Source organism: Furipterus horrens, unplaced genomic scaffold (genome assembly GCF_987537825.1).
Source record: "Furipterus horrens unplaced genomic scaffold, mFurHor1.1.pri manual_scaffold_5, whole genome shotgun sequence".
Taxonomy (NCBI): Eukaryota; Metazoa; Chordata; class Mammalia; order Chiroptera; family Furipteridae; genus Furipterus; species Furipterus horrens.
The window spans coordinates 93,762,957-93,886,567 of NW_028327175.1; the positions used below are offsets into that span (position 1 = coordinate 93,762,957).

Genomic DNA, 123,611 nt, shown 5'->3' on the forward strand with positions numbered 1-123,611 from the left:
TCATCCCCTTCCCACTCAAGGGAGGTTTGATCTCAGCCAATAGGAGAGCACTAGTGCTTACCTCAGTCCAGGTTCGATCCAGCCTAGAGTGGTCGCATTAAGATAAGCTGTAGAGAAAAACTTGACGTAATAGAAGAAAACTATCTGCAGTTTTGAAATCAGCATGCCTATTTAAGTCTAAAACAGCTGAAAAATCGAACTCATCAGGAATTATGTTAAAAACTGTTTCTCTGTGTAATCAGGCCTTGAGGAATAGAAATCATTATTTCAACACTTGTAGATATGGAGGTTGAAGGACATTCCAACTTGAGGGAACAGGGTGAGCAAAAGAGGCATGTGGCAAGATCAAAGAAAACATGTGGTTCCCTATGGTTGTAATGAAGGATATGTGTGCACACTTCAACACAATGAGGGAAGGGGGCTGTAGGAAAGCTGTGGAAGATAAACAGGGTTTGGATTCTTTGAAAGATTTTGAGAAATAAAGTGACACAATTAGATTTGTGTTTTAGGAAGGAAACTATCATGGTGGTTTAGAAAATGGATTGAATGAAGGGTGTCTTTAGCCGTTTGCAGTGCTATAACAGAGTATCTTAGACTGGGGAGCTTATCAACAACAAAATTTATTTTTCACAGTTCTGGAGGCTGAGATGTCCAAGTTCAAGGTGTTGTACATATATGTGTAGTGAGGGCCCACTTCCTGGTTCATAGATAGCCATCTTCTCATTGTGACAGAAAAGGTAAGTGAGCTCTCCAGGGTCTCTTTTATAAGGGCACTATCACATTCATTAAGATTCTGCCAAAAGGCCCACCTCCCAAAGGCCTCACCTCCAAGTACCATCACACTATGAGTTAAGATTTCAACTTTTGAATTTGGGGGTGGGAGGCAGTCACAAAATTCAGCCTGTAGCAGGAGGAGAGATAGGTAACAGGGAGATAGGTTAAAAGTCAGAAGATCTTGGTAAGTAATTGAACATGGAAAGTGAGAGAGATTCTCACTAGATATTTCCCTTTCTTCAGTCCCCACATGCATCAAATCACCACCTGCTCTTGATATTAGCACCTCCACTGCCACTGCCTTTGCTTCCTGTCAAAGACAGGCAGTATATCTTCAGGATGCCTTCCAGTTACACTGCTCCCAACTGCTCAAGAAAAACAGCTTTGGTTGTTAATTATATCTCAATATACAATTCACCCACTTAAAGTACACATTTCAATGTTTTTTAGTGTATTCATAGAGTTGTGCAATCATCACCATAATCAGTTTTAGAACATTTTATAATCTCCAAAAGAAACCCCATACCCTTTAGTCACTCCTCAATGCCCCATCCCCTCCCAGCACTAGATGACCACTAATTTACTTTCTGTATCTATAGATCTGTCTATTTGGACAGTTCATATAAATGAAATTATATAATATGTGGTCTTTTTTGTTTCTGCTTTCACTTAGCAGAATGTTTTCAAGGGTGACCCATGTTAGCATGTAGCAGTACTTCATTTCTTTTTTACTCTCAGATAAATATTTTGTTTATCCATTCATCAGTTGATGGACATTTGGATTGTTTCCACTTTTTGACTCTTATGCATAATGCATAATACTGCTATGAACATTCATGTACAAATTTTGTGTGGACATATGTTTTTAATTCTCATAGGTACATACCTAGAAGTAGAATTGCTTAGTCTTAACTGTTTGAGTAATTACTAGACTATTTTTTAAAGCAGTCACATCATTTTACATTCCCAAAAGCAGTGTGGGAGGGTTCCAATTTCTCTGCACCCTCGCCAATACTTCTTATTATCTATTTTTTAAAATTATAGACATCCTACTGGATATGAAGGGGCATCTCATTGACTTGAATTTCCCTAATGACTAATGATATTCAGCATCATTTTATACATTTCTTGGCCATTTCTATATCTTCTTTAGAGAAATATCTATTCAGACCCTTTGCCCATCTTAATTAGGTTATTTGTCTTACTAATACTGAGCTCTAATAGTTCTTTGTATTTCTAGATACGAATCATTTATTAGATATATGATTTGGAAAAATGTTCTCCCAATCTGTGTTGTCTTTTTGCTTTTGATGATGCCCTTTGAAACACAAAATTTTTAATTTTAATAAAGCCCAACTTATTTATTTTTTCTTTCGTTGTTTATGCTTTTGGTGTCTGGAAACCTTTTCCAGATACAAGGTCACAATGATTTATGCCTGTATTTTCTTCTAAGTGTTTTATAATTTTAGATCTTACATTTTGGTCTTTGTTCCATTTTAAGTTAATTTTTGTATATGGTATGAGTTAAGAATTCAACTTAATTCTTTTGTATGTAGATATCTAGTTGTCACATCAATGTTTGCTTAAAAGACTATTTTTCCCATTTTACTTTATTTTATTTTATTTATTAGAGAGAGGGGTATGGAGGGAGAAAGGGAGAGAAACATCATTGTGCAAGAGAAACATCAACTGGTTGTCTCTCACATGCCCCCAACCAGGAACCTGGCCCACAACCCAGGAATGTGCTGGGAATTGAACCAGTGACCTTTCTGTTTGCAGACCAGCACTCAACCATCTGAACCACACCAGCCAGGGCAATGTTCTCTCTTTTCTCTCACTCAGTCTAGCTAAAGGTTTATCAATTTTGTTGACCTTTTCAAATAAGTATATTTTGGTTGCATAGGTTTTCTCTACTGTTTTCTTATTCTCTATTTCATTGATTTACACTCTAATCTTCACATTTCCTTCCTTCTTCTTGCTTTAGTTTTACTTTTCTCATCTTTTACGAGTGTCTTAAGGTGGATGGTTGTCCCTGGCTGGTTTGGCTCAGTGGATTGAGCGTCGGCCTGCGAGCTAAGTGTCGCTGGTTCGATCTTCCAGTCAGGGCACATCAGAGAAGGAAAACTCTGACTCCAAAAAACCTCCGCTGCCTTGCGGCATACCTCTTCAGAGGAAAGGCTAAGGGAGTAAACCCCGACAGAAAATCCGGAGCTGGAGTCCCTAAGGCGGTTTGACGTTGTAGTCAACACCGGCAACTCCTGCGGCGCACCTGAAGCCAAGCTGTATTGACTCGTCTTTCCCTTGGACCCTTCAGCTGCGAAGAGAGGGGGAGTCTGCTGCATGGGCAACAGCAGACCCTCCATATCACCCTGCCCAGGCTCTGTAGCTTCAGCTTCACTGGAGAGGACACTCCAGCGTCATCGCAAGATGTCTATTTAACACGGGAGGAGACAGATACCGTGTCACTCCCGAGTCGGACTGCACAGCCATTCTTGGCGGTGCAGATAGACTCTTAAGAAGCTACACCATCGTCTCTCGAGACGGACGGCTGCCGACGACGATGAAGGTGGATGGTTAGTTATTGATTATAGGTCTTTCTTTTTTAAGGTAGGCATTTACAACTATAAATTTCTCTCTAAATACTGCTCTAGTTGCATTGCATAAGTTGTGGTATATTGTTCATTTTCGTTAATCTCCAAGTATTTTCTAATTTTACTTGTGATTTCTTCTTTGACACAGAGTTTTTTAGTACTGTTTAATTTCCACATATTTGTGAGTTGCCCAAATTTCTCTCTATTATTGATATCTAATTTCATTTTATTACAGTTGAAGAACATGCTTTGCATGATTTCAACCTATTTAATGTATTGAGATTTGCTTTATGGCCTAACATATAGTCTCTCCTGGAGAATGTTTCAAGTACACTTGAGAAAAATGTGGTGGGTGAAATATTCTATAGATGTCTGTTAGGTCTAGTTTATACTGTTGTTCAAATTCTATTTCCTCGTTGATCTTCTGCCCAATTGTTCTCTCCATTATTAAAAGCCAGGTAATAAAGCCTCCTACTATTTCATTGAACTGTGTATTTCTCCTTTTGATTCTGTCAGTTTTTACTTCATGTATTTTGGGGTTTATTATTAGTTGCACATATATTTGTAGTTGTTATAACTCCCTGATGGATTAACCCCTTTATCATTACAAAATGTTCTTCTTTATAAAACAAAAATATTTTGTTTTAAAGTCTACTTTGTCTAATATTAGTATGGGTTCTCCATCTTTATTATTGCTATTTTCATGCTAACTTTTTCCATCCTTTTACTTGCAGCCTTGGGCTTTGAGTGATCCTAACTGGACCCTAACCACAGATGATTGGACTAAGGGCTACCTAATAGAGACATTCTGAGTCTGAAAATGATTCACCAACCAAATGATATCCCCAATTCTTAGTGAGGTGAGAGAGAGAAAGATGCCATGAGAGAAGCTATATGGGCAATGAGGGCTAGAAAAAACAGAAACCTAACCTCAGCCTAACCTCAGATTCTGAGTAGATTTTCAGTTCCAAACCACCTATATCCTTACAGTATGCCCACGCCCTTATTTTCCTTAAACTTTTCAGTTAGATCTTGTTTCTTGCAAACAAAATACCAAACTATTCTAACAAACATAAAAATTTATTCCAGGAGTAGAGTTATAAGCAACAGAATCTCAGAGGAGGTATGAAATATTCTGTAATAATATAGTGGATAAAAGGAAGCAATGATCTCTGCATCCCTGAATGGGAAGTTAGAAGTCTATGGATTGATAAAACAGTTAATGAAGACTTCTATTCAGATACTATGTCCATTGAAAGTAAAGTTTTGGTGGATTTTATTGCCATTTCTTTAGAACACATTGGATCAATTACTGGAATTACTTTTAAAACCATAGATGCTTGGGTTGTACCTCCAGAGATTCTGGTTTAATTGTTCTGGGGCAAGGCCAGGATATTAAGATTTTTCAGATCTCTGCAGTTGATCTTAAATTACACTGAAGTCTGAAAATTGCTGCTTGAGAAACATTCTGAGAGAATAAAGAATATAAAGACTGCATACACACAATGCAAAACACAGACCATGTATCATAGAAATGTACACTTGAAACCTATATGACCCTATTGACCACTGTCACCCCCATTAAATTTAATTAAAAAATAAAAAAGACTGTATGGCTAAATGAACATTTTTCACAGCATTAGGTGATTTGCATCATAAGGAACATAATACTTTGGGTCAAGATTAAGACATAGGTAGACACACTTTGCCTCCTTCCACAACCTTAAGAAGGATTACATCTAGCTCAAAACAAAAAATAACCAGAACTACCAGAAAATCAAACTGCATAGAAGTCCAATAAACAAAGATATAAAGAAGCAATACTCATCCAGATGGGTAGTAGGGGTGGAGACAGGGAACCAGCAATAAAGGATGAGGTGTGGTGGCAGCAGCAGCTGCAAGGCAATGGCTTCAGCCAGCCAGCAGAAGAAGCAGTTACAAATTATAAAAGCCAGGAGGGACAACTGGGGAATGATCCCAGTCCCAGGCCAGATGACACAGCTCATGGTTCCAGCACCTGGAAAATAAAGCCTCATTACTTCTGGTTGTAAAAACAGTGGGTGTTGGGGCGGCAGAAGAAACTGCCAGTCTCTCAGAAGTGTCCATTTAGAGAACCCCCTGAGTCCTAGAATGTATGCAAACCCACCCACTCTGAGACAAGAACTAGAGGGGTGCCAGTTACACACAGGAAGTGGATGAAGTGACTGGAAAAGAGCTGAGTGCTGAGCAAGTGGCATTGTTCTCTTTCTGACCCCTCCCCAACATACAGTGCCACAAGGCAGTGAGACAGGTCACTTGGCACTGACAAATAACTAATGCTCTGCCCCTTACAGCATAAGGGGTGCAACAGCTCTACCTAAGATACAGAGGCAAACACAGAAGCCTGTCAAATTGAGGAGACAGAGAAATATGGCCCAAAAGATAGAGCAGATCAAGGTTCCAGTGGGAGAACTAAGTAAGGAGGAGATAACCAACCTAACAGACACAGAGTTCAAAACACTGATGCTAACAATGCTGACAGACTTGACAGATATGAGTGAGTACAGCAAATGCATAATGGAAGAAGTAAAGGCTATATTAAGTGAAATGAAGAAAAATCCACATGAAACCAAGGTGAAGGGAAAGTAGCAGGGGTACAAATCAATGATTTGGAACATAAGGAATAAATAAACAGTCAACCAGTACAGAACAAAGAAACAAGAATTGATAAAAATGAGGGAAGGCTTAGGAGACTCTGGGACAACTTTAAAAGTACCAATATCCAGATCATAGGGGTGCCAGAAGGAGAAGAGGAAGAGCAAGAAATTGAAAACTTATGTGAAAAAATAATGAAGGAAAATTCCCTAATTTGGGCAAGAAAATTGACATACAAGTCCAGGAAGCACAGAGAGTCCCCATCAAGCTAGAGCCAAAGAGGACCACACCAAGACACATCATAATTAAAATTCGAAAGGTTAAAGATAAAGAGAAAATCTTAAAAGCAGCAAGAGAAAAGCAGAAAGTTACCTACAACGGAGTTCCCATAAGACTGTGAGCTGATTTCTCAAAAAAAAACTTTTCAGGCAAGAAGGGACTGGCAAAAAGTATTCAAAATGATGAAAAGCAAGGATCTACAACCTAGATTACTCTATCCAGCAAAGCTATGGTTTAGAATGGAAGAGCAGATAAAGTGCTTCCCAGACAAGGTAAAGCTAAAGGAGTTCATCACCACCAAGCCTTTATTATATGAAATGTTAAAGGACACATTTAAGAAAAAAAAGAATATCAAAACTATGAACAATAAAATGATAACAAACACATAACTATCAACAAATGAATCTTGAGAAGAAAGAAAAAAAAAACTAAGCAAACAACTAGAACAGGAACAGAACCATAGATATGGAGATCATATGGAGGGTTATCAGTGGGAAGCGGAAAGGGGGAGAATATGGGAAAAGGTGCAGGGATCAAGAAGCATAACAGGTAGGTATAAAATAGACAGGGAGACATTAAGAATAGTAAAGCAAATGGAGAAGCCAAAGAACTTATATGCAGGACCCATGGACATGAACTAAAGCAGGTAGGATTGCTGGAGGGATGGAAGGTACTGGGCAGAGGGGGGCAAAGGGGAAAAAATTGGGACAACCGTAATAGCATAATCAATAAAATATACTTTTAAAAACAGAAGGAACATATCGGAGTTCCAGGGTATCTGGGTAGAATCAGTAACAATATTCAAGGCTACGTGGTGACCCTGCAACAAGAAACACCTTTCACTGTTAGCCAGTGGTTGAAAACCACTGAAAACTAGATCCCCAAAGTGAAGATTGATCACAATTTCTGTCTTAATTTCTTAACTTACCAGGGTTTGTTTATTTTTATGCATCACAGCTAATATATGTAATATGTATTCTTTGCATATTTTCAAATATGTTATAAAATTGTTCTGATAAATATTTTATAATAAAAAAGAACACTGTAAATTGCCAAATTACAGCATTTGTTATGTTCACAATTCTGCTGGACTTCTAAGGTCTTGATTATCAAAGACTGAAATCCTACTTTCGGCCAAGATGGAGGCTTAGACTGACATGCTTGTTCTCCCTCTACAACTAGAAAGAAATACAACTACCTCAAAACAAAAGATAACTAGAAATTCCAGAAAATAAAATTACATGGAAGTCCAACATACGAAGTTATAAACCAGCGGTGCTCGTGGGATGGGGAGGAGGGGCAAAATCAGGCGGTGCTGTTTGCAGTAGCAGTGGGGACAGCCACAGGGGAAGCAATCCCGACTGCAGTCGAGCCCAGGCAGCTCGCAACCCCAATGCTGGGAAAGGCAGCCCCCCCCCATTGCCTCAGACGGTGAGGCCCAGAGGGCGAGAGGACGGATCCCGGTCTCCCAGCAGAGAATAACAGCAGGAATCCATCTTGGACCCCTGCCCCCACTCAAAGCGCCACAGCGTGGTGAAAAAGGTTGCAGACCGCCACCGGTCGCCGGGTAGTGACGAGTACACGGGGCTCCGCCCCGTACAGCCTACCCAGAAAGCAAAGCAAAACACAAATCTGTCAAAATGAGGCAGACAACTATAGAAATCCCGGTGACGCAGCTCACCAGGCAGCAGATGAAGAATCTGACAGACGAACAAATAAGAAACCTTTCAGCGGCTCAATTCAGAGCTATAGTTATTAGGTGGCTTACAGAATTAACAAAAGATTTGAAACAACACTGGGAAGGATTGAAAGCCACTCATACTGAAATGAACGAAAACATACGAGACAAGTGGTGAGGAAATAAAATCCAGAGATCAAATCAACAAATCGGAACATAGAGAAGGAACAAACAGTCAGCCAGTGCGGAAAGAGGAAACAGAAAGTAAGGAAAGTGAGGAGAGGATCAGAAACTTCTGGGACAGCTATAAGAGATCGAACATTTGGATTATAGGATTGCCAGAAGGCGAAGAAGAAGTAGAAATTGAAAAATTAAGTGAAAATATAATAAAGCAGAACTTCCCGAACTTGGGGAAGGAAATAGACTTACAGGTCCAGGAAGCACAGAGAGTTCCAGAAAAACTGGACCCAGGGAGAACCACACCAAGAAACATTATAATGGAATTGTCAAAAATTAAAGATAAAGGGAGAATCTTAAAAGCAGCAAGAGAGAAGAAAAGAATAATATACGAAGGAGTCCCAATTAGACTATCAGATGATTTCTCAAAGGAGACCCTGCAGGCAAGAAGGGACTGGCAAGAAATATTCAAAGTAATGAAAATCAAAAACCTACAGCCATGAATACTCTATCCAGCGAAGCTGTCATTCAGAATAGAAGGGCAGAGAAAGTGCTTCCAGGACAAAGTAAAACTGAAGGAGTTCATTAGATCCAAACCACTGTTATATGAGATGTTAAAGGGTCTTGTTTAGGAGAAGGAGGATCAAAACTATGAACATTAAAATGAAAACTGCATCACAAGAACCAACAACAGAAGCTAGGGAATCAAAACAAAGGCAAACTAAATAGGCAACGAGAGTGGAAAAAGAACTGTAAGTATGGGGAACATACTGGGGGGAGGTCAGCAGCGGGGGAAGAGGGGGTGGGAGGGAGATAGTACAGGAATTAAGAAGCATAGTAGGAGGGAATGGAGTAGATAGGAAGAGGTTGAGAAGAACTATATGCACAACCAATGGACATGGACTAAAAGAGGGGGACAACTGGAGGGAGGGGGGCCACCGGGTGGAGGGGAGCAGAGGGAAGGGAAATTGAGACAACTGTAACAGCATAATCAATAAAACATGTTAAAAATAAAAAGACTGAAATCCTGGCAGTTGGAATAGCACTACCTTGAGGAAATGGAGCTCCCCAGTCCTCTGGGCCCCTCCAAACAATTTCTACTGCACTCCTGATTGCCAAGCAAATGTGATGAACCACTTCATAATGAGGAACATCTGGTCATAGGAGTTTGAAAATACCATGAATCCAAGGATGGTGTACACAGTCTAAGCAGGGGAAAGAGGAATTACAGGCAAAACGAATTACATGAATTTTCTAGAGACTTTTTGCAGAAGTGACTATGTGGACTTGAATCCCAGGGATTCAAAATCAAGGAAGATAAAATAAAAAGAGGGTAAACTACTACTTTATTTCTTCCTTCCTTCCTCCTTCCCTTTACTTCCTTCTATCTGCCCCCACCGCTCCTCTTTGCCTTCGTTTCCTGCACAGTTTGGCTGATTATACTTCTTTGATGAGATGACACTGAAGAGCCTGATGGCTCTTGGCACTCTGTAGATGAATAAATACCAAAATTGAAGAAGAGAATGATGATATGTTACCAACGACCCGCTAACCTCTGCCTCCCCCAATCCATACTTATTCACAAAAATTCACCACTGATGAAATACTAATAAGCAAAACCTTTTTGTTGTGTATGGGGGAGGCATTACCAGAACACTTGTCCCAGCCAGAAAGATGGAAGGAGTGTGGTTAATCAAGATGAAATTACCGATAATTTTGGGAAAGGAAGGAACTAATTAAAAGCAAGGTGGCAGGGGATCTATCCAATCTCTGTTCTTTGCTGAGGTCAGGCTGACATTCTGCCAGTGGTCATGCTGGTTATTGAAATACATACTTTCCTATCAGTTGGTAAATTGCTGCCTAAGGTCTCCTGATGCCCCTGACCCCATCTACCTGCCTCCAGGCCACCAAACTTTCTTCTCATCTGGCAACTAAAAGGTTAACACCTAGCACAGTTGTTGGGTCTCCTGGAATCTGACTTAGTGTCTATTTTAATTGTCTGGTAATCATGTGGTAACCAGCTGCTAAATATTTTTAATATTACACCTAGCTGTGGCTACAAAAAAGCAAAAAACAAATAGATGTGATAATTTTGTTGCAAAAAATAGCATAACATGCTAGGTTGAGGTTTTAGCTTCTGCTTGAAGTGTTGGCAGGAACAGAACAAATGCACAGGCCTGGGTTCCACTTGATTTGTTCAGTAAAATAATTCCTTAGTTTAACAGACAAACCCAAACCAGCACACTATATAGTCACAGGCCCTCTGTCCATAACCCTCCTTGAGTCATAGACCCAGATCTCCCTAAAGAGAAGGATGGGAACCTCAGAGAAAGGCTACTACAACATTATTCAGTTCTCCTGGCTAGTTAGTACAAAATACTGACAGGTTTCAAAAACTAATGGAGGGTTCCCTCAAGCTGAATTAGGTGGGTACGTGATATATGATAAAACTATTTTTTTCTTTTTCTCTTTACACACACCATCAGAACCTATTTGTCTTCAGCTGGTAGGTGTAGCTATGTATCTTCACAGGGATCTACTTTACTTCACATAGCGTGACCAACTATCAGGACTGTCTTGAGTTCTTCATCCCAGGAAACCTCCGATCCCTGGAAAACAGGGATGGTTGATCACATTAACCTACTCCTCCATAGAGGTCACTCTAATCTACATAGACGATATGCTGATTTGCCTTGGACATTAGGAAGTAACAAGCTGATATATAGTTGAGACAGGAATGTGATGGGGGTGTGAGATAAAACCTAACAAATATTTTTAAAAGCCTGCCAAATCAGTGAAATTCTTAGGAGGTGATTGGAATAGAGTATAATAGAATATCTCCCTCAAAATGAAGGGATGGGGCGGACTGAAGGGCAAGTTGCTACATTTTAACTAACTCCTTTCAACTAACAAGGAGTTATGGAAGCAACCATACCTCTTTTTTAGCAGGGCTTTTTTTCACTGCAAAAAACAAAAGTTTGCTCAAAGAAGCTCAAATAAGGAAAACAGATAGATTAGAGAATGAAAGAGACCAAATATCCTAGATATGAGTCTACAGGGCGATCAACTTTGTATAGACTGAAACACAAGGAAATTCTGGGTCCAAAAAAACTCCAGGAAAGGAAGTTTGAGTTTTCTTCTATCCCAGATTGTTTATGTGGCTTAGCCACTCTCTACCACTCTCATAGATATTTCCTTCCATTTGATTCCACATTTCTCATCCAGAAAGCCCAAGAAAGAGAATCTGACCATCTCTCTTTTTTTTTTAATTTGACATGTACATAATTCAAATACTTGAATGGCTTCTTAGGAAAAAAAAATAATAGAAGACCCCTTTCAGTGCTTCTCCATTTCTAACTAGCTCCTCAGAAGCAAGCACTTTGAGTTCTTATAGTTGATTATTCTAGTATTTATCTCCATATTTCCAAATAATATGGTTATATTTTGAATTCTTGATTCCCCCCACCCCCAGTTTTAGCCATTAGCTATTGACTTACCATTGTAGACAATGAGATCTAGCTCTCTCACTTCTCAGTGTCTCTCTCACACACACACACTTCCTATGCCACCATCCTCTGAACACATGTTGGTCATTTTAGTTAGAAAGATTTTAGGGTTAAATTTTTTTCAAATATATTTTTTATTTATTTTTAAAAAGAGGGGAAGGGAGGGAGAAAGAGAGAGAGAGAAACTTCAATGTGTGGTGGCCTCTTGTGCACCCCTAACTGGGGACCTGGCCTGCAACCCAAACATGTGCCCTTACTAGGAATTGAACCAGTGACCCTTTGGTTCACAGGCCTGCACTCAGTCCATTGAGCCACAACAGCCAGGGCTAAGGTTAAATTTTATAACTATGTAAATGCTATTCACAAATTAGCCATGTGTTATAATGTTATAATGTTATTACTTTTCACTTGTTTTCCCTGGAGTTAATAATTTTCTTGTCTTTTTGTTTGCCTAGTTTCCTAGGTATTTATTCCTAATTGAATCCCTGATATATAAATGTCTTCTATTTATGTCCACATATGGAACAGACTGTTGTAGAAGTAAAGGTTGATTGCTGTGCCTGTAAAGTGAAGGTAAATTATTACCTTCTATCAATTTCACCTTCTTAAAGAAATCCCTCCTAGAACCTTCTCCAATCTGGACTTGCTGCCATTTAGGCCTGCAGCTCAGCTGTCATCTTGGGATATCATTTCTCCAGCACCCTAGAGATTCCCTTTATCTTTTTGGTGTTTGATATTTTTATTCACGGATTTTAGCTCTTCCTCTTTCCTGCTTTATCCCTTCACTTTGGTACAGTAGTATACTCCACAGATAGCTTCTGAAAGAGTACTCAGAAAATGTTCAAGACTGTGTAGCAGAGAGTGCTATTTATTCCACCCCTGTCTGTCTTCTGTTTTTTCCATAGTATAGAGTTTTTAGATGAACACAAGACCATCCAAAATAAAGTCTTTTTTTCTACATTTACCAGCCTCCCTTGCAGCTAGGCATGGCCATGTGACCAAGTTCTGAACAATGGGATGTAAGCAGAAGTGTTATTTGGTAGCTTCTGACAAACTACCTGAAGTCTTTGGTGGCTAATGCCCCTTGTTCCCTCTTCGTCATCCCCTCCTCTACATGGTGTCTGGTACTCAGATGCTACCATCTTGGACCATGAGAATGAAGATCACACACTAGGTATGGCTGAGAGTTTCAGGGAACAGAGCTGCTCTAGTAACCTGGATTTTTATGTGAGAGAGAAAGAAAATTGTAAGCATTTTTTGTCGCTTGCCTCTGAACTTTGAATTAATAAAACTATCTTTATTCTAAAATAATTCATAATCGTAGGTTGGCTGTGTATGAAATTGCAGGTTAGAAATTACTTTTGTACATAATTTTCAATGCATTGCTCCTTTGGCTTCTAGCTTTCAGAGTTGCTACTATAACTTTTAATTTGAATAATTTGTTTGTACCCTTAGAAACTTTGACTATTGTGAGTAGTACTCTTATGAACATTGTGTACAGATATTTGAGTACCTGTTTTCATTTTGGGATGTATATGCCTAGGAGTGGAGCTGCTGAATCATTTACCTTTTTACACAGTGAAGAGAAACCAGAGTATGTATATACTTATCTTTTTGAGGAATTGCTGAATTGTTTTACACAGCATCTGCATCATTTTACATTACCATCAGTAATGTACAAAGATTCCAGTTTCTCCATATCCTCATTGACAATTGTCAGTTGTTTTTCCTCTTTTTTTTTCTTTTTTTAATTATAGCCTTTCTAGTGGTGGTGAAGTGGTTTGATTTTCATTTGCTAATGGCTAATGATGTTGAGCTAATCTCATGTGCTTATTGGCTATTTGTATATCTTCTTTGGAGAAATGTGTATTCAAATGGGTGGTTTCTCCTTTTGTTGTTGAGCCCAATGCCTTTTAAAACTGACTTTCAGTTAATCTCTTTCAATTAATCTTCCAGAGGCATCTGCTGCCACCAATTCTTAAGAAGTTTACTTGAAGTTGTTCCACAGATTGCTGGTATTCTGTTTGCTTGTGGGTTGTTGTGGACTTTTTTCAGTATTTTTTCTCCCTGTATTTCATTTTCAGTATTTTCTATTGTATGTTTTTAATTTCATCATCTTTTCTTCTATAACGTCTAATGTGCTATTAATCCCCTCCAATGTACTTTCCATATTAGACATTTTATTTTTCATTTCTATAACTTAAATATGCCCTTTTTAATATTTTTTATCTCCCCCTATCATCCTCATGCTTTCCTCTACCATCTTCAACATATGAAATGTATTTTTAATAGCTGTTTTATGTCCTTGTCTTCTAATTTTATCATCTATCTCTGGATCTGTTTCTGTTGTTTGATTTTCTTGGCTGACCATGGGCCATGTTTTCATGCTTCTTTTCATCTCTGATATTTTTTACTGGATGCCAGGTTGTGAGTTTTACATTTGGGTGTTGGGTTTCTTTGTATTCTTTAAATATTTTTTACCTCTTTGTTGAGGTGCAGCTACGATATTTAGAAATAGTCTGGTTATTTTTTTCAAAGCTTACTTTTATGTTTTGTCAGTGGGGACCAAAGCAGCCTTTAGTCTAGAGTTAATTTGGCTATACTATTCAGGCAATACCTTTTGGAGTACTCTCTATGCCTTATGTATTATGAGGTTTCTCCATTCTGCCTATTAGAAATGTGAACAATTCCTAGACTCATGCAATCTCCAGAAACTGATTCACCTGTTCTTTCTGGTAGCTCATTATCCAGACTTGAGTAGTTATGGATGATTAGGAGTCAGCTGAAGACTTGAGAGGCACTTTCTGAAGATTTTAGGAGCTCTTTCTCTGCCTCTGTACTGCTCTTCCTCTAATACTTTGCCCTGGAAACTTGAACTCTACTGGTCTCCCTGAATTTTCAACTCTGTCTCCTTAACTTAGGGAATCCAGTGGGCTCTGTGTGCGTTCCCCTTCCTTGTACTGAAGACTGGGAACTCTCTCCAGGCAGTAAGCTAGAGCAATGGTAGGGCTGACCTCATTCTTTTCCCTTTTCTCAGGAATCAATGTCCTGTGCTACCTGTTGTTCAATGTCTGAAAACAATTGCTTCATATACTTTCTCCATTTTTAAGTCATTTAACATGGGAGTGTGAGTCCTTGTTATTCCACTGGGACAGAGCTAAAGTCTCCTTGCTTGTCTCTTCACATCACCCAATGTTAAAGGCTATGGTATGATTTGCCTATCTTAGGATCCTATGTCTTCCCACCCTCCAATCAGTTGTGGCTAGGGAACTTTAGTACAGAATTTTACTGCTACAGTGGGTTGCCCACTCAGTGGGGGCCATAGGAACATGGGTTAATCTATTCCTTAGAAGAGTCTATGGAAGGCCCAGTCACCAACACACATAGAGCAGATCTGCTTAGGAGTCCTTATTTGACTCATTTACTGGTTAGCCTAAAAATATGTACATCTGAGTCAGGAGAAATTGAAGAAATGGAAGATTTGAAACTAGTCTAGGCTGCAGAACAAGATGCCCTGAAAGGCCTTGCCAACCCAGTTGTGCTGGAATGTGCAGACCACGCACCTTTGGCATGCTCAACAGAGTCACAGTGAGGGTCCCTAAGGTTTTGAAGCAAGATCACATTTCAGCAGATAACTATTCTCCTTTCAGGAAACATTTCCTAGAGTGCTTCTGAAGTCTGGTGTAAATATCTAAGATAAAAAGTTACCATGAAACCCAAACTAAGCATTTTTTTATTCATCTTGCCTCAAAATTGGGCAACCCAGAACCTTTCCATTATTAAGTAGACTCCAGATCTGAAGGCCTAAATAAGATACTTGAGCACATGGTTTATGTCTTTATACACCTCTCTCTTCCTCTGTCACATATACTTTCACTTGCCCCATTGCTACTCATCCTCAATATAAGGCCATGGCTGCATGAGAGAGCATCCCCTATGATTAGTTAAAAAAGGGTAAAAAAAATCTCTGACCAGATTTACAGACAGTTCTGTGTGATATGCTGGTACCACCTAGAAGTGAACTGGCTCATCATTATTATATTAAAAGTCAATGGAAAGTTCCATTTTGAAGATGGTAACATAAAGACAGCATTTCCCCTTTAGTTTCTTGCAACCATCCAAAAACAAAGGGGAGAATAAGAAACAAAAATACAAATTTTAATTTCAGCAAAACAATGAATAAAGCTTCAAACCACAATTCAAATGGAAGAACTGCCTAAAGTAGAGAAATTCTAGCAAAAGTACATTTGTAAGGGAGGGTAGCAAGATCACTGCTATTGCAGCTCTCACAAAGATCCAGTACAATACATTTCTCAAGATTGAGAAACATACCATCACGCATAAAAGCCACTTCAGGGTCTGTCTCAGGTGTTTGAGATGTGGGTATTTAAGTAGACAGAGAGGCAGGCAGAAGCTGCTTAGACCTAGTTTAGCTCTGTGAGGTGGGATGAATGACAATCAGACAGGCAGGTCATTCCATGAGGAAGTCTCTCTCTCTGGGGTAGCAAGGTAAAAGAAGGACTTTATGAAAAATTCTTCAACTAAGAAGTTAGAGGGCTTCGATAGTATAATCAAAAAGGTAGATCTGCTTTTATTAAACATGCCTTCATTTCAGGTACTCAGAGAAAGTTCACAAAAGTTGACTACATACTAGGCCTCAAAGAAAGCCTCATTAATTTTGAAAAAGAAAAAGAAATAATATATACATCATTCTCTGATTACTGTGTAATACAACTAGATATTAACATTAAAACTAAGCGGGAAAATGTCCCTATCACCTGACAATTTTTATTGTTCTCTTTTAAAAGAAAATTTTGTCAAAAAAAAACACCCCACCAGAATATTTAGACAATTATAACACCATAACATGTCAGAATCTGTGAGCTGTTGCTAAAATAGTGCTCATATGAAATGTTTTTGGCAAATTGGACAGTTATGTGCAGAAAAATGAAACTAGACCATCTTCTTATACCACACACAAGAATAAATTCAAAATGGATTAAAGACTTAAGTGTTAGACTGGAAACTATAAAAATCATAGAAGAAAACATAGGCAGCAAAATCTTGGACATTGCTTGTAGCAATATTTTATCAGCTATATCTCTCCAGACCAGGGAAACAAAAGAATAAATAAACAAATGGGACCACAGCAAACTAAAAAGTTTTTACACAGCAAAGCAAAACATTAACAAAATAAAAAGGCAACCCGCAGAATGGGAGAACATATTTTCTGATATATCTGATAAGGGGTTACAACACCAAAAACAAACAAACAAACAAACACAAACAACACAAAAAAATGGGCAAAGGACCTAAATAGACACTTCTCCAAAGAGGACAAACAGATGGCCAATAGACGTATGAAAAGATGCTCAACATCACTTATAATCAGATAAATGCATATTAAAACCACAGTGAGGTATTGTCTCATACGTGTCAGAATGGCTACCATCAATAAATCAACAAACAAGTGCTGATGAGAAGGTGGAGAAAGCAGAACCCTCTTGCACTGTTGGTGGGAATGCAGATTGGTGCAGTCACTGTGGAAAGCAGTATGGAGATACCTCAAAAAATTAAAAATGGATCTGCCTTTTGACCCAGCGATCCCACTTCTGGGAATATATCAGAAGGAACCCAAAACACTAGTTTGAAAGAACATAAGCACCTCTATGTTAATTTCAACCCAAGTGTTCATCGGTAAGTAAGTGGATAAAACAACTATGTGACATTTACATAACAGAATACTACTCAGCCATAAAAAAGAAGAAAATTTTACCCTTTGCGACAGTATGGATAGACCTCGAGAGCATTATGCTAAATGATATAAGCCAGTCAGAGAAAGACAAATACCATATGTGATTTCACACATATGTGGAATCTAATGAAGTAACAAGCAAAATAGAGGCAGACCTATAGAGAACAGGACAACAGCTAAGGGGGAGGGGAGGAGAAGGGGTGGAGGGATTGAGCAAAAAGGGAAAAAGGACTCATGGACATGGACATCAGTGTGGTGACTGCAGGGAGTGGGTGTAAGTGGACTAAATGGCAATGGGGAAAAAACACAATTAAAAAAATATTTTAAAAGACCTTACCAAAAAAAATAAAATAAAATGTTTTTGGCCTTAATAAAAAAAAATAAGTTGGCATCTAACTCTAGAAATTAGGGGAAAAAAATCAACCTAATAGAAGCAGAAGAAGTAAATGGATATAATCAGAAATTAAGTTAGGAAACAAACAAAAAAAAAGTAGAACTGATAAATAAAATAGATGCTTCCTTAATGTAATAAAATATATTTGTTAACCCAATAGTGTAGCCTACTATAAGTATGCCCCCACCTTACACATTCTACCTATGGCCCACCTGCTACTCCCAGCCCTTCCCACAGTATATCAAAAGGCACAGGTAATGCTTTGTTAATACCCTTTTAAAAGCTTTATATACCTTGTTCTAGTCCATGCTAATTAGAAATCTAATTAGCAAATGAGAAATACCACTAGAACCCAGGCAGACAGTCACAGTCAGGGAAACTATAGCTTTCTTGTAGAGTTTCTTCTGTTATTTCTCTCCTTATGGAATAAGAAAAGATAAATGCTATTAATTAACTACTTCTAAATATTTAGCAACTTAATTAGACAAGAGGAAGTAATCAGAGATAGAAAAAAATCAAAGGAAGTTAAAACTGTTGTTATTTGAAGATAATGTGATCTCTACCTGAAAAAATGAAGAAAATCAGCTGAAAAAAAAAAGTATTATAAACAGTAAGTGAATTCAGTAAGAGATTGGTAAAGTCCTGAGGCTGTAATAGAGCACCCAGCTTCTTGGGAACCTGTCAGGAATCCAGTGGCAGGTTCAACTATATCAAGTCCCTTCTCTCATAGAGGTAGTGGTGATTTATACACTCTGGGAAGAAAAAAAAAAGTTTATTCTGTATTTGAGGGTTTTTCCCAGCAGGTCATGCCTCTAACTATTTCACTATCCCTGGAAGTACTGACTTTGCATAACACAGGGTGGTCCAGACAAAATTCTTTCCAACAAAGAAACTCATGTCCCAATGAAAGAAATAAGACAGTTGGCAATCGCTGGCCCATTATCATATTTCCCATCCACCAGAAGCAGCTGGCCTTATAGAACAATGAAATGTTGTTCTGAAAACAGATACAGCAGTATCCAGGAGAATGCACCCGTGAGGCTAGGATGCTTTGCTGCAGAAAGTGATATGTGATCTCAAACGGTGACTGAAATGCAGTGTCAGTTCTCCCTCAGCCAATACAGAGGTCCAGAAAAGAAGAGCTGGGTGGCGGTTGGAGGGTGGCAACTCTCACTGTTACTTTTCTCTCTAAAAGTGTTTACTTTCCATCCCCCAAGGGTGAAGTGTTTTCAGCAGGGAACCCATGAAGTGTTCCACCTGTCCGTTTGGGATTCTTCCTGCCTCTATGGCAATGGCAGAAAAGGATATTCCTGTGCTAGTGTGCTCCCCCTGAATATGAAGGGTTGTTACTCCCTGATAGGGGCTGGGAGGGCAGAGGTGGGTATCTCTTTGCACCACCACACACAGTACAAATTAACAGAAAGCTATCACAATCCATATCAGCATTCTAATTTTCCTTCCCCACTATTACATACATCAGGGTTTGGTGATAGCTCAGTCTACCAATTGGTTCAAGTTTTAGGATGAAAAGAAATAATCCTTGGCTGATGAAAATCCACAAGAGAAAAGGGCAGCACTTAGTAACGCTGAACTCTGAACAATTTTTTAACATATTTATTTATTTATTTCTAGAGAGAGGAGAAGGGAAGGCAGAAGAGAGGGAGAGAAACATCAGTCGGTTGCCTCTCACACACCCTCAGCTGGGGACCTAGCCAGTAATCCAGGGATATGCCCTGACCAGGAATCAAACCTGCAACCTTCCAGTTCACAGGCCAGTGTTCAACCCACTGAGCCATATTAGCCAGGGCTGAACTCTGAAATTTAGAAGAAATAGTTAAGGTAGTCTGAGATGTCACATTTGCATATCTGAATGTGACTTGGTGTTGCCTCCTTTTAGGGACTTACAGTGCATTCATGGCCTTGATAACTGGATAAGTGGAACAAAGTACACATTGGAATGCCCAGAGCTTAGTTAGTTCTGGGCCCTCTTCTCTGTCTACAAGCAGCCTCATCAAGTTCCAGGGCTTTAAGTAACTCCTCTATACTAATGACTCCTAAACCTCCTGCAAATCCAGGTTATATGTATACACGCCTATTTGATCAGTTCCTTGGATTCCTCACAAGGGTCTCAAATCAACATGTCTGAAGCAAAACTATTAATTTCTGGCTATCAGCATCCCCTAACCTGCTCCTCCTACAGTACCCACTTTTCCAATAAATGGCACCATAAGCCACCCAGTTGCCCAAAACAAAAATCTAGAACTTCCCTGTCCAATATGGTAGCCACTAACAACATGTGGCTATTTAATCTCCTCATTTCAAGTGCTCAGTAGTTACCATATTAGACAGACACAGAACATTTCTGTCATCTCAGAGTGTTCTATTGAATGGTGCTTTTCTAGAGAGGTTGTCATTGATTTCTCTTTTTCTCACATCCCACATGTAGTCCATTAACAAAGTCCTATGATTTTATTTCCAAAGCATTCCCTAAGTCAATCCATTTGTCTCCAACCCACCCCTACCACCATGGTCTATGACACTGTCACCTTTCATTTGGACTGTAGAATTCACTTCCTAATCACCCTTGTTTCAATCTTATCTACCTATAACCATTTCCCCTATACTGGACAGAATAATTTTTTTTCAGAACTGAAAATCAGATCATGTCTTGCCCCTGCTACAATCCTTCCAATGGCTTCTGTGGCTGAGACTGTAGTTTTATCCTAATATCCTTTCTCTCCTTCAACATCACTAATAGAACCTTTGAAGTTTAGGTGAGCACACAGAGGCCCAAAATAAAGAACAAGTTTTTCAGGGTCCTTCCTTGCACTTAGGTGTGGTCATGTGACTGAGTTCTGACCAATGTGATTGTGTGTAGTTTCATGGCATGACCTTAAAAAGAGCAGGATCTTTCTATTGCTGTAACAAACATGATGGCTGAAGCTAGGATAGATCATGAGGTAAACTTGGGAGTGGAATTAATGCATTATGGTGCAACAAAATAGAAGAACCCTGGATCCCTGACACAGTGGATCAACCCACCAGCCCTGGAATGCCTACGTAGAGTTTCACATGAAAAAAGTAAACTTCATCTGGCTTAAGCCCCAAATATTTTGAGTTTTCTGTCACAGTGGGTCCTAATTCTAAATAATACCGCTTCCCATCATATTTAGAAGAAAATCCAAATTCCTTACCAAAGTCCAGAAGGTTCTGCACAATCTGGTCCCACCCCAGTATAATCCCTCCACTTTCCCATCATTCACCATGCTTCAGTGACTCTGACTTTCATTTTTGCTGCTTCAAGACAAAGCTTCTTCCTGCTTTGGGCCTTTGCACTTCCCTCTGCCTGGCTTGCTCCTCCTAAGTTATCCTCATGGCAGACTACTTTTTGTTAAACAGTTCTCAGCTTAAAATATTATCACTGCTTTAGAAATAGTTCCCCTGAACACAGAGGCCCAAAATAAATACCCAACAAGCCACCCTCTTTTACAATACCTTATTTTAATTTTCTGCGTAGAACTTATCACTGACTGATGATTCTTTAACTTGTTTATTGTGTGCCTTCCTCTACTAGAATGTAAGCTTCATGAAGGTAGGAATTTTGATTGGTTGTCTAGAACAGTGCCTGAAACTTAGTAGACAGTCAATAAATGTTTGTCAAATGAATGGTCAAATACTATTCCATGGATAGTGTGATGATTAAAAGCGGGGTTTCTAAAGTAAGACAACCCAGTTCGGAATCCTGACTGAACCACGTACCAGTTGTGTGAACTACTACAAATTGTATAACCTAAGACTCTGTACAATGAGATTTCCTACTGCCTGGGGTAGGAGTAAATAAAATATCATTTATAAAGCACTCCCTCTCTTTCTCCATCCCTTCCTCTGAGAGCTCCCTCTTTTCGTCTCCCCGTAGCCCCTCTTATGGCCACTTCTCTTGCTTTTCGTGCCTCTCTGCACAGTCTAGCTAAGACTAGGCCTTTGAAATTTGGCGGCAATTAACGTCATCAGTCGGGAGGACCAAAGCTACTCTTTCTCGCGCTAACTTTGCAGCCTTGACAGCCAATCAGAGTTGGCATCAGAGCCCGAGTTCAGAAGACTCACCAATCGAGTCTGGGAGGCGGGCTGCCGTGGAAGCAGTGGCGAGAGGGGGCGGGGACAAGGAGAGGGCACGCACAGTCTTCGCGGCCAGTATCTCCGCAAGCCAATGGGAGAGACCTGAGGTCTAAAGGCTGTGGGGCGTGGCGTTGGCGGCTACCGCAACACGAGGTCTTCTAATGTCGGACCAATCAGAGAGAGGAGGTGGGAGGAGACTAGCCAATCAGCGTGGAGGATAGGCGAGACTGGGCGTTGAGGACTCTCGCGCGGACGCCAAGGGATCCGGACCTTCTGTCAGGGGAGCCGAGCGTGCGGAGGCGACTGAGGAGGCGGAAAGGCGGCAGTGGTTGAAGGGGCGATTGCTGATTTGCAAGGAGGAAGTCCGAAGGAGTGGGCAGCCATGGTGATGGCAGCAAAGAAGGGCCCAGGGCCGGGTGGCGGGGTCGGCGGGGGAAAGGCGGAGGCGGAGGCGGCTTCAGAGGTGTGGTGTCGCCGGGTGCGGGAGCTGGGCGGCTGCAGCCAAGCCGGGAACCGTCACTGCTTCGAGTGCGCCCAGCGCGGGGTCACCTACGTGGATATCACCGTGGGCAGCTTCGTCTGCACCACCTGCTCCGGCCTCCTGTGAGTGGACTGGCGCTGCAGGGAGAAACGGGAAGGAGTGGCAGAGAGTCAACTTGGGGGACAGAGGAGACCTGCGGCGAAGGGACAGAGCCGAGGTGGGGGACGTAGGGGAGGCCTGGGGACGTTCCGGATGTGGTGAGAGAGTCCTCTCCTGCAGAGGTGTCATGGGTTAAGGGAAAGGAGCAGGGGAGGCAAGACACACGATTGGAGTCGCGTTGCAGGGGAAAGGAAGGACACCGGCGAGGAATGGAGAAACTCACTAAGGGAGGCAAGGAGAACCGAAAGTGGGGATAATTGAAGGGAACCGAGGGGGGCAACGGATTGGAGATTTAAAAGGCCAGAGAATGACATAAACCTGAAAGGAAACTTCATGTAGTTAGAGGACAAAAAGGAAAGGGATAGGGTAAACATCTTGCTCAAGATGAAGCAGTACCTTTCTTCCTTCTCGCTTGTGCCCATCCTGGAGTGTTTGAGAAACCAAGTTAAAATAGGTAAATTAATCCAGGTTGACAGCACAGACATAGTGTCAAGTAAGGAGCCAGGTTCCAGTGTTCAAGTGCAGATCCTAATCTTGCAGGGCTTTGAAATGCTATCTAGAAGTAGATATCTTACAAATCTAAGAGATGAGGAGAGCTGATGGGTTGCCCTGTTAAGAGAGTCTAACTTTTCCAACTTTTCCAAAGGTTTGAGCCATTCTTAAGTGTAATAATTTACATCTTAAAGCGCCTTGTTGCCATGGCTTAACCCTAGTAGTAACATCTGGCAACCCTTTCTAGATTGGGGGAGAGGGAGATTGTTGTATAATCTGATTCACTACACTTGGCACTGGCACTGTATTTGGTCATGTCTTGAGCTAATTTAGAACCACAGTCCTAGCCCAGATTTCTGATATAGTAAATTTCTTTTTCTCCCTTAGGGAATTATTTGGTTAGATGGATGATTAACATTTGATACCAAGCCTGTATCTCTACTTTTTATAAGTTTATCAAGGAGTTAATTTTGACTTTTTTAGAATTGTTTTAATACATTGGTTTGTTTGGTTGTTGGTTTCATTTTTAGCAAGGAGCACTTCCCTCTTCTTACACCAAGCCAAGGTGGGAGCAGTATTGTTCTTGCTTGACAGATGGAAGAACAGAAGCAATGAGAGGTTTAATAACTTATCCAATGGCATATGGGGCTTGCTGTTTTCAGCATTTGTTGTTTGATATTAGTTATGATCATGGCGGATCAGAAATGAGGATCCAGGTCTTCTAAGATATAGTTTAAGATTATTTCTCTATTCAGTTTTTACCTTCTTTGTCAAATTTCTGTGTTCTGATCCACCTCATTTGTGTATTGTAAGAATGGATTTGACTTTGGTCTAAGTAAAAGCCACTGTAACTCTTGGGACAATGATTTAGAACCCAAACAGAAATGTGTCAAAAGTTGTGATACAGATGCAAATGAAGCAAAAGGATAGAAACTTGAGACTGGGACAAGTACTCTAAGGAGAAAAGGAGCAAAATTTAAGAATATTTATGGCATAAAGCAGAAAGAGAAAGCAGATTCCTGAAGATCTTGTTATGAAAAGGAAAATCTGATTATAGAGTCTGGAAAAAAGTAAAGAGAAGCAGGGAGTTAAAACTGATGCTATATCAGAGTCTAGGTCCTAGGAAGAAAATGGTAGGAAACAGTGTTAATTCATTCCCACAGTTCTCTGTGATGAAATGAAAGATAAAACAGTGGAAGTGCTGACATAATTGTCATTATTTTATAGATCTTGGTTTAATGTATCTTGTAGATAACATTTCCTTTCTATAATGAATATCTTTCAATCAGGACAAAAGGAGGGGCAAGGGATCTGGGACACATTAAAAAACCTGGTTTCTTTTGCTGGAAAAGTTAACTCCTTATATATCAGTGCACAACTGGCAAAACGTTACCACTTTCCCCCGTGGTTATTATTGTTGATCCCATTAATGAAAAGTCAAATGCCTGTGATTTGGAGAGACACTGGGTGGAGATGATTATGGCCTAAGGATTGATTAATTTCATAGAGAAGTATCCCAAGGGGTCTGGCTCTATCTAAGGTATATGTACCTCAGACTAGGGCTTAGCTTCTTAGGAACTTAAGTGCCAGTGGGAACAAGTGATAGGAATCTACCAGCCCCTGTTATTTTTTCAAAAAATTCTAGAAATGACAATTTTGCTTAGTATTTTGGTAAAACATGAGAATCACGTGGAGTGACTCTGGAAGCGGTAGACTTTAAAGGACACATTTCGGTGGTTGGGAAATGAGAAGCTAGGCCTACCCTTGGTTATCAGGAAGTCATAGTAGAGTGGAGGATCAAGGAGAGGCTGGGCCAATAAATGAAGCTGAACTGAAAGCCTGTTGAGATTATAAGGAGAGAAGAAATATCAAATGAAATTCTATAAAAAAAGCTTTCATTTCCTTGACCCACTGTCCGACTGGGTCTGATGGTACTTTGCATTTGCTAATTGGGATTCTAATTAGCATGGATTAGAGGAAGGCATATGTAAAGCTTTCAAAGCAGTCTTAACAAACTACTACTACCTGTGTCCTCTGATGTGGAAAGGTCTGGGAACTGGCAAGTGGGCCAGAGGCAGAATGTGTGGGGTGGGGCATACTTATTGTATGCTTCGGAGTGGGGAGGAAGCACACACAGTCCAGCAGGCAATGGAGAGGCATGGTTCCACAGTGACATATATACCAGTTAACATCATAAATTCACTGATTGCCCATAGATTAGGATTTTGTGGTGCTGGGAAGTGAAAACTGTTGTAGGCCAACAGCCTGCACATTTATTTATTCAGTCAATCAACAAATATTTATTGGGTGTCTATGAAGCCCCAGACACTGTTTGTAATAAACAAAATTGACAAAGCACCAATATTCATGTAACTTACATCCTAGTAGAAGCCATGGACTTTAAGTAAATATTAAATATATAATTGCAGGTAGTGATAAATGATACAAAGTAAAATAAAGTTCAGCATGGGCCAGAGAGTAGTGGGAACTCATACTGAGGTATGATGATAAAAAGAGAAGAAATATTCTTAGTTAAAATGGAGAGAATATTGAGGGGTGGGGTGGGGTGAGGGGTATTGAAGTGCCATACTTAGCACCATAGCCAGAGAAAAGAGACAGCAGAATTGGTTTTGTATTTTGAAAGCCAGTTTTCTGTTGAATGTATTACAAATACATCTACCTCTTAGAAGGATGGAGTGTTCTGGGGGCAGTGAGAAGAATAACCAGAGTTCCCAGCTGGCTAGATTAGCTGATGTAGCAAAGTTGACTATTCTAGCCAAAGTTTAGTTTCCCAAGATCTGAAGAAAAATTCAGATTTTAATATTGGTGAATGGGTGATGACTATGCCTTCATCATTACATGTGAACTCATTCATGCTATCTCTTTTTTAATGAGAAATATTTCTCAGATGTAGCAAAACCCTATAGCGCTGGTGTGAAGGCCTGAGAGAGAGAGGCTGTTTCTGCTGTTTCTAAATATATGTACATGCTATCACAATTGTAGGTCCCAAATTTGACCTAGTTTTTATTCATTTTGTTTTCTTCCAATACCTAATTTCTAGATATATATTCTTTTAATTTGCCCATGTTTGTATGGAAAATAATACAATAATAAATAGTAATATAAACACCATGTTTTGGATACTCACAGCTGTAAACCTACTTTCCCCCACCCTGTACATGTACATGTGCTTGTTTATATTTCTGACTCTTCTACTAGAAGACAAATCTGCTATTTGAAGCTAAGTCAGAGTCAAAACTGCTGCTAAAAAGGATTTCCAAAGCAGAGCCTTAGATGTTCTCTCTTGTTTTGGTTTGCTTGCATGTCTCAGTGAAGAAACCACTTTTCTTCAAAGAAGAAGACATGTTGAGGCCTGAGATCTCATTGACATCAGGGATGGGCACTATCTTTGATAACCAATGTTTTCAGCACTATGTGACATGCTTCCCTGACCTGTTTGAGTCCATCCTTTAATACATTATCTTTCAAGTCTCAGTAGTGGATACTTGTCTCTTTACTTCTGCACTTTACTCTGATGATGAAATTAAGTCAGGGTTAAGTTGGACAGAGCTCTGGGCTAAGTGCTTTATAGCTCTTTCTTTGTAAGAAGTTCCTACCCTCCTTGTCGCTTAGTTTTCCTGTCTGGCTTGCTATTGGTGACTTTATCTCCACGAAGGAAAAGGTACATGTTAATAATTCAGTATTTTTCCATCTGTTTGGGTTGGAGAGATAGACATGTACCTTGCCCTTATTTTAGTTCCATCCCTCCATACCCTCCTACCTCACCTTTTATATTCACGTCTGCTGGGCAGAGATAGACAGTGTCACTAAGTTACAGACATAAGCACTTTGTCATATGGGCCCTTGGATAACTTGAAAGGCCCATAAGAAAATAATAAATTACCAAAGGGATGAGAAGAAAGGGAAAAATATATAAGAGGATTGGTATTGAGCCTAAAGAGGAGGGCAGCTGATTATATCAGGATTCTAAGTGGCTCTATATTAGAGGACAGCTGTTTATCATTGTCACTGAGGAACAACAGGAAATGGCTCGAAGCAGGGGAATTTAGATGAGGGAGAAGTTTCCTAAAATTAGTGAAATTGACCCTGGAGCAGGGTAATAGGGGAGCCTTCCAATTATAACAGTCTCTAATAGAGACTCTTCTTAGTGATGTTTGGGTTCAAGATAAGGACTAAACTGGTTAGCTGACCCCTGCTTAGACAGGAGTGGAATCCTGGAGCAAAGAAATGCAGTCTTGAATTTGAACACAAATATTCAGAGGTAAGGAATTCCCAAGTTCAGATCTGGCACAAATGAAAGAACTTGGGTGCTGGGTGGAACTGTTTTTTTCCATTGTTGACCTGGCAGAACTGTCTTATCTGAGCAACTGAGCAGGTTTGAGGCTTTTATGAAGCTAGAAGCAAAATATGGGCCAGTTTGAGGGTGATGACCACAAAGAAACAAAAGGTGTGGTATTTGTAGAAATAGTAGGGTGCTTAATAGAGGGGAGAGAAAGGCTAAGAGAGACTTGAGCAGACTTTAGGATCTCTGCAAGTTGCTTTACTTGCCAAGTAATTCAGAGTACTTCAAAGATTGATCCAGAGTACTTCAAATGTCATTTAGTTTCATTTTTGTGAAAAGGAAACTGAAGTGGAAAAAGACTTTATGACTGGGCTGAAGACTTGTGACCTAATAATGTACTTGCTTTCAATTGGAAAAAAAATGCATCATTCTGGGCAAATAAGTTTCTTTCTCTATTTCTCCCAGCACCTCCTGGTTAGAAATAACAATGGATTTGCTATAATAACTGAAGAGCAGTGCCTCCTTATAGTTCTCACTTCTTTTGGGGAGAACCCGAGAGTTAATTTGAGGCAACTACATATAAGTTGGACAGTTGGATCTGTTTAATTCCAGGCCAATGACTCACATTTGGCCCATGGTATGACCCTGGTGTGTACGCAAGGGAAAGCAACACTCCTAGACGACTTGATGTCATTTATTGGGAGGGGAGGGGCTCTTGTTTCTAATTGCTTCTTTCAGCCAGCAATGGCCTCTCTATGATTCAGAAGCAAATTTTCTGACTCATAGGCCATGTAACTAGTCCCTCTTCTGGGCTGCAGAGTGTTGTGTTGCCTTGTAGAGAAATCTCTGCCCCCAAACTGTGGCTCTGGTTATAGTACATAATCCAGTCTATAGACTCAAGGTTAAAGCAGTGGTTTTTGTCCTGTGCTATGGAAATATCCTGTTCCACAGGATTTATTTGGCCCAAAGCACCTAAATCACTTAGTTTCTTTGCCTTCCCTTTATCCTTTCTTATCTCCCCTCCCCCTCATAAAACTCTCCTGTTCAAGCTTAGCCATAGCAAGTTCTGTTCTAAGTATCTCCTCTAAATTGATGAATGGGTCAAGCCTCTTCCTCTCACCCTACAAGGAAGCACACCTCCCTGTTTATACTTTGCTAACAGTTCCTGGTTCTCCTTTCTGGAAAAGCCAATGGCCTTTGTGTGATAGGCTTAGAATCTGTTTTTCTAGTGTAAACATAATACATTTTTACTTTTCTCCTGACCATTTCTCTTCCCTCCCCCACTGCTGCATCCTGGTGCTAATTCTCCCAGATCCAGCTGTGTGCCTAATTTGCACTCTACTGGGTTGAAAAGTACTCTTGTCCAGGCTCCTTGGTTCCTTCTTATAAGCCAGCAGTCTGGTGATAGAGGTCTGGGTTCTATAATTTTTGTATCCCCCAAAGTACCTACCACAATGCCTTGTGTTTTGGCAAAGCAAATATTTGTTAGTGGGAGGTGAAGAAGAGGACCAGGATCATAGGAACAGAGAGGTCTGCTCTGGTTAGACTTCAGAAAGATCTGCCATTTTGGAGAAGGGCCTCGTTGTTAAGGTGAGAAAGGGCAAGGGAAGGCATATAGAAGCAGGCTGTCTGGACTTAAAAATGAAACAAAACTAAACCATTAGTAAGAGAGGCTTTGGGAGAGAAAACTAGAATATCTCTGAAATGTGATCAGAAGAGAGTCTTCAGGGCAGATCAAGTTTAAGAGCTATTGTTTGACATGTAGTAACAAAGCCTGGCTTTTTGTTTTCCCTGGTCTTATCATTACGAGGAGCATCAGTCCTCATTGGTATTGCTTGTTTTATAAAGGGGTATTTTCAGACCCTTTACTGAAAAGTCTAGCAGCACAATTGCTGAAATTGCCCTCAGTTGTAGCCTCCATTATGGCCTTCAGTGCCCTGTCCTTTGTTAGAATCCATAATCAGTAATTTATCATCCAAAAGGGACCACCCTTTGCTGTATCATCTATCCTCCTTCCCTGCCCTCACCACCTTCACTTACACTCCTCTGAACACTGCCATTCTTCCAGACTTGGCAGAAACACCTTTATTCTGTGTGTGCACCTGTAAGCATGAATGTGTATTTTCCCCCACCTTTCTCTAGGATTTCCATTTGGTAAATTTTGTTATCTCTTCCTTCTCCCTTTGCTTTCCTAAGGGTGTCAACCAGGACCCTATTCTAGAGTTACAGTACTTTTATTTTCACATCTTGGTTTGTCCATTTTTTCTGAAGGAATAGAAGTTTGAAGAGGCTTCATCATTTGAGACTTTTTCCTGAATGTACCTGTGGTCTCTCATTTCTGGTCCGGGATCTAGCTTATTTGTTTTGGTTCAGCCAGTTTTGTTTTAATTTGATGAAAGCAGTAGGTCTAGACCAGAGTCAAACTTAAAGTGTAAGGAAAGAGGACTCTGAAACCCTGCTTGGCTTAGCCCCAAGTTTCCCCTGTTAGAACACTCTGGAGGGCAGTTGGGGGTGGGGGGAGGGGCAAGAAAGCCTTATTCTCTGCTGCAATCTCCACAGGATTTCTGTGGGCAGAACTGGACTCCCAGGGAGTTAAAAGAACACACAGAGCTAGCACAAAAGCATCCTTAGAGATATATATTCCTGACTCATGCCAATCTCCTATCTCATTGTTGAACCTGACTTCTTCCTGCATCATTGAAAGGTCTAAAAATGAGAAAGTCTAAATTTTTTTTTTTTCTCAGAGATCTCTTCCTGAAAGAGACAGACCTTCTCCATCCTTACTACCACACCAGCGTTCTGTGTAGACAATAGGAGGGACAATTAGCTTAGGGACTCTTGTTTTTTGTTTCCAAATCTTATCTTTGTTAGTATTGTCTGGAATTGTCATGGGCCTGCATTTTTGTCTTTCCTCATTCTTGAGGAATTTATGTCTCATGGGCTCTGGGACCTTGAGGATGGGCTATAGGTCTAAAACAATGATAAAACAGGAAATGGGAAGTGGTTGCATATCTGAGTTCCCAGAAGTAGCCCCTCAGCTGAACACTGAACTGTTGGGGTCAGAGCCAAGGTAGAGGAGGCTTCTGGAAGGGCAGTCTCTGCCTTCCTCTCCAGAATGACTGGGATCAAAATTTGTTCCTGACCCTGTCATCCCTGTCTCTTATTAGAAGCCTCCAAAACATTCTTGCTTCTTTCTTTCCTTGAATTAGGAAGTAGCCTCAGGCAAGGAATTCTACTTGAGCTTAATTTATGTGCTGTTTATCCTTTCTCCTTTCCCCCCTCCCATAAACAGACCAGCAGAGCTAACTGCATTATAGTCTCTTTCTTTTTCTCTCCCACAGGAGAGGCCTGAACCCCCCTCATCGAGTCAAGTCCATCTCTATGACAACTTTCACTGAGCCTGAAGTAATATTCCTGCAATCCCGCGGAAACGAGGTGAGCTACTGCTGATGGAGTGTTACAGACTGCAGTTGCCTTATGTGCTGGGGAGCTTTGACACGATTATAGAAAAACTCTACAGTTTATTTTTGGTCAAGTTTCTCTTATTTTTGGTATGTAAGATATCTTGTCTTGTGTGTATTATATATTTACACAATCTTAGTTATACAAATTGTGATTTGTCTAAGCCCCTTGTTAGGGGAATCAGGGGAAAGGAGCAGACTCTGGAGAGGGTTGTCTCTGGGCAGTTGAGGTGGGGAATGATTAGAGCTCCACCTTGATGAGCATTTAGAGTTGACTGGGCCTGCCCCTCTGATTAAGATCTTCTGAAGCTGACTTGAGCTTCAACAGCTTAGGTTTAAGGCCATGTCATTTACTCGAAGGTGAGTTAAACCCCTTCCTCAGCTAAATCTGCTGGTAGGAAGATGCCATTCTGGGTTTTAGGAGTACACCTAGCTTTGGATGATTAGTTTACTTGGAGGGTGCAAACAAGGGTCTCTGGAAGGTATTCTGGAAGCCACAGCTCTGAAAATTGTCCTTGACCCCACTCATCCAAATTTAGTTCCCCATAATTCTCATGGCCCTCCAATTTCTTTTATAGTATGTATCACAGTACATAATTATAAGTTTATATTTATTTCTGTAAGGCATGACCTCCCCATCAGATGAAATTCTGTAAGGACAAGGATCATGTCTATTTTGTAGGTATACCCAGATCTTCACACTGTGTCCATGCTCAATAAATATTTGTTAATGAACAGACTGGAAGTGGTATCATTCCCATTTAATGCTTTCTGTCCCAAGTCCTTTGTCACCTAAATCCTTTCCTTTAGGTTTGCAGGAAGATTTGGCTGGGTCTTTTTGATGCTCGGACATCTTTAATACCAGATTCCAGGGATCCTCAGAAAGTGAAGGAGTTTCTACAGGAAAAATACGAGAAGAAGAGATGGTAAGGAGGGAAAAAGAGATTGATATGGAGACATGTGTCCACTGCATACTTCATCTGATATTCCAGTTTCCAGTGTTGAATTGGGGCTTCTCTCAAAAGCAGAACTTGGGTTGAGTCTATTTCATTCAGATTCAGTTAAGGCTAAATTCTGCCTTCAAAATAATAAAGCTACGTAAGCAGGCAACTTGTTCTTGGTCACTAACCCTGCAGCTTTGATGTCCTCTTTTTTGGGGAGACAGTGGATTGACTGGAGTGGAGAACTAGGCCTGTGGGAGTGGGGGTTAGTTTTTATACCTCAGCTGATCTCATATATGGAGAGGGGTGGCTGGAAGCACATGTCCTAAATATTTTTATGCCTTTAGCCCGTAGTTTCATTCATGATTTATATGTATGCTCTTTTGTGGAAGAGGAAAACAACATCTCTGTTCTCCCTTGCCTTTTCTCTCCCCAAGTGTCACTTCTTATTGTTTGATTTCCGGGGTATGTGCATGTTGAAGGGTAATTATAGGGTGGAGAAGAGAAAGCAGAGAGGAAAGAGATTGATGTGGATAAAGTAGCATTTTGGATTTCCTCCTGGGGGTGTCCTCAGGAGAAAGGTTTTCCCAGAGTAGAGATTACACACAGTATAGTGGGAGAGGTTTTATCAAAAGTAGCAAGAGATGGCAGGAGAGGTTGTGAGTTCTTAGAAGATGAGGTGGCACAAAGTTTTTCTGTGAGAACGAGAAGGAGAAATATGAAGAAACACTGAGGAATTAGAATGGGGGACCTTGAGTAGGAAGTTGGAAAATGAGATTGCCTATTCATCAGCATTATTGCAGGTGTTATAACTTGAAACCCAGATGCTTTGACCAGTCAGCAAGAGGAAGGAAAAATGGCCACAGGCCAGAGCAAACTGAACATTCCTGTAGAAAAAATGAGCATCTGACAGTAAAGGGGAATCTCAACATAGGCAGAACTTCACTATGTTGCTAAATACCCTTTAGTTCAAAACAGAGAATTAATAGGGAAAATGAGAAAGGATTTTGACTGTTGTAACCTGTGTTTTCCCAAGCACCTAAGCTGAACATGGACCAAGGTTTTACCCCTCTCCTTTCAACCTTACTATTCTTTCTTGAAGGTATGTCCCCCCGGATCAAGTCAAGGGGCCCACTTATACCAAAGGCAGTGCCTCCACCCCTATCCAGGGCTCCATCCCAGAAGGGAAACCTCTTCGGACACTTCTGGGGGATCCTGTGCCATCTCTCTCAGTGGCTGCCTCCACCTCTAGCCAGGTAACTCTCAGATCTGCCCTTCAAGATTATTTTGGGATTTGGGAGACAGGAGTGTCAGTTTCCTAAATCAGATCTCCTGGACTTAGCAAACAACAGTTCAGGAGCTGTGAGTTGGTTTTCAGCCCTGCTGTTACCTATGTCTTGGATCTATCACCTTGGACTCGTATCTTTTGGAAGAAAGAACCCAACAGGAAGTGGTATTTAGGAAAGTCAGAGTATGAACTCCAAACCTGACCATTCCAAGGAAACACAGAAGGGGCCGGGACTCTGCTTCAAACACCTGGGAAAGATGAGGAGGTAACAGCTCCAGGGGGACTGTTGGGCGACATTCCTGTATATCTCAGGGTTACCTTGACTAATATACTCTAAAATGTGTGGTTCTGGGAGCTGGTACACTGAGAAGACAGAGGAATTAGGTATGAGAGAGGTTAAGGCAACTTCTGCCCAGAAATCCTCAGTTGAGGGCGGTTTTTCGCTTTCTTCTCTCTCCACTTGCCTATCTGGGAGCAGCGTGGGGAGCCCTGCAGGGGCTGGGTATGTCTGGGATTCCTTGTGCTATATGTAATGTCTTCTCCTCCAAGTCTGTCAGTCAGTCTCAGGCTCGGACATCCCAGCCCCGGAGTGCTCAGCCACCTCCTCACTCCTCAGTCAAGAAAACCAGTACTGACCTGCTGGCTGACATTGGTGGAGACCCCTTTGCTACTCCCCAGGCAGTACCATCATTTGCTGCATTTCCAGCCTTTGGGGGTAAGTGGAACTTGGGAAAAGAACCTTCCTACAACATAGGTAACCTTAACACAAGGAATTCCCTCCCTTGGGGGTGACCAGGTTTCACTTGGCCCTAGCTGTCTTCACCCAAATGAACGTGATGCTAATTCTGAAGCATCAAGGCTGGGAGAGTTGGGATCAAGTGGGTACTGCAGGGATTATGTTTGGTAGTTGGGGGCTTCTAGTACTTTCTTTTGGAACACTGGAAGTAGCCTTTTTATTACTTTCACTTTTTATTAAAATGGGAGCCAGGGGACTATCATGTGTTCCATTTCCCCTGCCTTTTTCCCAGAGATCAGCAATAGCCAATAATAGAGTGGTATCTAGTTTCCCTTTTTCCTTTTCAAGCTCTACCTACCCCCACCTCCACCAGCACCCCCCAAAAAGATAATATTTTTTGTATGATTCTGCCCAAACTAGGCCCCAACAAAAATATTAATGCTTCATGGAGTAAGGATAAAAAGGTGGTGGGGAGTGAACTTGGAGGCCTATGAGATCCCCTTCCCCCCACATGTGTTTAGCTCTTTGCCATCTTCCTCTGAAGAAGAGCCTATGGAAAGGCAGATGTCCCATTGAGTGGCCTTTGAAGGCCTTTAGAATTAGTTTATATTATATAGATTAATATACATTTTATCTCTATAACCTTTATACTCCCTTCCCTTACAGGCCAGACACCTTCCCACGGGGGCTTTGCCAACTTCGATGCCTTTGGCAATAGCCCCAGCTCTTCTGCATTTGGAAGCATTCCTCTAGCTGGCCAAGCCCCGTACCAGGCCCAGCCAGCAGCCACAGGTAAGCTCTGCCCCACCGGTTTCCTTTTTTTCTTCCAACTGCGTCCAGTTGTCCATATCCATACATCACCCTTCATTCACATCTGTAGCAACCTGAAGAATTGTGCAAGAGAGACAAAGAGAAGCAGCTCCAGGAAAGGATGAAAGTAGTCTGATGAGATTCTTGTGAAGAACGGGGGACTCTATATAGTGTTATTTTTTCTTGGAAGAAAAATGGCTAAAATTACCACAGGAGCTGTGTAGGTTGTGTACTAGGAAATTTCTGACTGGGAAGTATGGGAGACCAGAGTCTTAGAAAAATGGAGACAGGACATGACTTTTCCTCTAGAGTACTCCCATTGTCTGTTTTGCAAAATGCCCAAAGGTCAAAGGCTAAGTCAAAGTCCAAGGGAGTCTCCAGAAGTCCTCACCCATCGCTTTTAGAGCAGAAGCCTATGAACTCTTATGTTTTGTAGTTTATGTTATACAATTGAAGGAGAGTCTAAAGTTTGCCTTAAAGCATTTGTTTCCTCCCTAAGTGCCCAGACATTGAGTCTTCAGGGCCATTGGACTGCCCCTCTTCCTTTGGACATCCTTAGATGAGGAATGGGGGGTGGGGGTGAGGGACAGCTGGAGTGCTGTTAAGAGCAGATATCTGGAGAAAGCCAATGACTTATGCTCTTTTTCTCCCCTCCCTCCCTACCTGCCCTTTCCCTTCACCACCCTCATTGCCAGCCAGTCGGATGCTCACTGGAAGTTACAGCTTTGGTAAGTTATTCTGCCTACCCCACAGCCTAGTCAAGGTAAGAGCCTACCTAAGGTCCTCTAATCCTGGAGTTTGGAGGTGTGGAAGGAACCCTTCTAATGCAGCCAATTTACAGACGAGGCAGTTCAACAGTTTCCCTACTCGTGCAACCCACAAAATTGCAGAGCTTGACCCTGGGCCGTAGCCTTCCCATTGTGATACTGTGAATTGGCTGCTTGCTTTTGCTTTTATTTTACTCTTAATTTTTTTGACTCGTACAAGAAGAGACATTTTATATTGACAAAAGTTAACAAAAAAAGTTTAACTGACATAGTAGTCTTGAAATTTATAAAGCAAAAACTGTTACACACAGTGAAATCTAATAAGCCAATAGGGAGGGAGACTATAATAGACTCACAAAATTGATAAAGTAGACAGATAGGGAAGGAAGGCAGTCAGCCATTTGAGTAACACTTTAACAAGTTTGATCTAATGAATGTAAGTAGAACTTTGTAAGCAAAAGACAGAATATATAGTATATTCAAACATATACCATTTTACAATTTAACCGTATAGAGGGAAAAAAAATCTCCTTAAATTCTAACGTAGAAATTGCATGGGTCACATTCTATATGATTAAAGTTCTAACCAAAACTTAAAGGCATGAAACAGGAAGAGTATACTTACAAAATGGAAAACAGACAGAAAGCTAACAGCCATGTGTTTTTTAAAACACCTATAACTAAGAAAGAACAGAATAATGGACAAAGGTTACAAGCAGAGAATACCCAGAAAAAATATGAAAATGTCTTTGACCTAACTAATCAGGGAAAATGCAAATTAGGATAAAATAATAATTTTGCACATTGTATTTACAAAAGTTTTAGAGATTGATAATGGTTAATATTATGTGGGGAAATGGACCCTTTTGTGAGCTATTGGTAAGAATGTAAACTGCTACAGGGATACGCACATTAGCAAGAGGGAAGTGTCCTTGGGAATGGGAGCTCTGAAGGAAACAGCCTATTCAAGGTTGTTATAAATCGGTCTGTTCAGAAATGCATTCCTAACACAATAGATTGTTTTAAAGACTTTAAGGAGAGAAAGAAGGCATTAGCCCTGGAGCCATTCCTAGCTGAACCTGGGATGAAACTTTTGTCCAGTGTCTGACCATCTCAAAAAGCAGAGTCTGCAGTCATATTCAGAGCCAACCAGCATTTGTGAGGCTCTGCCATTGCTAGGAACATCCACAGATTATCTCCAGGAGGAAGGAAAGATTCCCCGTTTTGCAGGAGAGGAAACTGGCTCAACTTGGTCAGTGATTTGGCCAAAACTGAATGACTGATAAGTGGCAGATTCTATTTACTTTGTACCACACCATGATCACGGGGTTGTTTCTGTGTATGTGATATAAAGAACTATTGGGTTTGAAATAGGGAGATGTTGGTGTGAGGTGGGTATTTCTTGTGACAAGCCTGGTTGTATTTTTGTATTTCTGAGAGGGAGTATGGAGAGGGGAGGTTTCTAAACCTGCATTTTGCCCCTGAAACCGCTATTAGGCATGTGTACAAATACAACGCTGGGAGTGAGGCTCTGCAAGTGTATCAGAAGCAAACTCCTGCACAGGTAAGGTATTCCTAGCAGTGGCCTTCTTTCTGAGAGTGTGCTGTGTAGGGTGTCCACTCCATCTGCGTGAGGGCCAGCTCTGCCCTCTAGTGTCCACAAGGAGACATACAGCACTGCCTGCAGATGTTCGATCAACCCTTCTCCCAGCCTAGGAGGGCAGAGGACCTGGTTGGTTCTCACTGATTGGAGCTCCCTACCATGAAGGCCCAGAGCAGGACTGAAGAGTCTGTCCTTAGTGAGGACAGGGAACTGTGTTCTCTCACAAATTCTATGTACCCTGAGTCAGTCAGGCAAGGGAAGGGCTTGGTGCTGGAAAATAAGAAGATCCAACACCACCCTGCTGGCTTTCCAGCCTTCCTCACAGCCTTGTGGAGCGGAGAGGATTGGAGACCAAGTATGTGCAGTAGTATTATAGCCTAGCACTTGTTTATCTAGGAAGTCCAGGGGTTGGAGAGAAAGAGTGGCCAAGGAGAGCGCTGTTTTTTAAGTGCCAGCACGCTAGAAGTAGCCCATCATTGGAACCTTGCAGCAGGCAGGCCCTGGGCACCTGTCTTTCCTGCTTCATTCTCAGCTTCTTCCAAGTTAGAGCCTGGTCACCGTCAGTTATGCTCAGTGCCTAGTACAGTGAAGATACCCTTAAAAATGGTTTTGAAGAAATATAGCCTAAGCCTTTAGAAAAGAAAGAGTATGGAGATTCAAATTATAGTTCTGGGCATGCAGAAAAAAAGCCCAAAACTTACAAGAAAACAGGATGAGGTATAAGGGAGCCAAGGAGTACTGTTGATTTGAGAAACAGCCTGGTTTTGCCATTTCCTTCGTCTCCTCTCTTTATCTTTTCCTTTCCCTTCTTTTTCCTCTTGTCTCTAAGAGGAAAAGTATCTTTCATTGTGAAGGACACCCCCTTACCCTTTCCCACTTTCTGCAGGGTTTTGTCCTGTCAGCTTTATCTGAATAACACCCCCACTTAATTCACCTCCGTTGGCATATGCCCTTTTTCCCAAAAATATGCTTCAAATTTCCCATTCTACAGAATGTTCTCACAGCCTTACCCATGCCACAACTTCTCTCCACAGCCATACCTCTGAGAAGAGGAGCCAGTGGCCTTCACTTATTCAGTTTTTATTGTCCCATTTTCTCTCTCTTTTTTTTTACAAATTTTATGGCATAATATGCATACTGTTCTATATCTTGATTTTTTTTAACTTTATGATGTTGTTAGATCTTTTTAAAATTAGTACATTAAGAGCATCCTCATTTTTTTAGTCCAGTATATGTATATACCATAATTTATTTAATTGATCCCCTGTTGATGAATATTTAAGATGAGTCAGTATTTTGCTGTTACACAGTGCTGCAGTCAATAACCCTGTGTATCATATTTTGCACTTGCAAGTTATATCTCTAAGAAAATTCCTGGCAGTGGAATTGGTCTAGCAGGGACATAGTTGATATAGAAATAAATAAAAAGATATCACTACAAATATGTCAAGTGTTATAAAGGAAAAGAACAAGGTGCTATAAGAGAAAGCCATGATTGAATTTACATTAGTGCATCAGGAAAAATTAATCTGAAGACATGGTTCTGTTAAGTCTGAAGGGTGAGTAGGACTTAGGAGGCCAAAGCCATGGTTGGGGCCTCTTGTTCAGGGCAGAGGCAAAGCATGTAGAAAGGCTGGAGCTGACCAGGAACAGTCCTCCTCACCTCTGTTTATGATGTGAGCCAGTCATTATTTGTTTCCTTTGAGATTTTGTCTTGCTTCTCTGACCCTGCAGATCATTTCTTAAATCACAGATTTTGGTAATACCTCACATTTGTGTTATATGATATTTTAGATTCCAAAGCACCTCTCTCAGAGGGTCTTTACAGACACCCTATGAGAGGGTGAGAAAAAAAATGGAAAATGAAATGGTTTGCTAAAATCACAGTGGTAGCAAGTGTTGGAACCACAGCTAGAATTCATTTCCTCTCACTTTACTATTCAAATATGCATCCATTCTTGAGCACTATCATGTGGCAGATACTATGCAAAGTGTGTTTCCCTTTACTAATGCGTCTTTCAGCACTCATAAAAATAAAACTTTTTCTGCCCTGACTGGTGTGGCTCAGTGGATTGAGCAGCAGCCTGTGACCCAAAGGGTTGGCAGTTTGATTCCCAGTCAGGGCACATGCCCAGGTTGCAGGCCAGGTTCCCAGTTGGTGGTGCGCTAGAGGCAACCACACATTCATGTTTCTCTCCCTCTCTTTCTCCCTCCCTTCCCCTCTCTAAAAATCAATAAATAAAATCGTTAAAAATAAAAATAAAAGTTTTTCCCATTTGTAGCCTTGTTTTACTCTCACAGCATCCCAGAATGGTTCACAAGGGAGACATGGACACATAGATAAAGAGGCTTTTGTAAAGTGCTAGGGCCTTATAGGCTTTTTCCTGTGAGATGAGATTGCTCGGAATTTCCAGGACTCTTGCTCTGTGGGCTGTTTTGTAAAACTCCCACATGGGGCTTGCCCTCTGTGCTTTTTCTTTTTAGATGTAAATACTGAGAGAGCAGGAGAACCTTGCAGTTGGCTCTGCCCAGTGAGCAGTATGCCTAAGCCCTGATCTAATCTCATGGCATCAGGGTGGCCTCCCCAAAAGAGGTGGTTCCCATGGGAGTGCTGACAGCTAGAGATTTATGCTCATCACCTCCAGTGCCATCTCCACATTCCACAAGAGTCTCCCAAGTGCCCCTGAATCATTCTGCCCTTCAGAGCTCTTCTCTCACCCCCTCTACCTGCCCTTCATATGATTTATCCATAAATAGAAATGCTGCTTTGAGGAAATTACAGACTTTCATCTCTCAAGGGAAAAAATGGGAAGTTTAAGTCCAACTAGAGCAGCAGGGATGGTGACTTGGCATGAGGAAGAACTGCTTTTCTCAAAGGGGTGGCAGCTTTGAGCACTAGGAAGACAGAAAAGCTGAGTATCACATTGCCTGGAATTCTTAGTGGGAGACAAGCCCTCCTGAACTGGGTGATCTGTGGGAAGAATGGGCTGGCTCAGAGAACCCAGGTGGTGCCTCTCACGTGATCATTCCACTCCTCCACTGCACCCCCACCTCCTCTTCTCCTGCCTCTTCATCTTGTCTTAGCCCAGCACTCCCTGTTTTATGTCCTATGACTTCCCAGGGAGCAGCCACGTGACTCCATTCGGTGCCTCTCCTCTTGCACCTGCCAACCAGCCCAACAGCTTCACAGATATGGGTGGCCTCCTGGGACCAGGGGCATCAGCTGGAGGTATCCCTAGCAGGTAGGCATGGATATCAGGGGGATTGCCTCAGGGCAGGAGAGCTGGCCAGGAAACCTTGGCCTCGCTTTGCCCAGCCCACTCAGCTCCTCTTGTCTGGCAGTATGAGGTTTGTCATCTCCCAGTCCCTTGCCCAGCTTTTCTCCTTGTTCCTGGAAGATGTGCATGCTGACCTCTCTCCCCATATTGCAGCATCTTTGGGATGACTGGCCAAGTCCCCGCACTCCAGTCAGCCACAACTGGCGGAGGTGGCAGCACAGGGCTTACCTTTGGAGGTAAGTTTTGCCTGTGGAGACTCAGTGAGGGGTACCAAGTCCTAGAGGGGATTGAGGACTCTGGGCAGGAGTGGGTGGAATAGAGAGAAGTTTTAGAGGAATGCTCAGTTATAACAATATTAAGCAAATGAGAAAAAAATAATCTCTTTTTCTCACCTTTACCTCATTCCACTCTGAGCAGCCTTCACCAACCCTTTCACAGCACCTGCTGCTCACCCTCAGCTGCCTTCCACAAACCCATTCCAGCCCAATGGCTTGGCCACAGGTAAGCCTCCCAGACTCCCCCTGACCCTGTCTCTCTGCACAGCACACATTTACCTGCACCTCTCTCACTTCACCCCTCCTCTCACACCATCAGAAGGAGCAGCAGGCAGCCTCAGCTGGCAGTTGTGATCCTCCCAAACAAGTCCCCTGACCGGCCTTCCCCAGCCCAGGCCAGACCCATTTCTATAGGCAAAAAGTAGACGCTCTCAAGTCACAGAATTAGAAAAAAACAGACTGCTACTTACCTGCACCAGTTCTGAAGGTGTTTTAGTGTTGACTGATAATAGCAGTGATTCTCCGTTCTCCAGCTCTCAGTGTCCTTCTAGGAGCCCAGCCTCTCTCCCTTCTGTGTCCCAAAGTGAGCCACTTGAAAGCATGACCCTGTTCCCTGCCCTCATTAGCCAGAGTTGTATGGTCTCCTCTCACCCTGCCCCTCCTCAGCCTCTGCTCTTCTCTTTCCAAGCTCATGCCCCCTACCTGTTTTTTGTCCTCAAAAACCTTAAGGCATGAGGAGAGAAGAATTAATTGCTTCCAGGAGTGATGCATGTGGCAGGCCCAGTGCTAAGTGCTTTACATCCGTTATTTAATTTTCACGGCAGCCCTAGGAGATAGGTACTGCTCCATTTTAGTGGTAACTGAGGCGCAGAAAGGGCTAATGGTAGCTTTAGTTTATGCAGTTGAGCAGGAAGCCAAAAGCTGCCCCTAGTTCTCTGCTGTACTCATGCTCTCCAGGTCACAAGCCATGTGGGCAGGAAGCAGACAGTTTTGGTAGGTTGCATGGAAGCTTAAGAGTTCCATGGCTCATTCGCAGTACTTCCACTGTATACCTCTGGTTAGGGAAAAACTCCGTCCTATTTTCCCACCTTGGAGGGATTTAGGAGGAACTGTTCTCCAGCCTGCCTTCCAGAATTGAATTTTGCCTGAGCTTCATATCCCTCACTCCACAGGACCTAGCTTTGGGATGAGCAGTGCTGGGCCTGGTTTCCCCCATACAGTGCCACCCACCGGGGCGTTTGCCAGCACCTTCCCACCACCAGTGTTCTCCCTGCAGACCTCGATGACTCAGCAGCAGAATGGTAAGGGATTCAGACCTCACCATCATTCCTCACCCCCCCATTCCCCACCAGCAGGGACTCGGTGTGTGGTGTGTGTGTATGTGTACGTGTGTGTACATGTGTGTGTGTACGTGTACCCAGAGGAATATTAAGGAGCCAGATATGTGAGCTAGTTCCATTTTGGACCATCCGGAAGGAATCAGGGAAGCACCAGACCTGCCTGTATCCTCTGACTGCTCCATATTTTTATTCCCATCTTTAGGAAGGCCCCTTCTCACTGCCCACCTGGATTGTAGCTGTGCCTGCTCTGCAGGGAGGCAGACAGAGCTGCTCAGCACCAGCATGGGGGGCAGGGCTCACGTCTACTTGCTCTTGCTTCCCAGGCTCTTCCTTCAGTGACTTAGGATCAGCCAAGCTGGGACAGAGGCCACTGAGCCAGCCAGTGGGCATCTCCACCAACCCCTTCATGGTGAGTGCCCCAGTGCACCATGGTGTGGGGCATGGCCTCTCATTCTGGGGCTTAGGGACAGAATCCTTCTAGGAGAAGAGGGCAACGTGGGGTGGAACTCAGGCCCCTTTCTCATAAAATTTTGCTTTGTCCAAGCCAGGGATGAAAGGGGTAGTTGATGGGCCTCAGTTCTCAGCCCTGCCATCCCCACACCCCCCAAACCTTGCACTTGCCTCTTAGCTCCCTCATGTTCCCACTTCCCTCAGCACAGTAATGTTACGGGAGAAAGGAATCCTGAACTGCATTTCTTCTCTAATCTAACAATTTGTGGTGGTTGTTGTTTCTTTCCAGACTGGATCCTCATCAAGCCCATTTGCCTCCAAACCTTCGACCACCAACCCATTCTTGTAGCCCTGTGTTGTGGGGGGCCTCTTCCTTGCTCTCTGGGGCCCCTCTTCTCCCTGGAAGTCTGGTGACCACTTGCCTGTGGCATGTATGTGAGTCTGAGACCAGAATGGGCCATACTATGCAGGGTAGGGGTCTTGGAGATGGCGGAGGTGCTAATGCTTTGCCTGGAGCTTGCAGAAAAAAAAGGCAGCTTCCTTCTTTCTTCCTTCCAACTCCCACCCAGGCAGGAGGACCAGGAGGAGAGAAGGTAGGGCCTGGCCTAGAGGAGCAATGGTGTTTTCTTTCTCAGATTATTAATTATGATGGCAGTAATCCTCCTCTCCTGCCCTCAGCATACACAGTGCTCCCTTCATCCCCAACGCTGTGGGCCAAGGAAGCTGTGGGCACAAGCTGACCAGTATTTCCCTGGGAAACCCTTCTCCATGCCCAACTTTCCAATACTGTTCTCATGGACAGAAGCACAGTGGGAAGAACAGGGTAAGGGTGGGGATGAAGCATGGTGTTGACGTGGGATAGTAATCAGACAGGCCCTGGGGGACCAGAGTGCCCTTGGTGCCCTGGCTTGGGCCAGCACACACTTTTCTCCCTGTTTTGCTTCCCCAGCTCCTTCCCTCATCCTGGGCACTCAGGATGACCAGTTTTACCTACATATTGGGTTGGCCAAAAAGTACATTTAGTTTTTTCCATAAAATAAAAGGCACATTTTTCATTTTCACCAATAACGGTATTGATTTGGAGACTTTGAGTATATCAGCTATCTCCTGTGTGGTAGAACATTGATTGTTCTCAATTCATGTCTCGATTTGATTGCTATTAACTTCAGCTGGTCCACCTAACCATGGAGGATCATTCAGCGAAAAATCTCCAGCACAAAACTTCACAAACTACTTTAGACATGTTCAGTCAGTCACAGCACCTTCTCCATACACTGTACAAAAAAAATTTTTTTGCATTTGTTGTGTTTTTACCTTTCCTGAAATAATAAAGCACAGTATGCCAAAAATGTGTATTTTCTTCCATCTTCAATATTAAAATGGCTACACAAACATTCACCAATTTTGATTAGTTTTTCTAAATACACGCTGATATGATAGCTGTCACAATACAATCTAACAAAATTGTTTTGAATGAAGTTAAAGACAACTAAGCGCTTGGAGCCATCAAATGGGGAAACCGAACAAACTTTTTGGCCAACCCAATACTTCAACATGCCCAACTCCTATCAAGCACTTTAGTTAGTTGTGGTGTCATGTTTGGATACCAGTGTTTTATATTTATACATAGAGAATTTTCTAATATAGCCTATTATATATATACATATATATACATACACACAAAGAGGGGGAAAAAAAAATATATATATATATACACACACGAGCAGCCATTCTCCGTCTCCCAGACAGCTCCTTTACATGGGGAATGGGATGAATCCTCATCTGTGCCTCTACCAGCAAAGTCAGAGCTCCAGGGGATGACAGGGAGGGCAGCCACATGTCCTGACCACCCCAGAGCCTGGGCTTTTTGGGAAAGGCTTTGTGCAGTTGGCTATATTTTTCCTTTCTTTGTTCCATGTAACCCCCTGGACCCCAAGTATTTGCACCAAAGCTGTTGCAGGCAATGTTGGAAAAGAACTGCCTTTGAAAGAAAAAGAAAATGGCTCTTACTCTCTTGCTTTGGGCCAGCTTGAATGCCCTCATATCAATCAAGATGACTGCTGGGGCTGGTGATAATGTTGCCTGCAGTGCTTCCTGCTGTTGGCCAAGGGCAAGACCAAGAACAGAACTTATTGCCCACAGAACCAGTCCCTGTCTGAACAGGAGTCCCATGTTAGCAATGGGAGGGAGCCGGGGAGAAGGGCTGCCTCTGCCAGAGATCGGAGTTAAGTAGCAAGTCCCACCAGGGGTTGAGGTAGGCAAAAGGGGGTGTGTGAGCTAGGAAATGAGAGTGGACCTGATGGGAGTAGACCACTCCCAGGTGTATTCTCAGTCCCTCCCCAGACTATTTTCACCTGAGGATGTTGTCTCAACAGCCTTGGTGTCTGGGCTGTTTGGCCAGGAGACATAGGGCTTGGGTTAAACACCTCACCTGGCTGGGGAGAGGCACAGGACTCAGCCTTGCTGTCAGAAGAGGTTCCTCCCTTTTTCATGTTGCCCAGGAACTCCTGGCCCTTTAGCTGTTCATTCCTGGGATATGGAGAGCGTTCTGGGTCTTTCTACCCAATGACCTTTAACAGCATAACAGCAAGGAAAGATGGAAATTATCTCTTTGCCCTTCTTCCTGTCTCTGGCATTCTCACTGCTTAGAGCCGGGGAAGGGCAGGGAAGCTGATATCTGTTGCTGTGTAAAATAGGGGAAGAAGCCTTTTACTTTTCCCCACCTCTCCTCACCCCTCCTTTCCTAACTAAAAACACTGAGGTTTGGAAGTGAGATTTAAAGGACCAAGAGATGCAGTGCCTCTTACTGTGTGTTTCAGTCACACTCCTGTTTCCCAGGGATCTTCCTGCTGTGTGGCACCTGGGCTCGGGACCTCCCTGCAGTACCCCATTTCTGCCTCCCAATCACTGTCCAACAGGGACTCCAGCCAGCTCACTGGCCAGAGCTGGATGACCAGTCAGAAGTTACACTGTGTCCGCCTCAGACCCCAAGGCAGAAAAATTAAGATTTCCCTGGACACAAGCCAAGAGTAGGACTACAGCTGCCTACCTTGGCAACTGGGCCTCCTCCTCCAGGCGAGTGGCAAAGAATGGAAAAATCCCTGGCCTGATAGAAAACGTTGAAATGACTGGGCTGTATTCCTCCTCCCCTAACCCTGGGCATCCCTGCATGGCCCTGCCTGGTAGCTGCAAATCTGAACTGCACACGCAGCGTGGGGCTGGAGGGACTCACCTAGGCACCCATTCTGACTTAATCCTCATTGTACACCCCCCCTGACCATTGCTGTGACCATATTCTGAAGATAACCGTGCTCTGGCTTGGATCCAGCCTTCAACAGGTGACCTGCAGCTGCCCCTGTGGGTGAGGAAGCAGGTGCAGGTGCACAGGACCTCTGTGAAGAGCTCCATTTTGTCTGCATTGGAGCCTTGGAGCTGTGGTGGGGGAGGGCTGAAAGAAAGGGCTAAATGTATGGCACTGTCCCTGTATCACCCTCTCCACAAAGGAGTGGGAACCCAGAATGGGGGAGGGAGTGACACATGGGGACAGCCTGGCCTTAGTACTCCAGCCTCCTCCCTCTAGATTCCTCTCCCAGGTAACAAGATAGTTCCACAAGGACTTAGAATGTGGAGATCCCATCCCACCATCCTTTGGGTGCTCTTCGCCAGGCAAGGGGATGCACAGATGGACCCCTCTGGTTGAGAGAAGTGTTCTCACCCAGCAGAGCTGAGGTTTTGCCACTTCCTGTCCCTGGGGAGCAACTCAAGTTACCAGGGCAACAGGCTAGAATAAATCTTCTCTGGGTAAGAACAAGGGCAGTGTTGCTAGGGCAAATGATTAGGCCAGTTGTTTGGCTCCAGGCTTCTGGTACCCAGCAAGCTAAATCACCTGGCACAGATTACCAACACCTCTACCACTGCTACTTGCCCAGAACCCTGGCACTAGGATCCTTGCTGCTTCCTGCTTTTTCTTTACCCAGCACTTAGGGGTTCGATAACACAAGGTGATCTGGAGCTGCTCTCAGTGACAGCAGCTATGATTTCACAGGACTGGGCTGCTGCAAGGTAGCCTGGTTGATGGGGAGTGGAAAGGAGTAGGTATAACAAGACCCTGCTATGGGTAGCTTCAAATCAAACCTGGAAAGTAAAGCTCCAGGCCAAGGGCACAGCAGGTACGTGGGCCCTGTGGGTGCCCTACTCTTTGAGGCAGCATCCAGACTGGAAGGGGAGGGGCCTGCAGATTGCTTCTTGTGTCCCTGCCATTTCACACACTGGCATATGGTAGGTACATAGATGAAGGCCATACTGGGGCTATGGCCTTGAACATACTGTTTTGGTGGCTACTTATGGATCCACATGCCTGCCTCTCCCTGGCCAACACCCACCAATGGTGACAAGCTGCCACTGTCCCCAGTGCATCACCAGAGCTGCCAGCACCTCTCCTGCACCTTGGTGGGTCTTTGGCTGACTGGGGTGGGAGGGCAGGATACCTGGAGGTGGGCTTGGGCATTGTCTGCTGGCTGGCTGAATGGCCCCTCAAGATGCTGGTTGGCTCCCACATCCCACCCTCAGCATCACCCTTGAAAAGGTGTTCAAAGATACTAGCTAACTTCCACACACACTGTACCTTTGGCTCTTCCAGTATTCCAGCCCCCTCCTTCCAAGCCTGGGAAGTAGAGAAGCTCTACCCTCCCTGCTCAGGCTGCCCTGGCCCCTGGACTAGTCAGAAAAAGAATCAGGTTCCCTTGCCTCAGTACTCATTACATCTCCTTCCTAGCCTGACTGTGCTCCTCCCCAAACACCATCTTTAATGGGGGCTACACATTGCTCTATTCCCCTCCCCTGCCCTCAGCTCCCCTCTTAGGTATCTTTACTTGCTATGAGAGTGGTATCATGGGGTCCTTTAAAGCCTCCATCCGTGTCAACTCCTGGTTTGTCTTGTAGAGCGTACAGCTGGTCCATGGAAGATCAGAAAAGGGTGTAAAAATGTCTGATCTCCAACCCCATCTCAAACCTCTCAGAAGCAAGGGGCAAAGGGTAACCCCATCAGAGAGCCTGTACTGGGATCAGAGCTGTCAGCTAGCCAATGGTGGCATTTTTGGACAGTGGTGATGAAAAGGGCTGAGGGTAATGGGGCGGCTTAAAGGAAAAGCCCTTGAGAGATGGCCTTTTCCTCCATTGGATCTCTCCTTCCTTGGTCTCTTGACTGGGAGTCTGGTGGGTATGGGCCATGCACAGGAGCCAATGCTCAAATTTACTTATCCCAGGACACCTCCTGTCACTCCACACCCACAGAGAAACAACCTCCAGCTCCTTGGAAGTCAGCACAACCCAATGTTCAGTGGTCTGACTCCTGGGATTACTTGGAAAGGAAGAGTACAAAACCAGTCCTGAGTGGGAAGGGTACTGTACAGCTAGAACCCAAGTGGGGAGTGCCAGGAGTCAGAAGAGGGTGGCTGGGCTCAGCTGCAGGTGATCCAGGACAGTGGATGCCGCCTGCCAGCTGGATCACTTCAGACACAGTTCCATTCATATTCACCTCATGGTTACTTTCCCAGCAGTCAGCTTAAATCAGTGGAGATGCCCCCACACTTGCTCCCATGCTTGCTTGGGCCCCTGCCAAAGCCCAGTCCAAGCAGGTGAGGTGGAGGCCACCTCTCCTAGACTTCTAAACTTAAACTCTGTCTCTACCATCCCATGGATCTCCAGTGTGTGGATTAGCATTGTGGGGTGGGAGTGGGGGTAGTCTGGAACTATTGATAGAGAGAAGGTGGGCAGAGGAGGCATGGGGAGTCTGATGATCTTCAGAGGTGGTTGGAGACCAGTGTGTCCCGGTCATCTGGCAACCACTGGGGCACACACTGCATGCAGAGAGGAGCCACTACAGCTCCCCTGCAGTAGGGAGCAGGAGAGGCACTGAGTATCAAGACGGATGAAAGCCACCTCTACCCAACTTCTGGCTTTTCCCCAGCCATCTCAGCCCCTCCTCCAGCTACTTTATTGCCTGTGGCCTTGAATGAATCCTGGAAACGGTGGCGCCCCAGTGACATCACAGTCCTTGAGTTGGGCCTGGGTCCACTGCAGCTCTGTGGCCACGTGCGAAAGCTAAAGTCCAAGAGCTACTGCTGCTTCACATTCCATGCAGAGCCACTACACCTGGAGTGTTATCAGAATGAGAAGTTTTGTGTGGATGGAACCTCACCCAAGCTCAGTGTGATCCTGGTAGGTGGGTGCACCATCAGCAAACGTGGACACACACCAGCGCCACCTGATTATCCTCTACACATGGTATGGCATCCTGGTTGGTGGCGACCAGTGAGGCGGAGCACCAGGCGTGGTACAATGCCCTGCTGGATGTGCACACTGCTGGTGAGGCCCAAGTATGGAGTGGGTGGAGAGGGTCTCGGGCTGGGGTTGGATGGTTGTGGATTTGGTCTCTCCCCTAGGTCACCATATCAAGTTCAAACATTAAGCGTTTACACTTAATCAGTTCTTGGGGCATGCAGGAGCCTCTTGTGACTACCAATTGTCCTCCCTGGTCCCAGGTCCCTTGTAGACCCCATAACCTGAATCCTCTCTCCAATTCAGGATGTCTGGCCTATGATGCTGTGGCCCAAAGAGCTGGAGGGGACATGAGGCCTGGGCAACAGTGGCTACTGCCTTATGCCTGGGTTTGGGATACTGAGCCTGCTGCAGAAGCTGAGGGGTAGAGGTTCTGGGGACACCCTGGCATTGCCACTGCTGGCCCTGCTCCTGTGCTCAGCATCAGCATACTCCACTGCAGCCACGCAGATACCTTTTCCCAGACCTTGGCCGCCTGAGCACCCACAAGTCTTGGGGAGCTGTGGTTACAGGTGCTGGAAGTCTGTGGTGGCTCAAAGCATTCATGAGACTGTCCTAGCTGCCATGATGCGACTTGGGGAAGGTGGTACCCAGAGTGCCTCCAGACCCACTGTCCCCCAACCTCATAAGACCCCACCCAACCTTCACAGCCCAATAAAGAAGCCTGAGCTGTGGGGAGTGCCCGGGTAAGAGGAGAGAGCAAGAACCCTCGAGACCCTGGAATGCTGGGGGCGGCAGCCTCTTTCCCCAAGATGTTAGAGTGGGGAGAAAGCCACATACCCATGGGAACCGGGAGTGACTACAAGCTTGTGGGAAGGCTGGAAGCAAGTGGCTACTTGGAAATGGCACACCCTCTCCTACCTCCCCTTACCCTCCTGCTGCTGCCAATGCTGCTCCCCGCCAGCTGCTCCAGGATTGGGAAGGCACCGAGTATGTGCCCATAAACTTCTATCCCATCAGAGTCCTCTTCGAGCTCTCTGCCCCGTTCCTAAAAGCCAGGGACCAGGGAGCCTGGACGTGGGGAGAGCTGGAGACCAGCATGGTATCAGCCCCGCTTGCAGATGCCGTCCAAGCTAGCCAAGGAGTATAGGTACACTGAGTACATTGCCCTGGACTACTTAGAAACTGTCATACTGGAACCCCCAGATGGCTACTCAACTACACTGACCTGGATCTGGTCCCTCCTTTGGAGTCAGGAAGCAGTCCACCCAGAGCCAGCACACACCACCCACAGCTACCCCTGAATCAAGTTCCAGAACCTCAGGAGGCAAGAATAAGAGTCTACCAAGTCTAGCTGACAGATGATGAGGTGCGGAAGAGAAAATGGCAAAGTTAGAAATGCCTTCCCACATGTTCCCACAACTGAGGAGTTCTAAGGCCTAGACACTCCCTAGGACATGTGACCTACAGAGGTACTGAGCTGCCCCTTCGGGCCAGCTGCTCACTCTGCTCCTTGAGCTGTGGAAAAGTTCAGGAGGTTCCCCAATAAGTTGTATTCTTTTGAGAGAAAATACTAGAACCACCCCTCCAAAAATTCCTACAAACTTCTGAACTTTCTCAGCCAAAGTTCCAATCCTCTCTTTTCCCTGCACAATTATGCAGCATCAGTCCAGAATCTCAGGTCAGCCTTGGCCACCACCCTGCCTCTGATGAGGATTCCCAGGAGGACTGGTCCTTTTCACCCTACACACACCTGTAGTATGGGTCTGTGTCTTCAACAAGCCAAAGAACCCCCAGCTCCAAGGCTGAACTTCTGGGACCCCAGCACAAAGGATGAAAGCACCAGGTATCTTACCTCTAAGGTATCCCAAGAGGTGCACCACCCCCTTAATCCCTAGTTTACCTCTCTCAATGCCAGCCACATGCTCACACAATCCTCCCTTCTCTCAGGCCTGGCACAGGTGATGGAGCCCTTGCTTCCTAAATACTCAGTCTGGGGAACTGTACTATGGACACCCTCATTAAAAGTGCCTTTCTTGACCCTGGTTGGTGTGGCTCAGTGGGTGGAGTGCTGGCCTGCAAACCAAGATTGCAGGTTCAATTCCCATATCAGGGCACATGCCTGGGTTGCAGGCCAGGTCCCCAGTTGGGGGCATGCAAGAGGTAACCAATTGATGTTTGTTTCTCTCACACATCAATGTTTCTCTAAAAATAAAGTCTTTTTTTAAAAAGTGCCTTTCTTGGTGAGCCTGAAAAGGTCTTAGACCTATGTATTCCCCCACCCCTACTGTAGGGGGTTACCAATGAGTAGCAAGAATTTGATGGTAGCCAAAGCTGCCATGGAGGAAGAGAGCTGCCTAGGTGCCCCATTCTGCTACCCATCACAAGAAGCCTGTTTGCAAACCAACACTGTTTTATTGTTAACAGAACTGCCTCAGAGAGTGGGGGGTCCATGGTGCCCCAAGTGGTGCTATGGGCAATGAGTGTCTGGGGTCTGTGGGAGAGATGGGTCAGTGCAGAAAGAACAGCTCTGGCCACCTGTGGAGTCTGGATGATCAGTGACAGGGTCTGGGGAGCCAGCAGTGGGCGTGGGGGCTGCTGAGGAACCAGTGGAACTAGGTCTTGGCTCCCCCTGGCTCATTTGCAGGAGGCCAGTGAGGGCAATCAGCTCAGGCCCACTGAGCCAGGCGGTGGAGCAGCCAGGGGACCAGGTCGGGTGGACCCTGGGGGACATGATAGGGGGTGGGATCATCAGCTTCAGAGAGCCCATCGCCTGAGGAGAGAAGAGGGGGAAGTATCTCTTCCCAAGCCCTGCATGAAGGCTGAGATGAGGCCAGAGCAGGAAGAGTGCTCACCTGTTGAGAGGCCTCAGACAAGTACAGGGGAACACGCTGCCCATGGGGCAGGAGAGGGTCTGAAAGAAAGACATCTTCACAGCACATCACTGGGAACCCTGGGGAGAAGAAGCTGCTAGAGTGACAGGCTGGGTGGGTTTCCCATCCCCGGGAGCTCTGTGCCAGTTCCCTGAGGAGCTCACAAAGCATCAGTCCTGAGCCCGAAGGGACCGGGGGAAGTTACCTGCATCCCTGGACACCTGTTCATCATTCTGATGTCCTGTTATGGCCAGGGGCCTACAGCCCCTGCCTAAGGCTGCCTCATACAGTGGCCAAAAGGAGGGATGACACAAAGTCCGTCCTGAGAAGGAGGTGCCGGACGCACAGTTGGGCCCCTGTGGAGGGTCAGAAAAAAAAATTACTCTTCAGCCTCCTCCCAGAAAATCCTTGCCTCACTCCATGGCTGGAGCCATAGGTACCCCCTACTCACCCACACAAGCTGAGGTCCTGCTTTAGGCTCGTAGTTGGGGTCCCATGGTGCCGGCAGGGTCATCTTTGAGGGGGACCCCTCCCAGGCCATCTGAGGGAAAAGGGGAACTGGGGAGGGGGGAACATGAAGAAATGAAAACAGGCTCAAGAGTCGGTGAAAGGGTATTGAGGGGCAGAGGTAGCAAGGCCCAATACCTACCGGGGGTTCCTGCAGACCGCTCAGCCACCAGGCCTGAAGGGGGCGGGGCCAGCAACTGTTCTCTCTGGGTCCAGGAAGGCCTGGGATACCAGAATTGAGGTCTGGGAGGGGAGAGGGGGGTAGGTAGTGAGATGCCCCAGTCATAGCCTCCCCACCTTTCCCCTCCAAGTCTGAATATTTCCATGGCAAGGCCAAAGGTGCCTAGTGCGGGGAGACTGAGCATCCCCATGGTTCGGTGTGGACCACTGAGATTTACTCACACTGTGGGAACCCCTTGTGGGATTTCCCACAAGTGCCTCCAACATGCCCCTCACCTGTCCTGTGGGGGTGCATCTGGCTCTCCCAGGGCTTCCCCTCCAGAGTTCCAGTCCTTGCCGGGGTCACTGCACGGTGAGGAGCCCTGTTCCTCCGACGCCTGCTCCTTACCCAAGTCCCACCGCGGAGAGGGCCAGGGCAACATGCCGCGTCTTGGGAATGTAAGGACAGGAACGCAACTCTGTGCCCCGCGCTGCCCAGGCCTCCCACCCCGCCTGCCTTGCCCCTCTCCTGGGCCTCCAGGCAGCCCCTACTTGGTCCCAGCCCCCCCTCAGTGTTAGACACCACCTTGAGGTTCTGGTTTGGTTCTGGTTCTAGACGAGCAAAGGTTGCCCGCTCACCACGCAGGGCCTCGCAGCGCCTCGCAGCGACGCGTACGCTCAGCGCACTTCCGGGCCACGTGGCGCACTCCCGCTGGGGATCCCATGGGCGCCCCCTATCGGCAGGGTCAGTGCAGCCCAGCCTGCCTTCAACACTGTGTGAAAGGGTAGTGCTGAGCGAAGATTACATGGAACCCAGCCGTGGACATGAAGATGACCCCTTTCCCGCAATGCATTGCTTTCACCGCTTTCATGCGCAGACCGCACACACGCACGCGCGCACGCACGCACACACGAAGACAATCCCCCTTCCCGCAATGCATTGCTTTCATCGCTTTCGTGTGCAGACCACACACATACACACACACACAAAGACGCCTTTCCCGCAATGCATTGCTTTCACCGCTTTTGTGGGCAGACCACACACACACACACACACACACACACACAAACTTGAGATCTTCTGGCTTCTTTATTGCACTTGACACAATACCCGGTGCCTCATCTTCCATCCCAGATCCTCAGCCACACCCAGAGGAATTCAGGTGTCTTGCTTGGCAGGCCTGCTTCCAACCCCTTGGGTAAGGGATGCCTGAGGAACAGGGCCAGGCCCAAGGCCGCCCCTCACCAGTCCTCGCTAGAGTAGAGCCCAGGCATGATTGTCTTCTGTTCCTGGGTCCTAGGCGGATCGTGGCCCTGTTCCCCTACCTCAACCCCTAAGACTGTTCCAGCAGTGCGTGGACGACAGCAGCGATGTAGGGGAGGCCCCTTCCTGGGGCCCCCTCCTCTTCCAGGATGTGGTGGGGCTGGCACAGGGACTCCTGGGGGGGAGGGGCCCAGGTTAAGTCCCTCTTTACATCTCCTCTGGGCTTCCCAGCCCTGGGCAGAGGGCAGGGTGGGAGACACCCTACAGGAGCCTGGTCAAAGGGAGCCAAAAGGATGGCCCTTCAAAATGTAGGACGCAGAGGTCAGGGGCACCCTGGACATGGCTTGGGGACAAATGAGATGCAAGGAAGCTGCCAGTAGATAACAGAACGTAGATGACACAGGGGCCAAGGCTCAGGGGAGAGGAAAGACCTGTCATTTCCGTATGGAAATGCTGGAGCAGGCAGACTGGCACATAGAGCCCAATGAGCACTACCAGGACTGGGCCTGGCCACAGTAGGAGCAGACACGAACACACACACACACACACACAGGCAACCAAGATCTGTACATTTATACAAGAGACGGGGACCCAGCCTGGGTCCTGCATCTCCTACAAATATAGTTCTCTCTACAAAATATAGATAATTTAGCCCCCTATATCTGGGGTGGGTATTGGGGGTGGAGAGTGAAGATTGGAAGGTTAAGATCCACCCCCTCTGGGGGAACAGAGGGCAGGGCTGGGTAGGAGGGAGCATGAAATCACCATCGGCACTGAGAGGGTAGGGGCTACAGGAGGACAGCCAGAGGCTGGGGGCCCAGGGTCTGGAGGAACCAGAGTGGGGCCTCTGAGGTCAGTGTTTGTGAGGGGATGGGGCTTCACTAGTGTCTTTGGTAGGGGCTGAAGGCACCACTGGTGGGCATGGAGTTGTACAGGAGTCTTATAAATAGAAACAAGATGAGGTGGTGGGGGAGGGGTGACTTCAGGTTCTAGGATCCCAGGAGCCGAGTGTAGATGACATAGAGCAGCAGCATGAGGCCCACGTAGAAGAGGATGAAGCCGCCCAGACCAGAGGGGGGCCAGAGAGGTGGGGGTTCCCTGCCCCCCACCCGCTTCACGGCCTCCAGGGTTGTCCATAGCCCCTGGGCGGTGCCCTGGAGGAGATCCGAGGGCGAGCACAGGTCAGCCTGGGAAAGGAGAGTAAGACACATGGACAAGGACAAAGGCAGATGTCAGCAGCAGCAGAAAGACAATCCTTTCCACCCCCTGCCCTCACATGCCAGGGCCAAAGCCACACCAACATGCAGAGTGCAGGGAAGGGAGGCATGCAGGACAGGGGCTTCCTTCTGGGCAGCAGATACACCCTGTGAATGAAACCCTGCCATCCAAGCAAAGGGCTCCACTAAGCCCAGGACACCACCATCTATAGTAGAGACCAGCCCCAGGATCCTGAGAATACCGACCCCCCATACCTCAGGCACCCCCATCTTCCGACAGGCTTCTAAGAAACTCTCCACATTCTTCCGAGACTTGAGGGTACTGAGTTTTGGCTGGGGATGTGTAAGAAAAGAAAAAGAGAAGAGAGTAAGGGAGGGGCCATAGGAGTCCCCGGTCCCATTCCCTACTTCCCATCCTGGGCTCCAACTAACCACAGCAGGTGAGGGCACATGAATGAAGGGCACGGAGCGGGGCTTCAGCTGGTTGGCCAGCTGACAAAGGATGACACCATTGGCCAGAGCCTCTGCCAAGTCCTCAGGCAGGGGCCGCTGCAGCTGTGACTCGAGGACCTGCAGGGCAGGTAAAGAAGGGGGTTGGGGGGCTGGGAACATCAGAGTCAGCAGGAAACCCCAGCCTGCCTCTCCCACCCTCAGCCAAAACACCAGTATGTACAAAGAGGATACTGAGGGAGGACAGGGAACTCTGGGAGGTGCCATGCTGAGTCCAGGCCCCACCCACACAGATACCACCTGTCTTACCTGGCGCAATTGAGCCATCAGTTCCTTCTCGTCTAGAAGCTGCGGCAATCGCCGAGGTCTCAAGACAGAGTCTGGTGAGGAAGGACCTGGAGAACAGGAGGGTGTGTGACCTCTCTCCTCAACCACCTGTTTACTTTGTAGCTGGGCTGCAGTGTCTGGCACCCACATCTCCTGTCTCTGTGCTTATGGGATTTTCAACATAAAGGGACAATTGACCAGAGAATTCCCAGGTCAGAAGGGGTGATTGCAGCCCAGGGCTTAGTGCTGGGTTAGCACTGGGTTAGCACTGGGGAAGGGAGACCCACCTGAACCACTCTGAGAGGAAGAACGGAAGAGAAAACTGTTTGGTCTCTGGATAGAACCGAGTGGCCGGGGAGCAGGAGCTGTCACTGGGGGCCAGAGGCAGGGGACAGGGACAGGTGAGAGGATATCCCATCAGTGTCACACTCTTCCCTCAGGCCACCCCTCACCTACACAAGCCCCCATCCTCTTCCCAAAGCCCCTGTCACACCTGGTCCAGCTATAGGAAGGGGCTCCTGGGAGATGGGGGCTGAGACAGGGGAAGAAGCTCCCTGTCCCCCTGAAGCTCCCAGTTGGGTAGCACTGGATTTGGGCATGCCGCTGAGGAGAGACAGAAAGGGAATTAGAGGATATGGTCAGGGAACTCAGGGAGGTGGAGTCTGGTAGGACACATACTTGTAGGTGGCCTGAGTGGATGAGGCAGCAGCACCTCCACCAGCAGCCCTGACCCCCAGCTTCAGAAAACTAGAAAGCAAAGGAGATATGGGGCCAGCAAAGTCAGGCAGGGGGCTGCCAACCCCAAGGGGCAGAGTAGCTCAGGAGGGCTCATTTCCCTCATTTTCAGGGCCCACTACCCAGTAGTAGCCCCTGTGTCCACACCTGTCCTTCCTGGGGCACCCCCCCACTCCACTCTGCTGTTGCTGCTGCTGCTGCTGCTGCTGCCGCCGCTCACGCTCCTGCCACAGCTGCAAGGTATCTGGGCGCCGCCGCTCCTCCCCAGCCAGCTCTTCTCGTCTGAGGGACAAAGGCGGGATGCAAGGCATAGAGCACGTCAGGGAAGAGGAGAGAGGGTGCAGGGAGATGGAGTAAAGGGAGGAAATGCTGCCTCAGGTGCCTCTAGTACCTGCTGCTTGGTGCCCTCTCCCTGTCCCCTGCCACAGGGTTTAACTCTGGTGGCCGCTGCTCCTGAAGGAAGAACAGCAGAGGGGCTGAGGGAGTACCTGGTTTCCAAGCCTGAACTGGCCCTTCCCTCCAGCTCTCCTCTCACAAAAGATGGGACATACAGACAAGGGCTGGCCCCTCACCTTGGCAGCACCTCGCTCTTCATCCTCCCCAGGCACATGGCTGTCAATGAAGTCAATCTGCTCAGGGTCTCCACCAGCTGGTGAGGCAGGACACATCAGCAAGCAGACGGGAACCTTCAAGCTTGTCTCAGCCCCAGGGCCCCTGACCCCACCACTCACCACAGACATCTTCCTTCCTCTCCCTGGTCCCCCGGGGCTCCCGGGCCAGCTCCGAGATCCGGAATGACAACTCCGAAAACTCATCCGTTGACTGTAAATGCAGAAATGCAGAGATGGAAGATGGCTTCTCTATAGTGTTGGAAGCTCATGGGTTCAGGGCCTTGGGGTCTGCTGCTAAGCCAGCTCTTCCCCAGTACACTTGGGTGAGGGAAGGAAGAGGACAGCTCCAGCCGTGATCTGTCACTCTGAGATTTAAAAGTAAAAGGTCAAGGGCTCTGGTTCAGACATTCTCCCCCAGGGCTGAGATTGCCTATGTCCCTTGGAAAGGAGGCACTCACCTCATTTCCAGACCACCTCTTGCTGCCACTGTCAACACTGTGGAAACCGGAGTCCAGTCCACCATCATACCGACGTCCCGGAAATAAGTCCTCAGCAGGGCTGGGGCCAGCCAGAGAGAGCTGGTCAGTCCTTTACTGGGCAGTAACCCATCCTCCCTTTGAAAACCATGAGGACCCTGGTGCCAGGAAGTGGCATTAGGGATCCAGGAGCTTCCTTCCTTCCCACACCCTTCTTTACCAGGGGCTAAAACTCGGGGGGCGGGAAGGGGCCAGGTCCCCCAGTGCAGCGCCCCCGCGCCGCCCAGCCTCTGTTGACAAGTACTTGAAGATGTGAAGTTTCCCCTTCAGGCAGATCTAAGTGTAAAGAGGAGCATGAAAGGAGTTAGCGGGGAGCAAGGGGGCACCCAAGATCCTGCTTGGCTATCAAAGGGACCCAGCCCTCACTCTTGCCCAATCTCAGCCCTGTCCCCAGGTCCACCCCAGGCCCACTTCTCACCTGGGCAGGTGGGCTTTGCAAGGGGTTGCTGTCCAGCAGAATGACCTGCAGGTGCCTGAGGCGGCAGAAGGAGACTGGGATGCGGGAGATGCGGTTACAGGAGAAATCCAGGCGGACAAGAGGAAGGTCCCCCAGCTCTGGGAGTGGGTGAGGGAAGAGTCAGGAGTATGTTCACAAGGGAGGACCTTGTACTCACTTCCTCTACCCTCTTCTCTGGCCAGCTAGTCACCCCTGGGTCCACCACAGCCTCTGCCCTGGCCAGCTGAGGTCACTCCAGAATGGCCAAGGTCACTCTCCAGAACAGTCTCCCTGCTCCTCTTCCCACTCAGATATGGCCCACCTTCAGGCCTCCTCTTCCCCATCAGGACTATCAACTTCAGCTCCTGCCCATCCCAGGTGCTTCCTCCATTTCTCCTCCCTGCTCACTCCCCAGTTCTACCACTCCTTCATTCTCAACTGACCATCACAAGCCACAAACCAAACTGATACCACGTTGCTCAAAAACTTTCCATGACTTGCAACTGGGGCTGCTGAAGGTAAGTGGGCTGTGCCCCATACATAGGCACCCAGGCAGGAGGGGCTGCAATCCCTCCTGCACTTCACTAGCCAAGTCCTGCCCCCTGGATGAGACTGTGCTTGCCCACAGGTAGGGGCACCTTTGTCTAGTTCTCAGGAAAGCACTGTTGGATCAGGGTGGCCCAAGATGCGGAATAAACATCACTGCTGCCTGGCCGAGCACAGTCAAGATATTCATGATCAGGCTTAGCCTGTGTTTCCCACCTCACTGCCCATCCTCATACCACATCAGACAGTCCTCTAGCTCCTTGGCTTCTAGGCCTTTCCACATGCTGTTTGCTCAGCTAGGAGAATGCCATTGTTCTGTCCACACATCTTTCAAAGCTCAGCTCATCACCTCCTCCATGCATCCTCCATGCAATCTTTTCAGACACTACCTTGGAATTCATTGTTCCTTCCTGTGTGTCCCCAGGACATTTTGCTGGGGTCTCTTTTATGGCCCGAAGAGTTCTGATCAAGTGCCTATTTTTATATCTACTGACTCAGAAGAAGACAGTCAGGGTGGGAGTAAGGGGGAGCCCAGGGAAAACAGACGACCATCTGACTCCTGTCTCTTGTTCCTCAAAACCCAAGGTTAGCATGGCACAGGTCCTTTCTCCCTAGCCCTGGCTTGCCTTTCTAACTAAGTCCATGCTAGACCGGGCTTCCTCTCACCCATGATTTGCACATGGGGTTTCCTGTGCCTGGGATGCAGAGGGTGAAGAACTCTCCTTCAGAGGTCAACTCCTGTTTCCCCTCTGGAAGTAAACTTTCAAGTTCCCCAAGCAGAGCCCATACTTCCTTCTAGCTCCTATAGCTCTCTAAGTATCCCTCTGTTTGTCTCTCCTATTAAATTAAGATTCAATTAAGCCATTAAATTTTAAGAGATGGCCACAGATCTGAGTGACATCACTCACAGCTACCTGGTCTCCACCTAAAGCATAGGGAACACATATACAAAACAATGCTGGCTGAATAAAAGAAGGTGTGGCCACTTTGGAGCAGAGGCTATCAAATGTCAGGGTGCATCACAATTAGCTCATTAAAATGAGCTGCTTGGGCTCCAGCGTGTGTCCTCAGTGAGGAGGCACAGGGCATCATCTGATTCAGGTGTTTGAGGGTTCCTGCTGGGGTGAGTGGTGACACTGGTTAACACTGGATAAGCTTGAAGGGCCCTTCTGACCTTGAGATTCTACAGGGTGCTGTTGCACTCACCTACTCTCCTTTCTGTATCTTTTCCCACATTTGTAAAATAGAGCTAATAACACATGCTTTGCCAGCCTCAGAGGGTTGCTGGTCACGAGTAAATAATTTACAGTGTTTTACACAATGAAAAACCCTGGTCAATTAAGTATAATTATTTTTTTTAGATTTTATTTATTTATTTTTGGAGAGAGAAGGGGAGAGAAACATTGATGTGAGAGAAAAACATCAGTTGGTTGCCTCTCTCACTCACACCGACAATCCACGGATCTAACCCGCAATCCAGGCATGTGCCCTGACTGGGAATTGAACCAGCAGCCTTTTGCTCTGCAGAACAATACACAACCAACTGAGCCACACCAGTCAGCATAATTAAGCATTGTTTTTCTGTGACGATCCCTTTTCTCTCTCTTCTCCAAGGTAGTCTGTCTTTCTCTCTCTTTCTCTCTGTCTCTCTCTCTCTTTTTCTCTCCCCACCCAACCAATTCTTCATTTTCCTCACCATCAGGCAGGGTGCTGAGCTGGTTCCTCCTAACATTGAGATCCCGCAGGGAAGGGAGGCTACACAGCTCTGTGGGTAGGGACTGCAACTCATTGCTGCTCACGTCCTGAAATGAGGAAAAAAGTAAAAAGCAGCCATAAGACCAGGAGCATCTGAAACTGTCTCCTGTCTCTGGCCAACTCCTTTAGTCTTGACCTTTCCCCCTAGGGCGCATCCTGCCATTCCTCAACTTCTCCGTCAAAAAGGTCCCTGGTGCCTGGCTCTACAGTCATTCTTCTTGACCTGCTCCTTATTCTCACCAGCTGCCGCAGGCTTCCCAAGGTGCTGATGTCAGAAGGCAGGGCTCCCAGTTTGTTGTTGCTGACAATGAGCACCCGCAGGGGCAGCTGGCAGATGTAGGACGGGAGCGATGACAACTGGTTTCGGCTGCAGAAGGAAGAAAGGCAGTGGGCTCACTCCCCGGGCAGAGCACCCCAGTGTGGCTCTCCTCTAAAGGTCACCAGGAGGGTCACCCAGGGTACTCAGCACTGATGCTTGGGGCTAAGGACAAGCTGCACCCTCCCCTGGCTCTGCCTCCCTACCTGAGGTTGAGGTAGGTGAGGGCTGTGAGATTCCCCAAAGCTGGGTTCAGGCATCTCAGGCAATTGTGGTACAGGCTCAGGCCCTCCAGGGACACCAGCTGGCATGCTGCCTCTGGTATCTCAGGGAACCGGTTGCGGGACAGGTCTAAGGGAAGCAAGAGTCAGGGGAGAGCTGTGGAGATGTCCAGCCTGGACAGGAAGACACTGAACTTCTCCAGAGCCAGATGCCCAGCCCTCTACATCCCTAGAAGACCTGACGCATCAGGTCTATAAACATGGGCTACCTGGAGAGAGAACAAAGCCTTCTGCAAACTGGAGCCCATTCCAAGCATGACCAGAATGGCAAAGAGAAGGCAAAGGCCTTGGAGTCACTGGGCTGGAGAAGCCCAGTCTTGAGAGGGTGGGGACAAGCCATGAATGCTGTCTTCAAACAAACAAATGAAGGGCTATCCTGAAAGGGTGGCTGGATTCTATAACTCTTGTGGTTCCTGTTGCTTTGTGATGCCAGGAGAGGTGGAAGGAAAGGTCTTAGGAGAGTGTTAGTGCTCCAAAGAAAATAGCAAGGTGATGGAGTTGGGAGGTTCAAGGTAAGAATATGGGCAACCTCTGGGAGAGATCACAGAGAAAGCCCATCCTTCCTCAGGAGCCCTGTCTCCCAACCTCAACCTATTGTCAACTCAGGGGAAAAACCAAAGGTACTAAAGTCTGGCTCTGGAGTTAAGGCTCCCAACACTGGACAACAGTTTTTCACCAGCCCCTGGAATTAGCAAGCCAGATCCAAGGGTCTATGAAATAACAGATTCCCCAGGACCAGGAAGGAAATGCCAGTCAGTCAAGCAGGAAGTGGGAGTTAGAATCCTTTGGTCCTTCCCATCTGGGCACACTTTCTTCAGGACTGGCTCATTCCCACCTTCTTATAGCTCTACCAGCCCTCCTCTACTTCCTCTCTCACTGCCCCAGACTTCGAGCAATCACCTCCTTTGCCTTGAACACAGAAACTACTGGAGAGGGTGGGAAGGAGGGTGGTCTATTACTACCTCCTTAATTCAAGTGGTGGCTTGCTAGTCCAATGCTAGGAGTCAGGAATGTGGGTTGCCACCAGTCTGGAGGCACTCACTACTTACACTTTTATGCCTGGGCTTAAGTTTCTTCTGTTGGGCTTGTATTGGGAGGACCTGGGGCCTGCTGGGGGAAGTCCTACGAAGCAGTACTTGGGTGAGCTTATTAAACAGCCCTCCTGAGGGAGGCCTGAGCAAAAGCTGAGGGGAGAAGCTGGGGTATATTCCCCAAGGAAATGGGTCTTGTGACAGGAAATGAAGTAGAAACAATCCGTCAGGTACTGTCTCTGGTGGGCCCTGTGTTTGCCAGGGTGGATGACAGCCTGATGCCCCAGGAATTGTTCTCTCCTTCTCTGCTCCCAACCCTGGTGCACACAGACTTATCACAGAAGAAGAAAGTTCCGGAGAGGGTGTTAGGACCAGATGCAGTCTTCCTACTCTCATCCTCCACCTGCCCGCTTTCTTTACATCCACCAAATGTGTGTGCACGTATATGTACGGATGAAAGGAAGGAGAACAATTTACGAAGGGGTAAGCAGGTGGCAGGGGGCAAAAGCTAGGAGCGGAAGGGAGCTCAGGCAGGAGGAGGCAGGGCACAGGAGGCACAGGATGTGGTCTGTGAGAGAATGAGCTGCACTTCTCCTTTGTGAGGGTGGCCCCTCCTCCCATCTCAGGAGTCATCCTACTATTAGGCACAGGAATGCAGTCCAAGGGATATGAGGGACCTGTGCCACAGGAAACATGCATGGAAAACACTGGTTCAGAAAGAGCTGGGAAAGCAGAAGGAGAAGGTTCAAAATTATTCTGGCAGCAATGGTGATGCTTTAAGTCTTGGTTGGAGGGCAAGGAGGTGTGGAGAGCAGGGTATGGGCAATACTGACTGTTGTTGTCACTTCCCCTTTCCACCTCAAGCTATATGCACCCTGCTTGAGGAGAGGGGACAGAGAAGAGAGTTTTGGACAAGACAGATTCCACCTGGCCTAGAATCTGGGTCCTGAAAGGACTGAGGATTCCTGCATGGAGAGCAGGGAAGAGGGGTTCTCAGAAAGGAGGGATTTTCCCACTTCACTATACAAGCTCCCCCACAGGAGAACTGGCTGCACCCTGAGCCGGAATGCTGGGGGAGGAGGGGGGAAGGGGGAAAGCGGGAGGATCAGGGAGTTCTTGGTAGTTTTCCCCAGGAGTCCACTCAGAGACAGAGCCCTAAGGAAGTAAAGAATAACATTTGGTCTTTGTCAAAAAACAAGCAAGGGGGAGGGGAAAGAGAACAGACATCGAGTGTCGCACAGCTGCTGAGGTCAATCTGAAGCTTGGGGGTTAGGCAGCTAAGGGAGACAGAGAGGATGGCTCCTGGGGCTCACCCATTCATTCCCTGAACTCACTCACTGCACAGTGAGCAAGTTTGTTTACCCAGAAACCCAAGAAAAGTGGAAAAGTTTAAAGTGGTTCTCCCCAGGGCAGCAGGGGAAAAGTGTGTCTGTGCCCACCTGAGTGTTCGCAGGTGATCAGGCACCTGCTAGGGAAGAAAAGCAGTCCCAGGGTAGTGTCAACAGGAGGATACTCATCCAACCCCAAGTCCCATACTGGGCTAGGCTACGGTGGGGCTTTGGGAATTCAGTTCTCCTCGTTTCTTCCAATCCACCCACCACCACACACACACACACACACAGCTACCAGCCCAAGGTCATAGGTTGTCTCCAGAGCAGCTGAGGCCTGACTCACCTGTCATAGAATCCCCCAAACCCCACCATCAACAGACACCAGTGTGGAGGAAGCATGATTAGAGGGATCCTGCAGGTAGGGGAACTGAAGGACAGTCAAGACAGTCTCTAGGTTTCCAGCACTCCTAACAAGAAGATAAGATTTCCTTCCTTTTAGCAACTGCCTCAAGTCTCTTCCCCTGGGGAAAGCATAAACAGAAATGGTAATTCTAGGATCCCTATGAGGTCACAGGCTCCAGTGACCTCATACACGCAGGAAGGAGGAGGAGTCTCTGATAAAGGGGTCAGGAATAATGAGCGGAAGAGTTGGGGAGAAAAGAGGGGAGGTAGAAGATTTGCTTCTTTCCTAGAGGCTGGCTGGGCAAAAAGTGGAGAGAGCCGGCGACCTTAGGGGGCAGGACTACAAAGCAAAGTAAGCAGAAACATCAGGTTGTTAGGGACAAATCCATGGGAAGGACGTCCTAAGTCTTCTCGGATCTGGGTGGAACGGGGGAAGTTGCAGACAAAGTGGAGGAAGAGAAAGGAGTCTTCAGAGGGGTTCATGGGGGCTGCTTTATGGAACGATCAGAACTGACGTTGAAGAAGCTATGCAAATAAGCCCACCAGGTGAGGGGCGGGACCATTCTACAGGTGCACCAATATGCAAATAAAGAGAAGCGGAGGGCGGGGAATGCGGAGCTTTCCGAGCAAAGGAGAAACGCGTTCGTTGTCTAGTAGTTCTTAAGATGGGGAGGGGGTGGTAGCAGGCTTATGTAAATTAGCAGAGTCGAGAACGCCGACGGCCAGGTGAAGGGGAGGGCAGACTCCGGGCCCCGGGAGTAGCAAGCGGAGAGGCGGTGCTATGCAAATGAGGGTCTCGGCTAGGCTCCAGGCCGGGTGCACTCACCAGCCTGGGTGATGTCTGACAGGTCGTAGCTGCGGGCCGCGCCCCGGGGGAAGTGCTTCAAGCGCCGGTTAGACAGGTTCAGGGTCCCGGTAGCCACAGCCTCCTCGAGGGCCCGCTCTGCACTGCGGCTCCCAGGCAGACCCGGAGACCCTGGAACGGAGTTCGTGGCCGCCGCCTCCTCACCCCCGGCGGCGAGCGGGGCCGCTATCACCGCCGCCATCCGCTCCCGGCGGCTACCGCTGCCTGACTGACGGGACAGTCCGTCCCTTCTCCCACCCCCCACCCCCGGTCCCCCTCCTTGGAGCCTCCGTAGTGGCTTCAAGGGGAAGGAAGTGGGTCCAGAGACCAGGTGGACCAATCGCGGTCCCCAAACGCGTAGGACGTGGCTAATCAGAACCCGCCGTGGGGGTGGAGACTCGGGCGCTGGAGTGAGGCGAGAGAAGGGAGGAGGACTAGAACGGAGCTCTCGCCAACGGCCGACGCTTCAGCCTGGCTCGCCTGGTGCAGCCGCATCCAATCACACTACTCAGAGCTGGAGATAGAGCCAATCATGTCTAAGTAGGAGGCGGGGACGAGAGGCTTAACTAGAAGGGATAGGGGCAGAGAGACCGCAAGGACGGAGCTCCTGGTCCTCTTCTGATGAAGACCAATCGCAAGCCAGATACAGGCGAGTGACTGTCAAGAAAACCAATTAGATTCTCTGGATGAAACCTGGACCGGCCTCTTCTCTGAGGGACGGATCTGCATACCAATAGCATGGGCGAGAAGGCGGTCCCTTCGCTAAGGAAGAGACGGGTGAGCTACAACTTTGAGACTCGAGTAAAGAACGTGAGTGCTGTGCACTGTTTGGGCTGGGAGCATTACAGGGGCAGTAGCATGTTTTAAGGAGCGAGCCAGCTTTGAAGGCGTGAGGGAGACCGGGGAGTGCTAGGCACAGTGCACAGGGGGTCGTCCAGTGGAGGCCATTCCGACCGAGGAGGCTGAGGCTGAGGCTCTGCGATGGTCTGGAGACCCTGCGGACGGCTCCCCAGAGCCTGAAGATGCCCAGCTCAATTTCTGGAGGGAGGGTCCCGGAAGCCCGGGAAAGCCTCAGTAGCTGCCGCCCAGCCTACCAGCCCAGGCAGAGAGCGCTCCGGGGCAGGAATTGTGATGACAAAACTGGGGGATTAGTGTGGGAGGGATAGTCTCTCATCTAGAAGTCATCTATTTTACAAACATGGGGACTGAGGCGGAGGGAAGTGAATGAGTTGTCAGGAGCAAACAACAAGGTGCTGACAGCTTGCACTAGAGCCCAGGCTTCCCACTGCATCAGTTTTTACGGTGGGCTTTTTATGTTCTCACCATCTGCCTTCTGGGATGAAATGGAGTGAATAAAGGGAACCCAGAAATGAGAGGAAGCTGACTGCTTTTTCTGTTTGCTGAGATCTACCATCCTTTTAGATGACTTGAAGACCTAAGTAGTCCACGTTGGTACGTTAGTAATTGCCTAACCACTCATGAGTCACATCTCAGATCTTGACATTCCTAAAGATTTATTAAAATTTCATCCTAGGTAACCCAAACCAGCTGTTTACTAGTCACTGTGAGTAAGGAGGTTTGATGGGATGGGTGACAATCTGTTAGTCCAGTATACCAAGTCTGTAATACTGTGCAGCTCAGGGCTGGTTGACCTGTACTGGGTTCTTCTGAGCCCCTGGAAGAACCAGCTACTCCTTGGATTTTTTGGTGCAAATCTGCCCCTTACCTGGGTGGACACACCCCCAAATCCTTTTTCTCCTTGTAAATAGCATTCTGCGAAGTATACTAAGCTTTCAGAGTAAATCTAGCCCTTTTTTCCACCATAATAGGTTGCCCTTCGTATATGCAGTGATGTTATTGACACAGGAAAGCAGTCTTCTTTGGAGTGTATTTTTCATGAGACTGTAAATAATTTGTGCTGAATTGTTCCTACTTTAATTTGGTGCATGCTTTTGTGAGATAGATGGTCATCAGCAGGGTCACCATCCCCCTCACTTGTCAAACTGAGCTGATACTACTTTTTTTTTTGAGTTTATACTTCCGAGCTACAAATCTTCTGGAAGCTCTGGCCTACTGAGATATGAAGAATTTACCAGTGTTTCTCTACAGAGTTAGTGCTAAAAGGGCCACAAGTGGGAAAACCTCCTACTATTCCCTGAAAGTAAAGGCCTCATGAACCAAGAGTTTACAAGTATTTCTCCTGTAAAATGCATAGGCCAAGCCATTGGGATGCTAGAGCTTAGTCAGAACTGAGGAGCTGTCTAAGAGAAAATCCCCAGCAAGGTTGGGGAAAATAGGTCACAGTGGATAGGCAGTGAGGTCACAGAGAGGTTTGTCTGCCCCAGACTCCATGGGGGAGGGCCTAGGACCCAGAGGGGCCCCAGAGGTCCCCCACGCCCAGGCAGGGGACAGTGTGGCAAAGGCAGCAGGGACTGGGCCCAAGATGGGTGCCAAGGGACCTAGAGAGATGAGGACAGGAGCAGGGAGGGGGCAGTCAGGATGGTGAGGAGAAGCCTGAGACGGAAGCTGCAAAAATTCAAAGGACCATGCAAATGGGAGGAGGCAAGGCAAGGGAAGGGCAAGAGAACAGCAAGATAACTGGGGAGGGATTACTTGGAGAAGCTGGACCAAGGAAAAAGGTAGTGACCGTGGACCTAGGAAAAAGATGTGAGGATTTGACAGGGATGAGCTGGAAGACAGAGCTATGAGAGTCCAAGATAATAATTTATGAAAGACAGACTTAGAGAAGGAAGAAAAAGAGAGGTCATCCTTATGGAACCCTTGTGCTCCCCTTTCTTCTTGGGTAGGTGAAGTGGAGCTGCCTTTCATGCGGCCCAGAGCCTGAGGGTGAAGAAAAGAAGGGGAGAGGGAACCCTATTTCTGTTCATTTGTTCCCCCAAGAGCTGGTGAGTCCTTGGGGTGGGGGAAGTATTAAGAATAAAGGATGGGGCCAGACCACTGAGGGGCTCCCAATGACCCTGCTTCCTCCCTCCTGCCCCCCCCCCTCCAGGTGGAACACATCATCTCATTTCTTCCAGTAAGAGATGTAGTCGCCCTAGGCCAGACCTGCCACTACTTCCATGAAGTGTGCGATGCTGAGGGCATATGGAGACGCATCGGTCGCAGGCTCAGTCCTCGCCTGCAACAGCAGAGTTCCGGGGTCCGGCCCTGGAAGAGAGCTGCCATTCTTAACTGTACACCTTCCCCAGAACCTCCAATTCTCTTTGCCTCTGTCCTACCTTATTCTGGGAGCCCTCCTGTTCCATAGAATTGCCTGGTGACTTCAGCATTCCCAGCCAACCTTCCAGGGCCCGTTTCTCTGGAAGAAACTTAGTAGATTCAAACATGTCATCAAGTAATTCAAATCTCTAGAGCCACCTTCTGACAGATGTGCCACCCAGAGCCCCCATTACTATCATCCCTGCCATGTCTCCTTTCGTATTCAAACCCTCTTCCAAACCTTATCTTAGGGACATCTTCCACTCCCCAAACCTCGAATTTTCCCTCCTGTAAACAGGGGTTTCTCAACATTGTCACTACTGAAATTTTGGACCAAATAATTCTTTGAAGTGGGGGACTGTCCTTTGCATTATAGGACGTTTAGCAACATTCCTGGGCCCTACCCACTAGATAACCAGTAGCAGCTCTCTCAGTTGTGACAACCAATGTCTCTCAAGGAATAAAATCTCCCCCAGATTGAGAAACATGCTTTAAAGTCCCCCTCCCTTCCTAGGGAGCCCCTATCCACTTACTTCATCTCACATACTACAGACTAAGGGAGATCCAGATAGCATATCCAGAATTAGGGGTAAAGGAGGGTTACTTGTCTTTCTGAGCCATTCCTTTTCACTCCTTCACTCCTCTGCTCTTTTCTATATATTATTATATTTCCCTTGATGTCTCTGATGCAAGTTTGGACAAAGAAGTGCTCATTTAGAAGCACATTTATGGCCCTGGGATGAGGTGGGCCAGAAAACTAACATTCAGACGTTGGGCGTAATTGAGGATATCCTCTTAAGTTTTCTATATGTCCTTTGAAAGAGGTCTGTTTCCCAGTTCTGGGGATGGAGAGGAGCTAAATACCAAGGTGTCTGAAAAATCTTGTTTGCTCAAGCTCTGATTATCTCCCTTGTGTCATCCCAACCCCTTGAACATTTCATATCCTTTCCTTCTCCAGACACGAAAGGCCTGTATTTCCAGGCATTTGGGGGCCGACGCCACTGTCTCAACAAGAGTGTAGCCCCTCTGCTAGCCCATGGCTACCGCCGCTTCTTGCCCACCAAGGACCATATCTTCATTCTTGACTATACGGGGACTCTCTTCTTCCTCAAAAATGCCCTGGTCTCCTCCACCCTTGGCCAGATCCAGTGGAAGCGAGCCTGCCGCTATGCTGTGTTGTGTCGAGGAGCCAAGGATGTGAGTACCAGAACCCTGAAGCTTAGAACCCACCCAACTTCCGGGAACTCAGGGCTCACACCAAACTGCCTTCCCTATAACAGGAACTGGAAAACAAGTCCCCACTGCCCAGCTCTGCCAGCTCTGTACCCAAGTGTCTCATCTCCCACCCCAGCCTCATCCCCCTCCAAGCCCTAGATCCTAGATACCTTTGTCTTTTCCTACAGTTTGCCTCAGACCCAAGATGTGACACAGTTTACCGTAAATACCTCTATGTATTGACCACTCGGGAGCAGCTGGAAGTGGTAGGCACAACTGGAAGTGGGGCCTGTGACTGTGTCGAGGTCTACCTGCAGTCCAGTGGGCAGCGGGTCTTCAAGATGACCTTCCACCACTCCATGAGCTTTAAACAGATTGTGCTGGTTGGTCAGGAGACTCAGCGAGCTCTCCTGCTCCTCACAGGTGTGGCTTCAAGCAGTGGTTTGCAAATTGTTTTCTGCAGATTCTTCAGGACCTACTACATGGGATGAGGAGGGAGACCTCTCATACAGGGTTCTGTAGGCCATCTCAAACCAGATAGCTCTGCTTTTGTCTGTTCCTAGTCTAAGATGCTGCATATTTCATATGAGTAAAGGGCCCTGCTTTAAATTCTAATCTCCCAGACCTCCATTCTAGGCATCTCATACCCCAAACTGCCCCCCTATTTTCTCAGTGTTTCTTGTACTTGACCACATTCCCAAGCCTGAGACCTTCTGGACTTCTTAATGCTATGCAGGGCCTTGAATCCCCAGACATCATTTCCAACATTCAGACTGTATTCTGCCACATCTAGGTTTTCTCTCCGCTGAAAGAGGTCCCTGATTTATTTTTGGTGGTAAGGGGCTGAAATCTGGGAAACTTGAGGTCACTCTGTTCTTATTTCATCTCTATCCTTTTTCTGCCAGCCCCACTCTAGGGCAGTAAACATTTCATCCTTTGTGGCTTTTAGGGGGTCTCTTGGGAAGTTAATGTAGATCTTGGAGAGTCCCTTCCTCCACATGATCATTTGTGTCGTCCCCCCCACCGCCACCCCCCAGAGGAAGGAAAGATCTACTCTTTGGTAGTGAATGAAACCCAGCTGGACCAACCATGCTCCTACACAGTTCAGCTGGCCCTGAGGAAGGTGTCCCATTGTCTGCCTCACCTGCGTGTGACCAGCATGGCTTCCAACCAGAGCAGTACTCTCTACATTACTGGTAAGAACCAGCTCCCTTCTTCTCCAGACCCCAGCCTTGGACAGATCTTCCAGATACAGACACTACCACTCTCATTGCAGCTCTGTGATAGACCCCTAGGGCATCCTAGTAAAAAATGTTGTTTAGATTCCCAGACATCATAGCTGGTATGTTTTCAATAGGTGTGAGACTCCCTGGATCTTGTAGTTTTCATCCAACATAGGGGCTTATCCCTAAGAAATGGGTGCCCAAAGCTCCTGAGCTGAGGGCACCCAACCCCCCAGACCAAGGGGGAGTGTATTTTGAGGTGCATACCCGAGGTGTGTATCGTGATCTCTTTGGGACTCTTCAAGCCTTTGACCCCCTGGACCAGCAGATGCCACTTGCTCTCTCACTGCCTGCAAAGGTAGGATCCTGGAGGGATGGAGCAGATCAAAATGGGAGGGACGTTAGGGGATGAAAGATTCTGAAGGTCTGAAATATGAGCAGGAATCAAATGATTGATCAGGGAGTGACAGAGAATCCAGAGAGAGGGTTGACATATAGAGCAAGGCCAAAAGATCATCAAGGGATAGCAGAATAGTGGTTGGGAGGTTTTGGAGTTCAGAGTTCCTCTGGAGGGCACTGAATGCTCACCTTCTTTTTCTCTTGCCCATTAGATCCTATTCTGTGCTCTTGGCTACAATCACCTTGGCTTGGTGGATGAATTTGGCCGAGTCTTTATGCAGGGAAATAACAGATATGGGCAGCTGGGAACAGGGGACAAAATAGACCGAGGGGGACCCACACAGGTGAGCCTGTTTCCCAGCAATTTTTGTCCTAACCCCCTTCCTCCAATTTCCTGATCCCTGGATCTCTCCACTTCTCCAATTTCCAAAGAATCCACTTTCTTTTCCCTAGGAGGTTAAACCAACCAGTATGTAATGCCTGTCATATTTTGTGTGTCTTACCCAGGTTTGACACTATGAGGTTCGTTCTGTGTAGTGCATGCTATAAGTGCAATAGGAATTTAGTGAAGCAGGAAGACGCGGGTGGGCTGGAGTAACAAGAATAGGTGAGATGTGAGCAGGGACTAATGGGTTAGATAGGATTCAGGTGGGGATACGGAAAGGCATGGAGACAAAGACAAAGCAGGGACAAGGACAAAGCTTGCACATAACTGGAACAGTGACTAAAGAAAAGAGGGTATTTTATAAATAGGTAGATATGATGTGGTATAGGTGGGCATGAGCTTGGAGAAGTATAGATATGGGACAGAGTCATTCAGGTTCTGGAGCAGGAGCAAGCAATCCACAAAGAGGATTGAGAACAGGTTAACTGGCTGGAGTGCACAGGAGGCTGCGAGTGAGAAGGCCTCTGGGAGGCTGTTGAGTAACAGCAGCACTTGAGACAAGGGCCTGGGGCTGGTACAGTGGCAGGGAGAATGGAAAGAAATGGATATATGAGATGTTTTAAAAGAAAATGAACAGACCCTGGAAATGAATTAGATGTGCACAGAGGGTTATAGGACAAAGGTGGCTCTGATAATAGTTCCCTTGAAGAGAGATGGGTGTTGTTGCTTTGAGGAAAGAGCATGAATTTGGACTTTTTAACAGAGAGACTAGAACAATAAAGTGGAAATATCTCACTGGCAATTTTTTGTTCCAAGTTGGCACAAGGTGGAAACAACAAAAGTAGAAATAGAGGAACAAACCTGGGTAGGAACCGCCATTATAGGCAGAATAAATGGAAAAGTTGTCACCGACACAGGAGGCACGCCCTCAAATGCCATATCCCAGAAGCCATGTGCACAGGAAGTTTCAAACAGGATAATGTAAGAATATACTTTACTGACATGGAAAGATGATCATGCTATATTTTTAGGTAAAAAAAATGTGAAATGGTTTATATAATATCATCCCATTTTTGTTTTAAAAGACAACCTATAGTAGACCTTTGAATAATACAGGGATTAGAGACACCAATCCACCCCATAGTCAAAAATTCGCATATGACTTAAGTTGGCCCTCCGCATATTTGGAGTCCCAACCATGGATTAGAAATACAGTAGACCCACAAAAAACACAATTTTGACTTGCACAGGTCCACTTATACAAAGATTTTTAACCAAGTATAAGTGGACCTGTGCTTTAAATCTAGGCATAAGTGGACCTATGCAGTTCAAACCTGTGTTCAATGGCCACCTATAAACATTTGTATAGACAGAGCGAAAAAGAATATCTAGCAAGATGCTAATAAGTGTGTGGTGGGATTTCCAGTGATTTTTTAAAAAAGATTTTCTTTATTTATTTTTAGAGAGGTGGGGAAAGGAGGGAGCAAGAGAGGGAGAGAAACATCAATGTGTGAGAGACACATTGATTGGTTGCCTCTTGCACACACCCAGCTGGGGGCCTTGCCCACAATCCAGACTTGTTTCCTGACTGGGAATCGAACTGGTGATCTTTTGGTTCACAGGCGGGCACTCAGTCCACTGAGCCACACCAGCCAGGGCTCCAGTGATTTTTAAATTAATTTTTGCTTGCCAATATGTGTCTATAATGACCATAAATTATTTATCTGTATCTTCAGAATTAAAGTGCTCACAGTGTCAGGAGAAAACCTGCAGGAGAGGCCCTGGGATTTGGCAGCTGGGAGGTCAAGTGCATTTGGAGAACATGTCAGTAGCATAGTAGGAAGAAAAGCCAGATCACAGAAATGTTCAGGAAAGACTGGCTGTGGTGAGAACAAGAATGTAGTTCATCTCAGACTAGTGATGTAACTAGTTCTGCCTAAAAAACAGAGGGAGGAAGCCACAGAAATCAAGAGAAAATGTTTTTTCAAAATAGGGTGGCCATTTGGAAAGATAATGTGAAAAACTGAAAATGATAGAGTGAAGTTCTTCCTGGGGGATAACCTGGAATTACAAAGGAGAGATTGGGTCTTTAAGCCTTGGGAAGAGGAAGGGTATTCCTTACCCTGAGACTGGAAGGCAGAATGAGAGGCTGGACTAGCTGAGGCCTGTGGTGTGGGAAAGAACAGACAGCTGGCCCTGGCCTCAGGTAAATAACCTATTTTATGGGAAGCAAAGAAGAGGGACCAACAAAAGTGCTAGACTCCATGTGGTCAGACTGGGGCTGCAAGAGAACCAGTGAGGGAGAGATTGCTGCTGGTCTTCATTCAGCAGGGCAGACCACTTGGGGAAGGTGAGCTGGGTCCTATTTCTTCTCTCTCATAGTTTCCCTAGATTCTGCCCTGAGCCTTTCTGTCACCCTTCTCTGACCTGGGCCCCCAGTCCTTTGATGTTCCCCACTTAGGGACCCTGGCTCTGTGTCCTCAGGTGCTTTATCTGCAATACCCCATTGCCATGTGGTGTGGCCTCAACCACTCCCTGCTGCTGAACCAGGGCTCAGACTTCAGCAAGGAGCTGCTGGGCTGTGGCTGTGGGGCTGGAGGCCGCCTCCCCGGATGGCCTAAGGGGAGTGCCTCCTTCGTCAAACTCCATGTGAAGGTCAGAGCAGGATTAGGCGAGTGGGCAACCAGGGAGGGCAGGTGGCACACAGGATTGTAGCTGGGGCTCCTGCAGGGACCCAGAGGCCCTATTTCCCAGCACCACTGATCTCCCTTTCCTGCCATGCACCACGGGTTCTGGCTCTCTTAGCAGATCCTGCTGGCCCTCTCTGGCTTCATATAACCTTCAGGCTCAGCCGGCCAGCTCAGGGCTGGCTCAGGGCTGGTCTCAGGAAGGAATGCAACAGCCAGAGCTTGATGGGAACCCCTCAGTAAAGGCCCCACTCAGCCACACCCCTTCTTTCCTCCAAGGTCCCTTTGTGTGCCTGCTCCCTCTGCTCTACCAGAGAGTGTCTCTACATGCTGTCCAGCCATGACATCGATGACCATCCTGCCTATCGAGACCTACCATCCAGCAAAGTGTTGGGGTCCCCTGAGCCCAACCCAGGATCCGGAGTACTCCAGGACCTTGGGGAGACAGCTTGGACCTGTAGGGAGTACCTCCACTATATCCACAGTTGCTCCACATTGCAGGACTGCCTGGCAAAGATGAAGCAGATCGTGGGCTGGATGCCCTTGTTGGCTGCACAGAAGGATTTCTTTTGCAAGGCCCTGGACTTGCTACAGAAGGCTGCTGGAGGGGTTGGCCAAGGCCCCCCCCAACCCCTGAGAGCAGATGTCCCCCACTCCTAGTCTCACCTCTGGAGGGAGAGTCTGGCTCTGGGCCAAAAGCTAAGGAGAGGTGGAGTGGTAGCAATGAATACTGTGCGTGGGGAATGGCTCACTGTGGGGTGGGGACTGCTAGGCATGCCAGGGTGGGGAGGGGACTCTTGTAATATGTTCAGGGGGCTGCCCAGGAAGGGGCCCCCAACCTTACTATCATGGACAAGAGATTTGATGGACAAATAGAATAAAAGCCTGAATTAAGACCCTGTTTTGAACCCTGGGACCTGGGAGGACAATGGGGCAGGGGATGGGGTACTCAATGCCTAGCTAAGTGGGTAAGGGAGGGCAGGAGCATGGATGGGGCAGGCAGAGCAGAAGCTGCTCGTTTTCAGGCTTTGCAGAGCTGACAGCACCTGCATCCTTCAACTTGCTTTCCCCTTCTACTCCCAAGACTTGACCAAGTCTTCTTGACTGGAAATCTAGCCCCAGCTTCTGGAACAACTCAGTCAATATACTGTATACTACTTGGTGCCCCCACTTGGATCCTCTTATTCTCACCCAGAGGAAGCCAGTTCTGACTTCAGAAAGTTTTCTCTCCATTTTCCTTCATCCCAATTTCCCTCCTCTCTGCCTTCTGTTTATCATCCAGGTCTGGTCTCACATGTCCTTTTCCCCTACTTTCTACTCCATCCCCTTCCTCCAGAAGGGAGACACTCCCTTTATCTACATGCCATGCCTCCCTGCCCCGCTCCTGTACCTCCAGATAATTTGGGAGAAAATGGGTGAGCAGGAGAGGATCATGAGTGGACTGGAGAGTCCTTGGGAAGGACTAGACTCTGTGTTCACAGGATGCTTGGGCCCTGGACAGAGGGCTTCCAGATGGCATTACTTGATGCCTGTATTATGGCTGAGGGCCTGATGCTCCCTCGGCTGTTCATTGCTCCACCCACTACTTAGGTCAGTATTTATGTGTCCAGTACCTAGAGAGGCCCCTGGACTCACCACTGTCCCAGCTCTACACTCCCTGTCCCGCCTTCCCCACCGCCCTCCCCGCTGGCCAGTCCCCACGCCCACACTCCCGAGGCTGCCTCATCTGGCACTGATTATCCCTGCTGCTGCCGCTGCTGCTGCCTGCCGCTGCCGCTGCTAAACTCAGCTGCTGCCTCTATCTTGAGGACCCCAGCGCCTCCCCCCAGAGCCATGCTGCCTGCTGCCACAGTCTCCCTCTTGGGGCTCCTCCTCACTGCCTGGGCTCTGCTGCCTTTCGCCCAGGGCCAGACCCCCAACTACACCAGGTAGGTCTCTCCGCACCTTCCAGTTAGCCTCAGTGAGTTTCAAAAGCCATTTCCTGAGAGATTATCCCTGTGGATCTTGTGGATCCTTTTGCTAACACATCACCCCTGAGATCTCCCACAGCACCTACCCATCTCTGGCCCCAAGTCCATCCTCCCTGCTGCAAGACCACTGTCTCTTGCAGGACACCACTGCTCCCCATTTCTTCAACCTCTGTTCTCTGCTCTCTAAATCTCCCCATTCATCCAGACCCTCCCACAGCCGACACCATCTCCATGGAACCTGAGAGAGCCAGGACCTGAACTTGCCTAGTAGCTGGACATTGGATTCCACAAAAGAATGAAAGATTACGGGAGAAAGTGGGGGCAGCTAGTGAGAGACTTGGGAGTCAGATACTCAAGTAGTTAGCTGGAACAGAAGCAGAGCAAAGGTTGGTTGCTCAGGGAGCCTGATAGCCAGGTTCAATTTCAGGGCCATCGCTGCTGCTTTTCAACTCTCCAACCCCTCCCCCCGCACAGCCTCGTGGCTGTGTCTACATCTGGAATTAGTTAGGCAGCTGCTGTGGACTGCCTGGCAATGGAGGGGGGAGAATGAGGAACGGAGGCTGAGGAGGATTCCGGAAATTCCTGCTGGGTTGCGGGTGGGGACGGGGGTGTTGGAGGTATGGCCAAGTTTCTGGTCCCACTTTTTCCTGATCTTCTACTATAGTGTTTCCCACCCCAATTCCATCTTGGCTGGCTGAGGCCGTCCCAGATCCCTTAGGCCTTTTTATCCCATCCTCCAGGCTTCCTTCCTTGGCCTCCCCCATCCTCATTACCTTATCCCAGCCTGTTCACTACTCCCTCACCCATGACTGACCCCTCTTCTGTCCTCCAGACCTGTGTTCCTGTGTGGAGGGGATGTGACTGGGGAGTCAGGTTACGTGGCAAGTGAGAGTTTTCCCAACCACTACCCCCCCAATAAGGAGTGCATCTGGACAATAACGGTGAGAAGGCGCCTCTGATCACTACCCCTTGTCAAAGTCTCCAAGGCCTGAATTCAGGAAACCAAAGTCCCTCTCCCAGCACCACTTCTCCCTGGGGAAATCCAAGCCCCCTCCCCTCTGTCACTGATAACATCAGTGTCCACATTAATAGGTGGCAAATGTCCTCACTCTTAACCCTTAATTCAAAGCCTGTTATTCCATTCCCAACTTCATTCCTAACCCCCTGCAATCTAATCTCTCCATAGACATCAGGTCTCAGTTTTCTGCACAAGCCTGCTCTGCACCCTGATAGGGTCCCTTTATGTTCAGACCCAAGTTTATCTAGGAAATCCTTGGGGAAAGGGAAGTGCCCTCTGCCTGGGTTGTGAATGACTTGACTTTGTGGGTCCCCGCCCTTGTCTCTGTAATCAGGTCCCTGAAGGCCAGAGTGTGTCCCTCTCTTTTCGAGTTTTTGACCTGGAGCTACATCCCGCCTGCCGTTATGATGCTCTGGAGGTCTTTGCTGGGTCTGGAACCTCAGGCCAGCGGCTTGGACGCTTCTGCGGGACATTCCGGCCAGCGCCCATAGTTGTCCCAGGCAACCAGGTGACCCTGAAGATGACAGCAGATGAGGGCACAGGAGGACGAGGCTTCCTGCTCTGGTACAGCGGGCGGGCCACCTCAGGCACTGGTGAGACCTCCCTCACCTTCGCCTTCCCCCTCTCCTGGCCCCACCCTGGCACAAGTCCTGCCCCCAGCCTTAACCTCCACCCCATGAGCCTAGGTCCCCATTGCCTCCCTTTTCCTTTTTCCTCACTAACTGCCCCTCCAGTCCCTTCTCCTCGTCTTCTCTCCCCCTCTCCTTGCTCCCACCCACCCCCTCTTCCAGGCCCCACCCCAGGCGCAAGGCGGAAATGGGTCACCGACCCGCGGGTGGAATGGGCGGCCTGGGGTTACTGGGACGGTGAGTAACTGCCTGCCCCCGTCCGCAATCGGGCTCCCTCTGACTGTGTGAGGAGTCCCCCCAGGAAGGGGGACCAGGTTCCCCTGACCCGGAGCCCCCTACCCAGCCCGGGGCTCCCGATTGCGGTCCCATTACCCCCTCCTGGCGGCAGAAGTCTCCCCTAAAATGTTTAAGGCACGGACCTCCCAAAGGGGCCTAGGAGGCTATGCCCCAATTTGAGGGAACCCTCGCAACGTGGGGACTCTCCAGCCTGCAAAAGGGACTTCTCTGCCGGGCAGGGGAGATGGGATCTACCAGGGGAAGAGGAACGGTGTGGCAGCGGGTCAGGGGGAGGGGCAAGAAGGAGCGTGTCTAGCCAATTCCTCCTCCCCCTTCCACCGCCAGCCTGGGCGCCAGGAGGTCCTAGACTTTCCTGAGTCTCGCTCCTCCTCTGCTAACCTACCCATGTCCTCCCTTTCCCTCTTCTTGCCCCCTCATCCTGAGACCCCGACATCCGACCTTCCTGCACGAGCTCCCAGCCTAGAGCTCTACTCAAGCTGACCGAGGGTCTCCACTGCTCCCCACCCCCACTCCTCTCTCCCCTTCCCAGAGCACCAATTTTGCGGGGGGCGGCTGGAGAAGGCCCAGGGAACCTTGACCACGCCCAACTGGCCCGAGTCTGATTATCCCCCGGGCATCAGCTGTTCCTGGCACATCATCGCGCCCCCAAACCAGGTACCGACTCCCTGCCCGGGCTGTTCTCGGGGACCCCGGCAGCGTCCTCCAGCATGCAGCTAGCAAGAACATCTACTATGTCTTAAGCACAGAGCTTGCACTGGTGGGGAGCAAAAACAGGCCCAACGTGCTTGCACGCAAACAAAAAATGTAAAATTACACCTGTGACCAGCGAGGTATCTGATGCTGATAAACTGTTATGGTGTGTGTCGGGAGGACGGGGGTGGTGATGGTGGCGGTTGGTGAAGGAGGAAGAGGTCGTGGAGAAGGCGGATCCTGGGTCTGTTCCTTGAGAATGAGGCAGGACTTGACTTTGCCCACTATGGCGGGGGACACCCCTGCAGGATTCTGGTATATGTGATCCTCCAAGCTGCTGCGGTGTGAATGCATTAAGAGGAGGGTGCAAGGGGGTGTGAGAGGAGGCTGCAAGCATCCCCAAGTGGGTAATAGGTGGAGGAGGCGAGAGGTGCCCAGTAGCCTCTGCCCTGCCATCAGGTGATCTCGCTGACCTTTGGGAAGTTTGATGTGGAGCCGGACACCTACTGCCGCTATGACTCGGTCAGCGTGTTCAACGGAGCCGTGAGCGATGACGCCAAGAGGCTGGGGAAGTTCTGCGGAGACACAGCCCCGGGGTGAGGGGGCAGGACCTGGGTGGGTGGTAGGTCCTGGTGTCTCCACCTTCCCAGGTGCCAGAGTCCCACCTTGCTGCTGTTGGGAGGGGTGGGGCTTAGCTGAAGAGGCGGGATCTGAACCCACCAGCCCCAAACCGGTAGGTGGAGCAGGTAGGGTACCAGGCTCGCACCAGGACTGTGGTCCTTGGGTACAGAGGCCAGTGGGGCCCAAGAAGTCAACCAGGGAGGAGAGGTTAAAATGCCATCAGCCTAGGTAGAAGCAAGGTGCAGGCCCTTGACGCCTCCCCTAATGCCCCACCACTGCCTGCAGTCCCATCTCCTCCGAAGGGAATGAGCTCCTCGTCCAGTTCGTCTCGGACCTCAGTGTCACAGCTGATGGCTTCTCAGCCTCCTACAGGACCTTGCCACGGGGCACCACTAAAGAAGGGCCAGCCCGGAGCCCAGGGGAGGATGCCCAGCCAAGTCCCCCGCTCCTTGGCCCAGGCCCTAAGCCAGGAGCTGAGCCCAAAGTCAAGCCTGAACCCCCTCCTGCAGAGAAACCAAAAGCCTCACCTGAGGCCAAGGCAACCCCTGTGGGCTCTGGTGAGTCTGGGAAGGGGGCGGAATGAAACATAGACTGAGGGAGGTGTATCAAAGAGTTCCTTCCTGGGCTTTCATTCATTCATACAACACTCACTGGTGCCACCTGTGCTAATAATGTCTGGTACTGGGTGCTGGGACCCAAAGCTGGATAGAACTCTGAACAAACTCAAATCAATGAGGCTGTTATAGGGAAAGTAGTCCTTCCTACCTGCTGGGTAGGTCACCCTCCACAATGTCCCCCTCCCACTCCTAGATATACCCAGTGTCACCTGCCCAAAGCAGTGCCGGCGGACAGGCACCTTGCAGAGCAACTTCTGTAACAGCAACCTGGGTAAGAAGCCTCATTCATATGCTCTGCTCTTCTAGCTCCTCTAACTTCCTCTCCTGTCCCCAAAGTGCCCCTTCCTCTGGTTCCAGCCCTACCTCTGTCTCCTGTCTCCTCACCTCTCACCCTCACTCTCCCACAGTGGTGACTGCAACAGTCAAGTCCATGGTTCGGGGCCCAGGGGAAGGCCTCACTGTCACTGTCAGTCTCATTGGTGCTTACAAAACTGGAGGCCTGGACCTGCCCTCTGCACCCACAGACACTTCCTTGAAGTTTTATGTGCCCTGCAAGCAGTGCCCCCCCATGAAGAAAGGTAACAGGGATGTGGGGTAGAGAGGAGGGGGGCGGTACTTAGCCTCATGGAAATGATAGAGGTGGTAGAATCTTAGAGGCTCAGATGAGAAGGTACATCTACAAAGTATATAACATGAACTCTCAATTCCTCTTTCCCCTCCTCCCCCAGGATCCAGTTATCTGCTGATGGGCCAGGTGGAAGAGAACAGAGGTCCCATCCTCCCTCCAGATAACTTTGTGGTTCTCTACCGGCCCAACCAGGACCAGATCCTCACCAACCTCAGCAAGAGGAGGTGCCCCTCCAAGCCTGTTCGGGCTGCTAGGTCCCAGGGCTGAAACCCAGACCAGCCTTGGACCTTGGCTCTAGGGACTCATTTTTTATCCAAATAAATGTTCCTTTACTGAGGAAGGGGTCACATATCCATTTCTATGGTTTTGGTGTCCATCTTGGGGATTTCTTTGTGTTCGTTCATTCATTAAACTCAACAGACATTTACTATACAGAATAATCCTTTAAGAACCTAAGTTGAATCTTGTCACATCTTTGCTCAAAACTCCCACACATGAAAACATACACACAATGGTAACTAATTAGAGATTATGGATATGTTAGTGAGGGTGATTGTGGTGATCTTTTCACAATCTATACAAGCCATCAAGTTGTAGACCTTAACTATACACAATTTTTATGTCAAAGATATCTCAAAGCTGTTAAAAAGAAATTTTAAACACTCTCCTATAGTTTTCCATCAGTTTCAGAATAAAATCCAAAGTCCTACTGTGGGCTCAAAGGGTCTAGATCAGCAGTTCTCAACCTGTGGGTCGTGACCCCTTTGGGGGTCGAACGACCCTTTCACAGGGGTTGCCTAAGACCATCGGAAAACACATATATAATTACATATTGTTTTTGTGATTAATCACTAAGCTTTAATTATGTTCAATCTGTAACAATGAAACAATGTATATCCTGCATACCAGATATTTACATTACGATTCATAACAGTAGCAAAATTAGTTATGAAGTAGCAACGAAAATCATTTTATGGCTGGGGGTCACCACAACATGAGGAACTGTATTAAAGGGTTGCGGCATTAGGAAGATTGAGAACCACTGCTTTAGATGATCTGCATCCTTCATCTCTCCTCTCATCTCCCTTAAGACCACTGTTCCAGTCACACTGGCTCCTTGACCATTTATGGTACACTGGCTTTGCCTGTGCTATTCCCTCTATCTGGAATTCTCTTGCATAGATAGTTCATGCTCAATTCCTAACTTCAATCAGATCTCAGCTCAAAGTTCATTCTAGTGAATCACTTGTTCATTCCAAATGACAGGCATTGATTTAGGCACCAAAGGTACAACAAAATAAAGTCCTTGTTCTTGTGGAGCAGAGATAAACAGTAAAATAAACGTAAGGACAAGTAACTGAGTGCTATGAAGAAAACAAAAGTACAATTAAGAGGACAGAGGGGAAGTCTACATTTGATAGGGTGTTCAGGGAGGGCTTTCGGATAAGATCGACTTCGTTTTTGCTCCACTGCTAACCAATTGTGTGGCCTCGGGGGAGACTGTTCACCTTGCTGAAGTTTTCTTGTCTGTAAGAGTTTAAGATTTGGAGTGATTATGTAAGTGGCAGGGTTGGTAAATCTTAATTCCCTGTGCAAATGTGAGTGATTCCAGAGTCCCGTGCAGGAAGGAAAGAATCAGGAGAGGAACGCAGGACTGAGACTCAAATCCAACTGGCAGCAACCTCCAACTAGTACTGTAAGAAACGGTTTTGGTTGCTGCAGAGGCTTCTAGGAGAGCCTGAGATTGAAATGGAGAAAGACGGCTTCTTTGTGGGATGGGATTCTAGCGATGTGGACGGTCTCAGACCGGGGTGACAGGAACAAAGCCAACTCATCCTCGGGTTCTATACAGATACCCGTCAAGTTTTGTCATTAGGATCCTGTCAGTCCCCTCTTACACGTACCAATCGGCGTATACTTATGGCGGAAACGAGGCCGCCCTGGCCAATGACAGAAGCCGTATGGCGGAAGTGCCGGAAAAGTCTCTTGAGCCGACGGCAGCTTGGGTCTGGTCAGAAATTGATTGGCAGTTGCTGTCACCAGAAATTGAACATCGTAGCACTAGCGGCGGATCGGAGGCGGAAGCCAAAAAAAGCGCAGGCCCGCGCTCAGGGAGGTCTCGGAGGCACAGATACAGGTCTCTACAGGGCAGGCGGCGGAAAGGGCAGCTCCTGAGAAGACCGTTGCGGCAGGCGGAGTCTCGCTCGAGAAAGGGGAGGAATCCCGGGCTCCCGGAAGGGGCGGGCCCCGATGGAGCAGGGCTTCTGGATATGTTGAACCCAACCTAGAGACAAGGCGGGAGTTGGGAGCCGCAAGGGGCGGGGTTTACGTGGTGTGCGTGACTATCCAGGTGGGCCTTGGCCGCATAAACCTAACCGACGGAGCTGAAAGAGGCGAGGGTTTCAGAGGCCTGGGCCTGGTCTGCCGGACCCTCATCTAGTAGAGTTCCAAGGCGGTGGTGGCGACGGCAGCATCAGTCCATGATGGCCCCACGATCTCATTCATTCTTCTTCGCCCCTTCCGCCTCCCAGCTCTAGACTCTAGGCCCTGTCCCCCGAGCTCAGCCCTCAGATGTCCCACCGCCCAGAGCCTGCATGCGCCGCAGGGCGCCGCAGGACCAGGAGCTGGTGGGTCCAGGAGCTCCTAGGCGGGGGTCCCGGGGCGCTCTCCTTCCCTCGGGACCTGTTGTCCCGGTCCTCGTCTTTCCCCCGGATCTAGTATTCAGGGCGGACCAACGGAGCGGACCCAGGCAGCTGCTGACTCTCTATAACCCCACGGGAGCTGCGCTTCGCTTCCGAGGTGAAGGGATGGGCACCTCATATTGGGGTCTGGGCGCTGGCGGCAGGATATTGAGGGCCTGTGTGGGCTGGAGGAGTCAGATGAGTATGGTCAGATGTCCACCCTTAGTGAACTGGGAGAGTCATGTCCAGCCCTGGGGGTAGAAGGCTAGGGGACTCTAGTGTCCATTCATAGGAAAGGCTTGTGTAGTGTCTCTGAGGTAATAGTCGGTCTCTCTGTACCTTTATCCCCAGTCCTGTGCACAGCACCTGCCAAATACACAGTGTTTGATGCAGAAGGATACGTGAAGCCTCAGTCCTGCATTGACATGTGAGTTGGGAGGGGGGTAAGCCAGAGGCCGCTGTATCTTTCTCTGAATAACTGAATGGTGATCCAAGGTCTCAGACCTAGTCCTCTTTAACCCTTTTTCTCCTACCCTCTATCTGCAACCCTATGGGAAAGTTTCCTGGGAGGGTGGGGCCTGAATCCACTTGGATCACTGCCTCTCACTTCCTCTCAATGGGCCTCTCCTCTATCTTGGGACCAGTGTGATTCGCCACGTGGCCCCCATTGCCAGCCACTATGATGTCCAGGACCGCTTCCGCATTGAGCTGTCTGAGGAGGGAGCTGAGGGCCGAGTGGTGGGGCACAAGGACATCACCTCGGTTCTGAGGGCCCCAGCCTACCCCCTTGAACTTCAGGGACAGCCTGACCCAATGCCCCACCCAGGGCCTCCTTCCTGGACAGCACCACCCACGGCCAGTCACCTCCCGGAGAGTGAGTTGGGGGATGGGAATTCTTGAGTTCTCTAGGGAGGGTGGACCTAGCATTATCCTAGAGATGAACTCGGAGTTGCAGAGGTCTTCTGGTTTAGTCTTTTGCTTTTTGATGGAAACATTCCTAGGAGTTGAGATTTTATATTAGGTTAGGGAATAAGAAGATTTTGCAGTTTCCCTGCTTTCTGGCTTTATTTAGATGGAAAAGTTCTTCCCTAGCTATAGCTGCAGCACTTTCTATAATATGTGAGCTCAGTTCACCCATAAGAAACCTGTACTAAGCAATTATGCCGCACCAAGTTGTATGCTGGGTCTGGAAGATGGAGTTTCCTGCCTGACAGACGGGTACACAGAAGCCAGTAATCAGGCAGTGAAAGGAGAAAAAAAGTGCTGAGGAACCAGAGAGAGGGTTTCCATGGCTGTGGAGACAGAGGCTCTGGGGAGGAGAGGACACTTGCAGTGCTCCTGGAGGGCAATAAAAAGTGTCTGCACCTTCTGTCTGTAGCCTCCTCCCTGGAGGACCTTGGGTTGGGAGGAGTTGGGGCTGGAACTTCTGACAAGCCTTGTTTCCCAGAATCCCAACCACAACTGGCCACCAGCTCCTTCCTCCTTTTCTTGCTGACGGGCATAGTCTCTGTGGCTTTCCTGCTGCTCCCTCTCCAGGATGAACTCAGCAGCCAGCTGCCCCAAATCCTGCACGTCTCGCTGGGACAAAAGTTGGTGGCGGCCTATATCTTGGGTAAGCATAGTAGCGGCAAGGGGATCTGGGCCCCAGAGGAAGAGGGGTAGGGACTGGGAAGAGGGTATTCAGAGCTCCAGTGCTGCTCATACAACCTTGCTCTTTCTTTCTCCCTCCTTCAGGCCTCCTCACCATAGTTTTCCTTCGGACCTGATTCCCCTGCTCAATTTGCACCCTCCTCCTCAGGCAGGGATGACAGCCACTGTGATGCTCATACCTTGCTTCAACTCCTACTCCCTTCTTTCTGCCACTCTCCCACCCCGACAGAAAATACCCAGGGATTTGTATTCATTTTCCAGGTTGAATAAAATAAATTTGCAAAATTAAACTGAGAAATGAGGGGAACATGCCCTTTCCTCATACTTCTTTTCCTCCAGTTCCTCCTACTCCCATTCCCAGGGAACTCAGGCACACGGGCCAGTGAAGAAGCCCAATGAGGATTTAAAATACCTGGGTTCTTTTTCTGGGGCTGCACACAAAAAAAACCCAGGACCTTGAGCAAGTCCTTTAATTTTTCTGAGCTTCAGTTTCTATCTGCTAAATGAAGGAATTGAAAAAATTGGTTCTTTCCCCTCTCACCACCCCCTACCCCTGCCCCTTTGGTAACATCAGCTTGTTCTCTATATCTAATGGGTCTGTTTGTTTTGTTTTATTTTGTTTATTCATTTGTTTTTATTTTTAGATTCCACATACAAGTGAAATACAGTATTTATCTTTGCCTTATTTCACTTAGCATAATGCCTTCTGTGTCCCTCCATGTTGTCACAAATGGCAAGGCTTCATTCTTTCATGAATGAAGCCTTTCCAGTGTGTGTGTGTGTGTATATGTGTGTGTGTGTGTCAGATCTTCTTTATCCATCATCTGTTGATGGACACCTAGGTTACTTTCATATCTTGGCTATTGTAAAGAATGCTGCAATGAACATAGGGGTACATAGATCTTTTCAAATCACTGTGTTTTTTAAAAGATTTTATTTTCAGAGAGAAGGGAAGGGAGGAAGAAAGAGGGAAAGAAACATCAATTGGTTGCCTCTCCTCTTGCATGCTTCCAACTGGCAACCTGGCCCACAACCCAGGCATGTGCCCTGACTGGGAATCGAACCAGTGACCTTTCAGTTCACAGTCCAGTGCTCAATCCACTGAGCCACACCAGCTAGAGATATTGTTTTTCTTCAGATAAATAGTCAAAAGTGGTATTGCTGAGTCATATGGGAGCTCTATTTTTAATTTTTTGAGGACTCTTCATACTTTTCACATAGTGGCTATACCAAGTTGCAATCTCAGGGAAAGTTGATTCTTAAGATCCCTTTAAGCCCTATAAAATAAGATCCCAATCCCTATGCCAATGTATCTAAGCTAAAAAGAAACAATAAAAAATACTACATGCTTTAGAGCTCAAGTTTCACTGTCTTGAACCATCAGAGCTTCTTGCCAGGGCTGCCTGGATACTTCCAATCCTCACAATGCCTTTCTGTCATTTTGTTCCTTTATCTTCTTTTATTTTGTCTCTTCCTTTGACTTCAACTCCTGTGGGTTAGAAAGACCAAAGTTCCTGAAGATGGGGGGAATAACATTGCCTGACATACCCTTAACTTAGCCAGGCAGGAGACATGAAGACACAGTAAAAGAATAGGGTCCTCAAAAGGCAGGCTTTGTGTCCGTATGCTGGGGGAAGAGGAGGAAAGGGAAAGGGGCATTCAGCAACACTGGCAGATTGTTGATTGAAGACAAAAACCAGCAAGGTAATGTTAAGAGGGACTCGGTCTGTTATGCTGCTGGAAGATTATCAGCTTTACCTGGGGGCCCTTGGGAGCTGCCCCACTGCCCAGGGAGTCTTGTTCCTCCCACACCTAGAGTTGGCCCTGGTGGGGTGCAGCCCTGCTGGTATGCTGAGAATGACTCTATGGATAGTGTCAGGAAGTATGAGAGGGCTGTCGCCATCGCCCAGTGAACCCCTCACCATTCATACTGGCCTGGCTGTGCCCAGACCCCCAAAATGGACTTTAGGTATCATACACTAATGATCCTGCTGGTATTTGATGTGAAAAGGTCTGTTGCCATGCCAGTGGGATCAGGAAGGCTTTCTGGGACACAGCTATAGGAATGAGAGGAGCTTGGGAAACAGACTTTTATGTAAGCAAATTTAAAGAAATTTTTTCTTAATTAAAAGATTTTAAAAGATTTTATTTATGTTTAGAGAGAGGGGAGGGGTGAAGAAAGGAAGGGAGAGAAACATCAATGTGTGGTTGCTTCTCACGCAGTCCCAACTGGGGACCTGTGGCCTATAGCCCAAGCATGTGCCCTGACTGGGAATTGAACCAGCGACCCTTTGGTTTGCAGGTCGGCACTCAATCCACTGAGCCACACCAGCCAGGGCTAAGCAAATCTTTTTTTAGAATATAGTACTTGCACTAGTTTGAGTGGGTGTGTATTAGTTTTCTGTAGCTGCTCTAAGAATTTACCACTAATTTAGTGGTTTAATTAACACAAATTAATTCTATAGTTCTAGGAATACTAAATCTAAACTGCATCTTCTGGGGATAAAATCAAGGTGTCAGCAGGGCTGCCTTCTGGAGGCACCAGAGGAGGATGTTTTCTTGCCTTATCTAGCTTTTAGGGGCCATCTGCATTCTTTGGCTTGGGGCCTCTTCCTCCATCTTTCAAGCCAGGAATGGAAATAACAATTAATCATTGTTTAAAATCACCAAAAACCAAACAAACAAAACCTAGGAGTGTAGCATTTTAAAAATCTTTCTCTGATGCAGACCCTCTGCTTCTGTTGTCATATCTACTTTCTCTATCTGTGGTCTTCCTGCCTCCTTTTATAAGGACCCTCCTTGTGTTGGTTTGCTAAGGCTGCCACAGACTGAGTGGCTTAAACAACAGAAACTTATTTCTTACAGTTCTGGAGGCTGGAACTCTTAAGATCAAGGGGTTGGCAGGTTTAGTTTCTCCTGAAGCTTCTCTCCTTGACCTGCAGACAACCACCTCCTTGCTGTGTCCTCCCACAGTCTTTCCTCTGTGCATGCACATTCCTGGTGTCTGTGTGTGTGTCCAGTTTCCCCTTCTTATAAGGACACCAGTCAGATTGGAGTAGGGCCTCCCTTAATGGCCTCATTTTAACTTAATTACCTCTTTAAAGGCCCTATTTTCAAATACATATTCTGAGGCACTAGGGGTTAGAGCTTCAATATGGGTTTGGAGGTCACAATTCAACCCACAACACTGCCCGTCTCAAGATCCTCAGCTTAATCACATCTGCAAAATCCTTTTTGTTGTGTAAGGTAACATTCATTCAGTTTTGGGGGATTAGGACATGGACCTCTTTGTCTAGACCATTATTCATTCTGTCTACTCCTGGGCACAAATGGAGAAGGTGAAGAATGGCTGAGAAGCCACTTTAGAAGGTTTTTTTCTGGACTGTGTGCCAGGGAAGCAAATAGCCAAGGAGGGTTCTGATCCTAGTTCAGTCTCCTGAGATCTCACCAAGTCAGGCTCAGGGGGCTAGGGAGAGGGCAGTTTTCATCCTGGAACCCAAGCCATAGACTAAGAGGTCTTCACGTCCCACACCCTGAGGAGGCAGATAGGACTTCTCATACCATACTGGGAGTAAGAGAGTACTGAGGAGCCTCAGAGGCAGGCCCTGGGATTTCTGCAGGCGCCCTGGGAATGAAAGCCAGGGCCACAGCCTGCTGAGAACAAGATGAAAGGTAAAATGGTGCCAGCAACCCTTGTAATTCTCTGCCCTCCTGTAGCTCCCAGCTCACAGGACAGACTGACCAAAGGGGACCCTCACAGAGAGAGGTCCCAGGCTGGGCCAGTCTAATGGGTGTTTGAGCACTGCAGTCTCCCAAGGCCCCATGCTCAGAAGGGGGTCCTGTGGTTAGGGTTAATGCTCGAAGGTCGCTGTCTTGAAATTCTTAATGATTCTACCTTTGAATTTATGTTTTGGAAGTGCAGTCTGATGGAACAGGGGAGCATGTGCCAGAGTCATGCCTCCCCTGGATGGGTTTCTGACTTCTAGCTTTCTGCCCCCACTTGGTGATGGTTGCCACCCTTCTTCCCCCAGCAGACACCTGGGTGCAGACACAGGGAGGGTCCAGGTCTAGGTCAGGGTCAGGTACATCTGTACCAATGTGGGGCAGAACCCAGAGTGTGTATGGGGATCTACCCTAGAGTATTTCCCTAAGGGATATGGACATTAAGTAGCAAATAAAAAACCACCATGACAGGCTGGGTGACTGGAAGAAAGCAAAAGGCTTTGTTGTTGCTTTTTGAACAAGAAGCCCTGCATTTTTGTTTTGCACCAGACATTACAAAACGTGCAGCCTGTCCCTGATCCCAGGAGAAGGTACAAAGCCCCCCAACTCCCGTTCCACAGTGGTTTTTGGAGAAAGAGCACTCCTGATTTCCTTAAGCAGTTTCCTTCCTTAATAATGAAACATCTCAGCGTCTTCCCCACAGAGACAGCATTCACAATTGCATCCTCTGGCCCCTTCTGCTCAACGGTTCCCTAGGTCTTAAGTAAGGGATGATTGGGTGCGGCGAGGGTGAGGAAGCATGAAAGTGCGTATAAACAACATTTGCCCACGTGGTTTATTGAAGTTCAAACTCCAGCCCCTCTTACCGCGGACCACGTGTTGGCTGTAAGGCATGGTCCCAGCCATGTCTCCCACCAAGAGAGTTTCCCAGGGCCTAGGAAACTTTCCAAAGTGGTCTCTAGGTGTGGGGAACCCAGCGCCTGAAGAGGAAGGGGCTGTGATTGTTGGAGCAGATGCTGCAATCTGATTAGCTCTATGACCGTCCCTTTCGGAAGGTACTGCTCACACCTACTCTTATACTGTAGAGCCAAGGTTGTGCGGGTATTTTATACTGAATGCTTAGGGAGATGGGAAGGGCTAATGAGAAACCAGTCAGCAATGAGAGGCATTACACCGTCACCCAAAAATCGCTCAAGTGGGAAGGGCAGGAGCTCTCGGCCAGGGGGCAGGGGCATGTGACCCTACCCCCTCAGAAGTTGTTATCTATGTTCCAGACGTCCCCACTGAGTGCGTTGGCGGCCCCCTGCAACGTCCAGGTGATCAGGGCCAACTGGCGCCTAAAGCGGCTCTCCTGGAAGCCCAGGCCAGGCCTCACCCCGCAGGCGGCAGCCCCCGGGGCCCCAGACCTGCTGGAGCGCAGCAGCCGCACGTGGTCGAGCAGGGCGCCCAGCGTGTGATCTCCACGGCCCAGGAAGATGTGGCGGAACGGGGAGTCGGCTGGCGACACATACTGGGACAGGAAGTAGAACTCCACCTGAGCAGAGAGGGTGATTTGGTCAAAGGTTGGGCTCCAGCCCTGAGCAAAGGCTGAACAATTCCAAACCAAGACTGAGACCTAGTGTGGGCTTAATAAACATAGTTGAGCAGTTTAAGTCCCACCTCCCTCTGGCTACCCAATCAGGAATGGCCACTTTTTAGCTCTTGTAGGATGCATCCTCCAGCTGTGTATTGGGTTGAAGCCCTTTCTTTTTCTCCCTTCAACCTCCAAGTCGGCATCTAGGTCTCCGCAGTCTTCCCTTCTCACCATTCACTTCCCTGACTAGAACCTCAGAGAACAGACTATAGTCTTGCCATTCCTCACTTTCCTACACCCCAAACATTCCACCTTACCTCTGCTAATGTCCATAGCCCAGAGCCAAAGGTCAAGGGGACAGCCCTGTCCTAATGAAGTGCCTGAGTCTGTCCTCACCCTCTAAGATTCTGTTTGTCTCCCCTGAGATGGCCTTGCACCTACCCCAATTCTCTTCCCACCTTCCTGCCAGCCTCTCTGGTTCCTTCTGCTCCAACCTGTGGGCAGGCCCAAGGTTCGACTTCTACCATCTGCTCTTCTCTTTACCAATAACCCACTGGTTTTCAAACCTGCCTGCATATTAGAATCTCTAGGGGAAGGTATTTAAATTAACACTGCCTGGGCGCCGCCCCAAGCAAAATCAATTTCTAAGGGTGGTCTCACACCCTCATATCTTTTAAATGTCTCATTCATTCAAAGAGCCCATCCATGCCCTTAGCTTCAACCAGCACCTTGTGGGGACAGTTGGCAATTCTACTCGATAAATCATTTACTAGAATCCAGACCTCCAGCCTTCTGTGCCTCCTCACTTGGGCAGGGGGCACCTGGACACAGCCTCACACATGTGGGCACCAACTTCTTCCAAAACTTGACTTTTGCACCCACATTCCCTCATGAACACCATGGTCTTCTCAGATGTCAGGCACTCAGCCTTGAATGTGAGTGTGAGTGGGGTGAGCACTGACTTTGGAGTCAGACTGCCTTAGTTTCTACCACTTACTGAGATCTTGGATACCTTACTTAGCCCATCTGAACCTCAGTTTCTGTGTACAATGCTAGCAACTTCACAGGATTTGGGGGACTTCTGAGAAAGTAAAGCCCTAGCATATGGTAGCCGCTAATAAATGGCAACTGCTATGATTATTCTCCTCCTCTTCTTTCAACACCTAGTCTGTCCATTTTACTTCCAAATGTCTCATATCAGTCCAGTCACCTCACCCACAGGTGGCATATGCTGCCGTTGCCACCCTCCCCCAGAACTCAGTCATCACTAATATCATTCTCTCTTCAGGTCATTTACGATTCTGGCAAAATCCTTCCTAGCACTCCACTTTGCTCACATCACCTCTCTGCTCAAACACCTTCCTAATTTCCTTTATGCCCAGACCCTAGAAATTCAGAGTTTTATCCTGACATTTAAGGCTCCCCATAGTTGGCCTCTAACTCACTATTTGTTGCTTCTCTCCCCTCAGCTTCTCACAGGGCCTGTGTTCAGGCTCTGCTGGTCCACATACTGCTTACAAGGAGAGTCATGCCCTATTTCACTGGTTCATCCTTATTCTCAGGCTCTCTACCCTAAAACATCCTCTTCTCTTTGCATCACCTTAAGTTCTTTCTGTTGTTCAAGACTCATGTCATAGTCTAAAACAGTGGTTGGCAAGATTTTCTGCAAAAAGCCAGATTGTAATAATTTTAGGCTTCTTAGACCATAATGTTTCTGTTGCAACTACTCAACTTTGCTGCTGTAGCACAAAAGCAACTGTAGACAATATGAAAACCCATGAGTGTGGCTGCATTGCAATACAACTGTATTTACAAAAAGAGAAGGCAGGTCAAATTTGACCCTGTGGCTGTAGTTTACCAACCCCTGGTCTAGAGCCACAAAGTTCCCTGGGCCTGGCCTACCCCCGTGTTGCAGGTTCCAAAACCCTGAGCCTTTTCCTCTCCAGCCTGAGTCTGAATCCCTTGATCCTTACACACAGGTGCTTTTATCTCTTGGGAGGAAACTTTGGAGATGAAGTAAGGGGGAGTGTCTTTTTGTGTCCCTAGAGCCTGGCACTGCAGGGGTTAAAGCAAGATCTGTGAGCGAGAATGAACCATGCCCAATCTTTTGTCTTACCACAGGGTCTCAGTCTCAGTGGAGGGGACAAAGGGAAGGGGAAAAGGAGAGATCAGGAAGAGGCGGGGAGAAGAGGATATGAGAAGAGAGGAAAATGAGAGAGACCAGAAGAAAGGAGCAAGTATGAAAGAACAAGAGGGATGACTTTGTGAACAGAAAGAAGGAGTGAGTAATTCAAGGGAAATGGGCAGGAATCCAGGCGGGAAAAATGAATGGGGAGAAAGAACATGGAAACTGCAAGGAGCAGATCTGTTATTCCAAAACTGTGTATGCAAACACTCTGGGTTCCCTGTTCAACCCACATTCAGTGAGGATAGTCCTACTTATGATTTTGCCCTGTAGATTTTTTCCCCACTCTTACCCATTCATTTCCTGAGACAAAGAGTTGCCAAGCTGAGTTCTTGGGGTAAGGAAATGGAAGGAAGAGGAGGGGTCGGAATTGGAGGTGGGATATGGGTTGAAAAGTATTAAAGCTAAGCAGGAGAAATTGCTGAAGGAATAAGATCTAGTATAACTTTCACGTGACACCTTCCCCAAGCAGCCTTTCTAGGTTTCATGCATCTCATAGCCAGAAGGAAGAGAGAGAGAGAGAGAGAGAGAGAGAGAGAGAGAGAGAGAGTGTGTGTGTGTGTGTGTGTGTGTGTTGGAGGAGAGTGTCCCAGTCCTGACATGTTGGCCAGGTGGCTGTAGCCAAGGGACTGGTCCTCCCTGTTCAACACTTTGCAGGCCCTGCCTCAGTGGTTGCTCCAGGTTGGCCTGTGAGCAATGTGCATCTAGGACTGGAAGCACCCCGAGGACAGGGATTGAGTGAAGATAGGCAAGGAGCAGAGAGAGGAAGGGGCTCTCACCAAGGGAGGTTGGGTGTGGGGGAAGGGAAGAGGGGAAGGTGAGGCGGGGCCTCACCCGCATGATGCGAACGTTGTACATGCGTGTCAGCCTCTCATCACTGCCCTCGGAGCTGTAGATCTCCTTCCGCAGCTTTTCCGCCGCCCGGATGTAGTCCCCCCGTGCCGAGTACACCCACTGGAGGGTCAGCCCACGGGCCTGACGGCAGAAGTGCAGGATGGGGCCAGTGGCAGGGGCCTGGACCTGGCCTAGGATGGAGGTCAAGGGGCTGGGGGCCGGGCTGGGTCTGACAGGAGTGGGGAGATATAGGGGGACAGAATGCTGGGGCATAATGAAGGGGAAGGGAAGACCTGTGTGCTTGGGAGTCAGGGAGGCAAATTCTGGGGGCTTGGGAGGGGCTTAGGTGACTAGGGCAGGTGTAAAGGGGCCAAATTGCCTGAGGGGACCTAGCCCCCCAAAGAGGGTGGCTGAGGGAGGGACCAGGACCCCTGGTCTGGACAGCATTTTAAGGGTATACAGTGCCCCCAACCCCAGAAACCATGAGCAGGGTTGGCGTCTTGGACCTTGAGGTCCCCAGAGAACTCGTTGAGGCTGCCGATGTGCCTGAGGACTACGTCGCCGTAGCGGCCAAAGTCGAGGGGCAGCAAGTGATCATGACTGAGCCGGATGAGGAGTTGCCCTGCAAGCTGGGCCACAGCCTGGGCCACGGCTGGCAGACGGCCCCGCAGCACCTTGTGCAGGTTCTCATATGTGTCATCCTTCGTGTGCAGGAACGGGTATGCCTGGTCATCCTGCTGGGACAGGGGGTGCTGGCGCAGGGGCTTGATGCAGACAGGCTGAGGGGCTGTGGCTCTTGGGCGGGGCCGGGGAGTCTCACCTCCACGAAGGAGAACTCGATGGCAGGAACTCCCGCAAAGGCAGTGAAGGAATAGGCACTGCTGTCCATCGGCAGTGGCTGGATCCTGGGGTTGGTGGGCAGGTTAGAGTGCTCTGTGGGTTCAGGCTCCTCCCACATCATCCCCAGCTTTCCTCCCTCCCACCTTGTTCTAACTTACACCTCTGCATCCCAGCTGTGATTGTTGAACACCACCTGCTCATAAAGGGTCTGCCCACTGTGGTTAGGAGAGTCCACCTGAGGGCAGGGTTGGGGACACAGTCAGGCTCCAACCACCCCTCCCCCAGCTTCCCTCCATTCCCTGGTCCTGGCTAGACTCTTGCCTGCTTTAGGATGTTCTTGATGAGGCTGATCAGAAGGGGGCTGGTCTTGGCGTGGAACTTGTCATCCCCTGCAGAGAAGGAGGCCAGGCTCAGGGCTTGATCCCAAGGGCAGGGGTGCACCTGAGGGGTCCAGATGGTCGCATTACCCCTGCTCACCCAGCACAGCATTGTCCAGGCTCACATAGACCACGGCTTTGAGATGCAGCAGGCTGAGGTAGCCCTGTGGGTTAGAGGTATGGAGTATGAAGCCCCTCCTCACTTCTCCCCACTTCCTGCCTACCTGCCCAGGACCTCGCATTACCTCTAGCCACTCTGTGGAGCCCACACTCCCGAAGTCACCTCCATCCCAGCTGATGAAGAGGAGACTTCTTCGAGGCCGGAAGCCTGGAGACAGAGCAGGGAGGGAAGATGGGCTCAACTGGGGGCCAAGCAAAGACCCCCTCTTTGTCTTCCTCTATCCTGGTCCCCTGGGGTCTCTCCTTACCTCTCATCAAGTACCAGCCCAGGCCATCTCACCTGGGTCTGCCCTGACTCAACTCTAACAGTGATGGAGATGCCTTACATACAGAATTTCCTGTTGAATCTGCACTCAGACCCTGGACTGTTACTACTTTCATGTTTAGATGAGGAAATTGAGATGCAGTCACTTTCCCAGGGCCGCATAGCATGGGTGACCAGGTTTGGAGCCCACGTCTGAGTGGCCGCACTCCAGCCTGCACTGCCAATTGACTCTCTGCCCCATCCTGACTCAGGCCACAGCCCTGGCTGCCCAGCCCAGGCCCAGGCCCTGACCTTACCATTGCTCACCATGGAGGAAAAGGTCCGCACCAGCTCCAGCAGTATGGCGGTCCCCACAGCAGACTTGGCTGCTCCAGGGCCCCACGCATCCCTCTGGGCCCCGATGACAACATAGTGATCTGGGGGAGGGGATGTTCAGGGTCTACCTCTTACACTGGCAGCACCCAGAGGCTTCTCACTTCACCCTAGGAGGGTGGGTGCTCACAAGGCCTTACTACCATTTCTTCAGTTGCCCAACCAGTCTCTATTTCAGCCCCTCACATCTCTGCAACCCCAGCTATGACTAAAGAGAATGCCCTTCCGCTCCTTGGCCCTGTCTGGATGGCCTACTCCTGCAGTGGGGTGTCTGAGGTCATTCCTGACTCCAGTACTTCCCAGGTCAGCCATATCTTGCTATTCGCCAGGTGTTCCCCTTTTAAATCTCTACCCTTTCTCTACCCATACTCCACTCATCGGCACCCTCATCTGAGCCTCATCAGAAGACTCCCTGTGCCACTCGCTCAGTGCTTATACGTACCACACTCTTCTTCCCAAGTTGTCCTTGTGACCCCACTCTTCAGTTCAAAAACCCACTTTGATTTCCCGACTGCAATCCACATCTAGTTAAGCTTGAAAGGCTCATCTAATAATCTGACCTCCCTTTCATGCTATATCATCACCCGATTTATACTTGTTCACCTTCAGTGCTAGACAAATCACTACTGTGCAAAATGGCCCATTCTGTCTCCAGGCATGTTGGACCTTAAAGTCTCACTACTATCCTACGCAGTCTCAGTTCAGCCCCAAATTACCAGACTCCCTCCCTGATAACCATTGCCACACCCTCCACTTCAGTCAAAGCCACCTCCCTCCTCTGGGCACCGCTTTGGCATACTCTCCTGGGCTTCCTGCTCCAGCCCCATTTCTGATCAGGGTTTATAAGCACCTCCCCTCCTGCAAGCTGGGCAAGCAAACACACCTGGCTCTGATCGGCCCTCGATGCAGCCAAAGATGTTGCTGATGGGGGTGGAAGCCCTGTGGTTGTTGACCCCTAGGTGCAGGCCTGGCCCAGGGCCCAGGCGATAAGGGGAGCCTGGGAGCCGCCCCTGCCATTCCTGTGGAGCCACAGGACCTTCAATCTTCCTGCAGAGGTGTGGAGCAGAAAGGGGTGGGAGTAGCAGACAGGCTCAAGCTATAGAAGAGCCTAAAGCCCATTCTTCACTCTTTCTCTTCCTCCCACCCTCTGGCTCCTGCTCTCTGCCTCTGCACCCTGCCTGAGGGGGCACTGCAGTCAGGGCGGCCTTGGACAGTAGTGCAGGCTGTGTCCTCCTCAAGGGTGCCCAGTGGAGGTGGGTGTGATATCAGCGGGAGCTCCACTCATCGAATGGCAGGCCCTGGCAAGAGGCTCTGTCCCCTCAGGACAGCCACCTTTTTCTAGTTCACCCAAAGGCGCCTTATGGACTAACCCCTCTCCCTTCCTCCTCTCTTGGTCCCCACACTCCCCTCACCTCAGCAGGAGGGAGGCAATGTCTGCACTGATGGGCTGGGCTGGGATGCTCGGAAGGCCTGAGGACTGGACTGGCGGGAACTGGGTTTGATTGAAGGAAGGGAAGCCAGGCGTGTAGGGGTCCCCAGTTCCCAGGTGCACCTGTGGGGTGAGGGATGGTGTCCACTCTGAAACTGTGGGCTAGGCCCTCAAAAAGTGTGCCAGTCTCATCCCAGGCCAGAAGTTGCAGCCCTGGGGCATTGGGAAAGCACTGCTAGCTTCCCCTGAGACTTACATGTCCATACACAGCCCGGTTGCTGGACAGGCCTGGCTTGTGTGGGTCCTGGGAGAAGTCAGCTGGATCGGGAAAAATGAGTACTCCTCCTGCCCCAAAGTCCTGGGCACTGGCCACCTAGGGGAGGAAGGGGTTAAAGGACTCTTTCTCCCAGAGAAAACAGATTTGTAAGGGCAGGCGAAGCAAGTAAAAGTGAAGTGACACCGCCTTTGATCTGCAATTGTAGATCCACAGAGAGGCTGTGAGCACCACTGGCTCTCATCTTCGTGCCCTCCCACAGCGCCTCGGCAGCCTCAGACTCCACAGCGCTCCACATTTCCGCGTGTTTCTGTTCCCCTTTCAGAACCTCCTGATTTTGTTCCCCGCCAAAGTTGTCTTACAACCTACTTGGTTCTTTCTTTTCTCCCTCTGACAGTCTCCTAGACGCTTCCCACGTGCCGCTCTCCGATCCTGGGGTTCCCCAGCCTGCATCCTCCCCGCTGCGCTCCATTCCCCCTCCCCTGACCCCCCCATCCAGGGACCCTCACCTTCTGGGCAAAGCTGATCACCCCTAAGCGCACCAGCAGGAGGCGCCCCGCCAGCTGCACACCCCGGGCCCGCAGGTACTGTAGGTCCTCTGACCGCCCATAGTGGGCGTACACCAGCTCTCCCTGAAGATGGGAAGGTCGGTTAGGCCTGCCCACCACATCCTCTTCTGCCGGGAAGGAAAGGGGGCGTGGCAGAAGGCGCTCACCGTGGTGTTGCCGGTGGCGCTGTAGGGACAGTAGACGTCTGGGTCCTCCAGCAGCAGCTGCTCCCCGGGCCTCCCGGCCGCATCGACCCAGTGTAGGGTGTTGGGGTGAGCCCTGAGGAGTGGGGGTGGTGAGAGATCCGAACCCCACGCTCCCCACCTTGACCCCCACGCACGCACCTGTCTGGGAACTGCAGCCCCACGTAGTGAGTGTCTGTCCACACGTGGTCCAGCTTCTGTCGAGAGAGCGCAGCACGGATGTCCTGAGCCAGGGTGGCCATCCCGGCTGAGCCGGCAACTCTTTTCCGAAGGCTGGTTTGCCTGAGCAGGGAGAGATGGAATTGGTGCAAGGGAGGGGAGAAGGGCCCCAACTTCTGGGCTTCTGGAGGAGATGAGGTTGGAGGGCGGGACTGGGGGGTGGGGAGGATGCCAGAGAAATGGGGTGGCCCTGGGTCCTGGGCAATGAGGAGCTCCTAAGACTGACCCTGCATTCCATTACCACTAGGGCTGTGACCCGTCCTCACCAGGGTCTCCTTATGCTTAAAACATTAGTTGCCAATAGCTAGAGGTCCTATCCGCCATTCTTTAGGTTCTTCCTGACCAGGCCAAACTCCAATCTACTTCCTCTTTCACACATAAGCACACTGTCCTGTGCTTTGCCCCAGGCTCGAAAGCACTTTTCTTTCAAAGGGCTAACTGAGCAGAGACAGAACCCTCCATCTCCCCCATCCTCTACCTGGGCCTTATGCAGACACCTGCACCAAGGTTCCCAGTGGAATCGTGGAGTTGCTGGTCTCATTGGAGACCTCACCCTGTCTTTTTCCATAGTCACCACCTATCCAGCAAGTCTGCTGTCATCTGAACTCTCCCTGTTCTTCCAGCTCACCTCTGCCACAGCCCCTCAATTCCCATGGCCTCCTTGTCACCTGGCTCCACCTGTACCCTCTCCATGGCAAACAAACTCCTCCCTCCTCCTGTGGGGATCCTGACGGTGGCTCACATTCACATACCACCTGGGCTTGGAGTAGGGGCACTCTCCTGGCTCCACTGTTTACTTTTCTGACCGTTCTCCTCTGCTAGAACGCTTTCCTCTGAAGCTGGTGCCCTCAACTGTCCCATCTTCTGTCCCTCCTCACTGCTGTTATCTTCTTGCCCAGCAATTTTAAACTGGTATGCTAGGAGAATTTTTAAAACACACAATATCTGACAAAATAGTCTCTTTTCCCTTAAATTGTCAAATTAAAAAACAGCAACAGCCAACACAACAATAACCATCTGGTATGAATGAATCAAAATTATACCTATTTTTTGTCAGATCAGCAAAAAAATATGTTTTTGGTGTGATGCAGAATTTTAGTAATTAGTTTAAGTGTGCCATGAGATGAAAAAGGTTGTAAATCTCTGTTCTAGCCAATCGGTCACTTGTCCGCTTTCATTGAGGACTTTGATCCATGATCCAATAAGCTTCTGCACGGCTTCAAAATCCAGGTGGATGTCCACCTTAGTCTCAGACATCACCCTCTCAGCTCTCATGAGAACTATTGCAATCCATGGTTAGAGTGGCTTTCACACCACCACTCCTGCCACCCCCACCCCAGTCCCCATCCAGGAGCTCAACTGTCTGTTTGAAACTGCACCTATTGATGCATTCATAAAAAAGAAAAGGGGGCACACACTGGATTCTTGCTCAGCAGTAAGGAACAATAAACTAGTTATAGACACTGCAATACAATAGACTTTGAAAACACTGTTAGGTTAAAAAGAAATTTATCAGAATTAAAAGCAAACACTAGAGGCCTGACTGGTATGGCTCAGTTGGTTGAGTGTCATCCTGTGAGGCGAGGGGACCCTGGTTTGATTCCTGGTCTGCCTGGGTTTCCCGCTTCCTGGTTCATGTGGGGCAAAGGGGGGGGGGGTATCAGCCGATCCATGTTTCTCTCTCTCATTGATGTTTCTCTCCCTTTCTCCATCCCTTCCCTCTTTCTAAAAGGAATCAATAAAATCTTTTTTAAATAAATAAATAAATAAATAAATAAATAAAAGCACACACTGAGGTGGCTATATCTGAATGGTAAGTCTTGGAGTGTGTGTGTGTGTTTTACTTTTTTCTTTGCATTTTTTTTTATGTTGCTTAAATTTTAAAATAATGAATATATAGCATTTTACACAAAAAGCCACATGTGTATTTAAAGGCACAGATCAAACACATTAGATGAGATATTTATGGGAGAGGGGAGTGGAGAGGAGTGCTCAGGGATAGGGAGGGAAAATTAAACAGGAAAGCCCTTTCACTCTCATTGATCAATAAGGATACTGTACTATGGTCTCAGGGGTATGATCAACTCCATTCTTTGCACCTGATCTTAAAAAAAAAAATCCTTCGCCCAAAATATGACCATGATACACTATTGTTTGAAACTTTTTAGTTCTCACTTATTCCTCTTAGAAGTTCATGTAGCCTGTAAGGCCCTTTTTGCCTGATCCATATCCACTTCAACAGCCACATGGACTTTCTTTTCCTTTCTCCAATAGGCCACCATCTTCCTGGCTCAGACTCTTTGTATGTTATATTCTTTGGCTTAAAATGCTTTCCACCTTCAAATTGTCACTTCCTCAAGAAAGTCTTCCCTGACCCCCAATCTAAATTAGGGTCTCTGAATTATAGTTATTCCTCACATCCTTTACTTTTCCTTCAAAGCCACAATTCCAGTAATAATGTTGCAGTCATGAATGTGATCATTACTTTAGTATTGATTTCCTTCAATAGATTGTAAGTTCCATGAGGGCAAGATCCAGACTGTTTTGTTCTCTGCTATATGGCCTCTGGCTATTCAGCCCAGAACCTGCCACATAGTAGGTGCTCAAAATATTTGTTGGATAAATGAATGAATGACTTCATCAATGTCACCTCCAGTCCAGTCACCCACTTCCTTGGTAACACCCTGGATCTTGTCATTACCTGAAACTCCATCTCCAGAATACTTATCCACCGAGGATTTACCTACTAGGTACCAGGCATGGTGCTAGGGGCTGGAAACTTCAAGAAAATTAGGACACAGCTTATCAGATAAATCTTAAAAGCTCCAGAATCCTACTCTCTCTCTCTGACTACAGTTTTTCAGGTTCCAGCTTACTCCATTACCTTCACTATACCTGCTCTTCAACCTCACTGAGCATTCCAGACTGTCCAATATCTCTAAGCCTCTCATAGCTCCTAGTTTCCCTTCCCTTCCTCATCCAACCTAGAGTCACTTCATTGCTTGCCAGCCTCTTGCCTCCCTGACCTTTGATGGCATCCACAGCGTGACATCTCACCCCTAGACCTGTCAAACCACCCACCTGCTCAGCCTGTACATATATTGCCAAGTATTGCTCAAGAAGATTTTTAAAAACGCTTCATGTTGTTAATGCCACAGATTTACAATCTTTTAGCAAGGCAGATACACCAATATCAAGAGTGATCATGTTTAGTGTTGCTCTCATGAAGAAAGGAATAATATTAATACAAATTACTACATAAACATAAGAATAATTAAATGACCATCTCCATACATTCTAAAAGAATATTTGAAAAAAAATTCCATAACTGTTTCTCCTTTCCTGTTCATTAAGCAAGATAAAAAATAAAAATATCCCAGCCCTGGCCGGTGTGGCTCTGTTGGTTGGAGCATCGTCCTGTAAACCCAAAGGTTGCAGGTTCGATTCCCGATCACAGCACATACCTAGGTTGCAGGTTAGATCTCTGGTTGGGATGAGAGGCAGCTGATCAATGTTTCTCTTCCTCTCTCTTCCCCTCTCTTCCCTCTCTCTAAAATCAATAAGCATGCCCTCTGGTGAGGATTTTTTTAGAATCCCAGTAAGCTAAGAGTAGAAGGAAACTTTCTTCAGTTGCTTTTAAAAAGCTTTCCAAAGTCTGCTGCAAAGTTCACACACAATAACAAAGTATTATAAAAAAAATTCCTATGAAAGTTGGGAAATAGGTAATGATATCTATCATGTCCTCTAAAGTCATGTCCTCTCCAATGCAATAAAAAATTAAAGAGAAATGAAAGCTATCAGCATTGGAAAAGAAGCTATGCATCTTTCACTGTGTGTAGCTTATATGATTTTGTACTTAGAAAACCCAGGAGAATTCACTAAAAAACTATTTCTGACCTAAAAGAGGGCTTTTGGTGTCCTGACCTCTTTTGTGGTGACAAGGAAGGTGACTTCAGCATAAAAGAAACACTGGCCTCCTTGTGCTGTAGGCTGGCAAACTTTGTGTCTGGATGGCTTCTCTCAGAATGTAGACGGGGGAATGGTCTGTTCCCACAAATGGATTTCCTTGCTTGTTTTTCTGATTCCCTAAAACATCCCTTCTCAGAGGCCCCCAGTGCTCCGTGCTGCCACAAGTCAAAATCCGAGTTCCTTGATTTGGCATTCAAGATTTTTCAGTGTCTGTCCCACATCATATCTGGACCCCTCTGTTCTCATTCAGGCAGCTCTGGCATCTCCCAAATGTGCTACGCTCAGAACCTAAGCCCTCTGCAGGTTCATCTCGGGAACTGCCTTTCCTCCTCTCAGCTCCAATGCCTGCCATCCTTCCCAGGACCACTGAGCAAGGAGGCCAGGGAGGCAGGCGAAAGGACTCAGAAGGGAGATCATGACACTAGAGTCCTGGGAAAGGAGAAAAAGAGGTGGCATCTGAGAGGATGAAGGTTTTTGAAGGACAGGATGATCCTTACCTGATGGTGTTCTCCAGACTCCCGTCCCCCAGATGCCGCAGGAACATGGCCTGGAGGTCACTCCAGTACAATGTGCCTTGGTGGGAGTCCAGCCCTGGCTCATAGTTCAGATCCTCATTGACCACCAACACGTCGTTCCCACATGCCTGGCAGGATCCTCGAAAGGCCACATAGCCCAGAAGGAAGGCTGGCAAGTGGCAAGATGGAAATTCTCCTTGTGCCCCACTCTGGACCCCAGAAATCTCCCCCAGCCCAGGACCTTCAGTGAGGGGGAAGTATGACTCTCACCCCCAGTGAAGATCAACAGGGTGGTCAGGACCAGATAGGGAGCAGCCCTTTGTCTTGCTGCTGCCCAGAGTCTGAGGTTTTGCCGTCCTGCTTGAGAGCCCAGAGGCTCAGGGCCCCTCAGCTCCATGGGACAGAAGTGGACTGGTGGCTCAGAAACCTCTTCCAGGTTTTCCTCTTCCTCCTCCGGGCAACCCTGCTGGATGCCTTCCACATGTTTGTAGATGGTCTGAGAGGGTCGTGGGGACAACCTTTTCTGTGGGGAGCATGGTGGGCATGAGATTAGGGAAGGAGGTTTATGGGAGATGCGGAGGGACCAGGCAATAATAGCGTCAGTGACTTTGGGGTTCCAAATGAGTACAAAGCAAGGAAGGGGTTTCTGAGAGGCAGGCTAGAGGGGAAAGATTGAGGTGGGAAGGGGAGGGGCCAGCCTTGGGGTTTGGGAGGGGGCTGAAGGGTCTAGAAAGGAGGTCTGAAGTGTTTCCCAACCCCACTCAGTCTTACCGCTCCCTGGAGTAGACCCCAAAGCGGCTCCATGCTCATGTCCCCTCTTGAGTCCTGCAGGCTGTTCCCCACCCCCAATGATAAACCGTTTGTGGAAGCCCTGTAAGGGCCCCTTATCAGCTCTGGCAGGCAGCCTGAGTTCTGGTGTTTCTCGCCTCCCCCTCCCAAGGGTGGGGGTACAATCCTAGCCTCAGTCCAGCCTTCCGCACATGGCCCCCAGCTCAGGCTAGAGGAGGAGGGGTTGAGCCCTCTTCTGCCAATCTTTCCATAGTCCCACTCCTGCCCCTTTCCTGCAAAACAATCAATTTTTGACCTTCGGACAGACTTTGGCCTCCCAGTTCCTATCAGGGGTGGGGGAAGGGAAGTGATGGCTGGGGAGGATGGAGATATGGATGTCCCCACCCCTCCCAGTGTCCTGGGGACCCCTTCCTAGCTTCCCACCTTGGAAATCTCTGCCCCTCCTCATCTGGCTTGTTGGCCCAATGCCCAGGCCCTGTATCACATTAGTTGTCCTGTCTGTATGCCAGCCTCAGTGGGATCCTAAGCTGAACATGCCACAGTGGTGTGACCTGGGGGTTTGGTCTAGCTACATGGGTGTCTTGTCTCATGAGAATCACACTGGAATTTGGGTCTCAGGCTCCTATTGCTGGGGAGGGAGAAGCATGAGTTATAGCACATGGCCAGGCAGGACCTGTGAGTGCTCTAGGATGAGGGTTCTGAAGCCAGGGATCTGTGGGTCAAGGCTCACCAGGCATTGAGGGAAAGAGTCCTGGCCGAAGTGTGGGCATAGCTTAGTGGTCTTGGACAATTCATGGTCCTCTTTGGACACTTCTGACAGTTTGGTGAATAAAGGGTTTGGACCACTCTGGTTTCTACCTCTTTTGGGTCTGGGGACCCGAGGAAAGCCATCACCGTGACAAACCGCTAAGTTCTACCCACAATTCCAGGCATGGGGAGTCGGTCCCTAGCCCCGCCGAGGACCCCAGGACAAGTACTCTGGAATAGAAGAGCTCAGTGGTCTCGTGTGGGGGTCAGCCCTAGGAAACCTCAATTCCTATCCAAGTTGGGTGAAAAGTTCTGACCTGCTGGGGCGCACCAGTATCCGAGTCCCCGCCCCATTCCTGTTACCGCCAAGAGCCCCGGGAAGGAAGACGGCAGCGTAGCCCAGGCTCACCTCAGTAGCAGGTCCGTGGGTGCTTGGACACAGCCTCTCCGAAGGCCTGACGCCCCACCCACCCCAGGTCCCACCTCTGCCCCGCCCACTCCTGCCCCACCTCTGGCGCTGCCCTGACCTCGGCCCTTCCCTTGCAGCATCTCTCTAGCAACCCCTTCCCACCCTAACTCGGCTCCTCACTGGGCTCTGCCGGGTCATCGCTTAGTGACCCTCCCTGGTTCGCAGCACCTTTCAAACCTGAGGCGTACGTGGCTCCTGTGGCTCTGCCTCGTCCGCAGACCTTGCCCGGGTGTCCTCCGTGGGATCACAAATGCCTGTCGGTGTTGCCCTCTGCTCACCAACCCCTAGACCCCTGCATTCGCTCCCCCCACTCCAAGGAATCCAAACTATTTTTTCTTAAAACATTTTTATTCTTTTCAACCCCAAAACATCACAATCTAAGAGGACGAAAGGGACAAGGAGAAGAAAGGGGTGCTGGGGTGGAGGAGGGTTAGGAGATTTCGATCTGAACTTGAGGAGTCCCGGCAGGGGAAACCCTTCCCCCCTTCTCGTCCCCTCCCCCACTGCTACGGGCTGGCCTGTGGGTGGGGAGGAGGAGCCCTCAAGGGCACTTCCGCTCCACGCACTGCTTCCCACCTTCTTCGTATTCTTGCTTGGAGATCCACATCTGCTGGAAAGTGCCCTGGGTGCGAGAGACGACAGCGGGCGGTCAGGCGGGCCCCGGGGGGGGGGCTGTGGGAAGCACCTCCCCACATTCCACCGGTGCAGGCTCAGGCCCTGGAAATCCTCTTCCTGGCCTCCCCCACCCCATCCTCAGGCCAACCTCCCTGTGACAACGACCTCCCCAACCCCAACTCCCATCCTCATCCTCCCAACAACCCCTTCATGTTCTGGAGGCGAATACCCTCCTTCATATCGTTCAATCATAATGTTGATTCATTCAACAAGTATTTATTGTGCACCTGCCTACCCTGGGTCAGGCACTGTTTTTGAGCTGAGTGGTGGAACTTACAGCCCCAAGCCAGCCAACCAGTACCCCAACAACCACCCCCGCAACACCCCCACCCCCTGTGCCGCTGATCAAGTCTTCCTTCAAAAGAAATATCTTTCTTCTACCCTCACCACTCCTGCACCACCTAACTTGTGATGGAGTTGTCTTCACTCTGGTGCCCCACTTCCCTATTGAAACTTGCCCCTTGAGGGTCTCCTCCACTGGGCATCCCAGACTGTCTCTTCTCTTTATGGTTCCTCTGTCTCTGCCTGAAAGTTAGTGCCTGTGCCCATGGTTCCGTCCACTTTTCTCTCCTTGGCTGACAGAACAAGTCTTCTTGGACCAGCTCGTCCACTCCAGTGACTTCTCATGAACTAAAATCCCACCCGTCCCCAATTTTTCCCATTTCTTTTGCAGATCTCAGTGCTGAGTAACAGAGCCAGATACCTATCCTTCGGATACCTCTCCCTGAGTGTCCCTCAGGACCTCAAACTCAATATGTCCACCACTGAGTTTATCATCATCTTCCCCCAGGTCTGGCCCAAACCTGCTTCTGTGGTCTTTCTCACCTTCTAAACTAGCACTGTCCATTAGAGTAGCCTCTAGCCATGTGTGGTTATTGAGTACTTGAAATGTGGCTGCTCTGAATTGAGATGTGCTCTGTGTAAGATACACACTGGTTATTGATGATGAAGTCCAGAAAAAAAGAATGTAAAATATCTCAATCACCTTTACATTGATCATACATTGGAATATCTTGGATATATTGGATTAAATAAAATATACATTCTTTAAACTTAATTTCATCTGATTCTTTGGACTCTTAAATATTGCATATGTGACTCACATTACATTCCTACTGGACAGAGTTGCCAGAAGCTAGCACCCTGAGCCTCATCCTAGACTCCTCTCTTGCTTCTTGTATCCACTTCCCAGTCAAATCCCAATCACAGTGGAGACCACTGAGCCCAAGTGAGCTTACAAAACTAATATTTGACTGTGTCTGCCCACTGCTTTTGGCTTTGCCTGCCTCTTCCCATGGTCCTCTTTGCCTCATGAGTTCTTACTCAGTCTTCCCATCTCAGTTTGAACGCTCCTGACGGTCTCTTTATGACCCCTGAACTGAATCAGGTCTTTCCTTAATGGAATATCCTCACACTTTGTGGTGAATTCCTGTTTAAAGATCTGGGCCTCTAAAATTGTTTCTGCTCATGGAAGCAGGAACTGTGTCAGGCTGTCTGCCCACTTCCAGTACACAGGAGGCCCATAATAACTGGGCCTAACTTCAGACTATTAGCATCCTGCCTTTCTAACCCTTGTTTATCTCCCTGGGGGCTCCCCCGCTAGCGGATGTCCTCCTTGTCCCTCCAGATGCAGTTTGTATCTCCAGCTCCCTGCTCAACATCTCGCTTCTGCCCCAGTAGGAGCTCCAAACTGAACTCACAACCTCCTGCCCCAGAACCAACCTGCCTGCCTCCTTCTCTAACTGCCCCTTGCTCTTCACCCCTCTCTATGATTCTAGGACAATATAGTCCTCTTGCAAGGTCTCCTTGCGTCCAGCTCACACCCAGATCCCCAAAGACATAGTCTTCTCAAACATGCCTGTGACTGTCACCTAGCCTTGCCCCTGACCTTCAGTGTCTCCTCCCTGATGAGTACAATGAGTGCCTCATCCTTGCACACAAGGCCACTACAATCTCATCCCAACCAACCTCTCCAGCTTCCTGTCCCTCTGCTCCCTGGTTTGTGTCCTGACAGAACATTAACCTTTCTGGGAGTACTAACTGCCCTTTCTCAAAAATAAATATTTGTTGAATGAATAAATGAGGAGGTAGGCAAGGCACTGGGGATGGCTTGGGCTGCCCCTTTCACAGTCAGAACCCAGGCAGACCCCTCCCCACTCACCAGTGAGGCCAAGATGGAGCCTCCAATCCAGGGGCTGAATTTGCGCTCCATGGTGCTGTTGCTGGCAATGAGTTTCAGTCGCATGCTCTGGGGGGAAAGAAGGGCTGGGGGAAACAGACGCCTGGGTTCTGGGTAAGGACAGGGCTAGGGGTAGGGAAGACTGGGAAGCCACAAGGGGAGGGATCTGCTCTGGTGGCCAGAACACTAGATGTTTGGAAAGAAGGAAGGACTTGGTGTTGAAGGGCTAACCCAGGACTGGAGTCCAGGGCCCTAGCTGAAGGTGGGCTCCTACCGGTGGGGTCTTCTGAGAAAGCTCTCGATTGAGCCTGTCAGTGAAGCCCTGAAGCAGTGTGTTCCCACCAGTGACAATGACACTGCCGTATAGACCCTGAGAGCAGGGAGGAGGAGTAAGCAGACAGGGAACAGCCCTTCTCTGTCTCCCCACTTCTCCTGGGCCCCTTTGCCCAGCCCCAGGCTCTGGCCTCACCGGGCGAATGTCGATGTCACACATGCCGATGCTGGTGGTCACCACATGGCCCACACCTAACATGGTGTTCCCCGAGAGGCCCTGCAGAGAAAGGTTACCTGGGCTTTGGGCCCTCTTCCCCCTCTCCTTAGGCTTCTATGACCCTTCTCAGCCTCCCCCACACCTCAGCATGGCATACAGGGATCCCAGCCAGCCCCACCACAGTGCTGTCCAGCCAGCCCAACCTTGACATTGGAGGGATCAAACAGGCCTTCAGGGATGCGGAGTCGCTCAGCGCCGTAGTCTGTGTTGTAGCCATTGGGCATCTCATAATGCACTGTGGGCATTTGTGCAGCCACCCTGCCCAGAAAAGAGTAAGACTTTGGGATACTCACAGAAGACCAGAGGTCCCCTCTAAGCCCCAGGCCCTCTTTCCTACCCACTCTCCCAGCTGTAGGCCCCACTCACTGCTCATCGTAGGGAGAGTCTGAGACCTGCAGCACAGAAGCCTGGAAGTCCTGGATCACCTCCTGAGAACCCAGGGAGGTGGTGAAGGTCAGCCACCCTCTTCAGCAGCCCCCAACCCACTTGCAGGGCCTCTGTCCCTTCCATTCAACTCATGGTGGGAGACTAGCAGCTAGGGAGGAGTGTTTCAGGGGACTTTCTCCAGTGCCTCACATTGCACATGTAGTTATGCCAAGACTTGGAAACCTGGGGTAGCTTCTCCTTCTTCTTCCAGTTTGGGGGGGCGCCCTCCCGTACGGGCTCCTGTGGGGGCACAGCCTATGAGCAGCCTTCCTCATTTCACACTTGCCCAGCCCACCCTGACCACATCATCATTCCTAGCACTTGCTGGCTCTGCACCTAATAGGCACTGGGTTCTCTGCTCTGTGGTGCACAAAAAATGTTTTTCTCCTTCCCTGTTAGAGGAGGGATAATGGGGAGAGCCATGCATGCAGTGAGTACAGCTAATCTGAAACACCTGGGCCAGAGGAAGCTGAAGGAATAGGGAATACAGTGGAAATCCAGAACCTTGAGGAAACAGCTTTTACTGAGCCATGTTCCATGGGGTGGTCCAGGGAAGACCCTTGCATGCAGTACCTCATTTGACACAGCAGCCTTATGCACTGTTATTCCACTTTACAGGGGAAGGAAATGAGGCTTGGGGAGCTTCAGGCTCATGCTTTAGGTCACACAGCTCTTATATGGTAGAAGCAGACCTTGAACCTGAGCCTATTGGACCCCAGAACTCACCACACTGGCCCTTCACATCCTGCTACCAGCTGGTTGTGTGACCTAGGCCACATCCCTCAGCCTGTCTGGATCTCTGATGCCTTGATTGTAAGTTGAGAAACTGGACCCAGGGTCTTCTGGGGGCCCTGCTGTTCCCCGCTCTTATATATAATGGATCAGTGGGCCGACAGGCATAAGGTGAGTGCCCAGGATGCCCCAGAGGCCCCACCTTGGCTGCAATCATGTAAGGTGGGATGATATCAATGGCCATTTCTTGGAAGAGCTCCCGGCACTGCATGGAGATGAAGTCCCCTGCCAGGGGTGACTTGACGATGCCTAGAAGAGGAGGAAATATCAGGGCCTGGTCTCCCAAGGCACCCCCAACCTTGGCCGAGGCCCCACCTTGCTGCAGGACGTAGCCATCATGCACTGGAATGGCTGTGGTATGGGTGGCCCCACTGTCCAGCACTAGGCCTGTGGAGCGTCCATTTGCAAAGCTGGCATGGAATGCGTAGGTCAAAGAGACAGCAGCAGCAAATGCCGGGGCAGGGACCCAGGTCTGACCTGGTCACTCTCTGCCATCCTGAACCCCAGCCCATTCTCAGTTTGCAAATTTCTCCTGGTTTGTGACCCATCTGCTGCGGGAAGGTTCCTGAAAGCCCTGTCACTTTTTCCGTGTCTGAATCACAACATCTTCCCCTCTATTTCTTTCTGAGTTCTCAGCCTCTCTTTAGTCTTAGTTTTATGTCTTATGGGCTCCTTGAAATTAGGGCCCATATTGCCTCAGTACCTAGCAAGGCAGACCCTTAAAAAAATGCTGATTAGTTGTTTGGGGAGGAAACTCCTCTTTGTCATATACCTCTCCTTCCTCTCTTTAGCCCTGGCCCCTTCTGTCTACTTGGCACAACTCTCTCTGCTCAACCTGATCGAGAAATGGGAAGTGACTGCTGATCTGGCTATCTCAGTGTCAAAGGCATTTAGCCCACAGGGGCTCTCTGAACTAATGGGGCTCCTGGGGGTATCTGCCCCTCCAGGACTTTATTCCCATAGAATCAAGCCCAACCCTCAGTTCAGCATGACACACACACACCCTGGCCCTCCACCCAGGCAGAGCAGATGGACCCAGAGGATACGCGGTAAGCACTGCTGTCTTGCATAAGAAGAAGGCAGGAATGTTGTACTGCTCGAACATCAGCTCTGTCAGCTTCTCCCGCTTGGCCCGTGTGTTCCACTGTGGAGAAAGTTCAGGAGGGGAGGATTCAGGAATGGAGAGGCACAGACCCATGTGCACACAGTTTTGACTGGGGACACAGGTCAATCCCCTTGACCCACATAGATATTTAGAATGTGAGAACTATAAAGAATTTTAAAGATTACAATTCAAACCCAGCTGAAGAAGATAAAACTCAGAGAAAGATAGTGACTTGCCCAAAATCACATAAAAAGCTCTTATTAGAGCTGGGACTGGAGTCATAGTCTCTTGACTCCTGGCTCAGTGTTCTTTATTGCACAGTATACACACTTCAGGCCCCTCCTACCCCCCAATACATTTCTCTTCTTTCCCCACTCTAATAATTTCAGAGGCAAGAAAGCTGGAGATATTTCTGGATAAAAATGGTGGGTTGAATACAAACGTCTATATTATTCCCTTCCAGGATTCCAGCAAAACTATAATAAAAGGGATAATTTAAAAAGACATAAATCCATTAAAACCAACAAACATGAAAAGATGCTCAACACTGATGACAATTAGGGAAATGCAGATCAAAAGCACAATGAGATACTACTTCACACCCACTAGGATGGCAATAATAATTTGAAAAAAAAATCAGAAAATAACATGCTGGAAATGATGTGGAGAAATTGAAACAATTATACATTGCTAGTGAGAAGGTAAAATGGTTCAACCACTGTGGAAAACAATTGGGAGTTACTCAGAAAGTTAAATATTAAATTATCATATGAGCCAGCAATTCCATTCCTAGGTATATACCCAAAAGAATTAAAAATAGGTACTCAAACAAATCTTGTACACAACTGTTCATAGCAACACCATCAACAATATCCAAAAATGAAAACAACCCAAATGTTCACCAATGGATTAATAGAAAAAAAATTGTGGTATATTCATACAATGAAATATTATTCAGCCATAATAAAAATATAAAGTACAGATATATACTACAACATGGATGAATCTCAAAAACATTATGCTAAGAGAAAGAATACAGACTCAAAAAGTCATATATTGTATGATTTCATCTCTACGAGAAATCTAGAATAGATATATCTATAGACACAGAAACTGCAAACCTCTAAACTGGTGCAACACTTGACACAGTCAGGAGTGAGGGCACCATACTTAAAAAGGGGGAATTAAGTGATGCCAGACATATGGAATGCAGAGAACATCAGCCCTGTTCTTTCACTTGGTTCTCAGAATGGGGGTTTCCACAACTGTCTTCAGGGTAGAAGTCTTTCCTGTGTGTTACAACAAAGACCAAAAGATTTCAATTATCAGAGGCTGCCTAACAAGAATCCAGGTCAGATCAACTTCTAGCAGAAATCATAGTCAACACGTCTCCCACCGTACACAGCTTCCTATCAGCTTTTTAGTTCATTGTACTCATAAGCAGACAACCAATGATCTGTATAAATCTAAGAAAAACCTCTAAAATGTGATAGAGACCGCAAAAAAGAGTAGGAAAAACTTAGAAGAACAGATTTATGCAGGAACACAAAAAATTTCAAAATCAAAACCAAGACTTCCAGTCAAGATGGCAGCATAGGTAGACATGGCTCACTTCTTCACACAACCACATCAAAAGTACAACTAAAATATAGAACAACCATCACTCAGAACCACGAGAAAGAGTTGAACAGAAGTCTGACAACTACAGAATTGAGTCTGACAATTATGGAATTAAACCACATCCATCCAGACTGGTAGGAAGAGTGCAGATGAATAACGGGCTAATCCCACAACCATATGTGGTGGATAAAAATTTGGAAGGGGTAACTCCAGAGCAAGGAGTCCCAGCCCCAAACCAGGCCCCCCAGCCCAGGGTTCCAGTGCCAGGAAGATAAGTCCCCACAACTTCTGACTGCAAAAACTAGCAGGCATTGAGTCAGTGGAAGAAACTGCAGGACCTCCAAACAATTTCTCTTAAAGAACACACACACAGACTCACCTACTCAGACTCACTTCCTCTGAGCTCCAGCACTAAGGTAGCAGCTTGAAAGGCACCAGTGGTATATAGGGAGAAACTGAAGTATCTGGCATCAAGGTGAGCAGAGACCAATGCCGCTTTCCTAAACCCTCCCCCACACAGAGCTGGTAAGCTGGTGTCATATCTGAGACTCCATCAACCTGGCTAACACTGTTTGACCTGCCTTAGAGGTCCCCAGAGACTCCACCCCACCCAACTTACAGCCCCACCCAAGCTACTTTTCCATATGAATGGCTGGTCTTGGCTCTTGCTTCAAAACTTCCTAAATCCTATCAAATAAGCAACAGCTGACTTCAGTGAGCCCCAAGCCTGGCACTAAGAGCAGCCAGCTTAGAGTCCCAGCTTGGCTTTGCCCAGCAGAAGTAATAGCCATCTCAGATTGCTTTATAGCAAAACACAGGTAGGGGATGACCTTGGCCCGCACCACTCAGGAAACCCCAGGGCCAACATACCCAGTGGACAGCTACAGAACATGTTGGAGCACCACCACCCTGCCCCTGCACAGCTGATTCTCCATGGAGGGTGGAGGTTGGTGGTCAGTGGTCACAACCAGTCCTTGTACCTGACTGGCCTGGGTCAATCCCTCCCATTGATCTTACAACAGCAACCAAGGCTCAACTACAAGAGGAGGGTGTACTCAACCCACATGAAGCGTGCACCTTGAGTACCCAGCTTAGGTGATGGGGAGGCTGTGCCACTGGACTCTACAGGACACCTTCTACATAGGCCACACTACCAAGACATGGAGTCAAAGCAGCTCTACCTGATACATACATAAAAACAAGCACAGGGAGGCCACCAAAATGAGGAGACAAATAAACATGGCCCAAATGAAAGAACAGATCAAAACTCCAGAAAAAGAGGTATAAGAAATGAAGATAAGCAATCTAGGAGATGCAGAGCTCAAAACACTGGTTATAAGGATGCTCAAGGAACTTAGTGAGGACCTCAACAGCATAAAAAAGATCCAGTCAGAAATGAAGGATACACTAATTGAAATGAAGAATGATATACAGGGAAACAGCAGTAGAATGGATGAAGCTGAGAATCAAATCAATAATTTGGAACATAAGGAAGCAAAAAAAACCCAATCAATCAGAACAATAAGAAGAAAAAAGAAGATAGTATAATCAGCCTCTGGGACAATTTCAAGAGGTCCAACATTTGCATCATGAGAGTATCAAAAGGAGAAGATAAAAAGCAAGAAATTGGAAATCTATTTGAAAAAATAGTGAAAGAAATTTCACTAATTTGGTGAGGGGGACACACATGCAAGTTCAGGAAGTACAGAGAGTCCCAAACAAGATGGATGCCAAGAGGCCCACTCCAAGACACATCATAATTAAAATGGCAAAGGAAAGATAAAGAGAGAATCTTAAAAACAGCAGGAGAAAAGCAGTTGGTTACCTACAGGGAGTTCCCATAAGGCAGTCAGCTGATTTCTCAAAAGAAACTTTGCAGGCTAGAAAGGATTGGCAAGTCATATTCAAAGTCATGAAAAGCAGGGACCTACAGCTAAGATTGCTCTACCCAGCAAAGCTATCATTTAGAATTGAAGGGCAGATGAAGAGCTTCCCAGACAAGAAAAAACTAAAAGGGTTCATCATCACCAAATCATTATTAAATGAAATGTTAAAGGGACTTACTTAAGAAAAAGAAGATCAAAACTATGGCTGAAAAAAATGACAAAAATATATCTATCTATCAACAACTGAATCTAAAAAACAAACTAAGCAAACAAGAAGAACAGAGAAAGAATCATGGAAACAGGGAACATTTTGATGGTTGCCAGATGAGAGGGTGAATGGGGAAGAATGGGTGAAGAGGTGAGTGGATTAAGAAGTACAAATAGGTAGTTACATAATAGTCATGGGGATCTAAAGTACAGTATAGGAAATGGAGTAGCCAAAGAACTTATATACATGACCCATGGACATGAGCAATGGTGGGGGGAATCACCTGAAGAAGTTGGGGGTGTTGGGTGGAGGGGGGAGGAAAGGGGAAAAATCAGGACAACTATAATAGCATAATCAATAAAGTATAATCTTAAAACAGCAAAACAAAAATTTATAATATTCTTATCAGATAATAGATGGTATTGCACCCATGAAAGAAGAATACAATGCTCTAAAAATGACCTTTATGTAACAAAAAGGAGCTCATTAAAATTAAAAATACTGGAGCAGAAATTAAAAACTCAATAGAAAGTTTACAAAATAAAACTGAGGGAATATCTTGGAAATAGAGGAAAAAATAAAATGGTGGAAAAGATACAAAAATCAGCGAATACAGTTCAAGAAGTATAAAATTCAAATAACAAGATTTCCCAAAAGAGAGAACAAAGAAAATTGAGATAATTTAAGTTATTAAACTGAATAATTACTAAATTATTTTTTCACTGTTTGAAAGACAAAGATTTCTAGATTGAAGGAACCCACTGAGTGTCCACTGCAGTGACTTTCAACCTTTTTCATCTCATGGCACACATAAACTAATTACTAAAATTCTGCAGCACACCAAAGAAAGTACTTTTTGCCGATATAACAAAAAATAGGTATAATTTTGATTTATTCACACTGGATGGCTATTGCTGTGTTGGCTGCTATCATTATTTTTTAATTTTAACAATCTAAGGGAAAAGAGGTCAGTGTCCCTGAATGAATAGTCAGGTATTGCGTGTTTTAAAAATTCTCATGGCACACTGGTTGAAAATTGCTAATCTAGGGCAATGGATGAAAATAAAACAATATAATAGTGTGAAATAACAGAAAACTGAGGACAAAGTGAAAATTCTATAAACTTTCAGAAAGAAAAAATACATTAAAAGATCAGAAATTAGATGTTTTCTGCCTTCTTGATGGCAACAATAGATGCTGGAAGACAATGTATAAGTGCCTTCAAGATTATGAAGAAAAATGTTTTCCAGTTTCGAGTATTGCTAAGCTAGCAATACAAGATCAGACATACAAGGTCTCAAAAAGTTTAATTCTTGTCACTTTTTGAAGACAATTTCCGAAGGGTGTGCTCCATTAAAATAATGGAGTAAATCAAGAAAAGATGTCATGAGATACAGGAAACAGGACTTTTGACACAGGAGAGATGCAAAGGGATTCCCTAGGATGGTGATGAAGGGAGATGTCAGGATGATAGCTATGTTCTCTGCGTAGAAGGCAACCAGTCCAAAGTGAAGCAAATCAGTGAGTTCTTGGGGAGATTTTTTTCAAGAAAATGAAATTGATAGAATGTCTAAAGAAATTAAAGTTTTGAGAAAAATGTAAACAACTGATGAATAATTTAGGGTCACGTTATTAAGTAGATAGAAAACTATGCAAAATAAAAATCAAGAAAATTTTTATTCTATGAAAAACAAAAGGTTGTGCAGGAAAGAAAAAGTAACCATAGTTTACTGCCTTGCTCAACCCTGATTAGCATACATAATAATAACAGTGTAAATACTGAATACTTATCTTAGAGAAACCTAAAATGCAATTGTACTTAAAAGTGGGAGTAAGAAATATGTGTGGTGTGGACTGGGGGAGAAAAGAGAGCTAAATGCTCTTTTTTTATAGTTGGAAACCCATAGCTAATTCCTAAAACTAAAAAACCCACAAGCAGCAATTTAAGCATGATATTAGAGATATGAAAGAAAATGATAAAAGTGAGCTAGAAGAGGAAAAAGCAGTTGCCTCTGGAAAAGTGGAAATGGAAGGAGGGTATGAATGGCAGTTTTTTTTTTTTTTTTTTCTTAACATACTTTAGAAGGAAAATTGATTCTTTATATGCATACATAATATTGATAGAAATTTAAGTTAAAAGGTCAAAAAGGACTTTACCAGGAAGAAAAAGAGGATAAGGCTGACTGGGGGTAAGGGTGACTAGATAGAGTAGGAGGAGAGACTGATGTAGACTAAACCGGGGAGGCAGAAAAGTGGTTGAAGAGGATGTGGTTGAAAGGAAAGTCTGAACATTGAGGTGGAGTGATTGAAGGCAGTGGCTTGAGGAGAGAAGTGAATGGTGAACCCCAGGGTTGCTCTAGGAGCTGGATGAGGCACTTACCGGGGCCTCGGACATGAGCACGGGGTGCAGGTTTGGCTCGGACTTGACATGTTTGCTGTAGGTGTGATCCAGGATGGCGCGAAAGCACTCCCAGTCCTCGACTGGGGCCAGGAGACCAGCAGGAAGAGATGAGAGTGGGCAGGAAACGGTCCAGAAACAGGAAAGAAAGGAAGGAGAAAGACCAAGGCCAGGGAAGGGGAAATGAGACCAGCTCCAGTGGAAATCCCCCCTTCCCAGATATCTGGCGAGGTCTCTGGGCTGGGAACTGGGCAGCTGTGGGAAGCAGTGAGGGGATCTCTGGGTCTTGGGTAGCTGTTAAGGAAAACTCCATGGGTGTGGGGTGCTGTATCCCAGGTTGTGGGTTGGGCTCCAGGTCTGTGTCAGGAAGCTGTGGGTGGGGGCCCCTTACTCATGCCATTTTTGAGGGGTGACATGACCTCTGCTCCATCCCGAGGCACATGCAGGGCGTTGGTGTCGATGTGAAAGATCTTCCCTTTCTTCTCTTTCTCTCCCTCCAACTCCAGCCCACCCCCCTCCTCCGCGGCCAGCAGCCCCACTGTGGTAGGAAAGTCAGCCTGGAGGGGTGAACCAGCAGGGAAAGGGATCAACTTCTTGCCCCAGGCCAAGCCCTTGGCAGGGCCCCCAGCCCGCTCCTGGGTTTACTCCCATATTCCCGTTTAACAGAGCTTCTCTCTGGGCTGTGAAAGCCCTGCGTTTCTGAGAAGGCTGGATGGAAGTCCGGAGGCCCTAGGATCTGGGAAGGGGGCTGGAAGGCTCACCTTGGGGCAGTCTTCCCCAGCGTACCCAGCGCGGACTGAGAAGGAGCCAATGTCAAAGACCAGCGCCCCCACCTCATCTGTGCGGGGAGATAAGCGTGTGAGGGGGGGGGGTCTCTCCCAAAGTCTCTCCCCCTGTTTAGTTCCAAGAAGAGGTCAGGGCAGAGCCATAATCTCGCCACTTTCAACACTGGTTGGGGCAGGTGGAGCTCGGCGTGGAGTCCGGAGTCCTGGGAGTGGGGGTCAAGTTTCTAGAGTCCCTTCTTGCCCAGTGGCCTTGTTCAGGGCCACTTTCCTTGCTGGCAAGGAAGGGGTCTAAGGCTGGGCGGCCGATGGGTTGAAGGGTGGAGAGGTTGGGCAGGGTGCGCGCGAGAGTTGGGAAGGATCGAAGGTGGGAATGGCGCAGGACCCAAACCCGGGGCTGGACCTATTCGAGTGCCGAGGTGACAGGCCCTGGGGTGCCCAGAGCTTGGGTCGCGCCGGTTCGGGGTGCAGGACTGCAGGTGAGGCCGCGCCAGGCTTGGGAGCCGGAAACCGGAGGCTCGCTCACCTCCGCCGTAGACGCCCCCGCTCATAGTGCCCTCTTAGCGCAGCTCGCGGCCCGTGGGCGGCGGCGGGATCAGCACCGAGGCGGCCGGACAGCTCCCGGGATCCCGGGCGGGGCGGGGCGGGGCGCGGGGTGGCCAATCGGGAGGCCAGATCCCCCCGCCCCTAAGAGCACCGCGGATTGGCTAAGAGAAGAGACAATAACCCAGCTAGGGGCCGCTGCTTTAAAGGGACAGACACCGCAACATTGGGTGGCGGAGAGGTTATAAGCGGGTGGTTAGCAGGGACGTTGAGACCCGCCCTGGTCCTAAGTGACATGCATGCAGAGAGCAGGAGTACTCAAGAGATGGAGACCCTGTCCATCCGGAGACCAGGACTTTGCAGGATGACTGCTGGGGCCCCTGCTCCCTCACTTTTTAAAATGGGGTCAAGGAGAGGACGCCATGGGCTGGGAGAGTCGTTCATCCTTCAGGCTCCTGAGGAAGGTTCTGCCATACTCAGGCCTGAATGAAATCACTGGGAGTGAGAGGGAAGGGAAGAAGGAGAGGGAGATGTATGGGTGGGCGTGTGTCTCCATCTTCTCCGTTTCTCTCTACGGTTGTCTTTCTGATGGGCCCTCTTTTCCTTTCCCGTCCCGTGCTGCCTGGGCTTTATACATACACACTAGTATACACATTCACACATTGTGCTCAGCTAACCCAGCTTTAGCTTGCTTTCTTTATCTGCTCTCCTCAGAAGGCATTTATAAAGTAAGCCACTAGAAGGCTCCTAGAGTCTTCTAGGCTCCTGGCGTGAAGCCCCCTCCACAGCAATTTTGATAGTGAATGTGAGGGAGGAACTCTGACATCCTGATTTAGCTGTGAGACTTACATGAGCATGTGTGTAGGTATGTGCATATGTGTAATGTATGTGTGTGCATGTGAATACATGTGTTGGGGGCACTGCCACCTACTTGTTTAGGGGTGGGAACAGCATTAAGATCAGAGATGTCAGAGGAAGAATGTACTGTGTGATGGCAGCATGCTCCTGCAGATTCTCTGCTCACCAGCTGCCCACTCTGGAAGGACAGATTTAAGCTGGCTCATGGGTAACCCCCTAGCAACCTGGGTATTTTACATGCTATGAGTTGGTTCCGAGTCCAGGCCTGGCTTCCCAGACTGGAGGCGTCTGGGCTTCAGTGGAAGGGATGAGTTAAAAGGGAAGGAGCCAACTCAAGCGCTGAGAAATTGAAATATTCTTGAGTGACCTTAAGTCAGTCATTGGCTGCCATAAGTTGAGGCCTGGATGAATTGGATGACCCCCTTAACCTCTGGGCACCTCTACTGTTTCATCTTTCAAAATGCTGAGGTGAGGATTAAAGGGACCCTGGAGGGGAAATTTATTCTATTTATGTCCTTCGTGTCTCCTTTTATAAGATTTAGTGATGTTTCTCCACTTCTCCTGTAAGTATACCTTGTCAATTCCCACTACCGCCTTCCCCACCTCACTTTGGATCTCACATTAAGTAACTGCCTCAAGCCCTGGCTGGTGTGGCTCAGTGGATAGAGTGCCAGTCTGTGAACCAAAGGGCCACCGGTTTGATTCCCAGTCAGGGCACATGCCTGGGTTGCAGGCCAGGTCCCAGGTTGGGGACAAATGAGAGGCAACCACGCATTGATGTTTCTCTCCCTCTCTTTCTCTGTCCCTTCCCTTCTCTCTAAAAGTAAATAAATAAAGTCTTTAAAAAAGAAAAGAAATAAAAAGAAATTGCCTCAGTCCAAAGAAACCTTACTGACCCAACTCCTAGATTTTACAGGGATTTCCCCAGATAGAGGCAGAGCCATGTCTTGGGTCACATAGCCAAATGGGACAGAGCCAGGACTAGACCTGACATCTCTTATCAGCCAGTTGACAGATAACTCTATTTCATAACACATCTGTGTCCCTTTCTAAACTTTACTGTTCCATCTGTAGGACAGCTGTAGGGCTCAATATGATGCCCAAATCAAGTGCCTGGCTAAGATCTAGGCATATAAGACTATTCAGTAGACATTGGGTCCCAAGAAGGTCCCTGGGGAGTTTTTGAGGCTTTAATGTTATTATTCATAAGTTAGGAACCTGTAGCCTATCTAGTAATGAGAAGTCCCTCTGGTAATTTTCTTGTGATGGTGGGTGGAAAAGCTAGTTAGCTAACTACAAGACTAGACTTGATTTACCTCCCACTCAACTGTGGCCAATCTTCATTTATCATGGGATCTGATGTGCTATTCTACTGTATTATGGAAGTAGTTAAGGTAAAGTTTATTGATGTATTTCATTCATCCATTCAATGATTTAACAAGCATCTTTTATGGCTACCATGTGCCAGATATTGTGTGTGGCATGGGAATACTGAAGTGCATAAGATATATCCCAGGTCTCAGGGAGTTTGGGTGCAGTGGGGAGCTCAGACATGCATGAAAGGGGATGAAGTGGAGGCCCAAAAGAGAGAGGGGCTACCTGTTTCTGAGAGCCCAGGGAGGCTTCTAGAAGTGAAGTTTGAGCTGAATTGTGAAGGATGAATAGGGGTTCACTGGTGTGCAAGGTGGGAAAGGTCTTACAGAGAATAGCATGTGCAATAGCATGGAGTCATGAACATTTCTGGCATATGTGAAAATTGTTAGAAGCTCAGTCTAGAAGGAGGGTTTGATATGAACTGGTGGCTGAAACCACTGTCAGGGAGAGATTAGACTGGAAAAGTAGTAAAGGAGCAATTCATTCATGTCTGAACTCTTTTTATATGGCAAACACAAGACATCTACTATATGCCAGGCACTGTTATAAATGCTTTACAAAAATTAAGTAATTTAGTTCTCATAATGACCTGATTATTTTCTGCATTTTTCATGGGAAACAGAGGCATGGAGAGATTAAATGATTTGCCCCAGGTCACTCAGTTGGTAAGTGATAGCTGAGATTTGAAGAGTGACAAGCATTGATCCTGGGGAAAATGTTGCCATGATTTTATTCATTTCATGAACATTTTCTAGGTGCTTGATAGACACTGGGAATAAAATGGTTTATATACCTTAATGCAATTCTCATCAAGATTAATATCTATCCTGGAAGATGGATGATTAAACAGCTAATTCAACAAAGTCATCTAGAAGTTCTCACATTCCAGGCCCACATTCAGATTGGTCAAATCTGAGCACCTGGTAATGACATCAAAGATACTAGGACCAGGACCCTCAAACCCTACACCTTGGAAATGATTTAGTATCTTGCGAGGATCAGCTCATTGCTTGGTGAGCTCTCTCCCAGCCTCTGACAGATAAACCAAGTGCCTTGGCTGCACAGGGATTCCATAGCTAGGGGTGGCAAGTGCCCAGAAATAAATAGTCCAGTGAGGCTGCAATAGGAATGCAGCCAGCATTGCGGTGAGGCACAAACAACAGTGTGGTCAGGGAGACAATATTGAAACTAAGCCTGAGAAAATGACCTGAATTTTCCCAGCTGACAAGAAAATAGAGTTGAAGTGATGGTGGAAGGCATTCTGACTGAGTAGAAAGGACAATACCCAGCCTGTGTGTCATGCAAAGAAGTTTGGTTCTTCTTATGGAATCAATGGGGAACTATCACATGGTTTTGAACAGCAACATTATATGTTTCAATTTGCATTTTAGGAAGATATCTATCGCTGTGTTTTGGTAGGCTCATTAGAAAAAGTCTATCTTAGAGGGCAGGAGATAGGCAAAAACCAGCTGGCATACAATAGAAGGGATGGATTTAAGCAATATACAAGAGGCAGCATTGACAAGATGTATCCACCAGTGACATAGACTGCTAGCCTTACATCAATAGCCATCTCCCTTTTTCTTTATTAATAATGTTTTGGTTAAGTATATGGCTAGAGACTACATATCCCAGCCTTCCTTTCATCTGACCAACTTCTGAGCAGAGGTTAGTGGTGCCCTTTAATAGGAAAGCACTTTTGCTTCCCACTCCACCCCCCTTCTCAATGGATGAGATTCAAGTATGATAGTGGAAGCTGCCTGGGCCACAATGGACACAGAGATGGACGCTATGTGTTGAGGATGGCAGAGATGCCCCCACAGTCCTGGAGGATCTACTTTGGGGTTGTCACTTAAGCCACTGAAATTTTGGGACTCTGTTATAGCAGCCTGGACTATACTAACTAGTTGACCATTGTCGAGATATGTGCAATGAGGAAGTGAGACGCTCCTAGGTGGATGGTGTTAAATGGGCCAAGAGACTCAGAGATAGGGTAGGGTTGGGTAGAGTGGGGTGTGGTGGAAGATTAACTTAGTTTTGAATATACTGTGTGAGTATGTCTGAGAGCAGTGGTGTGTAGTGAATGTTTTAACAACCAGCTCTTCGGAAAAGGGGAGCCCTGATCTGAAACATCTGCTGATTTTCATGGCATAAATACAGCCACCATGATGATTATGAGTTACTACTATAAACATGACTTCACTGAACAAGGAGAAATGAGGAAAAGGGGTACACAATGGGGCCTTGTTAGCTGGTCTGAGTTGGCACAAGCTGGCTCTAGCACACCACTGTCCGTGAGCATCCAGTTGGAGATCTTCAGTCTGCAATTGGACATATGCCAAGTCTGCACATGAAAAGAGCTGGGCTGCAGATAGAGGTTTGAGAATTATGAGTGATTAGGGGTTAGTTAGTCACAGTAATGAATAAAGTCACCAGTGAATAGCACAGAAAGTGAGAAGAGGAGGCTGAAGTCAGGACCCTAGAAAAAACATTTACAGAATGCCCTGAGGAGGGGAAGAAGGTCAAGGAGAAGCCTGAGAAAGAAGTCAGAGGAAGGAGGAAGTGTCCCATGGCCTGTTAGAACCAGGCTCTCCACATGTGCTCCAGGGCTTCTCCATTCTCAGAGAAATTGGTCATCCATTGATTAACCCCTGCCTCTCTGTATCCTTCACCTCCCTTACCCACCACCACTCACCTGTCCTTCCCATTATCATCTAAACAAGCTCTAGTAACTCCCATCAAAACACAAATCTCTTGATTCCACATTCTCCTTCCACTCATACCCCACCTTTCTATACCCCCTCAAAGCCAAGATTCCCAAAGCCTTGGCCACTTTGGTTATCTCCACTGCCTCATTTCTCACCCCCAGTCCACTGCAAGCAGAGCATCCATTGCAAATGCTCCAGCAAAGTCACCAGTGGCTTCCACTTAATCCTATGTGCACTTCCCAGTCTAGTCTTGCTTCATCTCTCTGCAGCAGTCAACATAGTTTACTATTCCCTTTTTGGAATGCTCTTTTCTTTCGGCTTCCAGAACTCAGATTCTCCTGATTTTCTTAACTCTCTGGCTTCCCCTTTGGCAGTTTGTCCTCCTCTGCCTGACATTTAATGTTGGAGCTCCTCAGGGATTGGTCTTAGGCCATCTTGTCTTTTCCCTGAACCTCTTTATGACTTCATCTGCTCAAAAATGCCACTCACTCTCAAGGCTCTAATCCAGCTCAGATTCTTCTGCTGAGCCCCAGACCTGTTTGCATAGCCACCTCCTGAACATTCTTCCTAGCACCTCTTAGGCACCTCAAACCTAACACATCCCAAATTAAAACTCTTAATCTTCCTTCCCAAATGTTCTGCTGTCATTAAGTGGCACTTCCAGGACTCCAGCTCTGTTATTTCAATAGTTATCTATCATCTGTCTCCTTTGTAAAACTGCAAGCTCTCTTCAGGCAGAGAGGGTGCATGTTTGGGATTGTAGTCTCAGTGCCCTGGACAGTGGCTGATAGGTCTTTGGGATTCGATAAGTATTTGCTAAATGAGTTAAAATAGGGAAGCATATTAGCACAGAAACCAAAGTGAGACGAAGTAGTGTCAGATGCCCTATAGAAATTAACAAAATTGGGTTCTAGTTCTAGGCTGCTAGTTTTCTAAGTGACTTCAAGGAAGTCACTTTGCCCATCTGTAGATTGAGAGGAATTTGATGTAAATTATCTGTAGGGTCCCTTCCAAATTCTAACATCTGACTGACATCTATTATTTACTGCTAATATATCAATGAACTGGTAAGTGCACACAAAACAAATTTGTGCATTACTAAGAATGTTACTTTTTGCTTTGAAAACTATTTTTAATGCCTATAACAGGCTAAAGGAAAAATGTCTGTTTTGCTACTTTATTTTTAAATTACACGAGGACTCAATGAAGACTATTCATTGACTTAAAACTTTCCAAAGCATTTTCACAGTCCGTGGGGATTCCATAACAATCCAAGGTGACTTGCAGGACAGATAGCTGTCAACACACTCATTTTAGAGTTGGAAATAGGCCTATACTTACATTCTCATCCCTTTACAGGGATGGTCCACAGGGAGGTTCATCAAGAGGCTAGTATTGTTATCATTGCACAATTAATTCACTAAAGCTGCCTTGGCTCATATGTGTACTCTGCAGTCCTAGGAATCATTTCCACTACTATAAAATGGAAATAATGCTGTACTTGACTTCATAATATTGTCGTGAGGATTAAATTAGTATGGAACTCAATACATGTGTTATTAGTGTCATGCAGCCCTATGAAGAGGTCTACAAAAGCCTACTTTCGGTAAGAAATTGCCTCAGTAAGACCCTTCTGACGGCATTCCCAGGTTCTCAGGGGACCGCAGCGTTCCCCACTCTTTCCAGCTCAGGGACTTCCGGAACCGCTGCCCCTTTCCGCAGCCCCCTGGAGGCCCAGCTGTGCGCGGGTTAGGATCTCTTGGGCTCTGTTCCCTGAGGAGAGGCGTGGCCTTAGAGGGCGGGGGCGTGATCAAACCAAGAACTGAGGCGTCGAGCTTCCCTTCCGTCTGGAGGCACCCAATCCGGGAGGGTAGGTCAC

General features: G+C 47.6%; 8 protein-coding genes and 1 pseudogene across 20 annotated transcripts; 5 read left to right on the plus strand and 4 right to left on the minus strand.

Annotated features, from left to right (window-relative positions):
- The first annotated feature begins 22,130 nt into the window (after positions 1-22,130).
- Positions 22,131-43,976, plus strand: AGFG2 (ArfGAP with FG repeats 2). Its single transcript, XM_090276758.1, has 13 exons — positions 22,131-22,507; positions 30,681-30,774; positions 31,611-31,726; positions 32,844-32,997; positions 33,579-33,744; positions 34,432-34,557; positions 35,271-35,303; positions 40,067-40,187; positions 40,377-40,459; positions 40,641-40,724; positions 41,671-41,799; positions 42,162-42,247; positions 42,578-43,976. The coding sequence occupies exons 1-13, from the start codon at positions 22,287-22,289 to the stop codon at positions 42,635-42,637; spliced, it is 1,473 nt and encodes a 490-aa protein (XP_090132884.1). The 5' UTR covers positions 22,131-22,286; the 3' UTR covers positions 42,638-43,976.
- A 4,599-nt stretch (positions 43,977-48,575) lies between these two features.
- Positions 48,576-50,735, plus strand: LOC150009007 (uncharacterized; annotated as a pseudogene).
- A 227-nt stretch (positions 50,736-50,962) lies between these two features.
- Positions 50,963-53,002, minus strand: SAP25 (Sin3A associated protein 25). The gene is given in 6 exon segments (XM_090276767.1): positions 50,963-51,358; positions 51,360-51,520; positions 51,646-51,796; positions 51,892-51,998; positions 52,090-52,190; positions 52,404-53,002. Coding segments are annotated over 6 exon segments (987 nt in total). The 5' UTR covers positions 52,550-53,002; the 3' UTR covers positions 50,963-51,037.
- A 172-nt stretch (positions 53,003-53,174) lies between these two features.
- On the minus strand, positions 53,175-64,458 carry LRCH4 (leucine rich repeats and calponin homology domain containing 4). 4 transcript variants are annotated; one of them, XM_090276762.1, is made up of 18 exons: positions 64,171-64,457; positions 60,506-60,650; positions 60,224-60,350; positions 59,925-60,030; positions 57,665-57,801; positions 57,407-57,522; positions 57,169-57,268; positions 56,831-56,921; positions 56,672-56,748; positions 56,491-56,552; positions 56,247-56,381; positions 56,043-56,111; positions 55,858-55,967; positions 55,652-55,735; positions 55,347-55,432; positions 55,020-55,157; positions 54,843-54,920; positions 53,175-53,545 (listed from the first exon to the last, which is right to left on the minus strand). In XM_090276762.1, exons 1-18 carry the CDS (start codon positions 64,388-64,390, stop codon positions 53,441-53,443), a joined length of 1,986 nt encoding a protein of 661 aa, XP_090132888.1. In that variant the 5' UTR covers positions 64,391-64,457; the 3' UTR covers positions 53,175-53,440. The 4 variants fall into 4 exon arrangements, with proteins under 4 accessions (XP_090132888.1, XP_090132887.1, XP_090132885.1 ...); XM_090276761.1 differs by having other exon boundaries at positions 56,223-56,381; XM_090276759.1 differs by lacking the exon at positions 53,175-53,545 and adding an exon at positions 53,929-54,557 and having other exon boundaries at positions 56,223-56,381; positions 64,171-64,458.
- Positions 64,459-64,789: 331 nt separating this feature from the next.
- FBXO24 (F-box protein 24) lies at positions 64,790-74,212 on the plus strand. Of its 3 annotated transcripts, none has more exons than XM_090276763.1 (10): positions 64,792-64,989; positions 66,996-67,094; positions 67,199-67,382; positions 68,366-68,604; positions 68,811-69,045; positions 69,660-69,818; positions 70,082-70,203; positions 70,457-70,588; positions 73,114-73,284; positions 73,596-74,212. In XM_090276763.1, exons 1-10 carry the CDS (start codon positions 64,927-64,929, stop codon positions 73,974-73,976), a joined length of 1,785 nt encoding a protein of 594 aa, XP_090132889.1. In that variant the 5' UTR covers positions 64,792-64,926; the 3' UTR covers positions 73,977-74,212. The 3 variants fall into 3 exon arrangements, with proteins under 3 accessions (XP_090132891.1, XP_090132889.1, XP_090132890.1); XM_090276764.1 differs by having other exon boundaries at positions 64,792-64,965; XM_090276765.1 differs by lacking the exon at positions 73,114-73,284 and having other exon boundaries at positions 64,790-64,989.
- Positions 74,213-75,041: 829 nt separating this feature from the next.
- On the plus strand, positions 75,042-80,122 carry PCOLCE (procollagen C-endopeptidase enhancer). Its single transcript, XM_090279087.1, has 9 exons — positions 75,042-75,244; positions 76,119-76,227; positions 76,639-76,897; positions 77,760-77,884; positions 78,380-78,516; positions 78,827-79,098; positions 79,352-79,429; positions 79,566-79,736; positions 79,887-80,122. The coding sequence occupies exons 1-9, from the start codon at positions 75,150-75,152 to the stop codon at positions 80,051-80,053; spliced, it is 1,413 nt and encodes a 470-aa protein (XP_090135213.1). The 5' UTR covers positions 75,042-75,149; the 3' UTR covers positions 80,054-80,122.
- Positions 80,123-81,715: 1,593 nt separating this feature from the next.
- On the plus strand, positions 81,716-84,407 carry MOSPD3 (motile sperm domain containing 3). 2 transcript variants are annotated; one of them, XM_090276769.1, is made up of 5 exons: positions 81,855-82,585; positions 82,819-82,894; positions 83,112-83,341; positions 83,915-84,079; positions 84,202-84,407. In XM_090276769.1, exons 1-5 carry the CDS (start codon positions 82,381-82,383, stop codon positions 84,231-84,233), a joined length of 708 nt encoding a protein of 235 aa, XP_090132895.1. In that variant the 5' UTR covers positions 81,855-82,380; the 3' UTR covers positions 84,234-84,407. The 2 variants fall into 2 exon arrangements, with proteins under 2 accessions (XP_090132894.1, XP_090132895.1); XM_090276768.1 differs by lacking the exons at positions 83,915-84,079; positions 84,202-84,407 and having other exon boundaries at positions 81,716-81,923; positions 82,505-82,585; positions 83,112-83,907.
- A 4,245-nt stretch (positions 84,408-88,652) lies between these two features.
- TFR2 (transferrin receptor 2) lies at positions 88,653-103,616 on the minus strand. 5 transcript variants are annotated; one of them, XM_090276770.1, is made up of 19 exons: positions 103,569-103,616; positions 102,395-102,455; positions 101,894-102,146; positions 101,606-101,792; positions 97,062-97,202; positions 96,885-96,996; positions 96,679-96,801; positions 96,152-96,268; positions 95,879-96,018; positions 95,350-95,513; positions 94,391-94,510; positions 93,895-93,977; positions 93,750-93,813; positions 93,594-93,661; positions 93,431-93,507; positions 93,253-93,337; positions 92,939-93,184; positions 92,433-92,573; positions 88,653-89,374 (listed from the first exon to the last, which is right to left on the minus strand). In XM_090276770.1, the coding sequence occupies exons 2-19, from the start codon at positions 102,431-102,433 to the stop codon at positions 89,090-89,092; spliced, it is 2,445 nt and encodes an 814-aa protein (XP_090132896.1). In that variant the 5' UTR covers positions 102,434-102,455; positions 103,569-103,616; the 3' UTR covers positions 88,653-89,089. The 5 variants fall into 5 exon arrangements, with proteins under 5 accessions (XP_090132896.1, XP_090132897.1, XP_090132898.1 ...); XM_090276771.1 differs by lacking the exon at positions 103,569-103,616 and adding an exon at positions 103,477-103,544; XM_090276772.1 differs by lacking the exon at positions 103,569-103,616 and having other exon boundaries at positions 92,939-93,166; positions 102,395-102,638.
- A 347-nt stretch (positions 103,617-103,963) lies between these two features.
- Positions 103,964-116,877, minus strand: ACTL6B (actin like 6B). Of its 3 annotated transcripts, XM_090279088.1 has the most exons (14): positions 116,776-116,877; positions 116,229-116,305; positions 115,859-116,024; positions 115,450-115,550; positions 109,297-109,394; positions 108,566-108,660; positions 108,393-108,499; positions 107,609-107,698; positions 107,399-107,460; positions 107,176-107,290; positions 106,952-107,032; positions 106,757-106,852; positions 106,465-106,551; positions 103,964-104,250 (listed from the first exon to the last, which is right to left on the minus strand). In XM_090279088.1, the coding sequence occupies exons 1-14, from the start codon at positions 116,798-116,800 to the stop codon at positions 104,170-104,172; spliced, it is 1,281 nt and encodes a 426-aa protein (XP_090135214.1). In that variant the 5' UTR covers positions 116,801-116,877; the 3' UTR covers positions 103,964-104,169. The 3 variants fall into 3 exon arrangements, with proteins under 3 accessions (XP_090135214.1, XP_090135216.1, XP_090135215.1); XM_090279090.1 differs by lacking the exons at positions 108,566-108,660; positions 115,859-116,024 and having other exon boundaries at positions 109,254-109,394; XM_090279089.1 differs by lacking the exons at positions 106,757-106,852; positions 106,952-107,032.
- Positions 116,878-123,611: the final 6,734 nt, after the last annotated feature.

What these genes read in the sequence shown, in the direction of transcription:
- PCOLCE (XM_090279087.1), top strand. Translation starts at nt 75,150, where the DNA reads ATGCTGCCTGCTGCCACAGTCTCCCTCTTGGGGCTCCTCCTCACTGCC. An exon ending in GGCAACCCCTGTGGGCTCTG is followed by an intron (nt 79,099 to 79,351) that starts GTGAGTCTGGGA and finishes TCCCACTCCTAG; the next exon opens with ATATACCCAGTGTCACCTGC. An exon ending in CTTCTGTAACAGCAACCTGG is followed by an intron (nt 79,430 to 79,565) that starts GTAAGAAGCCTC and finishes ACTCTCCCACAG; the next exon opens with TGGTGACTGCAACAGTCAAG.
- AGFG2 (XM_090276758.1), top strand. Translation starts at nt 22,287, where the DNA reads ATGGTGATGGCAGCAAAGAAGGGCCCAGGGCCGGGTGGCGGGGTCGGC. An exon ending in ACCACCTGCTCCGGCCTCCT is followed by an intron (nt 22,508 to 30,680) that starts GTGAGTGGACTG and finishes TCTCTCCCACAG; the next exon opens with GAGAGGCCTGAACCCCCCTC. An exon ending in TGCAATCCCGCGGAAACGAG is followed by an intron (nt 30,775 to 31,610) that starts GTGAGCTACTGC and finishes CCTTTCCTTTAG; the next exon opens with GTTTGCAGGAAGATTTGGCT.
- FBXO24 (XM_090276763.1), top strand. Translation starts at nt 64,927, where the DNA reads ATGGGCGAGAAGGCGGTCCCTTCGCTAAGGAAGAGACGGGTGAGCTAC. An exon ending in ATTTGTTCCCCCAAGAGCTG is followed by an intron (nt 67,095 to 67,198) that starts GTGAGTCCTTGG and finishes CCCCCCCTCCAG; the next exon opens with GTGGAACACATCATCTCATT. An exon ending in CAGTACTCTCTACATTACTG is followed by an intron (nt 69,819 to 70,081) that starts GTAAGAACCAGC and finishes CCAACCCCCCAG; the next exon opens with ACCAAGGGGGAGTGTATTTT.
- TFR2 (XM_090276770.1), bottom strand. Translation starts at nt 102,433, where the DNA reads ATGAGCATGGAGCCGCTTTGGGGTCTACTCCAGGGAGCG. An exon ending in GGGCTGCAGTTCCCAGACAG is followed by an intron (nt 96,997 to 97,061) that starts GTGCGTGCGTGG and finishes CCCACTCCTCAG; the next exon opens with GGCTCACCCCAACACCCTAC. An exon ending in CACAGCTGGGATGCAGAGGT is followed by an intron (nt 93,338 to 93,430) that starts GTAAGTTAGAAC and finishes CACCAACCCCAG; the next exon opens with GATCCAGCCACTGCCGATGG.
- ACTL6B (XM_090279088.1), bottom strand. Translation starts at nt 116,800, where the DNA reads ATGAGCGGGGGCGTCTACGGCGGAG. An exon ending in TGCTCATGTCCGAGGCCCCG is followed by an intron (nt 109,395 to 115,449) that starts GTAAGTGCCTCA and finishes CTTTCTCCACAG; the next exon opens with TGGAACACACGGGCCAAGCG. An exon ending in TTGATCCCTCCAATGTCAAG is followed by an intron (nt 107,033 to 107,175) that starts GTTGGGCTGGCT and finishes CTTTCTCTGCAG; the next exon opens with GGCCTCTCGGGGAACACCAT.
- LRCH4 (XM_090276759.1), bottom strand. Translation starts at nt 64,390, where the DNA reads ATGGCGGCGGTGATAGCGGCCCCGCTCGCCGCCGGGGGTGAGGAGGCG. An exon ending in GAGGAAGGAAGATGTCTGTG is followed by an intron (nt 56,749 to 56,830) that starts GTGAGTGGTGGG and finishes CTGCCTCACCAG; the next exon opens with CTGGTGGAGACCCTGAGCAG. An exon ending in GAGAGGGCACCAAGCAGCAG is followed by an intron (nt 56,382 to 56,490) that starts GTACTAGAGGCA and finishes TTTGTCCCTCAG; the next exon opens with ACGAGAAGAGCTGGCTGGGG.
- MOSPD3 (XM_090276769.1), top strand. Translation starts at nt 82,381, where the DNA reads ATGCGCCGCAGGGCGCCGCAGGACCAGGAGCTGGTGGGTCCAGGAGCT. An exon ending in CCTCAGTCCTGCATTGACAT is followed by an intron (nt 82,895 to 83,111) that starts GTGAGTTGGGAG and finishes TCTTGGGACCAG; the next exon opens with TGTGATTCGCCACGTGGCCC. An exon ending in GGCCAGTCACCTCCCGGAGA is followed by an intron (nt 83,342 to 83,914) that starts GTGAGTTGGGGG and finishes CTTGTTTCCCAG; the next exon opens with AATCCCAACCACAACTGGCC.